The sequence below is a fragment of the Schistocerca serialis genome, chromosome 5, assembly GCF_023864345.2.
Source record: "Schistocerca serialis cubense isolate TAMUIC-IGC-003099 chromosome 5, iqSchSeri2.2, whole genome shotgun sequence".
Lineage (NCBI taxonomy): Eukaryota > Metazoa > Arthropoda > Insecta > Orthoptera > Acrididae > Schistocerca > Schistocerca serialis.
Window position 1 is genome coordinate 145,978,266 of NC_064642.1, and position 117,517 is coordinate 146,095,782.

General features: G+C 42.5%; 3 protein-coding genes across 7 annotated transcripts; all 3 read left to right on the plus strand.

Annotated features, from left to right (window-relative positions):
• Positions 1 to 2,791: 2,791 nt before the first annotated feature.
• LOC126481292 (synaptic vesicle membrane protein VAT-1 homolog) lies at positions 2,792 to 90,537 on the plus strand. 2 transcript variants are annotated; one of them, XM_050104934.1, is made up of 8 exons: positions 2,792 to 2,812; positions 83,049 to 83,103; positions 83,759 to 83,833; positions 84,680 to 84,871; positions 84,943 to 85,153; positions 86,572 to 86,826; positions 89,793 to 90,037; positions 90,111 to 90,537. In XM_050104934.1, the coding sequence occupies exons 2-8, from the start codon at positions 83,065 to 83,067 to the stop codon at positions 90,378 to 90,380; spliced, it is 1,287 nt and encodes a 428-aa protein (XP_049960891.1). In that variant the 5' UTR covers positions 2,792 to 2,812; positions 83,049 to 83,064; the 3' UTR covers positions 90,381 to 90,537. The 2 variants fall into 2 exon arrangements, with proteins under 2 accessions (XP_049960891.1, XP_049960890.1); XM_050104933.1 differs by lacking the exon at positions 2,792 to 2,812 and adding an exon at positions 81,486 to 81,506.
• Positions 4,316 to 63,111, plus strand: LOC126481290 (synaptic vesicle membrane protein VAT-1 homolog). Of its 4 annotated transcripts, none has more exons than XM_050104929.1 (7): positions 4,316 to 4,377; positions 5,027 to 5,101; positions 5,965 to 6,156; positions 6,228 to 6,438; positions 10,648 to 10,905; positions 62,438 to 62,682; positions 62,757 to 63,111. In XM_050104929.1, exons 1-7 carry the CDS (start codon positions 4,339 to 4,341, stop codon positions 63,027 to 63,029), a joined length of 1,293 nt encoding a protein of 430 aa, XP_049960886.1. In that variant the 5' UTR covers positions 4,316 to 4,338; the 3' UTR covers positions 63,030 to 63,111. The 4 variants fall into 4 exon arrangements, with proteins under 4 accessions (XP_049960886.1, XP_049960888.1, XP_049960889.1 ...); XM_050104931.1 differs by lacking the exon at positions 10,648 to 10,905 and adding an exon at positions 58,632 to 58,886; XM_050104932.1 differs by lacking the exons at positions 6,228 to 6,438; positions 10,648 to 10,905 and adding exons at positions 54,479 to 54,689; positions 58,632 to 58,886.
• On the plus strand, positions 14,493 to 15,108 carry LOC126481293 (uncharacterized). The gene is made up of 2 exons (XM_050104935.1): positions 14,493 to 14,708; positions 14,782 to 15,108. The coding sequence occupies exons 1-2, from the start codon at positions 14,511 to 14,513 to the stop codon at positions 15,055 to 15,057; spliced, it is 474 nt and encodes a 157-aa protein (XP_049960892.1). The 5' UTR covers positions 14,493 to 14,510; the 3' UTR covers positions 15,058 to 15,108.
• Positions 90,538 to 117,517: the final 26,980 nt, after the last annotated feature.

Consider the following 117,517-nt stretch of genomic DNA (forward strand, 5'->3'; position numbering starts at 1 on the left):
GGCAGAGGGAGGAAACTCTGAAGCGCCGACGGCAAACCTTCACGGGCGCGGACCTATGAGGGAACACCCAGACTCTGGGCCACAAGCCGGGAGTCGAACCAAGACGCGGATGGCCGAGAGAGCGCTCGAGGGAGGGTGAGGGGGAATCTGGTATATACCTCACGCCTGGCGTCCCTTGGCAGTACACCTGCACACCTGATGAAGGCAACAACGTCGACTGCCGTAATATTGTGTCCATTGTACACTCACAGCAGGCTGTTCACATGAGATTTATTTCCTCATATGCCTGGAGAAATTGAAGAATCACATGATACACGATGTCATTTATAACATGACACATGCCATCATGGCATGTTTACTATGGCTGGCGAATCTTCCGGATTTTATGCTCGGTATCAGGATCCTGGATCTGTAAATTGCAAAATGCAGGTGTGCCAACACCATTCAGCTAAGAGGCTCACTGCACTAAGGAGATGGGTTAACTCGTAAAAAAGCACGAGTGTATCAGGACGTTTTGATTTAAATGTCTTTGAAGCTGCCATTTAGGTTGAATAGCTATTTCCCATCTTTTACATCCGTACTTCTGTCCCAGACATATTCGCCTTTTCTGTGTGTGACCCAATCAGTTTTCATTCTGGTTGCCAACCTTATACTCTAGCATAATTTTGATATTTAACTGTCATAGCCTGGCAACCGATGCAGATTTTTGTTGACTCGTGCAACGACTAACTCGTTATATGTCTATTTAGTGTCATGTTGCTTGTATCGTGGCAACGGGTAAAGCTTTCACAAAACAAGACGACGACCATTAATTACATGTATTCGTCTATCTTCTTACAAAATATGAACCGATTCACACGAGTTTGAAACACAAAGGTGGCGCGAGTAAAAACACAATAAAATGCCGTCTTTTTGGCACGTGAAACCCGAATGAAACTATATTTTTGAAGGCGAGATAGCAGTTTTATCCTAAGTATGCACTTTCTCTTTACTTGACTTATTTTGAACCGTTTACTCGCATTCAGTTCACGCAAGGAGTTTTACGTGCTACATTTAGCTTGACTTTAAACCAACGCATCTTGACAACAGACACAAATAACTGAATAAAAAATCCCGTTTGGCTCTTCTTTTATCTACCTTCGTGCTAAGTCTGAACGGATTCGTACGAGTTTGAGATATAAGAGTGGCGCGTTTCAAAACCTCCCACAAAAATGTGGTTCTCTCTTTTTTTTATTTTCTTTTTCTTTTGCACTAAAAATCCAAACGAAGCAAGATTTTTTCCAGCTGCTAAAACTTATCTTAGCCCAAGGTCCGATACACCGGTAGCTGTATACTTCTGGTATACTTCCTACTCATATGAGTAGGCATCGATACTTTGATGGCATGGGAACATCCCTAGTCTCCACAGACTTACTAAAGCGGTGTGCACAGTGACGTAACCTGAAGAGGTAGATCTTAGTGTCGTTAACTTCGCTACAACCCATTCTTCCGGAGAGATGATTTTTATGCATATGAAACCTGTTACTTGCATTAGATTGTAATCGAACGGGTACCGCCAGTGAAATAATAGACTACTAAGCAAATGCAGCACACCTGTAATTTATAAAGTGCGACAGGCAATTTCAACAAAATAGCTCAGAAAAAATACGTTCCACCAGCAAGTCGCTGATTGCAGTAGACTCGAAATATCCCGAAGCGGGAAATAAACAGTACTTTACTCCGATTTTGTCTATGAAACTATTAGCCATACTCAAATGAAAATATATGGTGCCAGAAACGTTCAATTCTCCAACATCTACGATGTGTATATGCAGACTGAAGGTATGAATGAAAATTTGTACCAAGTCTGGGATTCGAACCCGGGTTCCCTGATCACTAGGCACATGCAATAAGCAGTACGCCACCCTATCTATGCATCTTCGAATTATCTGAAACATCGATGTGTCTTTATATAGAGAATCAAAAGCCGTTTCTATTTTTTCCTACGTCCCAAGTTTCTGACTTGAACTTCCTAAATATACGCTGAAGGAAGATATGAGCTGTATGGCAACCTTTAAGCTACCAGGTTTAACTGACAACTTCATTTGGCTAACAGATAACATACAATTATTCGGCAGACTGAAATCGAACAGGATCGTTTATTCAAATAATGAATATTCTCATTGAGACACAGTTCCTAACACACAGTGCACTACACTAGTACGTAAAATTCTGTCATATAACTTAGTATGATGCACTGTACAATAGCAACAAAGTCTCAGTACACTGTTTTAGTAAAGTAAAATGTGTTGTGTTAGATCTGTGTGGTCAAAAGATGATTATTTACTGAAACTAACTAACAGCTTAATGACGAATTCAGGTTAACGTTAATTATCAGCATCAAAACTGAGCATTATAGCCTGCCATTTCTTGTAGAGCTTTCACCCTATTCTGCAATCCTAAAAGCACAAACATATTCATTACAGGATTGCAGATGTTATCCCTTTTTGATGATTACTGCTCTTTAAAGCAACAGATACTTCCCATGCACTATGGAAGGTGGATGCAAAAAATACAGTAGGAATTCCGTGCCCAATCACAGTGGAATCGGTCATCTTCTACACGGGCGTTGGCAGCACATACCCAGCTGTACCCTGGGTCACTTCCTCTGCGCTAGAGGGCAGTTGCCTTGTTTTTACAGGTAACTCAGTTTTCCGTCACATGACTGCTCGTCGTCGAATCACCGTAGCCCGGACACGCCCAGTATGCACGATATATAAAGGCACACGCGGAAAAATTTCTCTGCAGTTGCGTCTTAGTGCACAGTTCCACTGTAAGTAATATTTTCGATGTACCGTAATGTCTTGGTTTTGTTATGATCGGCTCTTATGATGGAGTGTATAGGCTAGTCCTTGAAATTTTAAGGTTACTTAAGAAACTGGATTAGTGGTATTTTGGGTTAGAAGCGCGTAAAATGACGAAGTATGGCTATATTTTACTGTAAGCCTAATGCAGCAGTAAGAAAAAGTTACTGAAAGCGTTCACTCGTTGTTAATCGTGAAAGTACTCTACAATAGTAGAAGGCGTTTAGGTGTAACGGTAAATGTTCAGGATTATCATTAAAAATGTTCAGCTTTCTGAAATCGTGTTAATACGGTGTTTAGACACAGTTGTTATGATTCTGACTTTTTCAAATGATGCAGAGATAAATTTTTTTCTGGGAAATTCTTCACGTGCTACGATAGTTAAATGCAAGGGGCTGGATTTGAGTTGAGGTTCAGCTCGCAGTGTTCCATTAGGCAGCTTCCCGATATCATAGCTGTGCAGCGAAAGAGTCATTGATGTGCTTATCTCGGTGATAGAAAATTAAAAAAACTGGTTGTATTCATAACTGACAACGGAATTTTGCCACACTATTCGTGGCTTCATTTTCCTGGCGATGAACGAACCTCAGTCTTCTAAAGGAGAAAACTTTCTTCTCCCTAGGCTACTTTATTCTTTAATTGGAGGGCTAGATGGCTACGATCGTGTGGCCATTTTAAAGTGGTACAGAACAATCTTTAGTCAGGATATAAAAATCCTACACCCGTACATCATACAAAAGGCCAAAGCATCATTGCAAATTGTGTGCTGATATGTTTTATATTATGAAGACAACGAATGTTTCACAGGCACCACTTTAAAAATTCAAGACTCGCACTAGCAAGTCTTAACGAAATAAGACTGATAAACGAATAAAACAGCGTTGAGTGGAAGAAGAAATGGCTTTGTTTAGCATTGCTACGCGATCTCGATCTTGTTCACGCTTAGTATTAGAGCAAAATGACATTTTACCAAAAACCTGAAACGCAGATGGAAAACTAGTAAAGAGGAATAAGTTAGTTATTTCTCTAACTGAAAGAATAACCTAGTTAATCAGGTACACACTGAGTGTGACTTGTGTATTGGATCATAGTACTAAAATATAGGAAACTTTGTCAGACAGGACAACGACCTTCAGCCACAAATCGTTTTATTTTCTTTTTGGAATCGTTTCGTTTATTTTTAGTTGTAGACGTACGGTTCTGGAGAATATTTGTGTGCAAATACACATTTCAAATGTGGTGTGCCTTCGGCGGGTAATGATCTTGCTATTAGGGGACTGTTCAAAACCGCCTTTACGGCTTTGGGTAGCTAAAATTCAACCCGCTTTCTGGGACAGGGTCCATGGTACATAACTTTCTAAAGCCGTAATTGGTGGAACACACAACATTTATGCCCACAAACCATGAGGCTGCAAAGCTCATACGCAGAATGTAATAGGTTCTTCGCCATTACTTACACTGACTGGTTTGTTTTTCTAGGTGATTACCGGGAACCATGGATCTGCTTCCTCTGCAGTTTACCGCGCCTACTGTGGTAAGGCACCGTGACTTTAACAATATAGAATATTTTCACTTAAAATACTATGCCAGAGAAGTTTAATATCGGTTATTCATTGATGGTATTTAGTTGCTTCCGCAACATTCCGTTGTGGATAATTTAATGTAGCATCTCCACGTGTGTTGGATGGCTTAACGTTGTGTAATGCTGACGTACTAGTCAAAAATGATAGTGTAGAATCTAGAGCTCGTATCTAGACAACCTACAGGGCAATTTAACTGCGTCTCGAGCCGCCTGCAACAAGGTTTAACACTTGTTGGTGTGGTACTGTCGTAGGTAGTTTCACTGCTTCATAAAACTTTCAAAACATATGTAATGTAGAAATAGGCTACGGTTAAGATTGTGTTTAAGCTGACTTTAAAGAAATTTAAGGTTTATCTATGGACCACGTCCTTTAGGTTCGGACGGAATAATCGGTATTAGCTTCGCCGACGCATTTTGGCTTCCATTTTTTTTTTTCTCAGTGTATGTGTAGAACATATACGGACCTCTGATTCCTTAATAAAATGGAGGCGAAACGTCCTAATAGAACACCTTCGTTCAGTTGCAGGCGGTTCGACTATAAAAATATTTAATGTATTTAAATTGTTGTTTGCAAATAGTGATATAAGAAAAATGTTGGCAGATTCCTTCAACTGACCTCACACGTCCGGTACCGTCAGTCACACTAACAGCGCATGGCAGTATCAGCAGAATAAAGGTAAACCAACGTATCGTATTTCCATTAAATAGTAAAATGTTCCTTCTGCCACATACGAGTTTATGTAATGAGCTGCCTTTCAAGAACCGTAGATACTAAATGGACTCTATACTCTGCTCCTCAACGAGTTACTGTCTCCTTAAAACGAATAGGAAAAAGCGTAAATCAGCGCTGTGGCAAAACAGTTTGTCCTCAGACGCAATACTTCAATTGTGGCATAATTGGCGACATGTTGTGTTGGTAATAACTTGTATTTTTTACAGGGACTTAGCACTCATAGGATACAGCTTCGCTTCTCAAGGAGCTGCCGTGCTGTTTACCACAGTTTTATTCAAATGTTGCCTGTTCAGACCTCATCACTGTAGCCTCTCACTAACCTTCAAAATGAGAACCCTCCTGTATCGAAATGAAATGCGGGCAAGTGTGAATTTTCCAACTTTACAACTGCACAGTAAAAGTGAGATGGCGATAGTTGTCTGATTGCTGCTGCGATGAATGAGCCGTAGCTTAATCTGCTTGAAGCACAAACCCAATAATTTCCATCGCTGCTTCCCCGTAATCGCCTTGTATTCGGGCACAGTAAATTACTGTTTCCGAATGTCTTCATAGAAAATGACTCCCAGGAGCTAAGCACGAAACTTTTCTGCCCACTAAAGACAGAGCAACAGTATTGACCCTGTTACCTACGTATTTTCTTGGCTGATTCTTCCACAAAACACTTGCTACGTCTTTATAGACAAGATAGTACTAAGCTTTCCTACTTCTGCAAATAACCTGAATTTGAGGCCCTGTTAACCTCCAAATGTTTAAACGAATGTCTAATCGTGATAGGCTCGAAATACAGTTGCATATTCGTGTTGCAGGTAACAGAGGCGCCACTGCAGAAAGATATTTGCGACGACCACGTCGAAGTTGAAGTCCATTACTGTGGCCTGAACTTCACAGACCATTACTTGCGCTTGGGTATAATAAGGAACAGACTCTTCCCGGTTATCATGGGCAGTGAATGTTCCGGCATCGTAACACGTGTGGGCAAAGCAGTCACCGATCTGCAGGTAAGACACGTTCTCTCCAGCACTTCTTTAGTTTTCCGGAATAAAGCTAATGTTCTGATTCTTTGTTACAGGCGGGCCAGAAAGTGCTCTGTCTGCAAATGCAAGGTGGTCTGTTTAGGCATGTTGTCCACGTCCAACGCAAGTACTGCTTTCTGCTGCCGGAAGATATTGGCCTAAAAGATGCCGTCAGTCTTGGTCTAAACTTCGTTGTGGCCCACTTCTGCCTGTATAAATTCGGATGCCTTGCGAACGCGGAGAAAGTATTTATGCAGTCGGTCGCAGGTAAACTGTAATTACATGATTTAATTTTCACTATGCTCATTCTCGTACACTAGCGCAACTTTTTATTCTATTTTCGATAACGTAACGTGGGAAGTGTGTCACTTCCATACAGCATTTGCGATGTTGTCCACTACGCACAAGAGGTGGCTACACTGGTAGTAAGGGCTGTGTGGCGTGGACTGTGCGGTTGTTTAGGTTAGACAGTCTCGTTTCGACGAGGATCGGCCTAGCAGTAGTCGGGATTGTAGTTGTAAATTGTCGTGGCTGTGTTGAAAACGTGCCAGAGCTTTAAGCGCTGATAGAAAGCAGTGAAGCTGAAATTGTTATACGAACAGAAAGCTGGAGGTAAACTATGCCGAAATTTTTAGAGGCGCAAACAGTCTTCAGAAAGGGTGGATTAAATAAAGTAGGTGATGGTGTGTTTGTCTCTCTTGGTAGTAGGTATCTCCTGCGAATTACTACGGGTATAGGTTATCCTCAACAGCCGTACCAAAAAATACTTGGCTCCTTGCACTGACCCGCCGCCCCCCCCCCCCCCCCCCAGCTCAGATGATCCAGTAGCTGGAAAGTTCAAAGAAAACTCGAACCTCATTACAAATAAGTACCCCACTCAAGCAGTTATAATTGCTGGAGACTGCAATCTGCTCTCGATTTGTTGGCGAAAATAAATGTTCGAAGCCGATGGTAGATAGAAACCATTTTCCGAAACCGTACTAAATACTTTCTCTGAGAATTACTTGGAACAATTAGTTCGTGGGCCCCCACGAATTGTAAATGGTAGCGAAAACACGCTTGACCTCTTAGCCACAAATAATCCTGATGTAATAGAGCGTCATGACGGATACAGGGATCAGTGAACACAAGGTCATTGTAGAGGCGTAGAAGCGTATCAACCCAAAACCACTAAAAATAAATGCAAAATATATCTATTTAAAACAGCAGATAAAAATTCGCTTGATGCATTCCTAAGAATGAGTCTCCATTCCTTCTAAGCTAATTATGTCACCGTAGACCACGTATGGCTCAAATTCAAAAATACAGTATCGACAGCAATATATTCATATTGCATAAGTTAATAAGCGACGGGACTGATACACCGTGGTACACAAATCGTCAGAACACTGTTGCAGAAGCAACGAAAAAAGCATGCCAAATCCAGAAATACGCAGAATCCTAAGACTAGCTGAGTTTCACGGAAGCTCGAAATTTAGTGCGGGCGTCAACGCGAGATGCTTTCAATAGTTTCTACAACGAAAGTCTCAAAATATTGTAGGAAACCTAGAGATTCTGGTCGTATGTAAAGTACACCAGTGGCAAAAGTCGCTACCGTCACCGCGCGATAGCGATGGAAATGTTTCGGATGATGGTGCCACTAAAGCGGAGTTATTAAATAGTTTACCGTGGTTTCTTCACGGGAGAAGACTAATTAAATATTCCAGAATTCGAAACCAGAACAGCTGTTGACATGTGACCAAAGTAGACATCTTAGGTGTTGCGAAACTACTCATATCACTTAACAAAGGCAAGTCTTCCGATCCAGATGGTATACCAGTCAGGTTTCTTTCAGAGTATGCAGACACAATAGCGCCTTTCTTAGCAATCACATACAACCGCTCACTTGACGAAAGGTCTGTTCCTAAATACTGGAAAGTAGCATGGGTCACACCAATATTCAAGAATGGAAAGAGGAGTAGCCCATTGAATTACAGACCCACATCACTGACCTCAATTCGCAGTAGGATTTTGGAGCTTACACTGTACTCGAACATCATGAATCGCTTTGAAGAAAATCTCTTGATACATAACAAACACGGATTCAGAAAATACCACTCTTGTGCAACACAGCTAGCTCTTAATTCCCATGAAGTAATTACCGCTGTCAAGGGATCTCAGATCGATTTCATACTCAGAGAAAGCTTTTGATACCGTTCCCCACAAGCGACTATTGATAAAATAGCGTGCATATGGAGTATCGTCTCATTTGTGACTGGATTCGTGATTTCCTATCAGTGGTCACAGTTCGTAGTGATAGACGGTAAATCCAGTAGATCAGAAGTGATATCTGGCGTTCCGTAAGGTAGTGTCATAGGCCCTCTGCTGTTCCTGTTATACATAAATGATCTAGTTGGTAATCTGAGCAGCCCCCTTATACTTTTACCAGATGACGCTGTAATTTACCGTCTAGTAAAATCATCAGACGATCAGTTCCAATTAAAAATAAACTAGAGAATTTCTGTATGGTGCGAAAAGTGGCAATTATCACTAAACGAAAGTTCGGGGTCATCCACATGGGTACTAAAAGAAATCCGATTAATTTGGAGTACACGATAAATCGCACGAATCTAAGGGCTGTCAGTTCGACTAAATACCTAGGAATTACAATTACGAGCAACTTAAATTGGAAAGACCACGTAGATAATAGTGTGGGGAAGGCGAAACACTGTGCTTTGTTGGTAGAACACTTAGAAGATGCAAGAAACAGCATACATTAAACTTGTCCGTCCGTCCGTCCGTCCGTCCGTCCGTCCGTCCTCTGTTGGAATACTACTGCGCGGTATGGGATCCTTAACGGGTTGGATTGACGGAGGACATCGAAAAAGTGCACAGAAGCGCAGCCCGTTTCGTGTTACCGCGCAACAGGGGTGAGTGTCACTGATATGATACGCTAGTTGCGGTGGCAGTCACTGCAACGAAGGCGGTTTCCTTCGCGACGCAATCTAATTGCGAAATTTCAATTACCAGCTTTCTTTTCCGAATGCGAAAATATTTTGACAGCCGCCTACATAGGGAGAAATGATCATAAAATAAGAAATCGGAGCTCGAGCGGAAAGATTTAGGTGTTCCTTTTCCCTCGCGCCATTCGAGAGGAGTGGTAGAGAAGTAGTATGAAAATGATTTGATGAACCCTCTGCCAGGCACTTAAGTGTGAACTGCAGAGTAACCGTGTGGATGTTGTCACACCCAAACACCTGCCGTAGCGTAACAGTAGAACGACATTCTCGTATGACGTCGAACATAAATTAACTGGGACAAAGAGGATACGGGTATTCTTTTTCCGTCCTCGTTGACAACACAACAGAAAACTGGACTAGCAACCACGATGAAGCTGCCAGCTCACAAAATACAACTTCTATGTGGGAATTTGACACGTTGTCCAACATTACGTTAGACTGCACCGAAATTTTCAGTCCATCGTAACCGGTAGTGTCACAAACCTACCACCTGTAGCCACCGAGAATTTCAGCTGTAATTTATACGGACTCAATATTCATAGACCGCAGCAGTCGTCAGGTAAAAGGACTAGAGACTGCGCATGGCAGTAGTTGCACGGCCGCAACAATTTGAGCAAACAGGCTGGTAGTGCCAAAATGTTAATCAGTTCACTTACGTGTTGAAAATGTATAGGTCCACCAAATTACAAGAAAAGGAATATCAAATGGAGACAGTGTTTCTGGTGTAATGATCGTTGGGTGGTGAATTAGGACTACTGAAAAGTTTTGTAACTACCATTTCTAGAGCATTGTAGAAAGTGGTAAATTTGAGATTAGGGATCACTGTCCTTTTGACAAGGCAAGAGTACCATGTAAACACACTGCTTAGAAATTTAGTACTGTTCTCTTCGTATAATTGTCTAAGATTTTAGCTAACTAGCATCCACACATGGGTGCACGGTTACGCGAAAATTGTGGGAGAGCTTTATTTTCTAAATTTGGGTGAGCTGATGTTAACGATATGCTTTAAGTAAAATTAGGTGCACTGGATGTAGGAAACTGCGTGTAATGAACGTAGCATTTTTGATAATTCAAATAACGTTAATGACACTGATTGAAAATGGTCTTGGACGCTGCCGGCAACATGGGACGGACATTAAGCACACACACGGTTTAATGGACTGAGCGACAGGATGTGCTGAAATACCTGCCTTGAATCCTAAGGCAGGTATGCAGGACTCGCACTTGTCCAGCATTGCACCCACACATCAGCTTAGCGACTTCAGTATGGAATATTCGGATGTAAATAGCGGTAAGACAAATAAGAATCCTACAACCAGCTGCAAAACAAAATTAGAACCTCTGGTGCTCTTGGGGCCAGGTCTGGCATACTCAAAATTTGCTACTCAATACTTAATTGTATTACTTCAGCTCACTGGCGCTGAAGTCAGTTTTTAGTATCTTCGTTACTTCGATATAAATTCCCGTCTCATTTCAGGTGGTGTAGGCACGGCACTCATCCAGCTTGCTCAGACAGTGGACAATGTCGAAGTTGTAGGAACAGCTTCTGAGTCAAAGCACGAAAAGCTCCGTTCTCTTGGCGTGAAGCGGGTATTCCGTCATGATGAAAACTATGAAAATGAAATATTGCAAGATTACCCTGAAGGTGTTGATATCGTGGTAAACACCGATGGTGGAAGCGATCTTGAGAAGTGCCTAAAAATTCTCAAACCTGTCGGGAAGTTGGTACTGCTAGGTAAGTAAAAAGAAACATTGCAGTAACAATCGTGTTGCCTCTTGCTACATTTAGAAGCTATTCTATGAAAGTAGCTCACATGCCAGAATGTTTCACTCCATCTCCTGGTCTGGTGCAGGTCTGCTGTAGAAAAACTTATTTACAGTATCGGTGAAATGCTTTCTTGCATTAGTCTTAATTTAAGAAGTAACACACGTCGCTAGTCCTTATTGTCGTTGAGAGGCCAGTGAACTGCCACTGGTATGACGTTGGCTGTGCTGTAATAGCGATAAAGGGATATCGATGCAGCCAGGGAGCAGCTGAAATTTCATAAATTAGGACGGAAGCTACGGGGACAGTTTCTCCTTAGACTAGTTTCATGCTGCTATTGTAGTCTTTCCATCTCTGCGTAACGTTCCTCAACTCTCTATGGCCTGTTCGTGTTTGTCTTAAACTGCCCCTGATTTATAAATTCCGTACCTTTCGGCTCTGTCGTGACAGCTCCTCGCCTTTCCGTCTGATAAGGGGTATCCATGGACTTGCATCTATGTTTTTAGATGCTTCGTGTTTCCTGTCCACTTGCCAAAATTCTCGGGCAGTAACAGATTTCAAACGCCAAAAATGTTTTCCCTACTTACGAAGCTCGCATAAATAGATCCACAGCTCTTTGACAAAAAGCTTTGTCTAGGCCAGTCGGCGACTAATATCTAGTCAGGCGTAATTATAAAGGGGTTTTTAAACTGTAGAAAGTGCTCCCAAATTTGATTTTTAAAGTCCGGCCAGGATGAAATAATTAAAATTAACGTATTGTTACAACCCATCGCTTTAGAACAAAACTTCGGTGAAAAATTAAAATACCAGGAAGAGTGGTTTCGTTACATCCATTCGGAGGCGTCCATATTTATGTAATTAATCGTAGACCAAATATGCGAAACAGGGAACGTGTCAAATAGATGATTTTGTTAAGGGCGCTCGTACTAGGCAGGAATGGAAAATCTTGCCCTACTGAGTAGGGCACGTACCACCTTGTGAAATAGTTAAAATGTGATACTGTTCATTCGGAAATTGGTTTGTGATAGCGTGACGTAGCAACTCGTCTAGAGAAGGGTGCTGCGTACTCTTCAGTTACGACATGGACAGCGCCGAAAAGTCTTTAAAACAGTGTGACGATGGTAACGTAGCCTCCACGGGGCATGTGATGACTTGCCTAACTCTAGTATTGTTCAGACGTGGGCTGAAGCGTGGTAACTTTACTAAGTTAAACCATAAAATGACTACAGGTCGAAAGTGTACTGGTGAATAGTCGAAGGCAACAAGAGTAGTCTGGCCAGTATAGAAAGATGGTGGTCCAATGGCGGTGGAAAGCAGTGTGAACCTTCCTCAGCCTGTTCTAAATTAGAAGTGCGTGATAGATGCTGCTACCGTGTCCGCTGGCATTAATTTCCTCCTACTGCAGCAATAGTACGCTGGAACCATCGTGCCCAGGTTGCGGCACCCACTCCCCAATAATTGGGGAAGAGTTGTGATACTGATACACCAGGACGGTGCCGGTACGAAGTACTGTCCAGATCATGCCACAATCCAGGACAAGGCTCAGCCACATTTGGCGTGATACGTGGAAGCCTTTGCTGAAGAAAAATGCAGAAATGTTCGTTCTTCTAGCCTGATTCTCGAGGAATATATTTTGGCTCCGTTGAGATCCATGTGTGTGCAGGCTCTTCGCAGGATCTAACGTTCCACACCAAACTGAGTTCAAAGTTAATTTGCAGTCGGAAAAAACTACCTGCAAAGCTAGTGTGTAGATATTAATCATTCAATAATTAGATGGGTCGGGTTAAACTATGTAACTCACTGTAACATATTCAAGGAAGACCTATATTCTGCTAGCAGTCTTGCTGTGTGTGGCGGAGGGCACTAAATTTATCGTTTGGCTGTCGTAGCCGCGAATGATTAGTGAGCAGCATGGCTGGTAAGCCTGTGTGGACGCGACTCCCTAATTTTACATTTGTAATTTTCAGCGAGAGATACACATTAGGAAGCAGTATATTGGTTGACTCGTTTAAAAGCGTTCGCCCTCTAAATCTGCACAAGAAATATTTTATCCTGCAGCATCTGCCACCGGAGTCGACTGAGAATCTGATGGCTTCGTCTTATATGAACGTGCAAAGAAACGCTGTTTCCCTTTGGATTTTCTCTTTACTCTGCCAGGCGTATGAGGTATGGGTCAGACCTAGTCACTAATGTACTCGTATCGGTTGACTAGGGCTTACTAAATACAGTAACTTCAAAATTGTTCAGGAGCACTGTCTTTTATTTCGGACATGAAGACTCGGCTACCAAAATTTCCCTACAAGAGGTCGGCCGAAGTTGCGCAGGACGACGGTTCAAACCCCCGTCCGGCCATCCTGATTCAGGTTCTCCATATCCCTAAACAGCTTCAGGCAAATGCCAGGATGGTGCCTTCGAAAGGACAAGGGTCTCCCCCCCCCCCCCCCCTCTTTCCCCACCCTTCCGTTATCCGGTGGGACCCATACCCTCACTGCTTGGTCCACTCCTCCCAAGCCACCCAACAACTCGGCAACCCTTCTCCCAAAGACTGGGTAACCCTTGGAGTACCAGTGGTTTCCGCTTGATCACCGTCTTTCGTAGTACCAGTACTTTTAGAGCGAAACAGCCGATGCTGTTGTAAGAGACAGTTAAGGGCACAATGAAGTACTTCTACGAACGTAGTACATCGTAGCAGTCACTTACAGCGTTCCGAGATACAGAGCGCGCGAATATCTTGCTATGCGACAGCAACATAGTCGTTTCTTATGGTGATCATCCTGAGGTCGACACGGAATGGAAGTAGGTCTAAAATAGCTGTAATGCAAATCTGAGTACGTACTACAGCTTTGATTCTGAAATGCTACCTCTGGAGTAGCAAGCAAAATAAAATACTAACAGATTTTAGATGCATTTCTGCTTATTAAGGACTATAATCTGCTTAAAGCGTTTTCATGGCAGTAACGAGAAGTGGAATTGTCGAAGCAAAATGCGAATTTGGTTTGAAATATATCCTGTAAAAATTCTGGGTGATTGACGACTATCAGTCGTTCACCCAAGTGTTTCTTCACGTTCGCAGTTCCTTCTTGTATACGATGTTAACGATACGAAAAGGTACTTCGTGAAAAAATTCTTCTGTATCGTTGAGATCCAAAGGGTAAAGGAAAAATAATCGTACAAGAGATAAACCTCAACCTGGGGAACAAAAAGTAGTTTCGAGCATGAAATGAAGTACTGAAAAGACTACTCGGCAAGTTTCTCTTTCACTAGTTGGTCGCTAGGACCAAGCAAATTACCGTTGGCCTGCCCTTTATCCCTAGTGTCCTTCTAGGAGTATGTGCAAGGATTCTTTCCGTTGCTTTGGCAACTTGTTCGGAACTAGTTGTTTGTAGCCCCGTGTTTGGCTTTCCTGCTTCATCGCCGGCGTGATAAGTTGAAAGCGTGCGCTGTTGCTTAAAAAATTAGATGTAGTTAGGCTGCAAGCATTCATGCTGTATGCTTTTCTAACGTAGTTCGTTAATGACTTCTTTTCAGGGTCGAACAGCACAGCTACATGCTCAAAATATACATCATGGGGGTTAATGCGACCTAAATGGGATAGCGGATCGGTCTCCTCTGCGGATGTAGTTAGTAAAAACTACTGCATAGCAGGAGTGAACATTGGCATATGGTTAGACCTTCATCCGGAGGCAGTGCAGCGATCTCTCAATGAAATATTTAAGCTGTATTCCAGTGCCAAAATACAGCCCTGTATTCACGCTGTTCTGCCCTTCGAAAATGTGAGTACACTGCGCTAAGTATTTATAAACTTCATAGGAAAAAGTCTCCTCTGTAACATTTGGATACTTGCAGGTGGCTGAAGGCATAACGCAACTATGCAGCCGTGAGAACTTCGGGAAAGTGATTCTGGAGGTCAAGCAGAAGGCAGCTGAGACACCAGCTGTGGAAGTTCAAACTGCGGTAGAGCCACAGCCAACAACAGCAGTGGAGGAGGCAAAAGAAGCTGACCCAGAAGTGCAGAAGGAAGACTCCGCGTCTCCTGCGGAACCAACGGTGGTCGAACCCCCTCAAGTGGAACAAGCAGAAGAGACTGTTGCAGAGGATAAGACTGATGTCAGCGCTCCTTGATAAGGCGCTGCTGGGAATTTCAGGCTATATGGTGCCGTCAGTACAAATACTTCAGCAACAATTTTATGGTTTTAATGGCTCTCCGTGGTAAAACTTTCAACAGTAGCAATTGCATATTACCCGGTGCTGTAAACTTATAAAGCCAAATGGCATTTTTAATTAAGTTAAATAATAAACAAAAGTTGAGCAGCGAGTTACTCATTCAATGTGTGAAACACCCCACAAACCTCTCAGGTACTGAACATGACCTACAGATCTGTACCGGTTCTCCGAAGGTAAAACATGTCAAACTTTAGGCAAAGTAATTTTAACTTGTAAAGCCAGCTAAGTTACCTTGAGTGTGCGAAACAGGTAAATGGATGACACCATGCGAATGCTGGGTCCTTCAGAATTTTCACATCTCGTTCGTGGTGATACAACCATGTAGATCATGCTACCTCCCTTTGTCCAACTACATCCATTTCTGTGTCTGTTCTCCATCTTTCAGACATTCTTCTGAGATACCGCAAGATTTTTCCGATTACTTTCTTGGTGGACTGTACGTTGCACATAACAAATTTTAAAGAATATCCGTTGCTTTAAAAGTTTAGTCTTAAAAAAAAAAAAATTAATGGGAATGCTTTACGCCTTCCCATAGCATCCTTCAACCTTTCCTGTACAATGATACAGGGGTGTCCAAACTTACGAGAATGGAGTACTGTTTTGGCAATTAGTCGAACGAGAAAGTAGGAGTATTCTGCAACGTCATTACTCAAAATTTCAGGCCGCGCAGCCTATAGTTTTAAGCTCATTGGAGAGGCACCTACTTCCTGGTACACTCACTAAATTATGAGTCTGGGAATCTTAGCTAAAATGATTATTTTTAAGCGAAAATATTTACCGTTACTGCTTAAAACAAGTAAACCTCGTTTACCTACCTCATATACTCAATTTTTCACCTTGTTAATTGTGTAAACAAAACCTCAAGCTGAGAGGTATTAAAGCTCTTGCGGGTTTATTCGTGTTCATATAGTACAATCAGTAATGCTGTCCCACTTCTTAGCGTCTGGCATTTGAACTGAAGGCTCTACGTCGTATCATGTTCTTGAACATCTTCCTTCATGTTACGTTTCTCTTCCAATCATTCGACATTCCAGTTATCTTCTACCCATTCCTCATTCCTTCAAGTTTCCCTTGATAAATAGGATTGTGTGGACATCTACCTTGATTCCAGAATTGCAGACTCGCCCCTTTTTAAGATGGATACTGGCACTATCAAATTTGTACTGGCAGTACAAGGCATGCGGGAGTAAAACGCATTCAGGTTTACTTTCGCTTAATTTCACTAGAAAGCGAAGGGAAACAAGACCTCTGGAGTCGAAAAGTAAGACTACATAACGTGTCGCAACGGACTGTAGTGGTCACAAGAGGTTAGGCCTTCAATTAGCGTCGTGACGCTCTTTCAGAGCAGAACGATAGAGGTCGAAAGACATAACGAAAAACTTCCATCGGCTAGAACTGTTCACAGCTGAAGTGTCTTTGAAGATGTAACACGTCTATTTATTCTCTTTTGCTCGGGCAGTCTTTCCCATAAATGTTAGCATGCCACACATTTACTCTCTTTTAATGGCACTGGTTTAGGAAGAGTTATACAGTACAACGTGCTAGACCAGATTCACTTTGATATACTACGGAAGATTTTATTATTCAGGTTAATCATTCGTTACTGCCCAGCCATTCAGTTTTTTAAATCCTTGAAATTATTTTGAGCCATAAGGAACTACACAGAACACGCTGACAACCGCGTGGCCACAGCGAAACCCCACACCTAAAGCAAATCTTTATTAAATCTCTTCATATTACTTTGTACGTGATAAACCTCATACGTCCGTTCTGAAGGCTTCGTTTCCCTCTCAGTATCATTTTTCCAGGAAAACGTCAATCTGCGATATGTTTCCGAAGTAAGTGTAGTTTCCTTTTCAAATTCATATACCTGCACGGTTAAATTTGTTGGGCTGTCTCATATAAGCATTCAAAATATTATCCTGTTCCATGAAGATGAGATGCTAGGACAGCTTATCTGCACATGTAATACTCCACCCCATCTTTTGTTCCGCCCACATTGTTTGAGCCACAAGTCCTTCCTCTAAGGTATTAAGAAAATAGGGTACTGTACCAACCTTGTATCTGGAGTCAGCATTCGGTTACTAATGCAATTCCACTAATAACCCGTTATCGCCACACGACTTCCGTATCCGTCCAGGCTGCGGCAAGTAACGGCAGCAAAAACGGTAACTTGTAGGTGTCCTGCACCGGCCGTCGCATGTGACGCGCCAACTGCCCCATAGCCACTAACCCGGATCTCAACAAATGTCTGCAGTAACCGTGCACCGATGCAGGTGATCTCGTAGCTCGTTACAAAGGGGCGGAACAGGCTGCCGAGTCTTGGAGCGCTGTGCGGATACGTGGTAGCGGATCGGTGCTGCTGTAAAGGAAGCCTGATTCTTTGATACCATGTGACGTAGTTGGACTTTGTCAGGTCTTAAGTACAATTATCCACTAGAATAATCAACCATTCTGAACGTGGAAACTTGGTTACAATGATACACCTCAACTGTTGGCTTTTCACTTACGTTAATGTATGGTAATATTTAATACGCTTGTATGACTAAATAAGTCTGATAAAGTAATACTGCCTTGATATCAGTGGACAGAGGCAAGTGTCAATGAAAATACAAAATGGTATCTGTAAAAGCTGCTCCTGCTTCCCCAAAATGATTGTGGTAAACACACTTCCCCTGAATAAGCACACGTGTAGTAACGTTTATGTAACACACAATCACAATGGCATTCCTGTAGTTACTTAGATAAGTTATTCTTGTATTGACTACATGGTGGAGTCACAATGGGCTTTCTTGTGTAAAATTAAGAATGTTTTAGCTCCTTTAAACACGTTAAACATGTTGGCGTCTGTACAGTTAGTTTTTCAGTTTTTTGTAGAAAGTGATTTAACTGGGAAATAACCAAACAGCCATAAAAACTGAGATTTTTATTTTCGCAACCAGTTTCGGCGATTCCGTGTGCCATCTTCAGGCCGCATATGCACCACATTTATACATCAGTTTCTGGAAGTCGTGAGGTTGTGTTTCAGGTGCCTACGAAGAGTTGTTGTCAAGTCTTCCAAGGAAGCATTTGAAATATGAAATCAAGGTTGCTAGTAACTGGTGCATAAATGAGGTGCATATACGGCCTGAAGATGCCACACTGAATTGCCGAAACTGGTTGTGATATTTTAATGACTTTTCAAATTGCGGTGCTGTTTGGCCGGCCGCGGTGGCCGAGCGGTTCTAGGCGCTTCAGTCCGGAACCACGCGACTGCTACGATCGCAGGTTCGAATCCTGCCTCGGGCCATGGATGTGTGTGATGTCCTTAGGTTAGCTAGGTTTAAGTAGTTCTGAGTTCCAGGGGACTGATGACCTCAGATGTTAAGTCCCATAGTGCTCAGAGCCATTTGAACCATTATTTTTCTGCTGTTTGGCGTTTTTCCTTGTTAAGTTATTTGACAAACCGCTGTCCGCGTCCACAGTGGATCAGCAGAGATCGTGTAAATTAATGACTATGAAAGATTCCCTTTTCGGGTATGCAATCGTGTCAGTCAATTTTTGTTAATGTTGACTTGAAATCTTATCTTCATAAAAAAATTTAAATCGCATAGTTGCAGATGGGCGTTGAAGTAAATATTCCACTTACTACTTTGCTGTCAAGTTAGATTACGCTGGGACAAAACATTCCACCTGGAGAAATTTCTGAAATGGAGAATAAAGTCGAATATATGATGGGCGTTCAATAAGTAATCCAATGGTTTTCTGAAAGCAGGTTGCTTTTATTCAGGATTCTAACACACCATGTTATTCGTAATCTTTTGACTACAAAAACATATTTTTCAACGTAGTCTCCGCTCAGTGTGGCAGCATTATGCCAGCTTACTGCAGGGCTTCTTTGCTGGAATCGACGTCGAAGCCAAGTTAGTTTGCATTTTTTGTGGCGACAAACACGCTGAAGCCGTTTCTTCAATTTCCTGAGTGTAGCACAATATACTTGTGCCGATAGTTGCAGCATAGAGAACATCATCTTTAGTCCCCCGAGACCGTCGCCATGATTTTATCGGCTGAGGCAGCAGCTTCAACTTTTTCTTCGGAGAAGACGTGCTTTGGCACCTCTGAAATGACTGCCATTTTGTTTTCCTGTTTGAGCTGAAGAACCCGTTTCATCGTCTGTGACGATGTGCGACAAAAACTGTCACCATCAGCCTCGTAATGTCCAAGTAATTTCACACATATGGTCCTCCTTTGCTAAAGCTCTAATGTTAGGCGGCAAGGAATCGAATGAGCACAACCTTAGAGTACTCAAACTGGTGGACGAGTGTTGGTACCAACAGAGACGTCCAGTTAAGTAGTGAGATGTTTGATCGTGATGAGTCGTCTCGAACGCGTGTGTACACACGTTCCAGCATTTCAGAGATCACAGGTACGTGCGGGCAGACTGTTTGCGGGAAATCAGACAAGATTGCGTGACGTTGTTGCGATGACAGAACCCTCGCACGACTCTTCATGCTTTTAACTGCCAGGTCTCCGTAGACATTCTGCAAGCGCCTATGAATATCTGCGACGCTCTGATTTTCTGCCAGAATAGTCGGTGACAGCTCTGTTCGGAATACACCTCCGTTGGAGATGTAGTTTTGAGGGCGGCGTATAGTGCCGTCAACTATCGAAACTTGACACTATAGGGACTGAAGCGGGAACATTCCACGATGTCCCACAACATTCAGCATTTTTGGACCTAAAATGGCCGCGGGGATAAAGTGTTGCATTGTTTATTGAAAGACCGTCGTATTTGTTCTGTTCTGGCTTCACTGTTGTTACATGAACAACAATGGGCATTTAATATCTATATCTACTGTTTGTTCTAGTTCCTATAACTAATTGAATTTATGTATTTCCTGCAGCGTCACATGTGTGCCAGTAAGAATATAAACCTACTTAATATGCCTTGTTCTTCGAGCTAGCCCCGAAGAACATGCCCCTGGCACTGGGCAGGCCACGACGTTATTAATCGCTGCAGTACCTAATCTAATTTCCTATAACTAATTCCTACAAACTAACTTATCCTACGTCATATTCGGTGTGTCATAGTCGGTGGTTGGTCCCTGCTCCCCCTAGTCCTGTACATGGCGGATTCCAACTCGGGTGGAGTTGGCCAGTCCACGCACAGGCGGTATGGGACCAGGGCTCTAGGTCACAATCGGTAATAATTATTTCCTTGCTCTTACTGTATCTCTTAAATATTCGGTTAAGACTTTTCGAGATACCTCGTTTGCCAAGGTGTTTAGTGTCTGAAAGGTCTCCTCACGTCTAAGCAGTTGATACGTGTCATGGTTAGGAAGTCTGTCTCGTAGTGTATTTGCAACATCATTGAAGAGAGGGCATTCGTAAACAACATGTTCGGGTGTACCCTCCGGATCGCCACAGTCGCACGCTGGTGTCGCCCTTTTCCCAAATCGACATAAGTATGTCGGGTAGGGTCCATGGCCAGTGAGGAAGTGAATCAGACCTCGTGTAGGCTCGAAGTACTTCATACCCAAACGTTCCCTCACATCAGGTAGGAACTGGAAGGTTCGTCGTCCAGCCTCTTCTACAGCCCAGGTCTCCTGCCAAAGTTCTTCCCCTCTTATCCTTATATCTCTTTTGTCGCCCAATCTGATACCCATAATATCTACAATCTTTTCATAATTTTCCCTTTCGGCCCAGTACCAGGCCGCTTGTTCCCTTATTTTGATGTCCAGGGGGCAGAGCCCCATTATGACTAACAGGGCCCCCCCTGGAGATGTTCTGTAGGCACCCACAGCTCTTAGTAGCATGCTTCTCTGGACCCTTCTCACTGCCATGGCGGGCACCACCCTCGTGAGCCTGTGTGCCCAGACTCCCGAGCCGTAACCCACGACTGAAGTTAAGATGCTGTTGTGGTATAGTCTAATTAAGTGTGACGGAAGGTGGAATCTTTTATGACCTATTGAGATGAGATTGTTTAGTATCTGAAGGGCTCTCTGGGTGACGGTATCAATGTGCTTGCCGAAACTCCACCTCTCATCAATGATGACTCCTAAGTAGCGTGTCTCACGTCGTCTAAGAACTGGTGAACCGTCTATTCTGACAGTCGGATTTCTAATGAGATGTCCTTTTAGCAGGAGGTAAGTAGATTTGCTGGGCGATATCGTCATTTTTGTCGCGTGGCACCACTGTTGGAGTTTGTCTAGTGCTGTCTCTATCTTTGGTTCTATGTCTTCGCGGCTGCGGCCGCCAACCAACAGGAGGAGGTCATCCGCATAGGCTGTCACCTCTAGCACCTCTTCACTCTGTTGTAAGCTATCTAGCAAAGGCTCCATATGGATGTCCCAGAAGAGGGGTCCTAAGACGGAGCCTTGGGGACATCCTTTGGTGATTGTCTTGCCAACTCTTTCGCTAGAGGATGATAGCCAGACCTCCCGATCCTCACAATAGCTCCTCAGGCAACCATATAGCGGCCCTGGACACTCTTTCTCCCGCAAGCAGGAGAAGAGCGAAGGCCACCACAGGTTGTCGAAGGCGCCACTGATGGCAACCATGATGCCAACCACGTATTTGTGCAGGGTCGAGCCACAGACCTCGGCCGCCAGGGCGATTGCATCAGATGCCGACCGCCCCGGCCTGAACCCGAACTGCCTGTCACTCATCCCGCACAACACCCGGTGTGCTGTCAGTCTGTCAGCCAGCAGTTTTTCCAATAATTTGCCAAATATATACAGCAGGCAAATCGGCCTGTAGGATTTCGTTTCTGCGGGATCCTTGTCTGGTCCTTTCTTTATGATGACTACATGTGCCATTTTCCATCACTTAGGGATCTTACGCTGTCTGAGGCATTCATTGTACAGATGTGTTAGTGGTGCAGTCAGCTGGGGCGCCAGAAACTGCACCACCTCCGCCACAATGCCGTCTGGCCCAGGTGCTTTTCCTCTTTGCAGAGATCTTATGTGGGTTGCTACCTCCTCTTCTGAGAAGGGGTAGACCGCCGTCTCATTGGTGTATATTTCTCGGTCTTGATCTCTGAGTTGCTGCTGCCTCTCTGTTTCCCCATCCGCATTGTCGTCAGGCAGCAGGGAGTGGAGGAGGACCCCCGCAGTCTCCTGCCAGGACTCCGTCATCCTATCCCCGTACCTGACTGTGGATAATTCCAGAGGAGAGCGGATTTTTTCTCTAACTAGCTTATAAGGGAGTCCCCATGGGTCCGTGACTAGCTGGTTGAGCACGAAGTTTTCCCAGCTTCTCATTCTGACTTCCCGTAGTTCCTTTTGGAACTTTCGCTTTTCCTCCCTGTACAGCAGCTGCCACCTTTGTCGTTCCTGCCAGACGACACTGCGCTGATAGTACCTCCTCAGCCTTCTGACAGACTGACGCAGTTCACTTAGTTCGGCAGACCATGGTGACGGTGAGGCCGCCATGGCCCTCCTCCTAGTAGGTACGGCTGCCCTCACCGCTCTTGTCACTGCGTTCACCAGTTCCCCCGCCCTCTGATCTACGTCCATGTCTAAGTGCATGTCGTCTTCCGGTAATGGAGGAATGTCACACTCCCTCGCTAGGCGTTCCCAATCGGTTCTTTTATAATTTAGTTGTGTTTCCCACCCCGTGGCCCAGTGGCACTCTCTTTCTCCTATGGTAAAAGTTATCAGATTGTGGTCGCTTGTGGTGGCATTCTCTACAACTCTCCAATTTTGAAGGTTATTGGCTGTATTCGGAGTTACAAGAGTGATGTCTATGTTTGTGCCCTGTCCTCCACCTGCAGCGTAGGTGGGAGGATTGCCGGGTCTGTTGGCCACCACAAGTTGTGATGCCATAATAAATTCTTCAACCTTTTCACCATTCGCATCTCTTGTGCCACTGTACCACAGGGGGGATTTTGCATTAATGTCGGCAGTTATTATGACTTTTCTTCCCCGCAACGTCGTGGAAACTCTCGCTAGGTGGTCTATATGAGTTTCTATATTATCCCCATACTGAAAATACATATTAATGAGAGTTATAATTCCTGTAGGGGATTGAAGCTCCACGACGTCGCAGTGGCTAGTTGTGAACTGCGAGAGTGTTGTGACTCTCAAGAGTTTGTTAGTGATTATAATTGCTGCCTTCGGGTCATGCCCTCTACTGACTATTTGCCAGCTTGCAACAGCAAAAGCTATTTTCCCAGCTAGGGAGTATGGCTCCTGTAGACAGAGTACATCAAGTCTCCTCTCCTCCACCTCCCTTCGGAGCTCTTGCATTACGAGTCTGCTGTTGTGTGTGTTAAGCTGTCCTATAGTAATTTTTGTCATTATGGGTAGTATGTATGTATTCGGTCATGTGGCCAGGTCTTACTCCAATCAAATGCAATTCGTCCATGTGCCACTACTGATTGTTGATAAATGTCGTCAAGGTCGAATTTCTCTCCTCGTCTTTCGATTGCTTTCTTGAGCAGGTCTCGCAAGGCTCCAAAGTCGGTGGGGAGATTCACCGATTTCAGCTGGATTCTGTCGACAGCCTCCATAACCGGAAAGGTTATTTTTTTGCCGTCCTCATGTCCTACTCGGACCACATGTCGTAAGGCATTGTATTCCTATATCCATTGTTGGAAAATCAGTTTGTATAGCCATGTCCTTTGTTTCAGTTTTGATGACTCCCGTAAGCGACCTCAAAAAGTCCTTGAATCTATTTGCCCGCATGGCATCTCTCCTCCTTTTGCTCGGGGACTTTCGCTTTGGCATCCTGTTCGGTATACTGGGCTCAGCCATAATCAGTCCTGGAGATCAGTCTTTGCTCCAGCATTCTGTATGTGGGGCAGTTTCTACCGGTGGTTCCACAAGACTTTTTTCCTCGGATCTTACACGGTATGCAAACTGTTGCCGCCTTGCAGTCTTTGCGGCTATGACCTTTCTCCCCGCACTTGGTGCACGCCGGCTCCCTGGTGCACAGCCTTAGGATGTGATCCAGGTCACCACAGTTGTGGCAACGAGGTACCACGACATAGTCTCTTGTATTGATGGCATGGAAACCAACATACAGTCTGCCCATTGTTGTTACATTTTTCCACATCGGCGCCGATACTTCGGCGACGTGATGAACAACATCACGACCCCGCGGACCAGTCTTAAATTTCAACTTAAAGTTGTTCTTGAATTCATCTTCTTTCATTTTGTCAAAGTTCTGTAACCTAATTGTTTCTTCTAATTCTTCATTCGTCATAATTGCAGGTACGTCATATAATATGACGAGAGGGTTTCTTTTTCTCGGTGGTTCACATTTGACCATTGTTCTTTACTGACATTTATCTTTATATAAAGTCTGCTGCGGAAAATTTTTGTTCCAATGTTAACAGACCCCGCTGCGCCGAAAATAACGGATGCCACCAGAGATGTTAACAGCTTCCTCACCACCTTCAGCTATCAGAGGAGCTGTTGATCAGTTATTCTGTGGTCAACAGGAAGCTGCTAAGATGACGATGAGTAGTCGCGAAAATGAGCAAATTAATTGTAAAAGAGCTGTCAGTTACCACTGCCGCTCAGGGCGGGAGCCGTCTTGCTGTGTACACTTTGCCGACAAAACTTTTTGAAACTCTATAGAGGAAAAATGTATGGCATATGCCGGACTGAAATACGGCCACAGCTTGGAGCGCAATAATGTACGCTCAGATAACGATGAGCTCTAAATGACTGGCGTCGGGTTATTACTGTTTTACTATTAAATCTAACGTACGCTTCGATCCTCGAAGTAATTGCTTTTAATAAATACTCATGCTGTTCAGTCCAAGTCCACAAACATGGAAGTCCAGTCACTTTTTATAAATACAGTCTGTACAACCACTGTAATTCAATCCGACCTATTTCTCCTTGTCAAAATAATTCGTTTCTTCGTATTTCGAACATTCACAGTTTATATTAGAGTTTTGCGATGACTACTGGACTCCTCTCGTGCTTTTGATGTCTCATTTCGTCGCCTTGATATATCTTCTTCATTGATCTTCTGTTGAATAAGCAGTACTTGAATCTTGTCGCTTCTGTCTTCTCTTCTGCTTTGCTATTTTTTTTTTAATAGCATCTTCTTAAATTCTGGTATTTTAGCACAACAGTGATGCCATAATTTGCCGGCTACTTCTTCATTTCGCCCGTTTCTGCAGGCTCAGATTGCTTTCACTGTCTCCGTATTATATTCTCCACATTTCACATACCGAGTTTGTTTCTTTTCCGCAAGATTATCACTGTTTTCCTCGAAAGAAACGCCACGCGCGATCCTCCTGTCTTCACTGTCATGTTTCAGCTGCAACTGTTCCTTTACCTTTGTCATTTTCCCTCTCAACTAAAATTTACAGATTTTTGTCTCTTCTTCTGGACCAAAATACTGTTTTACGTTAAAACTACATAGACTTGCACAGAACACGACATATTTGAAGAGTAGATTGAATTCATTTCTATATAAAAAAAAGTTAATGATGTACAAAAGTACGTTGTTAGTTTGTTAGGGGGATAAATGTCCGTCACAGCCCGTCTCATATTACCACCTCGTGTGCCTTCGTACCTTGTCAGTCATCCAACTTCTGTACTGATTTAACTTAAAAAGAAAAGGCCGATGACATATACATGCAACATGGTTGTTTATCTAAAGGCAGCTGCATCTATCGGTAGCTGTAATGTAAAGAGACGAGCATTAAAAATTCCGTATGTAGGTGTCACAGTATCTAGACATGCCATGAGCACTTTCCTGCCATTCCTTAATATGCATACAAATAACCGTACTGATGTGTTAAATTCAGGTCGATAGCACATAGTGAAATATAGGTTTGCCGTGGCGTATTCTGAACAAACACTCTCCGCCATAGATAATAAACGACTAATATCGAACATCAACTTTCAGATCGGTAGCTAATGCTGCAAAGTAGCCAGTAAGCCCCCTTTGTAGCAGTGAGACGAGCCGGCAGTCAAATTGTGGACCGAGAAGAGACTAGTGTCTGCGGGTCGATGGTAAGACGGGCACCACGACGCCAGAAGTGTACAAACTGTTCCTTCCTTCCCTGCCTCCCTGCCTCCCTGCCACCCTGCCTCCCTGCCTCCCTGCCTCCCTGCCTCCCTCACTCCCTCACTCCCTCCCCCCCTCCCGGACGCTGTCTTCGCTGCAACCAGTCCAACAGCTCAACCTGTCGCAACGGAAACTCGAGAGAAATGGGTACCGAAATAAGGTGGGTAAAGCAGACCAGCTTGCGGTAGCCGAAGTCGGACAAATTGTAGGTAAAAATAATGGCTATTAGCTACACATAATTGACCATCTACATAATTCGCAGTCAGCTGCACAAAAGGAACTGTACGCATGTATTCCCTTCCTAGGAAGTACCTCACACCAAAATGGCAATCTTTTCAAGAGCACAAGAGTATAAATAGGTTTTCACAGCAATAACACTGTGCAACAATACATTACCCACGGCAACAAAACCACCAGACTAGGCCTAGAAAAATCAGGAATTTACAAGATTTGTGACAACTGAACAGCTTTTATATTTGACAGACTGACAGACGCTTCGTTATAAGATACTGTGTACAAATTAACGCATTAAAACTAAAAATTTAAATAAATCTGCAATAGCCACTCACGTAAATGGAAAATTTTATTAACTGTGACACTTCCGATTGAAAGTTTATATTTTACAATATGGACTCTCATTAATCACGACTTGCGGATATTACGTACCACTAACAAAGGCAGGAAAACGGATCCCTTAGAGAAACTAGAAACAGTTCACTTCAATACATTCTAAACGAGCAGCTGGAGGAAGCCAATAAAAAGTTTCCAAATAATTTGCTTGGGCTCTTCACAGAAATCAAACACAAATAGGTCCCTTACAGTCACAACACTGGCAAAAAAAACCTGAAAACTTTGTCCTATTGTCTTTTAGTAATAAACTTATACGTAGAATCCAAACATTTTCCTATTGTTAACATCTTGCGTATCATGTTTCCTCTTTTTACATCCTTGGTCAATAGCAGATTTGTATTTTTCCTTACTGATAATCTTTGCATTGTAACCAAAACAAGTTTATAGTGACCTGGAGAACGACACGGACCACAACAAAACAAACCGCCATCTACTGGAACGAAGCAGATGGCATGCTGGCGATCAAAACCTCCATGCACCTGAAAATATTAGCCGTCTGAAGATGGGCAAGGTAGCCCGAAATCGGTTATGGCACTAAAATAAAACGTTTAAAACATATTTGTGGCTGGTCGCGTCATTCACCAACACCCAGATGTATGTTTACATAAGGGCTCGGGTTCGATAACCGGCCGGATCGAAGATTTTCTCCAGTCGACTGGTGTTACCGTCATCGTCATCATCATTTCATCTACAAGAAAGTCACCCAATGTGTCGTCATCTGAAAAGACTTGAAATCGGCGGCCCAAATACCCCAGGTGGGGTCTCTCGGCCACCATGCCATACAATCATTTGTTTGCGTGGGCAGTTTCACTAGAGCTCAGTTATCTTAAAGGTGGGAGCAACCAAAAGAACATATAGGAGAAATTGAGATTTTTTTAACAAACACACACACACACACACACACACACACACACACACACACACACACACACACACACACCCATGCCCGAGGGAGGACTCGAATCTCCGACGTGTGAACCGCGCGAACCGTGGCAAAGCGCCTCAAACCACGCGGCTACCGCACGCGGCAAGAAATTAAGTATCTAGAAATTTATATTAGTCGCAGAATAATTATTCATTCTTCATTACTACATGGGCATACTGTTAGTAAAAGCGTGAATGGTCTTTCAGACCATGATCCTCAAATTTTAACACTAAAAGGCTTTTGTACTCAAACCAATGTCATGTTTAATTACAAACTATGTAGGAAAGTTAACCCAACAGCAATATAGAGTTTTTTAAAACTTTTCAAGGAACAAGAGTGGCAAGATGTTTATAGTGCCGATAATATTGATGATAAATACAATGCTTTCCATAACACATTTCTCATGCTCTTTGAGAGTTGCTTTCCATTAGAACATTCTAGCAGCAATGGGCAGCCTGGGTGGCTGACTAGTGGGATACAGATATCATGTAGAACAAAGAGGGAATTATATCAAAATGTTAGAAGTAGTCACAATCAAGCTACAGTAGACCATTGCAAACAGTATTGTAAGGTGCTTAAAAATGTTATTAGGAAAGCAAAGAGTTCATACGGCTCTGAGCACTATGGGACTCAACTACTGAGGTCATAAGTCCCTAGAACGTAGAACTACTTAAACCTAACTAACATAAGGACATTACAAACATTCATGCCCGAGGCAGCATTCAAACCTGCGACCGTAGCGGTCGCGCGGTTCCAGACTGAAGCGCCTAGAACAACTCAGCCACCCCGGCCGGCGAAATCAAAATGTGGTATGCAAATAGAATAGCTAATTCACAGGATAAAATTGACACCATATGGTCAGTATTTAACAATCATTTTCTGAAGCATTGGTGATGAATTAAATAAAAATTTAGTTTCTACAGGAAATCATATAACTTTCTTCGCAAATGCCTTTCTGAGGTTGGCGTCGGAAATACTCATCTGTGTTACAGACAAGAGGGAGATCGAGTCAGTAATTAAATCACTGAAGACTAAGGACTCTCATGGTTATGATGGAGTGTCTAGTAGAATACTAAAGTACTGTGCTGCACATGTTAGCCCTGTATTTAGCCATATTTGTAATTTTTCCTTTAGGAATGATCAGTTTCCTGAGCGATTAAAGTACTCAGTTGTAAAGCCGCTTTACAAAAAGAGAGAAAGGGATAATGTAGATAATTTCAGACCTATTTCTATGCCATCAGTGTTTGCAAATGTTATTGAAAAGGCTGTGTATGTAAGGATAATTGATCATTTTATATCATACGATTTGCTATCAAATGTACTGCTCGGCTTTAGAAGTATTTTAACAACTGAAAATGCTATATTCTCTTTTCTCTGAGAGATACTGGATGAGCTAAACAAAAAGTTTCGAACGCTTGGCGTATTTTTGGATTCAACTAAAGCATTCGATTGTGTTCATCACAAAATATTGCTCCAGAAGTTGGACCATGACGGAATACGGGGAGTAGCTCACAATTGGTTCACCTCTTACTTTAGCAACAGGCAGCAAAAGGTCATTATTCACAATGTTGATAACGGCTGTGATGTGGGATCTGAGTGGGGTACTGTCAAGTGGGGGGTGCCCCAGAGATCAGTGTTGGGGCCGTTCCTTTTCCTTATTTATATAAATGATATGCCCTCTAGTATTACGGGTGACTCTAAAATATTTCTGTTTGATGATGACTCTAGCTTGGTAGTAAAGGATGCTGTGTGCAACATTGACTCGGTTTCAAATAGTGCAGTACATGACCTCAGTTCATGGCTTGTAGGAAATAAACTAACGTTATATCACAGTTAGACTCAGTTTTTACAGTTTCTAACACACAATTCAACAAAACTTCACGTTTTAATCTCACAGAACGGGCATATGATTAGTGAAACTGAACAGTTCACATTTCTAGGTGTTCAGATAGATAGTGAGCTGTCGTGGAAAGCCCACGTTCAGGATCTTGTTCAAAGACTTAATACTCCCATTTTTACTATTCGAACGGTATCAAAAGTGAGAGATACCTCGACACGAAAATTAGTCGACTTTACTTATTTTCATTCTCTTATGTCGTGTGGTGTTATATTTTGGGGTAACTCTTCCTATTCTACAAGGATATTTTTGGCTCTGTAAGTGGCGGTTCGGACAATAAGTGGTGTGAGTTCAAGAACCTCTTGTCGACCTCTGTTCACGAGTCTGGGTATTTTGACATTGGTCTCTCAATATGTATATTCCTTATTGTCGTTTCTTGTTACCAATATTAGTTTATTCCCATGAATAAGCAGCTTTCACTCGATTAATACTCGGCAGAAATCAAACCGGCATTTGGATAGGACTTCCTTAACTCTTGAGCAGAAAGGTGTGCTGCATCCATTTTCAATAAGCTGCTACTCGAATTCAAAAATCTTAGCACTAATCCACGCGCTTACAGATCGACACTGAAGAGTTTCCTCATGGGCCACTCCCTCTGTTATGTTGAGGAGTTCCTTGAAAAATTAAGCTGATTCTTATTGTATTGCTGATAGCGCTTACTTAAACTTATAGACTGATTTTTTTCAGGTTCATAAACATTTATTTTTTTCTGTTATTACTTTTATGTTGTAATTTCATGTACTGGCACATTCCATGACCTTTGAGGTTTGCTCCTCAATTTGGTACTACGGAACTTGACGTGTAAATAAATAAAATAATGTAAATAAATAGAGCTCAAGTCCAGCATGAGAAAAGTTTCGTGTGTTTATGAGACAGCTTCAGATAAATCGTTAGGTGTCTCGCAATGCAGATTGTGTAAAAAGTTACTGAGAACTCGTTCGGGACCCTGAGTACATTGACATGTTTGTAAATCTGACCAACAGCTTCCCCACTCGATAAATGTTTTGAAGGAGGACAAAGACTTAGTGGCTGACAACGGTATGGAAATGTGCGCCAAGAACTTGAAGCCATTTGGCAGTATAGAGAGAGGCAGCTTTCTAAATTTAGGGCATATATTTAGTAAAATAGGAAAAATATAGCTCAGTGGATATTACAAGACTTATGCCCGCTCGAGTGACAGTAGCTAGGGAAGTCCAATGTTAGCTAATAAAGTGCATAGGAAAATGCTCCCCGACATAGAGCAAGCATCTTATCTATGCAAGTACAATATATTTATGGTCAGAAAAATACAAAGAGGTACATTTGTACCTACTACAGTGCGCTACATAAATTCAGACTGGCGTTCGAATAAATGTATTAATGTACTAGGCGTTCCCGACTGCCCAAAAGCTGGGACAAAAATTCTAAATAAATTGGAAGGTCATTAAGAAACTGTAGGTGTTTGTTGCAGAAAAGGATTGTAATATTGTTAAGGCTCTCAATATATATAAATACATGTGTGGATCATACTGTAAACACCGTCCTGAAGCATGTTCTGAGCCAACAGCATTTGGAATACGATGTGCCGCATGTATTAGCTACTCTTAACTCAGTTAGGGCTGTGGTTTTGTACTTAAAAAGATCTCTTTTCAAGATTCTTAAATCAGTGTTTTTCAACTCGTTGGAATAGTTAATCTGACATGCCCAGTCAGTACATTCTCATATTCAGTATGGGCGGGGTGTTTTAGGTAACGAAGGCGTCTCTGATAAACTGAAAGATTAAGACCACCTTATAACCGGCCACCCTACGACATTTCTTAAGCCATTTTAGGATGCCATATTTGATCTAGAGGGTGACGCGGAGCCAGTCTTACATTTAATTCTGCCACGGTTTTACGCTTTAAAAGCACATTGTACTATGCGGGATAACGGTGAAGAGGGGTGTAATTTTATTTCATCTGAGTCTTGTAGTACCTCTTCTGAGGTTTGAATTTTGATATAAATGTATTTTCAGTACCTGAAACCTTTGAAGCAAATTGCCGGTGCTTTTCTAGAGTACAAAATGGATGCCGTTTCGTTACATAAAATTGCAATGTTTGTGGTACCTAACCTGTAAGTACCACATATTAAGGAAGCTAACAGACTATAAAACATGTGTGTTTACGAAGCAGATCGACAGGTATGTACTGGAGGTAATTTCTAAGGTTATGTAGGTATTATTGTAATTATGTGCCGGATAACAAGAGGTAAGATAGCAACACTATTCTGACAATATTAATTTGAGCATATATTTAGTGCCCAATCACAGCAGCCTAAAGCAAATGCTGGAGATTACAAGAAGACGAGATTTGAGTATTAGGCGGAAGATTCTCCTTTTCTAGAAGATGAAGTGAGTACATACTTGCAAGAAAGCTATATGAGCAACGAAAATACTGTGAAGAAGTGGTGGAAAAATAGCTCCCAACGGCTTCATCGGCTTTCTTGTGTGGCAGGAAAAATATTAAAATACACCTGCAATGAGAGCTTCCAGCGAGAGTCTTCAGTTGTGCAGGAAAAATAATTTGTGAAAAACCATCACGCCTTCATGCGTAAAGACTTAACGCTCTCTTCGTAATCCACTCAAATTCTAGTCAGTACGCACATTAAGAATAAAGTCAGCGATAATGCATCGGAATTATAACCCATAAACTATAATTAAGAAAACATGAGTTAAAATTTTGTGTTTAAGTCTACAGTTTTCTTTGTGGTGCTTTATCGGAGAGAATTTCTGAGGTAGAGAATTATTTGAATTACAAGATATTATCATGCAATCCATTTTGTTTTGAGATTAAACTTCTCGATTTTAATTCTCTCAAACCACATTTATTATTCTTTATAAGCCAGTTTCAATTGTTTAAGTTTGGTAAATTGGTGAATTATATTTTAGGAGGATTTGCTGTGGCTAATATAACTCGTGTAGTAGAACTGAAGGATATTTTGTAAATATGTTCTATAAAATAAAATATTCATGAGCTATCGATTAAGGCAATACAGAATACAATTTGCTTAAATAAACAACATATTAATGTGAATTTCCACATACATAAAGGAGTGTAATTTCATAGCTGCGTTTGTCTATCAACGGGAGTCTCACTTTAGGGTTCGGAAGCTGAAGTCCTATCCATTGCATAAAAATACTTATAAAAATAGCCTAAAACACTCGTATAAGGACCTAAATCCTGGAAAATAGGGCGGAAAATTAAACCAAATTATTATACAAAATTCAGGTGGTTCATGGTGTGGGTTCCTGTAGTCATGTCCTAGTTCATGAACCACGGGCAACGTATGAGTGGCCAAGTAAGTGGTCCCGACAGTCGGGATACCAGTTACTTCGGAATAAGGCTGGGCACCTTGGACATATTCTGAGTCGAGGTCACCTTTGTGCTCATACGGCAAAGACTACCAAATCCACCGGTTAGTTCCTCAGCCGTTAGGGATAAAACCCAATGGGACTCGGGGCAAGTAAGGCTAGCAACCTGCTTCCCTGGTACTTTAAATATGATGCTGGCAACAATCAGAGCAAAATGCCTCGGACCTTTGGAGGTGACGGAGTCCCACCTCTAACTGACAAACCAGGAGTCCTAAGATACGACTTGGCAAACAAATGGTAATGAGATGGGGAGCTATTAATATCAATGGGGGCTACTCTGGGAAGAAGGTAGAGCTGGCAGAGGCTGCAAGTAAGATGGGGCTGGACGTTTTAGCTGTTAGTGACATTCGGGTAAGGGGTGAGAAAGAAGAGGTAGTGGGAGAATACAAGGTCTACCTGTCAGGAGTCAAAGCAGGAATAGCACAATGGGGTGAAGGGCTTTACATCAGGAAAGAAATGGAACCCAGCGTAGTTGCAATAAGGTATGTAAACGAACAACTCATGTGGATAGATTTGACAGTGTCTAGCAAGAATATTAGGATTGTGTCAGTATATTCGCATTGTGAAGGGACAGATCAAGATAAGATGGATAGTTTTTATGAGGCACTCAGTGATGTAGTTGTTAAAGGACAAGGACAGTGTTCTGCTCATGGGTGATTTTAACGCCAGGATTGGAAATCGAACAGAAGGGTATGAAAAGGTTATGGGTAAATTTGGAGAGGATATGGAGGCCAACAGGAACGGGAAACAACTCTTGGATTTCTGTGCCAGTATGGGCTTAGTAATCACAAACTCCTTTTTTAAACATAAGAACATTCACCGGTATACTTGGGAAGGCAGGGGAACCAGATCTGTCATTGACTATATAATAACAGATCAGGAATTCAGGAAGGCTGTGAGGGACACACGTGTATTCAGGGGATTCTTTGATGACACTGATCATTACTTAATCTGCAGTGAAATTGGGGTTGTGAGGCCGAAAGTGCAGGAGGTCAGGTCCATATGTAGGAGGATAAGAGTGGAGAAACTTCAGGATAAGGAAATCAGGCACAAGTACGTAACAGCGATCTCAGAAAGGTACCAGTTAGTTGAATGTTGTCAATTACAGTCATTGGAAAAGGAATGGACAAGGTACAGGGACACAGTACTAGAAGTGGCTAAAGAATGTCTTGGGACAGTAGTGTGTAAAAGTAGGATGAAGCAAACAGCTTGGTGGAATGATACAGTCAAGGCAGCCTGTAAAAGGAAAAAGAAGGCGTATCAAAAATGGCTACATACCAGAACCCAGGTAGACAGAGAAAGTTATGTTGAAGAAAGAAACAAAGCCAAACAGATAATTGCAGCATCCAAGAAGAAATCGTGGGCAGACTTTGGAAACAGGTTGGAGACTATGGGTCAAGCTGCTGGAAAACCATTCTGGAGTGTAATTAGCAGTCTTCGAAAGGGAGGTAAGAAGGAAATGACAAGTATTTTGGACAGGTCAGGAAAACTGTTGGTGAATCCTGCGGATGCCTTGGGCAGACGGAGGGAATATTTTGAAGAGTTGCTCAATGTAGGTGAAACTGCGATCAGTAATGTTTCAGATTTCGAGGTAGAATGGGATAGGAATGATGATGGAAATAGGATCACATTTGAGGAAGTGGAAAAAATGGTCAATAGATTGCAGTGCAATAAAGCGGCTGGGGTGGATGAAATTAAGTCGGAACTCATCAAATACAGTGGAGTGTCAGGTCTTAAATGGCTACACAGGATAATTGAAATGGCCTGGGAGTCGGGACAGGTTCCATCAGACTGGACAAAAGCAGTAATCACACCAATCTTTAAACATGGAAACAGAAAAGATTGTAACAACTACAGAGGTATCTCCTTAATCAGTGTTGTGGGTAAAATCTTCTCAGGTATTGTTGAAAGGAAAGTGCGAGTATTAGTTGAGGACCAATTGGATGAAAGTGTGGGTTTAGGCCTCTTAGAGGTTGTCAGGACCAGATCATTAGCTTACGGCAAATAATGGAGAAGTGTTACGAGTGGAACAGGGAATTGTATCTATGCTTTATAGATCTAGAAAAGGCATATGACCGGGTTCCTAGGAGGAAGTTATTGTCTGTTCAACAAGATTATGGAATAGGAGGCAAACTTTTGCAAGCAATTAAAGGTCTTTACATGGATAGTCAGGCAGCAGTTAGAGTTGACGGTAAATTGAGTTCATGGTTCAGATTAGTTTCAGGGGTAAGACAAGGCTGCAACCTGTCTCCACTCTTGTTCATATTATTTATGGATCATATGTTGAAAACAATAGACTGGCTGGGTGAGATTAAGATATTGGAACACAAACTGAGCAGTCTTGCATATGCGGATGACTTAGTTGTGATGGCAGATTCGATTGAAAGTTTGCAAAGTAATATTTCAGAGCTAGATCAGAAATGTAAGGACTATGGTATAAAGATTAGCATCTCAAAAACGAAAGTAATGTCAGTGGGAAAGAAATATAAACGGATTGAGTGCCAAATAGGAGGAACAAAGTTAGAACAGGTGGACGGTTTCAAGTACTTAGGATGCATATTCTCACAGGATGGCAACATAGTGAAAGAACTGGAAGCGAGGTGTAGCAAAGCTAATGCAGTGAGCGCTCAGCTACGATCTACTCTCTTCTGCAAGAAGGAAGTCAATACCAAGACTAAGTTATCTGTGCACCGTTCAATCTTTCGACCAACTTTGTTGTATGGGAGCGAAAGCTGGGTGGATTCAGGTTACCTTATCAACAAGGTTGAGGTTACGGATATGAAAGTAGCTAGGATGATTGCAAGTACTAGTAGATGGGAACAATGGCAGGAGGGTGTCCACAATGAGGAAATCAAAGAAAAACTGGGAATGAACTCTATAGATGTAGCAGTCAGGGCGAACAGGCTTAGATGGTGGGGTCATATTACACGCATGGGAGAAGCAAGGTTACCCAAGAGACTCATGGATTCAGCAGTAGAGGGTAGGAGGAGTCGGGTCAGACCGAGGAGAAGGTACCTGGATTCGGTTAAGAATGATTTTGAAGTAATAGGTTTAACATCAGAAGAGGCACCAATGTTAGCACTGAATAGGGGATCATGGAGGAACTGTATAAGGGGGGCTATGCTCCAGACTGAACGCTGAAAGGCATAATCAGTCTTAAATGATGATGATGATGATGATGAATTCAGGTGGTATGCAACGTAGTGTGAAGAAAGAATAATACGAACGAAAAGCTTCTTCTTTCAGACATGTATTTTTTAGATTAACGTAGTATCAAAAACGAACTTCGTGTTCGCTAAAATGGATTTGGTGAATATAGCCCCGTAGAATGAACTGAGGGAAACTTTAATACACGTCCTGGAAAAAGTAATTAAAATTGGTATAACTGGGTTCGTATTTGGGTGAAACACACGGAAGTTACAGGAAGTAGACTTCCAAAACCTTACGATAGTTGGCGTAGCATTATTACAGTCGTCTTTAGGTTCTTAGGTGCAGAGGATCTCGATTTTGAGAGATAGTTCTGCTTCTTACAGGAAACATATACTTGAGGTGAGCTATGATGCTTCGAACTGAGTTTAGCCAGAACTAGTCGAAACAAGGCGAAGTGAAAATAAAGCCATTAATAGTTAAAATAAATAATCGAGAAAAAATCCCAAAAAGAAAAAAAAACAGATAAAAGCCACCATTTCCTGGCCTACAACGACCAAAATGAATACATATCACTGTGGGCCTCATTTTGTGATACACGAACAGAAAAGGACTATCCATCAATTGCCGAGTCCTAATTGTAACACTACAATGAAGGCGTGCATAACAAACCGCTCCGTAGGGTAGCACAGCGGGAAGACGGGCAGGAAAACAAGACTCCTTTGCCCTGCTTGGCTCGGGCATAGCTTGGCATGGTTGTGAGTAAAGCACCTGGTAATTCAGCTGGTACCGTGAGCCAGCTGTTCGGCCTGGCTATCAGCGAGCATGGGAGGATTAAAAGCGGTATATGTGCATCCCTGTACGACGCGCTGCTGCGGTACAAAAGTTGGATGCGGCGGTTCACACTGGCCGGTAAGTCGTTGGATGCTAAAGCTGAGATTTCATAGCAGAGAAACACACACCGTTGCGAGCTACGGAAAGTGACTGTGCAGTTCATACTAACGGTGCGGCGGTGATGCAGTGTGGAGTAACACAGTATTGGATGTTACCGAAGTAGATGTTGATTTTGTTCCTGAATAAAGGTACGCTACTGGTTATTGTTTTCGTTTTAATTGACAGCAAAGCTACTGTTTTTCTGTTCTTGAATCTAGGTCTACCCACGTTCGCTGATGTGCAGGGCTGCAAAACAGTTTCAGTGTATCAGATAGTTTCTGTTTTGTTCAGTTTAGATGAATATGCGATTGCATTTGCGGAAATTCCGAATCCCAAACAAAATGGGAAGACAACCCGTGTAGTGCAATCAAAACTCTGACTGCGAATGCCAAATGCTTGATGAAATGTATACGAAAGACAACTAGACACGTGAATAGACGCAGTGTGTCACGTTGGGATGGATTTGGGAGCAGCGATGCGAAGCCTACCTCTATTGTACAATTAACTTAGCGCAAATAATGTGCAGAAATAATGGCGGTCTATTGGTCAGAATTTTTGAGCTGCAGAGCAATACCATAACTTTACTCACAGGACTTTATCTACGAGTCAATAACGTAAATTTAATATACCTATTAAAACGCAAATGCATCTATTTATTGGCACGCAAATCTCACAGAAGAAAGTTGTTTCTCGCTGCATGAATTGCACCTAACTTAAAGTGCTTACAGACGTATTTCCGGTTTAGCACAGATAGTGTCCTACTTCAAAATAGAGAAAAAAGTCACTGGTCCCCTCATTAGCAACTGATTGTTCTTAATAAGTTGCTCAATTTATATGAAATAATGAAGACATATTTAAGCAAAATTAACTTTTATTCGATCCCTTCGCATCGCAGTTTAATAGAAGGTGAGTCGCCAACCACCCTTAATATATGAGGGCTGCTCCTTCATGGATGACATCACTTTTCCTCTCATATTCCCACCTTTAACAATTCACCCAATAAAAATTCAACAGTTCATACACAAATGTACAACGCAACAGTAATATCGCCTTTTTTTCTTTACAATCACACCCTAATATATTTTTTGGAAAAACAAAACGCAGATCTTCTGTTGGTGAATGTCTCTCGATAAAAACCTTCGTATTACCCCAAAACTTCTCATTGCAGTCACTTCGTGAGACTATGTTAGAGGTAGTAATTCGTTTGCTCACAATCCCTAGAAGAAGAGGCATGGACATCACCTCTCAGCCCCTCTTTTATCAGAGTACCGCTTGGCCTCCATATTCTCAACATTCACGTATCTTCCAATCTTGGATATATGGCATCTGAATCTGTTATTTTGACGAGTAAGGTTACATCTAGATGTCCGCAGTCACGTCGCAGAGCCCTGCTAACTCTCGAAATCGCATCACACTGCCACACCAGTATTCCATTAGTTAGAAGGCTCTCTACCTAGGAGTCTGACACTGTATATGCGATCACCACGATAGTCCAAATAGCAATGAAACGTGTGCTTCTTATAAAATCGATAAAAATTAACCACAAAACCTGTATTTACATACGTCTTATTGACGAATTTCTCTCCTTCTTCGATGAGGAATCTACACTGCATGGCAAGTGTCGATGTTCTAGCAACTGTCAGCCGGGATGCGTCCATACCAGGGAAATGCAGTACACGTTCTATCTACTATTCGTTAATCCCATCTAGTAATGATCCCGTACCACGCAGATATACCAGAGAGGAAGGGCAAACAAGTACGGCGTATGGCCGTCTTATTTGATTTATTTTGTATGGATTTGCTGTATCTTTGAAGTGTTGTGGGAATATATCACAGTGTTCACCCCACCCATCCATGTGATGCAAACGCTGCTGTAATCACATTATTGTCTCCATTTCTGAGTATTTAGAAGATGCGACACGTTAAACAATATCGAAATATTACTATTAATTCCTACAGAGCATTATGCTACAATATTTCGAAGAAACAAATCACTTTCGGTGCGTTGCAAACGCCATGCAGACACCTCAAGTTTGACCCGAACGTTTATTTTTTCTATTTTTAACTATGGTTTGCGACTATACCAGTATATGTAGCTTATATTAGTGTCTGCTAGTAAATATCCGGATACTGCCGATCAGATTGCATATTGCAAAAAAGGTCCTGGAGTGTCCCATGTAATCTTCCGATCGCTGATACAGAATTCAACAGCGGATTTAATTATTGCTGCTGAGGTTTTCTTTGACGGAAGGATACCTTCAGCTCCATGCAACATGCCTCGTTCCACAGTGACCTCGTGCTTTGTTAGAGGTGACAATTCAAATTCCAAACTGCAAAGGTTTTGGGATTTAGAGGACCTGTCTACGGAAACGATGAGTAAGCAGCATAAAATATGTGAGGCTCACTTTCAGCACCACGCGGCACGAGATGAAGAAGGGAATTTGTGGTTCGACTACCTGTGAAACCTGACTGAAAACCCTTAGGTGAATCACGACAACAAGCCTCTCGGAGAATGGCGCATCTTGAGATTTAAAAGGCAACCGAATCTGCAGAAGGAATATGCTGCATTCATGCATGAATATGTCGAACTGGAACACTGTTTACTAAACGGGCGAGTGTAAAATTCCCACGTTAGCTCAATTAAAACGTACATTTTCTCCATTGTCCACGAGAAGGAAAGTACCATGTCCAATCAATAAGGACACAGGCTTATAAAAGTTCCATTACAAACAATGCGATACAAATTTGGAATACTTATTCACATAAGATAAACATTATTTCATCATTCCCACATTTTAGTAAAACCCCTAGGTCAGTGTTACTTGATCACTGTTCCTACCCAATAGCAGAATCTTTGCAACATGTGAATTACGAAGCGTAAAAGAAAGAGGAGTAAAACAGCTTTACACAAGTAGCGCCAGGTGTCCTGTAGATCAAGCCAATCGAACACCCAAAGAAAGGTGAACTTATATTTACATAACATCAAAAATTATAGTATATACTTATATTAAATTAATAATAAAGTAACAAAACCTAATAAAAACGGAAATGTTAGGAAAAAAATTATCTACTGGCGAGTCGCGAACCACCGCCCAGACATAAAAATTTCATCCCTCAATGACGCTGCTCACCACCCTATACCATCATTATGCAACTTATTGCCATTTCTAGGATCTTCCCTATCTTATCACTTGCTGAAAGGTTTAATCGTAGCTATGTTACTAACTGAAATTTAATTATAACAAATTGTACTAAGAACAATGCGTTTTGGGTGCATCCTCAGTGTATTGCTGCCTTCAAATAGCATACTCTCATAATACGCAAGTTACAGAAATCCTTTTGGCACGAATATGATGTTTCTCATTATTTACTGGAACGAATCACACACGTAACAACGGGATTTGCAGTGATTCTCAATTTGCTGGTGCTCAGAAATGGCACATATACGTATAGGCTTGAAATGAATGCCAATATGGCGCCTCACAACTCTGTTCTGAAGGGAGATGGCGTGCATGTGACGTAGGTGGCGTTGTGCCATCTTATTGGTCATCGCTCAGACGCACGCTCAGAATATCTGATATGCTAGATATTACTCTGCACGTTCGGAAAAACTCCCGAACGGCCGGCCGCGGTGGCCGTGCGGTTCTAGGCGCTGCAGTCCGGAACCGCGCGACCGCTACGGTCGCAGGTTCGAATCCTGCCTCGGGCATGGATATGTGTGATGTCCTTAGGTTAGTTAGGTTTAAGTAGTTCTAAGTTCTAGGGGACTGATGACCTAAGATGTTAAGTCCCATAGCGCTCAGAGCCATTTGAACCATTTGAACTCCCGAACGTGCTATTCCACGCTATGACGTCCGAAACTCGGCACGCTCAACGCTCGACCTTCGGTGAACGGTCCGTGTGCCGACGGCTTTTGACTGACCACGTGGCGCGTTGTTACTTGGCTGTTAGCTGTTGATCTCGCTTTTCAACTCTGAAAGATTACCCTACCTTGTCGCTGCAAGGAATGCGAAACTTCGGCAGATTTTTCTTTTACTAAATTTCTATAGCAGATTTGGATCCGCCTGAAGAGCGCCTCACAATGGTGTCCATCTATAAGAAGTGAGCCCTCGCTTCTATACGATTGTCTGTTTGGCTTCAGCTGTGCCTGTATACGTTTTTATGTTTGTAAATATTAATAGCTTTGCCTTCTCGTTAATTTTCCTTGCTTTATGTATCTATCGTCCGTTGCGAACCAATCACGTGGTTGAACATTAGAGTTTGTTGGGCTACCATCATCACTAACTGTCCGATCTCATGTGTGTTTTAAAGAATGTTAACTGTTCATGATTGCGTGATGTGATATTGTTGCAACTTGGCCACGAAACCTAGAAATTGCGCCTTCACAAACCACGTGGGCATGCAGGTGTACTGCGAAACGTGTACCGTTTCACGAACCGTTGCAGTCAGTTATCAGGCAACCGTAGTTGTATGAATGACTCGCACCAATGATTTTAGGTGTAGATTATACCGGTGGATGTATCAATGCTTTTCTTTAATGTTTTAGGAATTGATGTTATCAGGAATTGTGTACATGCCTCACATCTATGTCTTAGGAATAAATGATTTTATCCACAATTTTCTCTTGTATTCCGAGGTCACGTTTTCTAACCTAAAGCCGGCAGCACATGGACCGTGCATTAGAAAGTTGAGAGTTGAGCGTGCCCAGTTTCTGACGTCATAGCGTGGAATACCACGCTCGCGAGTCTTTCCGAACGTGCAGAGCAATATCTGGCATGTCAGATATTCTGAGCGTGCGTCTGAGCGTTGACCAATGAGATTGCACAACGCCACCTACGTCATATGCACGCCATCTCCCTTCAGTACAAAGTTGTCAGGCGCGATATTGACATTCATTTCAAGCCTGTATGTGAATATGCCGTTTCTAGAGCACCAGCAAATTGAGAATCACTGCAAGTCCCGTTGTTACGTGTGTGATTCGTTCCAGTAAATAATGAGAAACATCATATTCGTGCCAAAAGGATTTCTGTAACTTGCGTATTATGAGAGTAGGCTATTTGAAGGCAGCGACACACTGAAGATCTACCAAAAACCCATTGTTCGTGGTACATTTTGTTATAATTAAATTTCGTTGTATTAATTTAATTTCGATCAGTAAAATATCTACGATTAAAGTTTTCGGCAAGTGGTAAGATGTAAGATTGACTACACACAAAGCCTTGTAGGCTTTTCGCGTCCCGGAACTTTCGAATTTTTTTCCTAGCATTCCCGGTTTTATTAGGTTCTGATACTTTATTATTAGTTTAATATAAGTATATACTGTAATATTTGATGTTATGTAAATATAAGTTCATCTTTTTTTGAGGAGGATTGGCTTAATCTACAGGACAGCTTGCGCTAGTTGTATAAAGATATTTTGCTCCTTTTTCTTTTACTCTTCTTCGTAATTCACATGTTGCAAAGATTCTGCTATTGGGTAGGAACAGTGATCAAGTAAGACTGACCTAGGGGTTTTACGAAAATGTGGGAATGATGAAGTAATGATTATCTTCTGTGGAGAAGTATTCCAAATTTGTAACTCACTGTTTGTATTGGAACTTTTATAAGCCTGTGTCCCTATTGATTGGACATGGTACTTTCCTTTTCGTGGACAATGGAGGAAATGTGCGTTTTAATAGAGCTAATGTGGGAATTTTACGCAAGCCCGTTGAGTAAACAGTGTGATTTACGTACTAGGAAGATCCCTCATCTGCCGCTGGAGTGCGTTGCGATCGCGTATACCACGTTGGGCCCCACGTACCGTATGCACAAGTCGCATCTTTCCTGAGCGTTCAGCAGCACGTTGAACTCGACACACTCAACGTTAACGTTCGGCAGCACGGTCTGTGTGCCGACGGCTTTAGCCACTCACCTCGTAGCTTTCCCGTTAGTACATCCAACGCGTTTCCTTACGTACAGGTCCAGTGATTACTTTGCCCTTTTATTTTAAAACAAACGCTTTAGATTAAGTCTTATTTTAAATGTTTGATTCTCATGAACAGTGCATGGGTAATACTATTAATTACATCGCATCCCCTATGAGCGGTATCACAACGTATGCACCTTTATGGTCTGTGATCAAATTAATTTATTTTCCGACCCGGCCAAACCTTTGTCTAATTGTACGGTTAGAGTCGGTGGCGACCCTTATCTTCTCACATTAATTTCACAATCAATAAGCATTTACATTTGCATCTGGTACATTTAAATATTCGGACACAGTTCCAAGCGCTACGTTTTGTTGGCTCAAAGGCGCTTCATGCCACTTACACGGAACGCAACAAGTAGACGGCTGCCTTACACGATTGATTCACAGCTGCCGCACGACGAGTGCCAGCAGCGACCATCTGCCTATGCTGTAGTTTAATAGAAAGAAGTAACCAAGTGAGTTGCACGGAGTCTGTGCCGACCCAATAATAACGTAATAAGCCATAGAATGAGGTTAGTTACAACATTCATTTGTGGACGGACTCCAAAATAGTTCTCTGTTGGCTGCAGTGTAGTCCTGGTCACTGGAAAATCTTTGTTGCCAACAGAGTCTCTGAAATCCAGGAATTGAGTTCAGTTGCAAACTGGAGACATGTCAAATCATAGGATAATCCTGCTGATGACTTATCACGTGGTATTAATCCAGCTGCTTTGAGTTCACTTGTTCTGTGGTGGTCTGGCCAATCATGGCTATCCACTTGCGATCTCGACAACAACACATGCACTCCACTGAGTGTAGAAGACGCGCCTGACAGAAGCTGTACACAAGTATCCTCGGTGTTGGTCATTAGACTTGATGATGAGTAAGACACACACTCCGTCTTCAGGCCACCAGTGTCCCATCGGGACCATCCGATCGCCATGTCATACGCATTTGAGGATGCGGATAGGAAGGGCGTTTGGTCAGCACACCGCTCTCCCGGTCGTTATGATGGTTTTCTTGACCAGAGCCGCTACTATTCGGTCGAGTAGCTCCTCAGTTGGCATCACGAGGAGGAGTGCACCCCGAAAAATGACAACAGCACATGGCGGCTGGATGGTCACCCATCCAAATGCCAGCCACATCCGACAGCGCTTAACTTCGGTGACCTCTCGTGAACCGGTGAATCCACTGCGGCAGGGCCGTGGTTGACTTGATTATGAACTGCTGTGTAAATATTCATCATTCAAGAAATCTTACAGAGTTTTGGCCTACGCACTGAGGTTTGCTAATAATACTAGGCTTCAGCAATCAGACAGGATAACTGGGGACTCTCACTCCACAGGAATGCCAAAATGCTATCAAAATGGCATTTGGCGCAGCTCAACAAAGCTGTTGTAACGGCTGAGGCAAGTAGCTTCAAGACCCTGTAGCGGACGGGCGTGTATGTCTGCCAACTAAGCCAAGAGCCCCAGTCGGTTCGCTGCCTATGCACTTTACAAAGTTTATTCTAATCAACACTTATACCAGACAATTTGTTCTGTCCTGTTATTGTGAGATGAAATAAGGGGAGGACAGTGAGTTCTCTCACACTGTACACTCACACTCCAATGTACCACCATGGGAGGAAGAGACTGTGCGTACAGACATAGTGTAAGTGGACTTTTTCGACATTTTGAACTTAATGGTAGCTGGTGTGGAGGGGTGAATGGTTGAAATTGTAATGTCACAGTGTGTGTGGAAGTTGTTGAAGCATAACACAGTAGACGTGGGGGGAGGGGGAGGGGGAGGCGGACAGGGCCAAGCTCAGTGAGGAGCGGCGCATACACTCATAGACGGTGTGATTATCAGGGCTGTGTGGTAGCGCTGGTGTAGGGGTGTGTGGGGGCGATGTTGGGGGCAGTGCGAGGCAGAGATTACAGTCCTCCCCTTCCTGCAAGTGGAGAGATCAAACTTAGCAGAAGCAGTGATCTCACACTTCTGAGTGAATAGTAGCCTGAGTGGGAAGAAACATGAAAAATAGGTCAACAGATAGGCCAGAACCTGCACAAACATCCTCTGCCTCGCTTTACTGCGTTATACCTGAATTGTACACTGGTATAAAAATTGCCTTACTGACCAGTGTTAGATTGTGACATCATAGGCTGTCCTCATTCCAAACCTGGAGCAGTATACAAGGATTCTACACTATTATAAATAACCCGACTGGTCTCAGTTGGACTGTCATGTCATAGGATCAGTTCCACTGTTCCAAGTCTTGGATTCTGATGGCAAAGAGTTTGTCCCAGTATGCGTTTTTCGCCATTGGGATTTTTAAATATCCCATCGATTAATACGTAGGAGAACAACCCTGCTTCCATAGGAAGCATGAGGAGCAGATGTATTAGTTCTCTGTTGCCGGCCAGAGTGGCCGTGCGGTTCTGGGCGCTACAGTCTGGAACCGAGCGTCCGCGACGGTCGCAGGCTCGAATCCTGCCTCGGGCATGGATGTGTGTGATGTCCTTAGGTTAGTTAGGTTTAATTAGTTCTAAGTTCTAGGCGGCTGATGACCTCAGAAGTTAAGTCGCATAGTGCTCAGAGCCATTTGAACCATTTTTGAAGTTCTCTGTGGAGCATCCCTCGCGTTGGTATATTCCGCTGAAAAGTATTTTGTCCACTATTTCACTCCACAGCACTCTTGTAGAGAAGTATGACGTTATTATCATTGGAGGTATGTGGGACATTAGTGGCACAGTCAGATAAACTCCTCGAACAAGCAGGATGCCAGTCCTATCAAACCCGAGTTCAGCTCACCTTCGTCGAAAGGCGGTTTCTCCACAAACTTTGCCATCAAAATGAGTCAATCCCTCTTTGCTAAGGTTGGCTCTCGCCACCTAGGAAACGCCTCACTTCCACATGATCAGGAGGAGACCAAATACACTCCACGGGGTTTAACTGGAGTGCTGCATATAAACCTTAGTGGCAAACCAGAAAAATCCGGAACCACGAGCTTATTAAAAACCCAAATGTTTAAGTGCCAGGCTTTCATCGTCCTAGGGAGTTGTGGATACAGCTTAACGGATATTTGTATTTTAATAATTTAAAGTACCTCTCGATGTTCCTGAAAAATGAGTTTCCCTCTTTTCACTCTTCCAAGAGGCGACAGGGGCAAAGTGGTATAAGACGAGATTACATTATTAAAGCAGGTCTCTTCATCACTTACCTCGTCGGTTTCAAACACCTGTCTCTTGATACTAGCGAAGCCCATCGACAATGTGACTGTGGTGAATGGGACAGCCTCATTATTGTCATCGGCGTAATTTCCTTAATAAGCAGTGAACATATCTCCACTATTTTGCTCCGTATCTAGGACGCCTTTATTAGAGAAGCAGTTTATGATTTCTCCAATGAATCGTTGTAATTTGACCGCCTTTCCGTACTGCCCTTGGAGGTGCTACACTATCGCTTGTTGGTTCATCGACATTATGAACACAAATCCCTCAATCATTCCACTGTTCACTACCTAGAGACGTTAGGATTCAAGTAAATACAAGAAAGTATTCGATACTTTTCTTTCGGTACCGAGCACTTATAGTAACGAATCATTCTTACCATACTTGGTATGGAAAGATAAGTATTTGCACCGAATCGATTTTACGCGCGCATTCTAGTGAGTGAGTGATTACTTGTCTGCTGTAGAGATGGAAACTATCAACCGACCCACAGCTTTACTAAAGCCTTTTGGATATGTCACACGAGAAGCGCCAGTACATGATTGTTTGTTAACAGAACATAATAGTATGACACCAGTTTCACCAATTCTCGAAGAAAGCAAGAACACTTTACTGAGAGAGCTGAAGAATAGGTATGGGTTAATTGAATTAAATGACCATGCAGCCATTGATACTCTATTGGATTCAAAGTTTAAAATATCGTATTCTCAAGATCCAGCAGCATGCAGGCGAGCCATAAAGATCCAGCAGCATGCCATAAAGATTTCAAAAGTATGGTCTATGAGCAACAAAGCAGACCGAGTGAATTGGAGGAAGATACCGCATCTTCTGCTGTAACACAAGAATACGACTTCTACTTCATGAGCAGCTAGCGCACAGCCGCAAAAAAGGTTAAACATCAAGGTGACGAAGTATTTCTTTGTCAAAACATTTAGTATCTTTCAAACGCAACCCATTTACAGAATGGGTAGACATGAAATTCATTATTCCATATTTGTGCAAATATGTTCAACAGTATCATCTTGTCGTTGCAACATCTGCGTCTATAGAGTGTATATTCTCGAAAGCTCGAGCAACTACTCGTATGACTAATAATAGGTGTGAGTTGTATCCTAAATATTCATAGCAATCGTTCTTTTTTGGGAAACATTCCAAACGTGACCTTTCTGTTTAAAGATAATCATTAAAAAAGAGATAAAGGTATATAATGTGTTTTACTAGGCTACGTAAAATAAGGATATAAGTAAAATGTCGTATGTACCCAGCACCAGAATGAATAACACTCCTGTCATAACACAGAACAAAAGCCGAATATGTCATGGCAAGACTGAGTTTTCTGGCGTATTGGCGCTTGTGTGATATGATGTAATAACGCATCGTGTCAAGTCAAGTAACATGGTACACGATGACGAAATAAGTCTCGGATGAACAGCCTGATGTAAGTGTACAAAGGACACAATATTTCATCAATCGACCTTGTTACCATCATCAGGTGTGCTGATGAATACCGATGCCATGAACACCAAAGGCACACGAGATTGTAACAGCCTAATAAGTCTGCAATTACCAAGCATTGCCTGGCAGAACATCACGGTACGGATTTTGACAAACCAAGGTCCTATCACAGGCTTCGAAATATTGCGACTGTATCATCAAAGAAGCTATAGAGACCAGAGTACGAAAACCTGAACTGAATCGTGACAGCGGCTATTCCCTAAATAAACTTGGGAACCAGCCACTACCCGGATTAAGGAGACGATAGAAATATCCCAGAATGTACTGACTTCGAGGACAGAGAGAGGAGAGAGGAGTCTCCGAAACGCCGCCGGCAAAGCTCCTTGGGCGCGGACCTACGAGGGAACACCCAGACGCTGGGCCACAAGCCAGGAGTCGAACCACGACGCGGATGGCCGAGAGAGCGCCCGCGGCGCGAACGGCGGAGGGAGCGCCCAAGGGTGGGGGAAGGGGAACCTGATATATACGTCACACCTACCGTCCGTTGGCAGTACATCAGCACACCTGATGATGCCAACAAGGCCGATTGCCGAAATATTGTGTCCTTTATACACTCACAGCAGGCTGTTCACCCGAGATTTATTTCGTCATGAGATACGCTTAGAGAAATTGAAGAATCACATGATATACAATGTCGTGTATAACATAAAACATGCCATCATGGCATGTTTACTACGGATGGCGAATCTTCCGGATTTTATGCGCAGGATCAGGATCCTGGATTTGTAAATTGCAAGATGTAGGTGTGACATCACCATTCAGCTAAGAGGCTCACTACACTAAGGAGGTGGATTAACTCGTTAAAAAGCACGAGTGTATCACGACGCTTTGATTTAAATGTCTTTGAAGATGCCAGTTAAGTTGAATAGGTATTTCCCATCTTTTACATCCTTACGTCTGTCCCGGACATATTCGCCTTTTCTGTATGTGATCGATGCAGTTTTCATTCTGGTTTCCAACCTTTTCTCTAACGTAATCTTGACATTAGACTGTTTACAGCCCGGCAATCGATGCAGATTTTTGTTCATCCAAGCAACGACTAACTCGTTGTATGTCTCTTTAGTGTCACGTTGCTTGTATCGTGGTAACGGGTAAAACTTCCACAAAACTAGAGGACGACCATTAATTACATGTATTTGTCTATCTTCTTACAAAATATGAACCGATTCACACGAGTTTGAAACATAAAGGTGGCGCGAGTAAAAACCCAATAAAATGCCTTTTTTTGGCACGTGAAAACCGAGTGAAATTGTATTTTTTAAAGCTTGATAGCAGTTTTATCCTAAGTACGCACGTTTTATTTATTTGACTAATTTTGAACCGTTTTCACGCATTCAATTCAGGTAAGGATTTTGACTTGCTACATTTAGCTCGACCGTAAACCATAGTATCTTGACAACAGATACAGATAACTGAATAAAAAAATTGCGATTGGCTCTCTTCTTTTATCTACCTTCGTGCTAAGTCTCAACCGATTCGTACGAGTGGCGAGCTTCAAAAACCTCCATAAAAATGTGGTGTTCTCCTTTTTTTTCACGTGAAATCCAAACGAAGGAAGATTTTTTTATAGCGGCTAAAACTTATCTTAGCCCAAGATCCGATGCACCGGTAGCTGTATACTTCTGGAATACTCCTATGTGTACAACTTTACTGCTCATATGGTAGGCATCGATACTTTGATGGCATGGGAGCATCCCTAGTCTCCACCAACTTATTAAAGCGGTGTTCCCAGTAACGTCACCTGCTGAAGAAGCAGATCTTAGTATAGCTAACTTCGCTACAACCCATTCATCTGCAGAGACGATTTTATGCATATAAAACCTGCTACTTATTATAATCGAACGGGTACCGCCAGTGAAATAATAGACTATTAAGCAAATGCAGCACACCTGTAATTTATAAAGTGCGGCAGGCAATTTCAACAAAATAGCTCAGAAAAAAAAGTTCCAACTGCAAGTCGCTGATTTCGGTAGACTCGAAATATCCCGAAGCGGGAAATAAACAGTACTTTAGGCCGATTTGGTCCACGAAACTATTAGCCATACTCAAATGAAAATATATGGTTCCAGAAACCTTCAAGTCTCCAACACCTACGATGTGTAGGCCTAAATGCAGACTGAAGCGATGAATGCAAATTTGTACCAAGGCTGGGATTCGAACCCGAGACTCCTGCTCAGATACAGTAAGCAGTACGTCACCCTATCTTTGCATCTTCGAATAATCTGAAACATCTGCAAGCCACATCGATGTGTCTTTATATAGAGAATCATTCGCCGTTTCAGTTTTTTCCTAATCTTGCTACTCTACGTCCCATGTATCTGACTTGAACTTCCTAAATATACGCTGAAGGAAGATATGAGCTGTATGGCAACCTTTAAGCTACCTGGTTTAACTGACAACTTCATTTGGCTAACAGATAACATACAATTATTCGGCAGACTGAAATCGAACAGGATCGTTTATTCAAATAATGAATATTCTCATTGAGACACAGTTCCTAACACACAGTGCACTACACAAGTACGTAAAATTCTCTCATCGAGCTTAATATGATGCACTGTACGGTAGCAAAAATGTCTCAATAAACTGCTTTAGTAAACTAAAAAGTGTTGTTTTAGATCCTAGTAGCCAAAAGAAGACTATTTACTGAAACTAACAGCTTAATGTCGAATTCAGGTTAACATTTATTATCGCTATCAAAACTGTGAAATATAGCCTGCCATTTCTTGTAGAACTTTCTCCTTATGATTATTAAATTTCTAAACGTAGTGCTCCCGTTGAATTCTGCAATCGAAAAAGCACAAACATATTCATTACAGGATTGCAGATGTTATCCATTTTTGATGATTACTGCTCTTTAAAGCAACAGATACATCCCAGTACACAATGGAAGGTGGATGCAAAAATATAGTAGGAATTCCGTGAGCAATCACATCTGAATTGGTGCTTCTTCTACACGGCCGTTTACAGCACATACCCTGCTCTACCCTGGGTAACTTCCTCTGCGCTAGAGGGCAGTTGCCTTGCTTTGACAGGAAACTCAGTTTTCCGTCACATGACTGCCCGTCGTCGAATCATCGTAGTCCGGACACGCCCAGTTTGCACGTCATATAAAGGCACACACGGAAACATTTTTCTGCAGTTGCGTCTTAGTGCACAGTTCCTCTGTAAGTATTGTTTCCGATGTGACATAATAAGATTTATTGCGATTGACTCTTATGATGGAGTGTATAGACAAGTCCTTGAAATTTTAAGGTGCATTAAGAAACTGGATTAGTGGTATTTTGGGTTGGAAGCGCGTAAAATGACGAAGTAGGGCTATATTTTACTGTAATCTTAATACAGCCGTAAGAAAAAGTTGCTGAAAGCGATCACTTGTTGTTAATAGTGGAAAATACTCAAAAATAGTAATCGGCGTTGCGGTGTAACGGTAAATGTTCCGGGTCATCAATCAAATTTCTCATTCTTTCGAAATCGTGCTAATACGATTTTCAAACACGTGTTTGTTAATATTCTTGGACGTTTTTGTAAATGACACGTCTATGTATTCTCTCTGGTAAATTCTTTACGTGCTACTTTAGTTAAATGCAAGGGGCTGCGTGTGAATTTAGGTTCAGCTCGTAGTGTTCTGTCAGGCAGCTTTATGATACCGTAGCTGTGCGGTGAAAGATTGTGACGTGATTACCTCGATGATGGAAAAATGAAAACTGGTTATTCATATCTGATAACGGAATAGTGCCACACTATTCGTGGCTTCGTTTTCCTGACAATTACCGAACCTCAAAGTCTTCTAAAGGAGGAAACTATATTCTCCCTAGGCTGCTTTATTCTTTAATTGGAGGACTACATTGCTACGGTCGTGTGGCCATTTTAAAGTGATACAGAAGAATCTTTAGACATAACATAAAATATCCTACACTATTACATCTAACAAAAGCCCATTGCATCGTTGCAGAATGTGTGCTGCTATGATGTATTTTACAATATGAAAACAACGAATGTTTCATAGGCACTACTTTAAAAATTCATGACTTGCACTAGCAAGTCGTGACGAAATATGACTGACATAAGAATAAAACAGCCTTTAGTGGAAGAAGAAATGGCTTTATGCTTCCCACTGAGACGCGATCTCGATCTTGTTTATGCTTAGTATTAGTAGAAAATGACATTTTACCAAAAACCTGAAACGTAGAAGGAAAACTACTAAATACAGATAAAGTAGGTATTTCTGTAACTGAAAGAATAACCTAGTTAACCAGAACCCACTGTGTGTGACTTGTGTATTGGATCATAGTACTAAAATATAGGAAACTGTTTCTCAGACGGAACAAACACCTTCAGACACAAATCGTGTTTTTTTTTTTTTGTTTTTTTCCTTAATTATGGAAATGCACGATGTATTTCAGCCATTGGACTCATCTTAAGGTGCTTTGACAGTCCATGTCAACATTACATCATTTCGTTTATTTTTAGTTGTAGACGTATGGTTCTGGAGAATGTTCATGTACAAATAAAAAATTCAAACATGGTGTGCCTTCGACGGGTAATGCTCTTGCTATTAAGGGGCTGTTCAAAACCCGCCTTCAAGGCTTTGGATGGCCAAACATCAACCCGCTTTCTGGGACAGGGTGCGTGGTACACAACTTTATAACCCGTAATTGGTGGAATAAACAGCGTTAATGCCCACAAACCATGAGGCTGCAAAGCTCATACGCAGTATATAATGGACTCTTCACCATTCCTTACCCTGACTTTTGTTTTTCTAGGTGATTACCGGCAACCATGGATCTGCTTCCTCTGCAGTTTACCGCGCCTACTGTGGTAAGGCACTGTGACTTTAACAATACAGAATATTTAATTTTCACTTAAAATACTATGCCACAGAAGATTAACATCGGTTATTTATTGATGGTATTTGTTTCCGCAACATTCCGTTGTGGATAATTAAATTTAGCAGCTCCACATGTGTTGGATGGCTTAACGTTGTGCAATACTGACGTACTAGTCAAAAATGATAGTGTAGAATCTAGAGCTCGTGTTTAGACAACCTAAACGGCCATTTAACTGCTGTTCAGAAGTTCAGGTGTTACATGCTTATCGAGCCGCCTGCAACACGTTGTTGGTGTGGTACTGTCGTAGGTAGTTCACTGCTTCATAGAAACATTTCATAATAGACATAATGTAGAAATAGATGTAATGTAGAAATAGGCTACAGTATAGATTCTGTGTTGAAGCTGACTTGAATTTCTTAAATGTTTGTTTATGGACGTCAGTCCTTCGGTTCGGACCGAATAATCAGTATTAGCTTTGCCGACGCATTTGGTGTTTCATTTTTCATCAGTGGCTGTGTAGAACATACGACCTCTGATTCCTTAATAAATGGAGGCGTAACGTCTGATAGTACAAATACCACCTTCGTTCAGTTGCAGGCGGTTCGAGTATAAAAATATTAAATGTATTTAAATTGTTGTTTGCAAATAGTGATATAAGAAAAATGTTGGCAGATTCCTTCAACTGACATCACACGTCCGGTACCGTCAGTCACACTAACAGCGCATGGCAGTATCAGCAGAATAAAGGTAAACCAACGTATCGTATTTCCATTAAATAGTAAAATGTTCCTTCTGCCACATACGAGTTTATGTAATGAGCTGCCTTTCAAGAACCGTAGATACTAAATGGACTCTATACTCTGCTCCTCAACGAGTTACTGTCTCCTTAAAACGAATAGGAAAAAGCGTAAATCAGCGCTGTGGCAAAACAGTTTGTCCTCAGACGCAATACTTCAATTGTGGCATAATTGGCGACATGTTGTGTTGGTAATAACTTGTATTTTTTACAGGGACTTACCACTCAGGTAGGATACAGCTTAGCTTCTCAAGGAGCTGCCGTGCTGTTTACCCCAGTTTTATTCAAATGTTGCCTGTTCAGACCTCATCACTGTAGCCTCTCACTAACCTTCAAAATGAGAACCCTCCTGCATCGAAACGAAATGCGGGCAAGTGTGTGAATTTTCCAACTTTACAACTGCACAGTGAAAGTGAGATGGCGATAGTTGTCTGATTGCTGCTGCGATGAATGAGCCGTAGCTTAATCTGCTTGAAGCACAAACCCAATAATTTCCATCGCCGCTTGCCCGCAATCGCCTTGTATTCGGGCACAGTAAATTACTGTTTCCGAATGTCTTCATAGAAAATGACTCCCAGGAGCTAAGCACGAAACTTTGTCTGCCCACTAAAGACAGGGTAACAGTATTAACCCTGTTACCTGCGTATTTTCTTGGCTGATTCTTCCACAAAACATATTTGCTACGTCTTTATAGACAAGGTAGTACTAAGCTTTCCTACTTCTGCAAATAACCTGAATTTTAGGCCCTGTTAACCTCCAAATGTTTAAACGAATGTCTAATCGTGATAGGCTCGAAATACAGTTGCATATTCGTGTTGCAGGTAACAGAGGCGCCACTGCAGAAAGATATTTGCGACGACCACGTCGAAGTTGAAGTCCATTACTGTGGCCTGAACTTCACAGACCACTACTTGCGCTTGGGTATAATAAGGAACAGACTCTTCCCGGTTATCATGGGCAGTGAATGTTCCGGCATCGTAACACGTGTGGGCAAAGCGGTCACCGATCTGCAGGTAAGACACGTTTTCTCCAGCACTTCTTTCGTTGTCCGGAATAAAGCTAATGTTCTGATGCTTTGTTACAGGCGGGCCAGAAAGTGCTCTGTCTGCAAATGCAAGGTGGTCTGTTTAGGCATGTTGTCCACGTCCAACGCAAGTACTGCTTTCTGCTGCCGGAAGATATTGGCCTAAAAGATGCCGTCAGTCTTGGTCTAAACTTCGTTGTGGCCCACTTCTGCCTGTATAAATTCGGATGCCTTGCGAACGCGGAGAAAGTATTTATGCAGTCGATCGCAGGTAAACTGTAATTACGTGATGGAATTTTCACTATGCTCATTCTCGTACACCAGCGCAAATTTTTATTCTATTTTCGGTAACGTAATGTGGAAAGTGTATCTCTTCCATGTAGCATTTGCGATGGTGTGGATACGTTTCACCGTGGGGTTTCGGGTCGCGCTAAATAGGTCAGGTGTCCACTACGCACAGGAGGTGGCTACACTGGTAGCAAGGGCTGTGTGGCGTGGACTGGGCGGTTGTCTAGGTTAGACAGTCTCGTTTCGACGAGGATCGGCCTAGCAGTAGTCGGGATTGTAGTTGTCAATTGTCGTAGGTGTGATGAAAACGTATCAGAGCTTTAAGTGCTGATAGAAAGCAGTGAAGCTGAAATTGTTATACGAACAGAAAGCTGGAGGTAAATTATGCCGAAATTTTTAGAGGCGCAAACAGTCTTCAGAGAAGGTGGATTAAACAAAGTAGGTGATTTTGTTTGTCTCTCACGGTAGTAGGTATCTCCTACGAATTACTACGGGTATAGGTTATCCTCAACAGCCGTACCAAAATAATAATTGGCTCCTTGTACCGACCCGCCGCCCCCCCCCCCCCCCCTCACGCCAGCTCAGATGATACAGTAGCTGAAAAGTTCAAAGAAAACTCGAACCTCGTTACAAATAAGTACCCCACTCAAGCAGTTATAATTGCTGGAGACTGCAATCTGCTCTCGATTTGTTGGCGAAAATACATGTTCGAAGCCGATGGTAGACAAAATATTTTCCGAAACCGTACTAAATACTTCCTGGGCCCCCACGAATTGTAAATGGTAGCGAAAACACGCTTCACCTCTTAGCCACAAATAATCCTGATGTAATAGAGCGTCCTGACGGATACAGGGATTAGTCAACACAAGGTCATTGTAGAGGCGTAGAAGCGTATCAACTCAAAACCACTAAAAATAAACGCAAAATATATCCATTTAAAACAGCAGATAAAAATTCGCTTGATGCATTCCTAAGAATGAGTCTCCATTCCTTCTAAGCTAATTATGTCACCGTAGACCAGGTATCGCTCAACCTCAAAGATACAGTATCGACAGCAATATATTCATATTGCATAAGTTAATAAGCGACGGGACTGATACACCGTGGTACACAAAACGTCAGAACACTGCTGCAGAAGCAACGAAAAAAAGCATGCGAAATCCAGAAAAACGCAGAATCCCCAAGACTAGCTGAGTTTCACGGAAGCTCGAAATTTAGTGCGGGCGTCAATGCGAGATGCTTTCAATAGTTTCCACAACGAAACATGGTCTCAAAATATTGTAGGAAACCTAGAGATTCTGGTCGTATGTAAAGAACACCAGTGGCAAAAGTCGCTACCGTCACCGCGCGACAGCGAAGGAAATGTTTCGGATGATGGTGCCACTAAAGCGGAGTTATTAAATAGTTTACCGTGGTTTCTTCACGGGAGAAGACTAATTAAATATTCCAGAATTCGAAACCAGAACCAATGTTGACATGTGACCAAAGTAGATATCGTAGGTGTTGCGAAACTACTCATATCACTTAACAAAGGCAAGTCTTCCGATCCAGATGGTATACCAGTCAGGTTTCGTTCAGAGTATTCAGACACAATAGCGCCTTTCTTAGCAATCATATACAACCGCTCACTTGACGAAAGGTCTGTTCCTAAAGACTGGAAAGTAGCATGGGTCACACCAATATTCAAGAATGGAAAGAGGAGTAGCCCATTGAATTACAGACCCATATCACTGACCTCAATTCGCAGTAGGATTTTGGAGCTTATACTGTACTCGAACATCATGAATCACCTTGAAGAAAATCTCTTGATACATAACAAACACGGATTCAGAAAATACCATTCTTGAGCAACACAGCTAGCTCTTTATTCCTGTGAAGTAATGAGTGCTGTTGACAAGGGATCTCAGATCGATTCCATATTCCTAGCTGTCCAGGAAGTTTTTGATACCGTTCCCCACAAACGACTATTTATAAAATTGCGTGCATATGGAGTATCGTCTCAGTTGTGACTCGATTCGTGATCTCCTCTCAGAGGTCAGTTCGTAGTGTTAGACGGTAGATCGTGGAGTAGAACAGAAGTGATTCATAGCGTTCTGTAAGGCAGTGTCACAGGCCCTCTGCTGTTCCTGCTTTATATAAATGATCTCGGTGATAATCTGAGCAGCCCCCTTATACTTTCACCAGATGACGCTGTAATTTACCGTCTAGTAAAATCAGACGATCAGTTCCAATTAAAAATAAACTAGAGAATCTCTGTACGGTGCTAAGTGACAATTAGCACTAAACAAAGAAAAGTGCGAGGTCATCCACATGGGTACTAAAGGAAATCCAATAAATTTAGGGTATACGATAAATCGCACGAATCTAAGGGCTGTCAGTTCGACTAAACACCTAGGAATTAAAATTACAAGCAACTAAAATTGGAAAGACCACGTAGATAATACTGTGGAGAAGGCGAAACAAAGAATGCGCTTTGTTGGCAGAACACATAGAAGATCCAAGAGACTGCATACATTAAACTTGTCGGTCCGTCCGTCCTCGGTTGGTGTTCCTTTTCCCTCGCGCCATTCGAGAGTAGAGTGGTAGAGTAGTAGTATGAAAATGATTTGATGAACCCTCTGCCAGGCACTTCAGTGTGAATTGCAGAGTAACCGTGTGGATGTTGACAAACACCTGCCGTGGCGTAACAGAACGAGACATTATCGTAGGATGTCGAACATAAATTAACTGGGACAAAGAGGGATCCAGGTATTCGTTTTGCGTCCTCGTTGACATCACAACAGAAAACTGGACTACCGACCACGATGAAACTGCCAGGGCACAAAATAAAACTTCAATGTGGGAATTTCACACGTTGTCCAACATTGCGTTCGCCTGCCACCGAAATTTTGATTCCATCCTAACCGGTAGTGTAAGAAACCTACCACCTGTAGCCACCGAGAATTTCAGCTGTAATTTATACGGACTAATATTCATATGCTGCAGCAGTCGTCAGGTAAAAGGACTAGAGACGGCGCATGGCAGTAGTTGCTCGGTCAAAACAATTTGAGCAAACACACTGGTAGTGCCAAAATGTTAATCAGTTCACTTACGTGTTGAAAATGTATAGGTCCACCAAATTACAAAAACTGCAAGAACAAGGAATATCAAATGGAGACAGTGTATCTGGTGTAATGATCGTTGGGTGGTGAATTAAGACTACTGAAAAGTTTTGTAACTACCATTTCAAGAGCATTTTAGAAAGTGGTAAATTTGAGATTAGGGATCACTGTCCTTTTGACAAGGCACGAGTACCATGTAAACACACTGCTTAGAAATTTAGTACTGTTCTCTTCGTATAATTGTCTCGGATTTTAGCTAACTAGCATCCACACATGGGTGCACGGTTACGCGAAAATTGTGGAAGAGGTTTATTTTCTAAATTTGGGTGAGCTGATGTTAACGATATGCTTTAACTAAAATTAGGTGCACTGGATGTAGGAAACTGGGTGTAATGTGTGTAGCATTTCTGATAAATCAAATAACGTTAATAACACTGATTGAAAATAGTCTTGGACGCTGCCGGCAACATGGGATTGACATTAAGCACATACACGGTTTAATGTCCTGAGCGACAGGATGTGCTGAAATACCTGCCTTGAGAGTCCTAAGGCAGGTATGCAGGACTCCCACTTGTCCAGCATTGCACCCACACATCAGCTTAGCGACTTCAGTATGGAATATTCGGATGTAAATAGAGGTAATACAAATCAAAATCCTACAACCAGCTGCAAAACAAAATTAGAACCTCTGGTGCTCTTGGGGCCAGGTCTGGCATACTCAAAATTTGTTACTCAATACTTACTTGAATTACTTCAGCTCACTGGCGCTGAAGTCAGTTTCTAGTATCTTCGTTACTTCAGTGTAAATTCCCCTCTCATTTCAGGTGGTGTAGGCACGGCACTCATCCAGCTTGCTCAGACAGTGGACAATGTCGAAGTTGTAGGAACAGCTTCTGAATCAAAGCACGAAAAGCTCCGTTCTCTTGGCGTGAAGCGGGTATTTCGTCATGACAACTATGAAACCGAAATATTGCAAGATTACCCTGAAGGTGTTGATATCGTCGTAAACACCGATGGTGGAAGCGATTTTGAGAAGTGCCTAAAAATTCTCAAACCTGTCGGGAAGTTGGTACTGCTAGGTAAGTAAAAAGAAACATTGCAGTAACAATCGTGTTGCCTCTTGCTACATTTAGAAGCTATTCCATGAATAGTAGCTCACATGCCAGAATGCTTTACTCGATCTCCTAGTATGGTGCAGGTCTGCTGTGGAAAAACTTATTTACAATATCGGTGAAATGCTTTCTTGCATTAGTCTTAATTTAATAAGTAACACACGTCGCTAGTCTTTATTGTCGTTGAGAGGCCAGTGAACTGCCACTGGTATGACGTTGGCTGTGCTGTAATAGCGATAAAGGGATATCGATGCAGCCAGAGAGCAGCTGAAATTCCATAAATTAGGACGGAAGCTACGGGGACAGTTTCTCCTTAGACTGGTTTGATGCTGCTATTTTAGTCTTTCCGTCTCTGCATAACGTACCTCGACTCTCTATGGCCTGTTGGTGTTTGTCTTAAACTGCCCCTGATTTATAAATTCCGTACCTCTCGGCTCTGTCGTGACTACTCCTCCCCTTTCCATCTGATAAGGGGTATCCATGGACTTGCATCTACGTTTTTAGATGCTTCGTGTTTCCTGTCCACTTGCCAACATTCTCGGGCAGTAACAGATTTCAAACGCCTAAAATTTTTTCCCTACTTACGAAGCTCGCATAAATAGATCCACAGCTCTTTCACAAAAACCTTTGTCTAGGCCAGTCGGCGACTAATATCTAGTCAGGCGTAATTATAAAGGGGTTTTTAAACTGTAGAAAGTGCTCCCAAATTTGATTTTTAAAGTCCGGCCAGGATGAAATAATTAAAATTAACGTATTGTTACAACCCATCGCTTTAGAACAAAACTTCGGTGAAAATTGAAATACCAGGAAGAGTGGTTTAGGTACATCCATTCGGATGCGTCCATATTTATGTAATTAATCGTAGACCAAATATGCGAAACAGGGAACGTGTCAAATAGATGATTTTGTTATGGGCGCTCGTACTAGATAGGAATGGAAAATCTTGCCCTACTGAGTAGGGCACGTACCACCTGGTGAAATAGTTAAAATGTGATAATGTTCATTCGGAAATTGGTTTGTGATAGCGTGACGTACCAACTCGTCTAGAGAAGGGTGCTGTGTACTCCTCAGTTACGACATAGACAGCGCCGAAAAGTCTTTAAAACAGTGTGACAATGGTAACGTAGCCTCCACGGGGCATGTGATGACTTGCCTAACTCTAATATTGTTCTGACGTGGGCTGAAGCGTGGTAAAGTTACTACGTTAAACCATAAAATGACTACAGGTCGAAAGTGTACTGGTGAATAGTCGAAGGCAACAAGAGTAGTCTGGCCGGTATAGAAAGATGGTGGTCCAATGGCGGTGGAAAGCAGTGTGAACCTTCCTCAGCCTGTTCTAAATTGGAAGTACGTGATATATGCTGCTACCGTGTCCGCTGGCATTAATTTCCTCCTACTGCAGCAATAATACGCTGGAACCATCGTGCCCAGGTTGCGGCACCCACTCCCCAATAATTGGGGAAGAGTTCTGATACTGATACACCAGGACGGTGCCGGTACGAAGTACTGTCCAGATCATGCCGCAATCCAGGACAAGGCTCAGCCACATTTGGCGTGATACGTGGAAGCCTTTGCTGAAGAAAAATGCTGAAATGTTCGTTCTTCTAGCCTGATTCTCGAGGAATATATTTTGGCTCTGTTGAGATCCATGTGTTTGCAGGCTCTTCGCAGGATCTAGGTGTTCCACACCAAACTGAGTTCAAAGTTAATTTGCAGTCGGAAAAAACTACCTGCAAAGCTAGTGTTTAGATATTAATCATTCAATGTAGATGGGTCGGGTTAAACTATGTAACGCACTGTAACATATTCAAGGCAGACCTATATTCTGCTAGCAGTCTTACTGTGTGTGGCGGAGGGCACTAAATTTATCGTTTGGCTGTCGTAGCCGCGAATGATTAGTGAGAAGCATGGCTGGTAAGCCTGTGTGGACGCGACTCTCTAATTTTACATTCATAATTTTCAGCGAGAGATACACATTAGGAAGCATTATATTGGTTGACTCGTTTAAAAGCGTTCGCCCTCTAAATCTGCACAAGAAATATTTTATCCTGCAGCATCTGCTACCGGAGTCGACTGAGAATCTGATGGCTTCGTCTTATATGAACCTGCAAAGAAACGCTGTTTTCCTTTGGATTTTCTCTTTACTCTGCCAGGCGTATGAGGTATGGGTCAGACCTAGTCACTAAAGTATTGGTTGACAAGGCCTTACTAAATATAGTTAACTTCAAATTGTTCAGGAGCACTGTCTTTTATTTCGGACATGAAGACTCGGCTACCAAAATTTCCCTACAAGAGGTCGGCCGAAGTTGCGCAGGACGACGGTTCAAACCCCCGTCCGGCCATCCTGATTCAGGTTCTCCATATCCCTAAACAGCTTCAGGCAAATGCCAGGATGGTGCCTTCGAAAGGACAAGGGTCTCCCCCCCCCCCTCTTTCCCCACCCTTCCGTTATCCGGTGGGACCCATACCCTCACTGCTTGGTCCACTCCTCCCAAGCCACCCAACAACTCGGCAACCCTTCTCCCAAAGACTGGGTAACCCTTGGAGTACCAGTGGTTTCCGCTTGATCACCGTCTTTCGTAGTACCAGTACTTTTAGAGCGAAACAGCCGATGCTGTTGTAAGAGACAGTTAAGGGCACAATGAAGTACTTCTACGAACGTAGTACATCGTAGCAGTCACTTACAGCGTTCCGAGATACAGAGCGCGCGAATATCTTGCTATGCGACAGCAACATAGTCGTTTCTTATGGTGATCATCCTGAGGTCGACACGGAATGGAAGTAGGTCTAAAATAGCTGTAATGCAAATCTGAGTACGTACTACAGCTTTGATTCTGAAATGCTACCTCTGGAGTAGCAAGCAAAATAAAATACTAACAGATTTTAGATGCATTTCTGCTTATTAAGGACTATAATCTGCTTAAAGCGTTTTCATGGCAGTAACGAGAAGTGGAATTGTCGAAGCAAAATGCGAATTTGGTTTGAAATATATCCTGTAATAATTCTGGGTGATTGACGACTATCAGTCGTTCACCCAAGTGTCTCTTCACGTTCCGCAGTTCGTTCTTGTATACGATGTTACCGATACGAAAAGGTACTTCGTGAAAAAATTCTTCTGTATTGTTGAGATCCAAAGGGTAAAGGAAAAATTATCGTACAAGAGATAAACCTCAAACTGGGGAACAAAAAGTAGTTTCGAGCATGAAATGAAGTACTGACGAGATTACTCGGCAAGTTTCTCATTCACTAGTTGGTCGCTAGGACGAAGCCAAATTAATTGCTGTTGGCCTGCCCTTTATCCCTAGTGTCCTTCTACGGCTATGTGCAAGGATTCTTTCCGTTGCTTTGGCAACTTGTTTGGAACTAGTTGTTGGTAGCCCCGGGTTTGGGTTTCCTGCTTCATCGCCGGCGTGATAAGGTGAAAGCGTGCGCTGTTGCTTAAAAATTAGATGTAGTTAGGCTGCAAGCATTCATGCTGTATGCTTTTCTAACGTAGTTCGTTAATGACTTCTTTTCAGGGTCGAACAGCACAGCTACATACTCAAAATATACATCATGGGGGTTAATACGACCTAAATGGGATAGCGGATCGGTGTCCTCTGCGGATGTAGTTAGTAAAAACTACTGCATAGCAGGAGTGAACATTGGCATATGGCTAGACCTTCATCCGGAGGCAGTGCAGCGATCTCTCAATGAAATATTTAAGCTGTATTCCAGTGCCAAAATACAGCCCTGTATTCACGCTGTTCTGCCCTTCGAAAATGTGAGTACACTGCGCTAAGTATTTATAAACTTCATAGGAAAGAGGTCTCCTCTGTACCCTTTGGATACTTGCAGGTGGCTGAAGGCATAACGCAACTATGCAGCCGTGAGAATTTCGGGAAAGTGATTCTGGAGGTCAAGCAGAAGGCAGCGGAGACAACAGCTGTGGAAGTTCAAACTGCGGTAGAGCCACAGCCAACAGCAGTGGAGGAGGCAAAAGAAGCTGACCCAGAAGTGCAGAAGGAAGACTGCGCGTCTCCTGCAGAACCAACGGTGGTCGAACCCCCTCATGTGGAACAAGCAGAAGAGACTGTCGCAGAGGATAAGACTGATGTCAGCGCTCCTTGATATGGCGCTGCTGGGAATTTCAGGCTATATGGTGCCGTCAGTACAAATACTTCAGTTAAAATTTTATGATTTTAATGGCTCTCCGTGGTATAACTTTTAACAGTAGCAATTGCATATTACCCGGTGCTGTAAACGTATAAAGCCAAATGTCATTTTTAATGAAGTTAAATAATAAATAAAAGTTGAGCAGCGAGTTACTCATTCAATGTGTGAAACACCCCACCCCACAAACCACTCAGGTACTGAACATGACCTGCAGATCTGTACCGGTTCTCCGAAGGTAAAACGTGTCAAACTTCAGGCAAAGTAATTTTAACCTGAAAAGCCAGCTAAGTTACCATGAGTGTGCAAAAGAGGTAAATGTATGACACCATGCGAATGCTGGGTGCTACAGAATTTTCAGATCTTGTTCGTGGTGATAGAACCATGTAGATCATGCTACCTCCCTTTGTCCAACTACATCCATTTCCGTGTCTGTTCTCCATCTTTCAGACGTTTTTCTGAGATACCGCAAGATTTTTCAGATTACTTTCTTGGTGGACTGTACGTCGCACATAACAAATTTAAAGAATATCCGTTGCTTTAAAAGTTTAGTCTTAAAAAAAAAAAAATTAATGGGAATGCTTTACGCCTTCCCATAGCATCCTTCAGCCTTTTCTGTAGAATGACACAGGGGTGTCAAAACTTACCATGAGAACAGAGCACCGTTTTGGCAATTAGTCTAACGAGAAAGTAGGAGTATTCTGCAACGTCATTACTCAAAATTCCAGGCCGCGCAGCCTATAGTTCTAAGCTCATTGCAGTGGCACCTACTTCCTGGTAGATTCACTAAATTATGAGTCTGGGAATCTCAGCTAACATGATTATTTTTAAGCGAAAACTATTTACCGTTACTGCTTAAAACAAGTAAGCCTCGTTTACCTACCTCATATTCTCAATTCTTTCCACCTTGTTTACTTGTGTAAACAAAACCTCAAGCTGAGAGGTATTAAAGCTCTTGCGGCTTTATTCGTGTTCATATAGTACAATCAGTAATGCTGTCCCACTTCTTAGCGTCTGGCGTTTGAACTGAAGGCTCTACGTCGTATCATGTTCTTGAACATCTTCCTTCATGTTACGTTCCTCTTCCAATCATTCGACATTCCAGTATCTTCTACCCATTCCTTCCAGTTTCCCTTGATAAATAAGATTGTGTGGACATCTACCTTGATTCCAGTGTTGCAGACTCGCCCCTTTTTAAGATGGATACTGGCACTATCAAATTTGTACTGGCAGTACAAGGCATGCGGGAGTAAAACGCATTCAGGTTTACTTTCGCTTAATTTCACTAGAAAGCGAAGGGAAACAAGACCTCTGGAGTCGAAAAGTAAGACTACATAACGTGTCGCAACGGACTGTAGTGGTCACAAGAGGTTAGGCCTTCATTTAGCGTCGTGACGCTCTTTCAGATCAGAACGATAGAGGTCGAAAGACATAATGAAAAACGTCCATCGGCTAGAACTGTTGACAGCTGAAGTGTCTTTGAAGATGTAACACATTTTATTCTCTTTCGCTAGGACAGTCTTTCCCATAAATGTTAGCATGCCGCACATTTACTCTCTTTCAATGGCACTGGTTTAGGAAGAGTTATACAGTACAACGTGCTAGACCAGATTCACTTTGATATACTTCAGAAGATTTTATTATTCAGGTTAAGCATTCGTTACTACCTAGCCACTCAGTTTTTTACATCCTTGAAATTGTTTTGAGCCACAAGGAACTACACAGAACACGCTAACGACCCCGTGGCCACAGCAAAAACCCACACCTAAAGCAAATCTTTATTAAATCCCTTCACATTACTTTGTACGTGATACACCTCATACGTCCGTTCTGAAGGCTTCGTTTCCCTCTCAGTATCATTTTTCCAGGAAAACGTCAATCTGCGATGTGTTTCCGAAGTGTAGTTTCCTTTTCAAATTCATATACCTGCACGGTTAAATTTGTTGGGCTGTCTCATATAAGCATTCAAAATATTATCCTGTTCCATGAAGATGAGATGCTAGGACAGCTTATCTGCACATGTAATACTCCACCCCAACTTTTGTTCCGCCCATATTGAGCCACAAGTCCTTCCTCTAAGGTATTAAGAAAATAGGGTACTGTACCAACCTTGTATCTGGTGTCAGCATTCGGTTATTGCTGCAATTCCACTAATAACCCGTTATCGCTACACGACTTCCGTATCCGTCCAGGCTGCGGCAAGTAACGGCAGCGAAACCAGCAAAAACAGTAACTTCAAGGTGTCCTGCACCGGCCGTCGCATGTGACGCGCCAACTGCCCCATAGCCACTAACCCGGATCTCAACAAATGTCTGCAGTAACCGTGCATCGATGCAGGTGATCTCGTAGCTCGTTACAAAGGGGCGGAACAGGCTGCCGAGTCTTGGAGCGCTGTGCGGATACGTGGTAGCGGATCGGTGTTGCTGTAAAGGAAGTCTGATTCTTTGATACCATGTGACGTAGTTGGACTTTGTCAGGTCTTAAGTACAATTCTCCACTAGAATAATCAACCATTCTGAACGTGGAAACTTCGTCACAATGATACACCTCAACGCTTTTGAATTGCCTTTTCACTTACATTAATGTATGGTAATATTTAATACGCTTGTATGACTAAGTCTGATAAAGTAATACTGCCTTGATATCAGTGGACAGAGGCAACTGTCAATGAAAATACAAAATGGTATCTGTAAAAGCTGCTCCAGCTTCCCCAAAATGATTGTGGTAAACACGCTTCCCCTGAATAAGCACACGTGTAGTAACGCTTATGTAACACACAATCAGAATGGCATTCATGTAGTTATTTAGATAAGTTATTCTAGTACTGGCTACATGGTGGAGTCACAGTGGGCTTTCTTGTGTAAAATTCTCTCAAGCGACATTTATTATTCTTCATAAGCCATTTGCAATTGTTTAAGTTTGGTAAATTGGTGAAATATATATTAGGATTTGCTTTGGTTAAAATAACTCCTGTATCATAAGTGAAGGATATTTTGTAAATACTTAGATCTGTTATAGAAAATAAAATATTCATTAGCTATCGATTAAGCAATAGAGAACACAAGATCCTTAAATAAACAATATTTTATGTGAATTTCCACATACATAACGGAGTGTAATTTCATTGCTACGTTTGTATATCAACGGGAGTCTCACTTTAGGGTTTGGAAGCTGAAGTCCTATCCGTTGCCCAAAAATCCTTATAAAAATAGCGTAAAACACTCTTACAAGGACCTAAAGCCTGGAAAATATGGCGGAAAATTAAACCAAATTATAATACAAAATTCTGATGGTATGCAACGCAGTGTGAAGAAAGGATAACACGAACGAAAAGCTTCTTCTATCAGGCATATATTTTTTAGACTAACGTAGTATCAAAAACGAAATTCGTGTTTGCTAAAATGGATTTGGTGAATATGGCCACGTAGAATGAATTGAGGGAACCTTCAATACACGTCCTGGAAAAAGTAATTAAAATTGGTATAACTGGGTTCATATTTGGACGAAACTCACGAAGGTTACAGGAACAAGACTTCAAAAACCTTACGTTAGTTGGCGTAGCAATATAAGTGATCTTTAGGTTCTTAGGTGCAGAGGATCTCGATTTTAAGAGATAATTGTGCTTATTACAGGAAACATATACTTGAGGTGAGCTATGATGGTTCGAACTGAGGATAGCCAGAACTAGTCGAAACAAAGCAAAGTTGCTAATAAAGCCATTCATAGCTAAAATAAATAATCCAGAAAAAATGCCGACAAGTAAAAGTAAAAAACACTTAAAATACACCCTTTTCAGGCCTACAAAGACCAAAATGAATACATACCACTGTGGGCCTCATCTTCTGATACACGAGTAGAAAAGGACTATCCATCAATTTCCGAGTCCTAATGAACGCGTGGAGAACAAACCGGTACGTAGGATAGCTCAGCGGGAACACGGTCAGGAAAATAAGACTCCTTTGCCCTGCTTGGGTCGGGCATAGCTTGGCTTGGTTGTGAGTAAAGCACCTGGTAAATATGCTGGTATTGTACGCCAGCTGTTCGGCCTGGCTATCAGCGAGCATGGGAGGATTAAAAGCGGTATATGTGCATCCCTGTACTACGCGCTGCTGCGGTACAAGAGTTGGATGCGGGGGTTTACGACGGCCGGTAAGTCGTTGGATGCTAAAGCTGAGGTTTCATAGCAGAGAAACACACACCTTGGCGAGGTATGGAAAGTGACTGTACAGTTCATACTAACGGTGTGGCGGTGATGCAGTGTGGATTGTATTGGATGTTACCGACAAGTATATGTTGATTTCGTAGCTGAATAAAGGTATGCTACTGGTTATTGTTTTCGTTTCAATTGACAGCAAAGATACTGTTTTTCTGATCTGAATCTAGGTCTAATCACGGTCGCTGATGCGCAGGGCTGCAAAACAGTTTCAATGCATCAGAAAGTTTCTGTTTTGTACAGTTCAGATGAATATGCGATTGCGGTTGCGAAATTCCGAATCCCAAACAAAAAGAGGAGACAACACGTCTAGTGCAATGAAAACTTTGGCTGCGAATGCCAAAGGCTTGATTAAATGCATACGAAAGAGAAATAGACACGTGAATAGACGCAGTGTGTCACGTTGGGACGGGTTTGGGAACAGCAATGCGAAGTGTATCTCCATTGTATACAATTAACTTATTGAGAATAATGTGCAGAAATAATGGCTGTCTGTTGGTTAGAATTTTTGAGCTGCAGAGCAATGTCATGACTTTATTCACAGGACTTTATCTACGGGTCAACAACGTAAATTTCCCGTCGTGGTGCTGATTATGTCGTGAGTATAGCTCGAAACAAATTATCCTGGTCTGGTTGTTCCAGACTAAAGTCTTCCTAGCAATACAAATGCGCCTCTGAGGGAGACGAAGAAGGCTCGTCACACAATCACTGACGGCACAGTGATTGATTTTAACAAGCGAAATCACACAGTAACTCCGATACAGTCAACTTTAGCCAAAACTGCTCAAGACAGACAACATAGGACTCTCGTACGCAGAACGCTCTGTTGCCAACTGTACTCTGAAAGTTACGTTGAAGTCGAAACTTCAGCAACTTCGTCAGTTACAATTAAATAAAAGTATATTAGACAGCCAGCGGAAGGCAGGCTGTCCAGAGCAGCGAGAGCTCAGTCTTGTAACCTACTCCGACCGAAAGGCGAGAGCCGACTACCACAATAGCACCCGTACAAATCGAACACCGAACATTCCTGCCCCCACGACAGTGGTCGTGGTTAAACGTTCCAATCAGCAACTCGAAAACCGGAGGAAAATTCCACTCTATTGCCAAAGCACTACCATTCCACCAATGGAGATTCTTGGCGCCTATTTCTGGGCCGATTTTGCTACGTCACGGAGCTATACCCTGAGTAAGTCAATCACAGTTACAATTTTGCAGAAAACGCGGGAATTTGCCCGCCAAAACTGTATGGGAACACAAGTCGTTCCCACGCCTCACTGGTAGCCCGCCAGAATGTGTTTTCGCTAAGTTTCTGTGAAGGGGCGGAATCTCTAGCCCAGCCGCTCCTTCAGGCCCCTGCGGGCGTGTCTCCGCCGCTGTTATGACAATCTCGGAGTCTGGAAAGCATTCACTCGACTTCCTCACACCCGGCGGCTTAACCTTTTCAAGATCCGCAGATCCCGCCTGTCACCGGACCACCTGGGTGACGAGAGACGCTGCGTGGGAAGTCCGCATGTGAAGGAATAGCAACTTTTCACCGCATGCAATTAGAGAGGAAAATCGAATTACTCAGAGTAAGATAGAAATATGAGAGGGGGCTTCTGCCACCTCTCATGGCCCCTACGCCATTTTAGATTGTAATTGGCGAGCGGTTGGCTCACTTAGGAGCAAGGTAGTGAGTCAATCGCCCAAGAACAATCTTGCAAACTGACTCCACATGCCGCACTCTATAAAAAAAATCACTGCAACTGAAAAATGCAGCTCATAGAGGGAGGATTATTTATGATGTAGCCAATCTCCTTCTTAATATGGAACTCTAACACTTACATCACACATCCATACCCAGGGAGCCCCTTCCAAACACCGATTCACACAGACATTCACGCTCTAAATATGGCCCAGGCACGTGAGCCAAATATGGAGCAGTTTATTCTTTACAATCAGAGTTGAAGTGCTCCGCAATTAAATGCCCAAGATGTTACAACAATTTCGCCGGCCGAAGTGGCCATACGGTTAAAGGCGCTGCAGTCTGGAACCGCAAGACCGCTACAGTCGCCGGTTCGAATCCTGCCTCGGGCATGGATGTTTGTGATGTCCTTAGGTTAGTTAGGTTTAACTGGTTCTAAGTTCTAGGGGACTAATGACCTCAGCAGCTGAGTCCCATAGTGCTCAGAGCCATTTAAACCTTTTTTTTTTTGTTACAACAATTTCAATCATTAAACTAACCTGAACTCAATCACACATGATAATATTTAAGTTAACAATCTCTTTGTGAGCTATCGAGAATGAGTCAACAACGTAAATTTAATATACGTATTAAAATGCAAATGCATCTGTTTATTGGCACACACAGCTCACAGAAGAATGTTGTATCTCGCTGCATGGATTGCACCTAACTTAAAGTGCTTACAGACGTGTTGCTGGTTTAGCACAGACAGTGTCCTACTTCAAAATAGAGAGAAAAGTGACTGGTCATCTCATTAGCAACTGGTTGTTCTAAATGAGTTGCTCAATTTGTATGAAATAATGAAGACATATTTAAGCAAAATTAACTTTTATTCGATCCCTTCGCATCGCAGTTTAATAGAAGGTGAGTCACCAACCAACCTTAATATATGATGGCTGCTCCTTCATGGATGACATCACTTTTCCTCTCATATTTCCGCCTTTAACAATTCACCCAATAAAAATTCAACAGTTCATACGCAGATGTACAACGCAATAGTAATATCGCTTTTTTTTCTTTCCAATCACACCCTAATATATTTTTGGAAAAACAAAACGCAGATCTTCTGTTGCTGAATGTCTCTCGATAAAAACCTTCGTATTACCCCAAAACTTCTCATTGCAGTCACTTCGTGAGACTGTGTAGGAGGTAGTAATACGTTAGCTCACAACGTCTAGAAGAAGAGGCATGGAGATCACCTCTCAGCCCCTCTTTTGTCAGAGTATCGCTTGGCCTCCATATTCTCACCATTCACGTATCTTCCAATCTTTGATATATGGCACACACCGTCAGGTGGCTTGCGGAGTATGGATGTAAATGAATCTACGATATTTTGACGAGTAAGGCTACATCTAGATGTCTGCAGTCAAATCGCAGAGCCCTGCTAATTCTCTCGAAATCGCATCTCACTGCCACACCAGTATTCCATTAGTTAGAGGGCTCTCTACCTAGGGGTCTGACACTGTACATGTGACCATCACGATAGTCCAAATAGCACTGAAACATGCGCTTTTTATAAAATCGGTAATATTAACCACGAAAACTGTATTTACATGCGTCTTATTGACGAATTTCTCTCCTCCTTCGATGAGGAATCTACATTGCATAGGCAACAGTGAATGTTCTAGCAACTGTCAGCCGGGATGCGTTCACACCAGGCAAATTCAGTACACGTTCTATCTACTATTCGTTAATCCTATCTAGTAATGATCCTGTACCACGCAGATATACAAGAGTGGAAGGGCAAACAAGTACGGCGTATGGCCGTCTTATTTGATTTATTTTGTATGGATTTGCTGTATCTTTGAAGTGTTGTGGGAATATATCACAGTGTTCACCCCATCCATCCATGTGATGCAAACGCTGCTGTAATCACATTATTGTCTCCATTTCTGAGTATTTAGAAGATGCGACACGTTAAACAATATCGAAATGTTACTATTAATCCCCAGAGAGAATGATGCTACAATATTTCGAAGAAACGAATCACTTTCGGTGCATTGCTAACGCCATGCAGACACCTCAAGTTTGTCTATAACGTTTATTTTTTCTCTTTTTAAATATAGTGTGCGACTATACCAATATATGTAGCTTATATTAGTGTCTGCTAGTAAATATCCGGATACTGCCGATCAGATTGCATATCACAAAAAAGGTCCTGGAGTGTCCCATGCAATCTTCCGCTCACTGATCTAGATTTCAACAGCGGATTTAATTCTTGCTGCTGAGGTTTTCTTTGACGGTAGGATACCTTCAGCTCCATGAAACATGCCTCGTTCTACAGTGACCTCGTGCTTTGTTAGAGGTGACAATTCAAATTCCAAACTGCAAAGGTTTTGCGAGTTAGAGGAAGTATCTACGGAAATGATGAGTAAGCAGGATAAAATATGTGAGGCTCACTTTCAGCACCACGCAGCACGAGATGAAGAAGGGAGATTTGTGTTTCGACTACCTGTGAAACCTGACTGAAAACCTTAGGTGAATCACGACAACAAGCCTCACAGAGACTGGCACATCTGGAGAGGAGATTTAAAAGATAACCGAATCTGCAGAAGGTATATGCTGCACTCATGAATGAATATGTCGAACTGGGACACGTGGAGATCTCTAATTCTCATGGTATTATTGGTCCAAGGTGTTACTTTCCACGTCATGCTGTCTTCAAAGAATGCAGCTCCACTACTAAGTTGAGAGTAGTATTTGATGGTACTGCTGCCACTTCTAATGGAGTATCTCTCAATGATATCTTGATGGTTGGTGGCACTGTGTAGCCTGATTTATTTTCCATTATTATAAGATTTCGCTCCTTTCATGTGGCTCTGCCAGCTGACGTAGCAAAAATGTATCGCCAAGCGTCTCTCCATCCTGATGAAAGGAACTTCCAGAGCATTGTGTGGCGGGAAGCACTGTCTGAATCGATGCAAGAATACAGACTGTGTACGCTCAGTTATGGGACCGCTCCTGCTGCCTTTCTTGCTACCAGATGTCTTCAACAGTTGGCTTTGGAAAATCAAAACAGATTTCCAATGGCATAGCAAGCGTCGATGTCTAACTTTTATGTGGACGACTTCTTATTACGTGGATCAGGTACAGAACCTGAAGCTCAGGAACTTCAGTTCAGCTGACTCAGCTACTTGCTTCCGGGGGTTTCCACTGAGGAAATGGTGTTCCAACAGTCACAAGGTCATGGAAAAAATTCCTGTGCAGGACAGAGAAGCGTCTTTGCCTTGTCATCTTACTGGTGAACAAGTCATAAAAACGTTAGGGATATTATGGCATCCTGGCTCTGACACATTCCAGTGCGATGTGCAGGTCAAGAGTCATTGGCTCTCAAATATTACCAAGCGCAATGTCGAGTCTACAGCATCATCAATCTATGACCCACTGGGGCTTCTAGGACCAGCAGTCATAAAATTCAAATTTTTCTTGTAGTGCTTGTGGCAACTAATCCTTGATTGGGATGAAATTCTTCCATCCAACCTCACTGCGAATGGAATGCTGTTTGTGAGCAACTGCCTTCCCTAAATGGTTTTTTAATTAACTGGAAGATTATTCCTTGCCCCCAGTATGTTAAATTAGAAATTCATGGTTTTTGTGATACTTCACAGGTGGCATATGGTGCGTGTGTATACGTCAGATGTGTTCTTCCCAACAACAGTGTGTTTCTCATTGGCTGCAGCCAGATCTCGGGTTGTCTCTGTAAAACAACAGTCTCTTCCACGACTGGAATTGTGTGGTGCTCTGCTTCTTGCTCGACTCATTCACAAGGTGGCCAATGTCTTAAACATCGTAGTTAGTGGGAACACTGAAAGGGTCCTGTAGCCACCTTTCATTAGTCTGGTAGCCCACTTTTACTAGCATTTCTCTTTCTTTTCCTTGTTTGTCTTTATTCATTACTGATTGAATGAATGTGGTTTTGTGTCACGTTGCTAGATGGTGGCGTACTCTGCTGCAGAAAGTCTGCGATAGTTGCACAGATTCAGCAGCAGTTGTACAGAACAGCCACCTCTCATAGTGGTCAAGTAGGCAAAGAGGTTAAAGAGGATTGTGCTACTTGTGAGAAATCTACCTGCGTTAAGCTGTCGGCACGCGGACCGTGTATCCGAATGCTGAGCGTTGAGCGTACCGAATTTCTGACGTCATAGCGGGGAATAGCACGTTCGGGAGTCTTTCTGAACGTGCAGACCAATATATAGCATGACAGATATTCTGAGCATGCGTCTGAGCGTTGACCAATGAGATGGCACAACCCCACCTACGTCACACGCACCCCATCTCCCTTCAGCAGAAGGTTGTGAGGTGCAGTATTGGCATTCATTTCAAGCCTATACGTATATATGCCGTTTCTGAGCAGCAGCAAATTGAGAATCATTGGAAAACCCGTTGTTAACTGCGTAATCCGCTGCAATAAAATAATGAGAAACATCATATTCGGGGCAAAAGAATTATTTAACTTGTGTATTATGAGAGTATGCTATTTGAAGGCAGCAATACACTGAGGATCGAACCGAAACGCATTGTTCTTGGTACCATTTGTTATAATCAAATTTCAGTTAGTAACATAGCTACGATTAAAGCTTTCAGCAAGTGCTAAGATTGGTAGGATCCTAGAAATGGCAATAAACTATAAAATGTTAGCGTAGTGTGGTCAGTATCATCACCAAGTAGTGAAATTTTTATGTTTGGGCGGCGATTCGCGACTCGCCAGTAGATAATATTTTTCCTAACATTTGCGTTTTTATTAGGTTCTGTTACTTTATAATTAATTTAATATAAGTATATACTATAATTTTTGATGTTATGTAACTATAAGTGCACTTTCTTTGGATGTTCGATTGGCTTGATCTACAGGACACCTTGCGCTACTTGTGTAAAGCTATTTTGCTCCATTTTCTTTTACGCTTCGTAATTCACGTGTTGCAAAGGTTTTGCTATTGGGTAGGAACAGAGATCAAGTAAGACCGACCTAGGGGTTTTACTAAAATGTGGGAATGATGAAATAATGTTTATCTTATGTGAAGAAGTATTGCAAATTTGAATCGCACTGTTTGTAATGGAACTTTTATGAGCCTGTGCCCCTATTGATTGGACATTGTACTTTCCTTTTCGAGGGCAATGGAGGAAATTTACGTTTTAATAGAGCTAACGTGGGAATTTTACGCGAGCCAGTTTAGTAAAAAGTGTGATTTCCGAACAAGGAATTTCCCGAAACTGCCGCCGGAGTGCGTTGCGATCGCGTGTACCACGTTGGGGCCCATGTACCGTATGCACATTAGAGTTTGTTGGGCTACCATCATCACTAACTGTCCTATCTCGTGTGTGTTTTAAAGAATGTTAACTGTTCATGATTGCGTGATGTGATATTGTTGCAACTTGGCCACGATACCTAGAAATTGCGTCTCCACAAACCACGTGGGCACGCGAGTGTACTGCGAAACGTGTACCGTTTCACGAGCCATTGCAGTCACGTATCAGGCAGCCGCAGTTGAATGTATGACTCACACGAATGATTTTAGGAGTAGATTATAGCGGTGAATATATCGATGTTTTTCTTTAATGTTTTAGGAATTAATGTTATCAGGAATTGTGTACATGATTCACATCCATGTCTTGGGAATAAATGAATTTGTTCACAATTTTCTCTTGTATTCCGAGGTTACGTTTTTGCACCTGAGCCACTCACCTCGTAGCTTTCCCGTTAGCACATCCAACGCGTTTCCTTACGTACAGGTCCGGTGATTACTTCCCCCTTTTATTTTAAAACAAATGCTTTTAGATTAAGTCCTATTTTCAGGTGTCTTCCTGGGAGCTGATCCTATGTACCATGTTCATGCACGTTCTATTTCATTTTAAATGTTTGATTCTCATGAACAGTGCATGGGTAATACTATTAATTACATCGCATCCCCTATGAGCGATATCACAACGTATGCACCTCTATGGTCTGTGATCAAATTAATTTATTTTCCGACCCGGCCAAACCTTTGTCTAGTTGTACGGTTAGAGTCGGGGGCGACCCTAATCTTCTCACATTAATTTCACAATCAATAAGCATTTCCATTTGCAACTGGTTGATTTAAATATTCGGACACAGTTCCGAGCGCTGCGCTTTGTTGACTCTAAGGCGCTTCATGGCATTTACACGGAACGCTACAAGTAGACGGCTGCGTTACACGATTGATTCACAGCTGCCGCACGACGACTGCCAGCAGCGACCATCTGCCTATGCTGTAGTTTAATAGAAGGAAGTAACCAAGTGAGTTGCACGGAGTCTGTGCCGACCCAATAATAACGTAATAAGCCATAGAATGAGGTTAGTTACAACATTCATTTGTGGACGGACTCCAAAATAGTTCTCTGTTGGCTGCAGTGTAGTCCTGGTCACTGGAAAATCTTTGTTGCCAACAGAGTCTCTGAAATCCAGGAACTGAGTTCAGTTGCAAACTGGAAACATGTCAAATCATAGGATAATCCTGCTGACGACTTATCACGTGGTATTAATCCAGCTGCTTTGAGTTCACTTGTTCTGTGGTGGTCTGGCCAATCATGGCTATCCACTTGCGACCTCGACAACAACATCTGCACTCCGCTGAGTGTAGAAGACGCGCCTGACAGAAGCTGAACACAAGTATCCTTGGTGTTGGTCATTAGACTTGATGATGAGTAACACACACACTCCGTCCTCAGGCCGCCAGTATCCCATCGGGACCATCCGACCGCCATGTCATACTCAGTTGAGGATGCGGATAGGAAGGGCGTGTGGTCAGCACACCGCTCTCCCGGTCGTTATGATGGTTTTCTTGACCAGAGCTGCTACTGTTCGGTCGAGTAGCTCCTCAGTTGGCATCACGAGGCTGAGTGCACCCCGAAAAATGGTAACAGCACATGGCGGCTGGATGGTCACCCATCCAAGTGCCAGCCACGACCAACAGTGCTTAACTTCGGTGACCTCGCAGGAACCGGTGTATCCACTGCGGCTGGGCCGTGGCAGACACGATGATGACCTGCTGTGTAAATATTCATCATTCAATAAAACTTACAAATAATACTAGGCTTCAGTAATCTGACAGGATAACTGGGGTCACTCACTCCACAAGAATGCCAAAATGCTATCAAAAGGGAATTTGGCGCAGCTCAACAAATCTGTTGTAACGGCTGAGGGAGGTAGCTTTACGACCCCGTATCGGATGTGCGTGTACGTCTCCCAACTAAGCCAAGGGCCCCAGTTGGTGCACTGCCTATGCACTTTACAAAGTTTATTCTAATCAACACTTATACCAGACAGTTTGTTCCGTCCAGTTATTGTGAGTGGAAATAAGGGGAGGACAGTGAGTTCTCTCACACTATACACTCACACTTCGATGTACCGCCATGGGATGAAGAGCCCATGCATACAGACATACTGTAAGTGGATTCTCTCGATATTTTGAACTTAATGGTAACTGGTGTGGAGGCATGAATGGTTTAAATTATAATGTAAGAGTGTGTGTGTAAGTTGCTTAATCATAACACAGTAGACTTGTAGGATGGGAGGGGGGGGGGGGGGGACAGGGCCAAGCTCAGTGAGGAGTAGCGCATACGCTCATGGACGGTGTAGTTGTCAGGGCAGTGTGGTTGGCTTGGGATGGCGGTGGTGCAGGGATGTGTGGGGGCAGTGTTGGGGGTAGTGCGAGACAGAGATTACTGTCCTCCCCTTCCTGCAAGTGGAGAGATCAAACTTAGCAGAAGCAGTGATCTCACACTTCTGAGTGAATAGTAGCCTGAGTGGGAAGAAACATGTAAAGGAAGTCAACAGATAGGCCAGAACCTGAACAAACATCCTCTGCCTCTTACGCTACTCTGCCTTATACCTGAATTATACACTGTTATAAAAATTGCCTGACTGACCTGTGCCGGATTGTGACACCATAAACTGTCCTCATTCCAATTCTGGAGCAGTATACAAGGATTGTACACTATTATAAATAACCCGACTGGTCTCAGTTGGACTGTGATGTCACAGGGTCAGTTCCACTGTACCAAGTCTTGGATTCTGATGGCAAAGAGTTTGCCCAGTATGCATTTTCGCCATTGGGATTTTTAAATATCCAAGCGATTAATATGTAGGAGAACAACCCTGCTTCCATTAATGCAGATAGGATATTTATGAATTTCCCACCAAAATTGGAATTTCTGCCAAAGACTCATCCATGGCGTTGTTGATGACGTCATCTATGACGTTATGGGTGACGCAAACTGTGCCAGAATGCCACCTTACATATCTACTACTGGTGAGTCAGCTGGCAGATAGTGCATGAGGAGGAGATGCGCTAGTTCTCTGCGGAGCATCCCTCGCGTTGGTATACTCCGCTGAAAAATATTTTGTCCACTATTTCACTCCACAGCACTCTTGTAGAGAAGTATGACGTTCTTGTCATTGGATGTATGTGGAACATTAGTGCACAGTCAGATAAACTCCTCGAACAAGCAGGGTGCGAATCCTATCAAACAGGAGTTCGGCTCTCCATCGTCGAAAGGCGATTTGTCTATGAACTTGCCATCAAGTTTTTGAAAATGAGTCAATCCCTCTTTGCTAAGATTGGCTCTCGCCACCTAGGAATCGCATCACTTCCAGATGATCAGGAGCAGTCCAAATACACTCCACTGGGTTTATCTGGGGTGCTGCATGGAAACCTTAGTGGGAAACCAGAAAAATCCGGAACCACGAGCTTATTAAAAACCCAAATGTTTAAGTGCCAGGCTTCCACCGTCCTAGGGAGTTGTGGCTACAACTTAACAGATATTTGTATTTTAATAATTTGAAGTACCTGTCGATGTTCCTGAAAAATGAGTTTCCCTCTTTTCACTCTTCCAAGAGGCGACAGGGGCAAAGTGGTATAAGACGAGATTACATTATTAAAGCTGTTCTCTTCATCACTTACCTCGTCGGTTTCAAACACCTGTCTCTTGATACTAGCGAAGCCCGTCGGGAATGTGACTGAGGTGAATGGGACAGCCTCATTATTGTCATCGGCGTAATCTCCTTAATAAGCAGCGAACATAACTCCACTATTTTGCCCCGTATCTAGGACACCTTTTTTCGTGAAGCAGTTTATGATTTATTCAGTCAAATTGAAAGGTATAGCACCAAAAAGCCCCATGCACCTTCGTTTGGCTTGTATAAAAGTTAGTCGGATTGCCACACATAATGATGCTTATCAGTCATGTCCTTCAGCAGCTCTCGCTCGTTGACGTTTAATCGTCTTTCCGAAAAGCCCTTGGTGGTGCTACACTATTGCATGTAGGTTCATCGACGTTATGAACACAAATCCCTCATTCATTCCACTCTTCATTTCCTAGTGACGTTAGGATTCAAGTAAATAGAAGAAGGTATTCGATACTTTTCTTTCGGTACCGAGTATTTATAGTAACGAATCATTCTTACCATACTTGGTATGGAAAGAGAAGTACTTGCACCGAATCGATTTTTCGCGCTTATCCTAGTGAGTGTGTGATTACTTGTATGCTGTAGAGATGGAAACTATCAACCGACTCACAGCTTTACTAAAGCGTCTTGGATATGTCACAGGAGAAACGCCAGGAATTGATTGTTAGTTAACAGAACATAATAGTATCACACCAGTTTCACCAATTCTCGAAGAAAGCAAGAACACTTTACTGAGAGAGCTGAAGAATAGGTACGGGTTAATTGAATTAAATGACCATACAGCCATTGCTACTCTATTGGATCCAAAGTTTAAAAAAATCTCATTTTCAAGATCCAGCAGCATGCGGGCGAGGCATGCAAATTTCGAAAGTGTGGTTTATGAGCAACAAAGTAGACCAAGTGAATTGGAGGAAGACAGTGCTTCGTCTGCTGTAACACAAGAATACGACTTTGACTTTCGGAAACATCATGAGCAGCTAGCACAGCCGCAAAAAAAGCTGTTCATCAAGGTGACGAAGTATTTATTTGTCAAAAACTTTAGTATCTTTCAGACGCAACCCATGTGCAGAATGGGTAGACATGAAATTCATTATTTCGTGTTTCTGCAAATATGTTCATCACTATCATCTTGGCGATGCAACATCTGTGTCTACAGAGTGTATGTTTCCGAAAGCTGGAGCAACTATGACTAAGAATAGGAATAAATTACATCTTACATATTCATTGCAATCGTTCTTTTTGGGAAACATTGCAAAAGGTGACCCTTCTGTTTAAGGATCATCATTAATAAAGAATTGAAAGTATGTAATGTGTTTTACTAGACCACATAAAATAAGCAAATAAGTAAAATGTCATATGTACCCAGCACCAGCATGAACAACGCTCCTGCCATAACACAAAACAAAAGGCGAATATGTCCTGGGCACGACTGAGTTATCTGGCAGCTTCAGCGACATTTAAATCAAAATACGTTGACATATTGGCGCTTGTGTAATAGGGTGTAATATAACGCATCGTGTGTAGTCATGTAGCATGATACTAGATGACGAAATAAATCTTGGGTTAACAGCCTGGTGTGAGTGTAGAAAGGACACAATATTTCGACAATGGGCCTTGTTGCCATCATCAGGTGCGCTGATGAAGACCGATGCCGTGAACACCTACGGCACACGAGATTGCAACAGCCTAATAAGTCTGCCATCGCCGAGCATTGCCTGTCAAATCTTCACGGCATGGATTATGAACCGTTTACACGCATTCAGTTCACGCAAGGAGTTTTACGTGCTACATTTAGCTCGACCTTAAACCAACGCATCTTGACAACAGACACAGATAATAATAAAAAAATTCCGTTTGGCTCTTCTTTTATCTATCTTAGTGCTAAGTCTCAACTGATTCGTACGAGTTTGAAGTATAGGAGTGAAGCGCTTCAAAAGTTCCCACAAAAATGTGGTTTTCTCTTTTTTTTCTTTTTGCACATAAAATCCAAACGAAGGAAGATTTTTTCCAGCGGCTAAAACTTATCTTAGCCCAAGGTCCGATACACCGGTAGCTGTATACTTCTGGAATACTCCTATGAGTACAAGCGCAAGACGACTTTACTACTCATATGAGTAGGCATAGATACTTCGATGGCCTGGGAACATCCCTAGTCTCCACAAACTTATTAAAGAGGCGTGCCTAGTGACGTCACCTGCTGAAAGTGTAGATCTTAGTATTGTTAACTTCGCTACGACCCATTCTTCTGCAGAGATGATTTTTATGCAGATAAAACCTGTTACTTGCACTAGATTATAATCGAACGGGTACCGCCAGTGAACTAATAGACTACTAAGCAAATGCAGCACACCTGTAATTTATGAAGTGCGACAGGCAATTTCAACAAAATAGCTCAGAAAAAATACGTTCGAACAGCAAGTCGCTGATTGCAGTAGACTCGAAATATCCCGAAGCGGGAAATAAGCAGTACTTTACTCCGATTTGGTCTATGAAACTATTAGCCATACTCAAATGAAAATATATGGTGCCAGAAATCTTCAAGTCTCCAACACCTACGATGTGTAGGCCTAAATGCAGACTGAAGCGATGAATGCTAATTTGTACCAAGGCTAGGCAGATACAGTAAGCAGTACGTCACCCTATCTTTGCATCTTCGGATTATCTGAAACATCTGTAACCCACATCGATGTGTCTTTATACAGAGAATCATACGCCGTTTCAATTTTTTTCTAATCTTGCCACTCTACGTGCCAAGAATCTGACTTGAACTTCCTAAATACACGCTGAAGGAAGATATGAGCTGTATGGCAACCTTTAAGCTACCTGGTTTAACTGACAACTTCATTTGGCTAACAGATCACATACCATCATTCGGCAGATAGAAATCGAACAGGATCTTTTATTCAAATAAAGAATATTCTCATTGAGACACAGTTCCTAACACACAGTGCACTACACTAGTACGTAAAATTTTGTCATATAACTTAGTATGATGCACTGTACAATAGCAACAAAGTCTCAGTACACTGTTTTAGTAAAGTAAACTGTGTTGTGTTAGATCTGTGTGGTCAAAAGATGATTATTTACTGAAACTAACTAACAGCTTAATGTCGAACTCAGGTTAACGTTAATTATCAGCATCAAAACTGAGCATTATAGCCTGCCATTTCTTGTAGAACTTTCACCCTATTCTGCAATCCTAAAAGCACAAAAATTTTCATTACAGGATGGCAGATGTTATCCCTTTTTGATGATTACTGCTCTTTAAAGCAACAGATACATCCCAGTACACTATGGAAGGTGGATGCAAAAATACAGTAGGAATTCCGTGCTCAGTCACAGCGGAATCGGTCATCATCTACACGGCCGTTGACAGCACATACCCAGCTCTACCCTGGGTCACTTCCTCTGCGCTAGAGGGCAGTTGCCTTGTTTTGACAGGTAACTCAGTTTTCCGTCACATGACTGCCCGTCGTCGAATCATCATAGCCCAGACACGCGCAGTTTGCACGTCATATAAAGGCACACACGGAAACATTTTCCTGCAGTTGCGTCTTAGTGCACAGTTCCACTGTAAGTATTGTTTCCGATGTTACGTAATTTCTTAGTTTTATTGCGATTGATTCTTATGATGGAGTGTATAGACCATTCCTTGAAATTTTAAGGTGACTTAAACTGGATTTTGATTTGCAAGTGCGTATAATGACGAAGTAGGGCTATATTTTACTGTAATCTTAAGAAAAAGTTACGGAAAGTGTTGACTTGATAATAGTGAAAATACTCGAAAATAGTAATAGGCGTTGAGGTGTAACGCTAAATGTTTCGGGTCATCAGTCAAATTGCTCAGCCTTTTGAAAGGGTACTATAACGATGTGTAAAACACAAAGTTGTTAAGATTCTCAGACTACTTCTCTCTCTTTTAAGTGACGCGTCAATATATTCGCTCTGGTATATTCTTTACGTGCTACGGTAGTTAAATGCAAGGGGCTGAGTTCGAGTTCAGGTTCAGCTCGCAGTGTTCTGTGAGGCAGCTTTATGATACCATAGCTGTGCAGTGAAAGATTGTGATGCGATTATCTCGGTGGTGGAAAAATAAAACTGGTTATATTCATAACTAGTAACGGAATTTTGCCACAGAATTCAGGCTTCATTCTCCTGACAATTACCGAACCTGGAAGTCTTTTAAAGGAGGAAACTTTCTTCTCCCTAAGCTGCTTTATTCTTTAATTGGAGGACTACATTGTTACGATCGTGTGGTCATTTTAAAGTGGTACAGAACCATCTTTAGACATAAGATATCCTACCCTAGTACATCATACAAAAGCCCAATGCATCGTTGCAGAATGTGTGCTGCTGTGATGATGCATCTAATAATATGAAGACAACGAATGTTTCACAGGCACTACTTTAAAAATTCATGACTCGCACTAGCAAGTATTGACGAAATAAGACTGATAACCGAATAAAACAGCCTTGAGTGGAAGAAGAAATGGCTTTATTTCGCATTGAGACATGATCTCTATCTTGTTTACGCTTAGTATTAGTAGAAAACTACATTTCACCAAAAGCCTGAAACGCAGAGATGGAAAACTAGTAAATAGGAAAGAATAACCTAGTTACCGAGATACCCACTGTGTGTGACTTGTGTATTGGATCATAGTAGTAAAATATAGGAAACTGTTTCTTAGTCACACAGGACAACCACCTTCAGCCACTAATCGTGATATTTAAGGAAATGCAAGATGCATTTCAGCCTTGGGCTCATCTTCAGGTGCTTTAACAGTCCATGTGAGCTTTACACCATTTTGTTTCTTTTTAGTTGTAGACGTATGGTTCTGGAGAATATTTATGTACAAATACACAATTCAAACGTGGTGTGCCTTCGGCGGGTAATGCTCTTGCTATTAAGGGACTGCTCAAAACCCGCCTTCACGGCTTTGGACGGCTAAAATTCAACCCGCTTTCTGGGACAGGGTCCATGGTACATAACTTTCTAAAACCGTAATTGGTGGAACACACAGCATTCATGTCCACAAAACATGAGGCTGCAAAGCTCATACGCAGAATGTAATAGATTCTTAACCATTACTTACGCTGACTGGTTTGTTTTTCTAGGTGATTACCGGCAACCATGGATCTGCTTCCTCTGCAGTTTACCGCTCCTAGTGTGGTAAGGCATCGTGAATGTAAAAATACGGAATGTTTAATTTTCACTTAAAATACTATGGCAGAGAAGTTTAATATCGGTTGTTTATTGATGGTGCTCGTTTCCACATCATTCCGTTGTGGATAATTTAGCAGCTCCACATGTCTTACATGGCTTAACGTTGTGTAATGCTGACGTAGTAGTCAAAAATAGTGTAGAATGTAGAGCACGTATCTAGACAACCTACACGGCCATTTAACTGCTATTCAAGAGTTCAGCTTCTCGAGCCGCCTGCAACACGTTTAACACCATTGTTGGTGTGGTACTGTCGAAGGTAGTACGCAGTTTCATACAAACTTTTAATGATAGATGTGATGCAGAAATAGGCTACGGTTAAGATTCTGTGTTGAAGCTGACTTAAATTTCTCAAGTGTTTGTTTATCGACCTCCGTCTTTAGGTTCGCACCAAATAATCACTGAGGTGTGCCGACGCATTTTGCGTTCTATTGTTCATCAGCGGCTGTGTAGAACATACACGACCTCTGATTCCTTAATAAAAGGAGTAGAAATGTCTGATAGAACAAATAGCGCCTTCGTTCAGTTGCAGGCGGTTAGAGTATAAAAATAATTAATGTATTTAAATTGTTTGCAAATACTGGTACAAGAAAAATGTTTGCAGATTCGTTCAACTGACCTCACACGTCCGGTACCGTCGGTCACGCTAACAGCGCATGGCAGTATCAGCAGAATAAAGGTAAACCAACGTATCGTATTTCCTTTAAATGGTAAAATGTTTCTTCTACTACATAAGAGTTCACGTAATTAGTTGCCTTTCGGGAACCATAGATACTAAATGGACTCGCTATTCTGCTTCTGAGCGACTTTTTGTCGCCTTACAACGAATAAGAAAAAAGCTTAAACCGGCACTGGAGCAAAATAGTCCGTCCTCAGACAAAATACTTTTGTTGTGGCATAACACGCGACATGTTGTATTAGTAATAACTTGTATTTTTTACAGGGACTTAGCACTCAGATAGGATACAGCTACCCTTCTCAAGAAGCTGCCGTGCTGTTTGCCCCAGTTTTATTCAAATGTTGTCTATTCACACTTCATGACTGTAGCTTCTCACTCTGATTCAAAATGAGAACCCTCCCGTATCGAAATGAAATGCGGGCAAATGTGTGAATTTTTCCAACTTTACAACTGCATTTAGTTGTTTGCTGCGATGAATGAGCCGTAGCTTAATCTGCTTGAAGCACAAACCCAATAATTTGCATCGCCGCTTGCCGTAATCGCCTTGTATTCAGGCACAGTAAATTACTGTTTCCGAATGTCTTCATAGAAAATGACTCCCAGGAGCTAAGCACGAAACTTTGCCTGCCCATTAAAGACAGAGCAACAGTATTAACCCTGTTACCTACGTATTTTCTTGGCTGATTCTTCCACAAAACATATTTGCTACGTCTTTATAGACAAGGTAGTACTAAGCTTTCCTACTTCTGCAAATAACCTGAATTTGAGGCCCTGTTAACCTCCAAATGTTTAAACGAATGTCTAATCGTGATAGGCTCGAAATACAGTTGCATATTCGTGTTTCAGGTAACAGAGGCGCCACTGCAGAAAGATATTTGCGACGACCACGTCGAAGTTGAAGTCCATTACTGTGGCCTGAACTTCACAGACCACTACTTGCGCTTGGGTATAATAAGGAACAGACTCTTCCCGGTTATCATGGGCAGTGAATGTTCCGGCATCGTAACACGCGTGGGCAAAGCAGTCACCGATCTGCAGGTAAGACACGTTTTCTCCAGCACTTATTTAGTTTTCCGAAATAAAGCTAATGTTCTGATACTTTGTTACAGGCGGGCCAGAAAGTGCTCTGTCTGCAAATGCAAGGTGGTCTGTTTAGGCATGTTGTCCACGTCCAACGCAAGTACTGCTTTCTGCTGCCGGAAGATATTGGCCTGAAAGATGCCGTCAGTCTTGGACTAAACTTCGTTGTGGCCCACTTCTGCCTGTATGAATTCGGATGCCTTGCTAACGCGGATAAAGTATTTATGCAGTCGGTCGCAGGTAAACATCAATTACGTGATGAAATTTTTCACTACGCTCATTCTCGTATACTAGTGCAAATTTTCATTTTCGATGACTTAATCATAAGGTGGCAACGGTACTACACTTTCATATAGCATTTGCGGTGATGTCGCTGCGTTTGATCGTACGCTCACCTACCGTAGCGTAACAGTGCAACGACATCGTCTCGTACGACGTCGAGCATAAGTTAACTGGGACAGATAGGGAATTCAGGTATTCTTTTTCTTTCTCGTTGACATCAGAGTAGAAAACGTGACCAGCGATCGTGCTGAAACTGCCAGGGCACAAAATAAAATTGTCTGACTTTGACACGTTGTCAAACATCACGCTCGCCTGCCACAGAGATTTTCATTCAATCCTAACAGGTAATCTACCACCTGCAGTTACCAGACATTGCAACTGTAACTTATAAACAGAAAATATTTATGAAGCGCAGCAGTCATTAATCAGAATGACTCAAGATGGAGCAGTTGCAACAATTAGAGGAAACAGGCTGGTAATGCGGAAATGTTAGTTCAGAGTTACGTGTTGGGAAGGTATAGGTCCGCCTGACAAATTATAAAAATTGAACTTGCGTAGACCCATAAAAACAAGAATAGGAATAGCAAATGGAGACCGTGTATATGGTGTAATGATCGTTGTGGTAAATTAGATTGAAACAATTGAAATTAGTTCTGTATGACGTTTTAAGGGAAAATATTTTAAGTGATAAATTTAGCATTACGGTTAAGTCCTTTGGACAAGCTGCGCGAGTACCCTGTAAGATAATTGCTTAAAAACTTAGTGCGGTTGACTGCGGATAATTATTTAGCTATTTTAAATCGCTAATTAGCGTCCACCCATGGGCACAGTACTAAGCAAAAATCTGTAAGAACTTTCCTAAATTTTCATAAGCTGATGTTAACGGTATACGTCGATAAAATAAAAGTAGGTACACGGGATGCAGGCGACTGCGCTAATGTGGTACGTAGAATCTGTAATAGTTAATATAACTTCAATGGTGGTGTTTAGAAATGGTCTTAAACGTTTCCGACAACATAGGCATTAAAGTTCATCACAAGACGTTCAATGGACTAAGCGACCTGGTGAACTGAAATATTTTACTTTAAAATAAAAAAGCAGATACGCAGGACTCGTAATTGTACAGCATTACATTCACATATCAGTTTCGCGATTTCAGTATGGAATATTTGGATGTAAATCCCATTAAATACAAATAAAAATCCTACAACCAGCTGCAAAACTGAATTACAAGCTCCGGTATTAGCTCTTGTGGCCAGGTCTGGCAAACTCAGATTCTGTTACTCAGTACTTACTTGTATTACTTCAGCTCACTGGCGCTGAAGTCAGTTTTTAGTATCTTCGTTACTTCAGTATAAATTCCCGTCTCATTTCAGGTGGTGTAGGCACGGCACTCATCCAGCTTGCTCAGACAGTGGACAATGTCGAAGTTGTAGGAACAGCTTCTGAATCAAAGCACGAAAAGCTCCGTTCTCTTGGCGTGAAGCGGGTATTTCGTCATGACAACTATGAAACCGAAATATTGCAAGATTACCCTGAAGGTGTTGATATCGTGGTAAACACCCATGGTGGAAGCGATCTTGAGCAGTGTTTAAAAATTCTCCAGCCTGTCGGAAAGCTGGTACTGCTAGGTAAGTACAAAAGAGAAGCATTGCAGTAACAATAGTGTTGCCTCTTGCTACATTTAGAAGCTATTCTATGAACAGTAGTGCTGTCATAAGACTGAAAATTAAACAGGAGTCATTATGCCTTTGTGAATATAATAGCTCTCGTGCCAGAACGCTTTCCTTAGACCCCTGATGTGGTGTAGATTCGTTGTAAAACAATTTAGTATTTGCAGTATCGGCTAAATACTTCCTTGAATTAGTCTTGATCTCATAAACAGTACACGTTGCTAGTCATTATCTTCGAGAGACAGCTGAAGTGTCATTGGTATGACACAATGCATCGCGTAACGTAGGCAGTGTAGTGTTAATGATAAAGGGTTATGAATACAGGCAAAGAGCAGCTGAAATTCCATAACTTAGGACGGAATCTAAGGGGACATAGAATGAAACTATCATTCTCTCCATGTCTGCATAACCTATGTCAAATATATCAGCATTATAGTCTTGAGATGCCCCCAATTTTGTTACTTTGGGCGCATGGTGAACTAATCTTAGATGCCGTAGTCGGTATCTCTTTAACATTAGCTTTCTACTGGTAAAAGTTTATGCAGTCGACTAGTTCTCATCTAAGCTTCCAGTTGCTCAATGTCTCTTGTCCCCTTAATAGTAAACGTTCTTACATTCCAAACGCATAAAATTTCTACTTCCTGAATTTACGAAGCTCCGTTTAATTTCCATACTAACGTCTAGTCAACACTATAATGGTAATGGGGTTCCTAAACGGTACAGTTATACAAAATTTCTGATTTTAAGTGTATTAATATTCCTGTCATAAACATAATGTATCCGTCGAGAATGAAATAAAATTACCGCACTGTTACAACCCATAGTTTTAAAATGACGCAATAATGTAAGAATGTTCATTAGGAAATTCATCTGTGATAACGTGGCCTACCAACTCGTGTAGAAAATGCTGTGAACTCTTGTATTATGACTCTTGTATTTAGCGCCAAAGAGCTTCAAAAGTGTAACGATGGTAACGTAACCTCCACGGAGCATGTGATGACATGCAATACTGTGATAATGTTCGGGCGTCAGCAAAAGCGACAGATAGTCACTAATATCCACTACAAAATTGTAGGTCGAATATGTAATAGAGAATTTGAAGTCGAAGGTAACGACGGCGTAGTCCGACCAGTGTAGGAAAAACGGTGGGCTAGTAAGGGTGGAAAGCGGTGTTAGCCTTCCTCAACCTGTTACAAATTCGATAACCACGTGATAAATGTTGCTATTATGTACGCCGGCATTCGTTTCAGCTCAGTGCAGCAATAATTTCCTGGAGCCATTGTGCAGCAAGTGTGGCTCCCCTCTCCCAAATTGGGGAAGAGTTCTGGTAGCGTTAAATTAGGACGGTGTCGGTGTACTCATGTCTCAGTCCAGGGCAAGGCTGTCATATTTGGCGTGACACGTAGAGCCTTTTGTGAAGAAAAACGTATTGTTTCACTAGCAAGTTCGTCCCTTTGGCCTGATTCTCTAAGAATATATTCCGGCTCTGTTGAGATACATGTTTGTAGGATCTGTTGTATTTTGACGAGTTCAAAGTTACTGTACGGGCGATAAAAAACCCACTATTTCGCAGACAAAATTAGCGAATAGATGTCTTTCGACGGTTAAATAGGTTGAGATCAACTACGTGACTCAGCGCAACCGCATATTTCAGGAACATTTGCAGTACATTACGCTAGCCGTCTTACCGCGTGTGGCTGAGGGTACTAAATTTACTACGATGCTGTCCTAGGCGCTAAAGATTCATGGGCAGAAAAATTGTTTTCAGCAAGATATGCATAGGAGGTAGTGTACTGGTTAACTCATCTAAACGTTTGCCCTCGGAATCTGAACAGTAAGCATCTTGAAGCGTGTGCCACGGGAATTGAGAATCTGATGCTTTTTAACACATGAACCTGCAAAGAAACGCTCTACTTTCCTGTGGATATTCTTTCTTCCACCAGTCGTATCTGGTACGGGTGAGACTGGTCTAACTAGGGCTTTGTAAACGTGTGAAGAACTCTGCAATCCTTTCCCCAAGGACTTGTTAATCCTTTGAGTACCGGTGGTTTCCGCCTGATCACCATTTTTTAATAATACCTGTGCATTGAGTGTAACAGCTGATGCTGTTGACACGTCTATGGACACGAGGTACGAACGTAGTGCATCGTAGCAGTCACTTCCAGCGTTCAAAGTTCCAAACGGCGCAAGGATTCTGCTATATGACTAAGATCCTGTCGTTTTTATTGGTGATCATACTGATACACTAAGAGGGAGTATCATGAAGTTCTGATAAAACATTAGATTTTAGATCCATTTGTGCTTATTCAGGATTGTGATCAGTTTGAAGCATCGTCTTCATGACCGCAACGAGATGTGGACTTGTCTAGGCAAAATGCAAATTTGCTTCGAAATACATAAACCAAAATACTGAGTCACTGACAAATATCGGTGGTTAACACGAATGTCTGTTTACGTTCGAAAATTTCTTCTTGTATGTGATGTTACTGATAGCAAAAGTTACTTTGTGAAAAATTTTTCTGTGTTGTTGGGACTCAAAGGCTAATAGAAAAATAATGCTACAAAAGATACAAACAGCATTAACATGAATCGGGAAACGTAAAATAATTTGGAGCATGAAATGAAATTATTGAATGACACTATACTCGACAGGTTGTCCTCTCATTACTGGGCGATAACACCAAACGAAATGAATAACTGTTGGTCTTCCTTTCATCCGTAGTGTTAATTCATGCACGACAATTTTCCGTTGCTGCGGCCTCTTGTTTAAAACTAGTTGTTTATAGCCCCGTGTCTTACTTTCCTGCTTCATCTTATTGATACATTGAAAGCGTACAATGTTTCTTAAGAAATAGGTGTAGTTAGGCTGCAAGCATTCATGCTGTATTCTTTTCTAACATAGTTTGTTAATGACATTTTTTCAGGGTCGAACAGCACGGTTACATACTCAAAATATACATCATGGGGGTTAATGCGACCTAAATGGGATATCGGATCGTTGTCCTCTGCGGATGTAGTTAGTAAAAACTACTGCATAGCTGGAGTGAACATTGGCATATGGTTAGACCTTCATCCGGAGGCAGTGCAGCGATCTTTAAACGAAATATTTAAGCTGTATTGCAATGCCAAAATACAGCCCTGTATTCACGCAGTTCTGCCCTTTGAAAAAGTGAGTACACTGTGCTAAATATTTATAAACTCCATAGGAGAAACTTTCCTCTGTAACATTTGGATACTTGCAGGTGGCTGAAGGCATGACGCAACTATGCAGACGTGAGAACTTCGGAAAAGTGATTCTGGAGGTCAAGCAGAAGGCAGCAGACACACCAGCTGTGGAAGATCAAACTGCGGTAGTGCCACAGCCAGGAGTAGTGGAGGAGCCAAAAGAAGCTGACCCAGAAGTGAAGAAGGAAGACCCCGCGGCTTCTGCGGAACCAACGGTGGTCGAACCTCATCTGGAACAAGCAGAAGAGACGGTCGCAGAGGGTACAACTGATGTCAGCGCTCCTTGATAAAGCGCAGCTGGGAATTTCAGGCTATATGGTGCCGTCAGTACAAATACTTCAGCTAAAGTTTTAAGGTTTTAATGGCTCTTCGTGGTAAAACTTCTAACAGTAGCAATTGCATATTATCCGGTGCTGTAAATTTATAAAGCCAAAAGGCACTTTTAATGAGGTTTATAATAAACAAAAATTGAGCAGCGAGTTACTGATTTTGTGTGTGAAACACCCCACCCCACAAACGTCATGTAGTGAACATGACGTACATATCTGCATCGGTTCTCCGAAGATAAAACATGTCTATCTTTAGGGAGAGTAAGCTTAACCTGTAAAGCTAGACCAGTGTGTACAGTTCAGCCACCTTGAGTATGCAAGATTGGTAAGTGGAAGACACCATGCGAATGCTGGGTACTTCAAGAATTTGCAAATCTCTTTCGTGGTGATAGCACCTCATAGGTAATTCTGTTCCACTTTCTGCGGCCACTTTCCGTTCCTGTATTCATCTTCCAGACATTTTTCTGCGACACAGCAAGATTTTCCACATTACTTTCTTTGTGGACTGTAGGTTGCACATGACATGTTAAAGAAGTATATCCGTTGCTTACAGGAAATAGTTTAGTCTCAAAAAAATTAATGGGAATACTTTACTCCGTCATAGCGTTCTTCGATCATTCTTGTACAATGATATAGGGGTGTCGAACCTTTCCATGAGAAGAGAGCTAAGTTTTGGCAATTAAGTCTAATTGTTCGAGAAGAGAGGTATTTACTTCTGAAACGTAATTACTCATAGTAATTTCAGGCCGCGGAGCCTGTAATTGTAAGCTCATTGGCGTGGCATATACTTCGTGGTGCAAACATTAGATTTTCTCAGAGTAGTCTATCGTTGCTAAAATGTTTTTAAGCGGAAAATGTTCATCACTGCTTAAAACAAGTAACTCCAGTTTTTCCTATAAATATGCTGAATTGTTTCCGCCTTCTGTTATATTTGTGTACACACACTTTCAAGCGGAGACCTATTAAGTCTCTCGCGGCTTTATTCATGTTCATAAAGCAGTATCAGTTATGTAATCCCACTTTCTCTGTGGTGTCTGATACTTCAGCTGAAGGCTCTCCGTCATATTGTGGTCTTGAGCGTCTTCCTGAGCCTTTTGTATGTTTCTGTTCTATTCATTCGACATTCCATTATCTTCTACCACTTCCTCTCATTCCTTCCAGATTGGTGGTAGTGATGTTCAGTCGCAAGGGGGCACTGTTAAGTGGTGCATTCCCCAAGGGTCGGTGCTGGGGCTACTGCTGTTTCATATTTATATAAGTGATATGCTTTCTAGTATTACAGGTGATTCAAAGATATTTGTTTGCTGATGACACCAGCTTGGTAGTGAAGGATCTTGTGTGTAATATTGAAACATTATCAAATAATGTAGTTCATGAAATAAGTTTGTGGCTTGTGGAAAATAATTTGATGCTAAATCACAGTAAGACTCGGTTTTTAGTTTCTAACTCACAATTCAACAAGAACCGATATTTTGATCAGACAGAATGGGCATATTATAAGCGAGACGGAACAGTTAAAGTTCCTAGACGTTCGGATAGATAGTAAGCTCTTGTGGAAAGCCCATGTCCAGGATCTTGTTCAGAAACTAAATGCTGCTCTATTTACCATTAGAACAGTATCTGAAATGTGACAGTTTAACACGAGAAGTAGTCTACTTAGCATATTTTCATACGCTTATGTAGTATGGTATTTTTGGGGTAATTCTTGATTAAAAAAGGGTGTTTTTGGCTCAAAAACTGGCTGTTCGAGGTATATGTGGTGTAAGTTCGAGAACCTCTTGTCGACCCCTATTCAATAGTCTGGGAATTCTGACATTGCCCTCACAGTATATATTTTCTTTAATGTCGTTTGTTAGCGGTATTAGCTTATTCCAAACAGTTACCAACTTTAACTCAGTTAATACTAGACAGAAATTAAATCTGCATGTGGAATGCACTTCCTTGACTATTGTGCAGAAAGGAGTGCAGTATTCTGCTGCATCCGTTTTCAATAAGCTACCACAAGAACTAAAAAATCTTTGTGGTAGCCCAAGCACTTTTAAGTCTAAACTGAAGAGTTTCCTCATGGCTCACTCCTTCTATTCTGTCGAAGAGTTCCTGGAGGAGCTGAAAAAGTAAGAAAGTTCCAGTGTTACATTGATTTTCTTTATTTAAACTTACGACTTGTCGCCTGAATATTTTTGTTTCTACTATAGTGTTATAACTTCATGTATTGACTCGTTCCACGACCACGGAGATTTCTCCTTAATTTGGTCCCTCGGAACAATAATGTGGACACCTACCTTGATTCGATTGTTGCACTCACCCCTTTTTTAAGGTGGATACTGGCATTATCAAATTCTCACCGTCAGTACAAGGCATGGGGGAGTAAAAGGCGTTCAGGTCTACGTCTGCTTAATTTCAGTAAAAATGGAGGGGAAAAAGACCTCTGGATTTCAAAGTAAGACAACATAACGTGTAACAACGGACTGTAGCGGCCACACGAGGTTAGTCCTTCAGTTAGCGTCGTGACGCTCTTGCAGAGCAGAACGATAGAGCTCGAAAGACGTAATCAATAACGTCCATTGGCTAGAACAGTTGACAGCTGAAGTATCTTTAAAGATGTAGCACTTCATTTTATTCTTCTTTGCTAGGACAGTCTTCCCCATAAATGTTAGCATGCCACACTTCTCATTTTTCTTCTAATGGCAGTGGTTTTTGAAGGGTTATTTAGTAGAACGTTCCCGACCCAATCCACTTCCTGATATACTACAGCATTTATTCTTTTAGGTTACTTAATCATTCGTTGCCCGCTACTTACTCAATTTTTTATGTGCTTTCAATTAGTGTGAGCCATAATCAACTATACATAACACGCTGACTGCCGCGTGGCAACAGCAAAGCCCCACACACAAAGCAAAACTTTGCTAAATTAACCCAGATGTCAACAGATATCTGCAGTAACCTTGCATCGATACACGTATGACGTAGCTCGTTACAAAGGGGTAGAACAGTCTATCGAGTCTTAGAGCGCTGCGCCGATACGTGGTAGCGGATCGGTGCTGTTGTAAACGAAGTCTGATACTTTATCATGCGATGTTTACTGGCTAAAAAAAGAGCACCGAAACTGAAAAATGTTGACACATGTCTTAACAATGTGCTGTAGTTGGACTCTGCCATGTGACTAGCACATACCTCCACTAGAACAATCAACCATTCTGAACAGGGAAACTTCATTACAATGACACACCTCCAAACGCTTTTGAATTGCCTTTGCACTTAGGTGAATGTATGGCGTAACACGGTAATATTTAATACGGTTGTATGACTAAGTAACTGTGAGCGATACTGACGTAATGCCATGTATGAGTGGTCAATGAAAACAAACACGTAACTTCTAAAGCTGATACCGTTTCGCCAAAATAATTCACAATTAGTTTCCCGCACAGTAGGTGGTCAAATGGCCGGTGAGCCGGATGCACACACATTGCCCTAACTCTTACGGGAATCCATAAAGCCGCGAGTAATGAGTGTAATGGGCAGGGGCACAACAAATATAGTGCGGGACAAGAAATTGGGAACGTGGGTCTCACGGGACGCATGCCAGAGATAAATCCCTGCAGTTGCATTATCCTCTGTATCCTTGGTGGCTCAGTGTCTGCCAGGTAAGCGGGAGATCCCAGGTTGGAGTCGCGGTCGGGGCACACATTTTCAGCTGTCCCCGCTGACGTATATCAGCGGCTGTGTGCAGCTAACGGTACTCATTCCATCGTATTGATTTAATTGTAAATTCACTAACGAGTTGCACGGTCAACGATGGTATCTGATACCATATTCATAAATATACCATATTCATAAATATACCATATTCATAAATATACCATATTCATAAATATACCATATTCATAAATATACCATATTCATAAACACACTTATGTCAAATGAATTGACTAAATTGATCAATTAACTACAACCTCCCGATCCAGTGAATTGCCCCAGCCTTTCCTTCACCACCTAGAAACTGATGTGAAAAAGACTCCATCTGTACTGGAGAGGAACGATCTCACAATATGAAATAGAAATCGGTGTCACTGAGCAGAGCATATACTTACTGAATTTTATAATTTTCAGGTGTTGAATCTCTCTACTTGTCAGGAAAAGCTCACATCCGGAAACTACATATCCTAATTAAACACACTGCTGAAGACAGGAGGTGGTATGTTGTTGGAAGATTTTTTGTTCGTGCTGACCTTGATGCGCAGAGATCAACTAAGATAGTTAAGTGTCACCACCAGAGGATGTCCCAAGGCCGCCCCCCCCCCCCCCACGTCACCCATTGCCTCCCTACTCCTCCCAGAAAAAATTGCCATCAGAAAGATTCAGCCTGTGCAGGAGAGCAAGGATCTCACGACACGAAATTCAAATAAATGGCAATATGTTGAAGTACATTCATTTAATCAGTTTGCGGGAGACAAGGGATCCCTCACTTGGATAGAGCTCGCATCTGCACCCTTAACACCCACTTCTCATAATGTAGTAACTGTAAGTATGAAGAAATAGAATGAAGTGCGGCATACTAGCCATTGTTTGGGATCTCCCACATTAGTCTGTCTTCAGGGCACCGCCACGAAGGTCAAAAACCAAACAATTACCTAATTACAGGTGATACTAAATAACGCAGACCATGGAACGAATGTGGCCTCGGTTCGTCTTGTGGCCCCAAACAAAGTGGCGGCACTGTGTTGATCGGGAAATCCGTGATTTGCTTCCTGTCTCTCTATCTACCAGGTGGCTACTTCCTGTTTGTGTATGAGAACCAACGTCTCCAAAAACACACAAATGTTATCATCTCTCCTCAGAATGCTATGTTCCACATGCTGGCACAATTGAATGCTAAGAGGTTAGACTGTCACCAAGCAGTCAATCGATCAATTTACATGGGAGGGAGGGATGGAGGGAGGGAGGAAGGGAAAACATCGTCCAACACTTACCGATCATAATGAATCTTCTCACGCAACCCACACGTCTGCATCTGTCAGTGCTCACCCAGCATACTACTGGTTACTTCGTTAGTCAGTCATCCAGAGAGCGCTGCTGCCAGAACTTGTTCTCACAGCTGAGGGCAAGAGCCGACAGGTCAGAGAATTCCTTGTAACTAACTGCCTGTCACAGGCTTACCTAAGCCATGACTTCCAGTTAACCAAAGCTTCGTATCCACTCGTGCCACCTGCCATGTTGCACTGCAGGCCAAGAAGGTACAGCTTGGACATATAGTTCTAATTGCAGTTCCTCCTCAACACGGATTCGTTCCTGTTAAATAATCCACTTTATCCAATCCGAGACAGGGATTTTGTTGACCATACACCTAGAATTTCTCACACAAAATGTACGAGTAGATGAATCCCTTTTATTCGAGTTATTCTCGAAGACAGATATTTGGAGGATACACGAGTTTTCACATCGCTATAGTATTGTTACTTTTGTGAAAATCCTGTAACAGTGTGGCATAGATATTTCCTCTAAGTATTCTCTTATCGGGTACAGAATGTCTCTTCTAATCAGCTTAATATCTGTTACATCCTGCATCACAGGACTAGATTATTAAACTCATTTTTGGCTCATGACTGAGTGCTGAGACCGTGGTCTCTCACAGGATGCTTCCTCACGTTCGAACACTCTTTCAGTAATCAAATGTCACATACAAAGCCTCTTAAATTGTCAGCACTCTCAAGTTGTAAATATCCAGTTTGTACTACACATTGCTTTAAATTCGGTAATGAAGATGATTTTATTACGGTTGTCATCTCCCTGTGTCGGTGGGACATCTCGCATAAGCACCATGAAGATAAGATGTGAGAAATTAGTGCTCATGTGGAGGCATATAGGCAGTCTTTCTCTGTCACTCTGTTTGCAAGTGGAATAGGATATGAAATGACCAGTGGTGGCTGGCTCTGAGCACTATGGGACTAAACTGCTGAGGTCATTAGTCCCCTAGAACGTAGAACTAGTTAAACCTAACTAACCTAAGGACATCACAAACATCCATGCCCAAGGCAGGATTCGAACCTGCGACCGTAGCGGTCTTGCGGTTCCAGACTGCAGCGCCTTTAACCGCACGGCTACTTCGGCCGGCAGTCGGACCAGTGGTGGTACAGAGTACTCTCCGCCACACAATGTATAATGACTTGCAAAGTAAGCATATAGATCTGAATGTAAATTTAGTCTACTTATTGAGATGGTACTCCATTCTTTTATAGGCACTCAAAACTTAAAAATGAATGTTGTCTCCTATTTATCAAGAATAAAAAAGACAGATCTTCTGCTGCCGATGGTCTCCCAATAAAAATATTCATATTAGCTGCTAATTTTCTCTTTGCACTTAGTTCACTAGACATATGTTAGAGGTTGCAATATATTTGCCCACAACACTTAGAAGTTGTGGTATAGAGCTCACCTCTCAAAGCCCCTTTAGACAGAGAATCCCCCCTGCGGGTCCGGGGTAAGAATAGGCCCGAGGTATTACTGTCTGTCGTAAGAGGCGACTAAAAGGAGTTTCAACCGTTTTGGCATTCCATGTGATGGTCCCCCTTGGGGTTTAACCTCCTTTTTTCAAAATTCTACAGAAGTACGAACCTTTAGGGGAAGGACGCCTTACGTGGTGTATCACTGGTCCTCAGTGCACTAAGACCTTGGCACTCAGCATTGTAACGGCATTGTAACCACACCCACTATTCCTCCAATTGGCCCTAAACGCCTGATGGGTGGCACACGTTCCGCCCATAGTGCGTCCTCATCTGCACCTACGATCATGATGGACTTTCCATAGCACCCGAAATCCAGCACGGTAGCCAGCCCATTGTGGTGGGGTCGTCATGTACCCTCCATGTTGTAGCCCCCTGACAACACAGGGATCGTACTGCCGATACCTGAGCTGCACCCTCCCCACGTCGGCCAAGGAATAGATGCCTGTCTCCTTGGGGCATCAGGACTCCTGGCAATGGTCATCCTACCAGGTGACCCTTGCTGAGGCTGGGTGGCGCCCGTGGGGAGAGCCCCTGGTCGGAGTGGGTGGTATTGGGGCGGACGTTTCGCAGATGAAACGTCAACATGTATCAGGTCGCTCTGCGGCTGAGTCTTTTAAAAGGAAAGGTACTGTCTCTGGTTCTGGTTCTTCTGCCTTTTCCCCCCTTGGCCACTCCCTGGGAGGAAGGACAGGCCCGCCAGCTTGGGGCGAAGAACTTCCCCCGCTATTTAGTCGGACCGATGGGGGGGGGGGACATTCGCCACCTCCAAGCCAATGTTCTTTGTCCAGCACATCTAGGACATCTTCGGGGAAATCGAGGCTCTCAGTAAAATGCGTTCGGGGTCCGTTCTTATAAAGACCGCCTCTGCCACACAGTCGGCGGCGCTCCAGGCGTGCAACTGACTAGGGGACATCCTAGTGTCCATTGTCCCGCATCTGGCACTGAATAGGACGCAGGGAGTTATTTTTCATCGGGACATCCTGCTGCAATCTGATGAGGAGCTCAGGGCCAACATGGAGCGCCGAGGCGTGCATTTCGTCCGGCGAGTTCAGCGTGGCCCCAAAGACCGTCGTATGGACACCGGAGCCTTTATCCTCACCTTTGAGGGGGACGTTCTCCCGGAGAAGGTAAAGGTGATGTGCTACCGGTGCGACGTGCGACCTTACGTCCCGCCTCCTATGCGCTGCTTTCGGAGTTTGCGCTTTGGGCACATGTTGTCATGGTGTGAGGCTGAGCCCCTTTGTGGCGATTGTGGACGTCCTCTTCGTGAGGAACATACATGCACCCCACCACCTCGGTGCGTCAGTTGTCCTGGCATCCACTCGCCTAGATCTTTAGACTGCTCTGCGTATCAAAAGGAGAAGAAGATTCAGGAATTAAAAACTTTGGATCGGCTCCCTTATTCTGAGGCCAGGAAGAAGTACGACCGCCTCCATCCCGTGACGTTGACAACTTCGTTTGCCTCAGCCGTGTCCACTCCTTCCACAGTCTCCTCACCCCTATCCTGTTCCCCCTCCACCTCCTCACCCCATCCGGGGTCTATGCCTCTGCCTCCCAAACCCCTCCCTTCCAAATCCTCCCTCACGGCCCCTGCCCCCTCTGCCCCAGGGGCCACCCTTCCTCCCCCTCTGCCGCCTGAGAAGCGATCCTCTTCTCAGGTGTCCATTGGGGAAACGTTCCGGACCCCGGCTTCCGAGGTCCGGCGTTCCAAAACGGACCCCGCGTGTGAGGACCTTCTTCGGGTCCAGCCCACCATCCCCGTGCCTCATCGGACTTCCAAGAAGGCCTCCAAGAAGAAATCTTTATCCCCCTCTCCACCAAGGCGCGTTTCGTCTGACACTCCATCCGCGAGTCGCTGCTCCCGGCCATCCTCACTTTCACCAGGTCCTTTCTGACACCTATTCGAGCGACCACTTCCCCTGTGTCGTTCGTCTCCTACACCACACCCCATCCCCACGTCCTTTGAGCTGGAATATACCGAAAGCTGACTGGGGACTTTACTCCTCCCTGGTGACCTTTCCGGACCACGATTTTCTCAGTTGTGACAGTCAGGTCGAATACCTCATGGCTGTTATCATCAATGCTACTGAACGTTCCATTCCTCATACTACCTCTTCTTCACGTCGCGTTTCCATCCCCTGGTGGAATGGGGCTTGTAGAGACGCTATCCGTGCTCGACGACGTGCTTTACGCGCCTTTCGCCGCCATCCTACATTGGCGAATTGTATTGGATACAAACTCCGAGCGCAATGCCATAGAGTCATCAAAGACAGCAAAAAAGCTTGTTGGGCCTCTTTCACCAGCTCAACAGTTTTACTCCCTCTTCTGTCGTCTGGGGTGGCCTGCGCCGGCTGTCGGGCATTAAGGTCCACTCCTCAGTAACTGGCCTGACTTCAGGTACTGGGGTCCTTGTTGATTCTGTGGATGTCTCCAAAGCCTTCGGCCGCTTTTTCGCGGAGGTTTCAAGCTCCGCCCATTACCACCCTGCCTTCCTTCCCAGGAAAGAGGCAGAAGAGGCTCGGCGACCTTCCTTCCACTCGCTGAATCTGGAAAATTATAATGCCCCCTTTACTATGCGGGAACTTGAATGTGCACTTGCACTGTCCTGGTCCTCTGCTCCGGGGCCAGGTGCCATTCACGTTCAGATGCTGGCACACCTTTCTCCGACAGGCAAAAGCTTCCTTCTTCGTACCTACAATCGCATCTGGACCGAAGGTAAAGTCCCCATGCATTGGCGTGACGCCGTCGTTGTTCCTATACCCAAACCCGGGAAGGATAGACACCTTCCTTCTAGTTACCGCCCCATTTCTCTTACAAGCTGTGTCTGTAAGGCGATGGAGCGCATGGTTAACGCTCGGTTTGTTTGGATTCTTGAATCTTGACGGCTACTTACCAATGTTCAATGCGGCTTTCGTCGCCGCCGCTCCGCTGTTGACCACCTTGTGACCCTGTCGACATTCATCATGAACAACTTTTTGCGAAGGCGCCAAATGGTAGCCGTGTTCTTCGATTTGGAGAAGGCTTATGATACCTGTTGGAGAGGAGGTATCCTCCGCACTATGCATGGGTGGGGTCTACCCGGTCGCCTGCCCCCTTTTTATTGATTCCTTTTTAACAGACCGAAAGTTTAGGGTACGTGTGGGTTCCGCCTTGTCCGACGTCTTCCTCCAGGAGAACAGAGTGCCTCAGGGCTCCGTCTTGAGCGTAGCCCTTTTTGCCATAGCGATCAATCCTATTATGGATTGTATTCCACCTAATGTCTCAGGCTCACTTTTTGTCGATGACTTCGCGATCTACTGCAGTGCCCAGAGAACATGCCTCCTGGAGCGCTGCCTTCAGCGTTTTCTAGACAGCCTATACTCATGGAATGTGGCAAATGGCTTCCGGTTCTCTGAAGAGAAGACGGTTTGCATCAACTTTTGGCGATATAAAGCGTTCCTTCCGCCATCCTTACATCTCGGTCCCGTTGTTCTCCCATTCGTGGAAACAACTAAGTTTCTAGGGCTCACACTGGACAGGAAACTTTGTTGGTCTCCGCACGTCTCTTATTTGGCTGCCTGTTGTACAAGTTCCCTTAATGTCCTCAGAGTGCTTAGTGGTTCATCTTGGGGAGCGAATCGCACTGTCCTCCTTCGCTTGTATCGGTCCATAGTCCGATCGAAGCTGGATTATGGGAGCCTCGTCTATTCGTCTGCTCGGCCATCCCTCTTACGCCGTCTCAACTCCATCCACCATAGGGGGTTACGTCTTGCGGCCGGAGCCTTCTACACTAGTCCCGTTGAGAGTCTTTATGCTGAAGCTGCCGAATTACCATTGACCTACCAGTGCGACGTACTGCTTTGTCGGTATGCCTGCCGGCTGTTGTCAATGCCCGACCACCCCTCTTATCAGTCCTTCTTCGCCGATTCTCTCGACCGTCTCGGCGAGAAGAGGTCCTTCTGACCAGGTTGCGGATTGGGCATTGCCGGTTTAGCCATGTGTGTCTGCCCTGCTGCCCCCTGGAGTCCGCTTTCGTCGCCTGCTTCGACAATTGGATTTTGCCCTCCCTACCACCTTCAGAGAGGGTGAGAGCCCGACTCCACCTTGGCTCCAGGCTCCGGTTCATATTTATCTCGACCTTAGCTCGCTCCCGAAGGAGGGTCTCCGGCTGCAGAGTATTGCTCACGGTTTGTCGAACTTCGTGCGCAACTTGCCAGTCACACCTTTATTTACACTGATGGCTCCAAAACTGACGATGGTGCCGGCTGTGCCTTTGTCGTCAGGGTCGTCACCTTTAAATACCGGCTCCTCGACCAATGTTCCAGCTTTACGGCCGAGCTTTTTGCTCTCCATCAGGCCGTTCAGTATGCCCGCCGCCACCGCCATTCATCGTATGTACTCTGCTCTGATTCACTCAGTGCTCTTTAGAGCTTTGGAGCTCCTTATCCGGTCCATCCCTTGGTGCAACGGATCCCGCAGTCCCTCCATTCTTTTGCTGATAGTGGCTCTCCTGGCAGCTTTCTGTGGGTTCCCGGCCATGTAGGAGTCCCTGGGAATGAGGCTGCTGATGCTGCAGCCAAGGCTGCAGTCCTCCTGCCTCGGCCCGCCTCCCATTGTGTCCCATCATCTGACGTTAGTGGGGTTGTTTGTAAGAGGCTTGTGTCGTTGTGGTGGGATGCTTGGTCCTCACTTCAAGGAAACGAGCTCCGGGAAGTAAAACCGTTCCCAACTGCTTGGACAACCTCCTCCCGACCATCTCGGCGAGAAGAGGTCCTTCTGACCAGGTTGCGGATTGGGCATTGCCGGTTTAGCCACCGCTACCTGCTCTCCGGTGACCCAGCCCCGCAGTGCCCTTGTGGTCATGTATTAACAGTGCGCCATGTTTTATTGTCGTGTCCCCGTTTTAGTCAGTCTCGTGTTGTCCTGTCTCTGCCATCTACTTTACAGGATATTTTAGCTGATGACGCTCGAGCAGCTGCTCGTGTTCTTCGTTTTATTACTTTGACTGGCTTATCCAACGACATCTAACTCTTTCACTTATTTTATCTGCATCTTTGTAAGAACTTTCTGGTGTCCCCCCGCCCCCCCCTTGAGTTTTACTAGATTCTATGTGCTCTACCAATTGTGACTGGGCGCTAATGACCTCAGTAGTTGAGCGCCCTTAAACCCCCCCCCCCCAAAAAAAAAAAAAAAAAAAAGACAGAGAATCTCTTATCTGCTGTATTCTCACGAATCTTAGTCTTCCATATACAGAATTTGAATTCACATGAGTAAGTGATGTGCCTCACCAAGTCACAGACTCCTGCTGAATCCTCTTGGGAATCCGACTGCATTCTGACAGCACTTCCATTAGTTAGAAGGCTATCTAGTCCTCCACCTGTAACTGATTAGGTAGAGACTGTCACAACGACAAAAACAGCAGTCTAACGTACACAAAGAAATTCGCAACTGTTCAGAATATAAATGGACTGCACAAGCAAATTCAGAAGGAGAACACCTACAATTCAGTTAATCAATATGGAAAGACTGTATATTAATATCACCCTCTACATGTCCTGGTCCCTTCTTTGTTTCCTACGATTACTGTATTAAAAATACGACAGTGTAATGATAGCAAAGTCCCACTCTCCCCCTCCATCTCTACCTCCGTATATCCCTTCCCCCCCCATTTCTCTCTCTGTCTCTCTCTCTCTCTCTCTCTCTCTCTCTCTCTCTCTCTCTCTCTCTCTCTCTCTCTCTCTCACCCCCCCCCATTTCTCTTTATCTCTCTCTATCTATCTCCCTCTCTCCCCCTCCACCTATTTCTCTCTCTCTCTCTCTCTCTCTCTCTCTCTCTCTCTCTCTCTCTCTCTCTCTCCTAGTTATTTTTATAACATCCACCGGTGTAAAACTGCACACTTTAAAAACTTTGCTGATGTCAATTGTTAGAGAACATGATAAGATATTACCACATCTGTCTCTTTGATACACCAGAAATAAATACTGTCTGTGTGTTGACTTCGAGCATATGTGGAGACCCTATTAAATGTACATGTGTTGGTCCATCGGAGTGGGTGGCCAGTGATCGAAGTCTCAAAGTCGCTTCCATAGACCTGTGCAAATTTTTGTTACCCTTACTGTAGTAGGACCATATTGCTCAGACTATCAATCACAAGAGATGGTTACTGTGTCGTTCTTTCATAAGCAAGTTGATACATTGTTTTTCTGCTGTAACACATCCAAGCAGTGTATGGCTACTGCTTTGTACACCGCTATACATTTTATTTTTCTGCCATGACTTTGAACTCTGTGTCAAGTGCTAAGCAGCATTAATACATTTCAATCCATTGTCTGATTCTAAATGCAGATTATTGTATGGTGTAAGTTAGTCTGCTCTCATGACACAAGGACAGGTGACATTAGAAACAAGGATGGTGTTCCTTACCGACAAAAATGAGGAAGATACCCCAATATATGGAATCTGGAAGAGTTTGCGGTATTTTGGAGTATTTACAAACAGCTGCCCAAGGATGATGACCTCTACATGTAATCCCACCTTCCACAGTGATGGGGTAGCAGATGTCTCAGTATTCTGTTTTTGAAGAGACCCAGAGAATTGATTCCTCATATTGGTGGTGCAAATTGCAGCCAAAAATGTGATCGCTATTTCAGTGTCCTATGTGGTAGTCATCCTGACCATCAAATCTTTCGACACTGCGACTTTCATATTTATGACCTACAAATGTGGAACAAGGGGTATTCTCCATGATGTAAACCCATAGAGCACATGTATTGTGCACTATAACTTTCAGTCCCACCAGTAGAGGTAAGGAATGACTCATACACTCAGGAGATATGTAAGTATACTCATCCCTCCAGATTGTTTATCGTATGTTCATCAGGTTTACTCATTTTCCATTAATTGTTGTAACTTTACCAGGTTTTCCATAATTTCAATGCATTTTACTCAATTACTTGAGGTCCAGACCACCACTCTCTGAGTTGTCATGTCAACAAAAAGTTTCATCATGTCGACCTGATGACGCTGTCAGCCAATGACATTGCAGCATGGTTCTCAACTTCTGTATTGCTGCTAAGCCACCCCTTTGATTACTCTGCGGGAGTCGCATACATGTGAACATGTTGCAAACCCTGTTACACTGCTTATATCACATGACAGAAATACTGTTTCTTAGTATAGGAAATATCATTATCAAAGAGGACATGCAAAAACTACATCCCCTAGCTGAGACACATTACAAATTGGATAAGATTTTGTGACGATTTGTCATCTCCCTCTATGTGGATAAGAGTCACTACGTATTCTCGTATTTGTGGGATAAAGTTGGAGATTCAAGGGGAACTCTGACCTCTATTTCGAAATGAACTACCCCTTCATTGAACCTATCGGCTAAGGACCACGAGCAACACTCTAGATTGCCTCTCTCTAGGCATCTCGTAACTCTTCTTCTGTCTTTAACCAACATTGTTTCCGAGTTTGTTTTTAACTGTTCAGAAGTAGGAGGGTACTATACCCGCTGCATTCAATGTCTCGTGAAGGAACAGAACGAGTTGAGTTCCACGTATCAATACACTTTTGCAAAGAGTATAACATGTGCTCAGAACTTTTACTGAGTGACGCTAGTGATATAGACCCGAATTCTCATTCCAATACTGTAACTGCCCAGCAAGAGGAACACGAGAAGAAGTTGACATGGAAGCGCTGGGGACCAGGGAAACAGTAATTTATTGTGGACAGCGATAAGATGGCTTGAATATGCTTCGCTGTAGTCTCTGCTAATCACAATTGTACAGTGTCAGTTAACAAATACCTTACAGGACAGTTGCAGCATAGTTTTTGGTCAATATTCTGCTGCATAACTGTTCAGGTAATAGGGATACAAAACAGTTGACTGCTGTTTTTGATGCTTTCCTGGAACAACCATCCGCCGCTAAATTGACATGGATCTGCATCATTACAGGATGATATAAAGTAGATGGAATAATCGGTTGAGAGTGGTTGTAATGATGTACGATTTAATGGTGGGCTGATATTGCATTCTAGAGACAGGGAGATTTTGCAACAGGACACTTATCACACATTTAACCATTTTTTCCGCTGTTCTCTCAGCTCGTAACAGTTGCTTGGTGTATCCTGTGTTCAACTCGTATAGATTTATGTGTGCTGTGTGTGACTTAGAGCGCTATCAACCTGCAATTGTTAATAGAAAACCTCTCTGTACCACAGTCAGCAGAGGACGACCAACGTGTGTGTGATGAATCATACCCACCAAACTGATGGAGAAACTATTTCAGCACCCTCTGTTAGATGAAAGAAGATGTATGCGAAGTACTCCGTTCCCCTGCCATCTCTTGGACATAAATCAAGTCTTTAGTTTCATAAATACCGTGATTATAAGTTAGTGACAAGGGTTTGTCAGATACTGCAATCCCGGTGTATATGTTTGCTTCACCAATGTCGTGTGTGGAAGGGACTGTGTTCTGTTTAAGCACTCCTAGCAGCATGGTGTGTAATTTCACATGTCAAACACCACTGCTATGCGTTTGTCTATGTCCTCATAAGTTGTCGCTGTTTCATTTAATTTCCATTGTTGGCTGTCATTTAATAAGACTATTGTGTGCATAGCATCATTTCCAAACTGTAATTGGATGTAAATAGTGGCTGCTCTATACCTCTGGAAAGCTATACAGTACATGCACCAGAAAGAATCTATGTTTCTTATTTTTTCTTTGGTGTAGAAATTATAGTTTTACGATCTCAAAATTTTTCACAGTAGAATGTGGGCTAGAAAAACTGCAGGGTGAATGCATATCATGTGTTGGAAATATATTTCCTGCATTGGAGTATTAACAGCATTTCATTCCACACAACTAACGTATCGGAAACTGCACTACTTTTACATTAAAGCATGCTCAAGTGCAGAATCATACAGCTCTAGGAGTGTGTGTTTATGATCTAAAATCATTTCTGCCTTCCCAGTACCTTATTGTTAGGGAATCCAAACCCCACAACAGTTCTACAGAATTAATAGCACATATGACTTACAGAAAATGTGTCCAACTCCTTCCATCTGGAGCTCTATTGTGCATAAATAATACATTTCTGCTTCTTCTTCTTAATCACGCATTATATCACCTCAACACACTCAAATGTATCAGGCTCATATCTACAATACACCAATGAGGAGTGCTAAACTCCTCAGCATGCAAAAATATAGTGTGTTCATGTGTAACTATATGGGTGATGTAGTAAGATTGGTACAGAACAGTCTTCACAGAACGACAGTTACAGTACTGGAATGAGAATACCAGCCTATATCACTATCATGAGTCAGTACACGTTTGGAACACATGTTATATTCTTTGCAAAAGCAATATATGGAAGTGTGTTCCTTCTCAAGACGTTGAATTTAGCGATTATAATACCCTCCTACTTCTGAAAAGTTAAAAATAAAATTGGAGACAATGTTGCATGGAGGGTTGGTTAAAGTCAGAGGAAGAGCTACGAGATGCCTAGGGAGAGGCCATCTAGTTATATCTTTGAATCTCCGTCTTTATCCCATAATGCGAGAATACTTAGTGACTTTTATCCACATAGGGGGAGATGGCGAATCGTAATAAAATCTTATCCAGTTTGTAAAATGTTTCAGCTAAGGAACGTATCTTTCGCACCTCCTTTTTGCTGATGGTTATTTCTAACACTAAGAAACAGTGTTTGTGTCATCTGATCCACAAAGTAGTGGAGGCGGTGGTTTAGCAGTGATATAGAAACTGAGAACCATTTTGCAATGCCGTTGGCTGATAGCATCACGAGATCGACGCTATGAGATGTTTTGTTGACATGAGAACTCGTCGAGAGTGGTGGTTTGCATCACAAGTAATTGAGTAAAATGCGTTAAAATTACGGAAAACCTGGTAAAGTTACAAAAATTGATGGAAAATACGCAAAACTGATGAAAATACGACAGAAAATGTGGAGGGATGAGGGTACTTACATGCTCACCTGGGTGCATGAAATATCATTCCGTCCCTCCACTCATGGGATTGACAACTGATGGTACATAATATGCGTGCTCTATTGGTCTGTGGCATACGTACAGGTGACAAAACTTTACACAGGTCTGTGCAAGGGAATTCGAGACTTCCATCACTGGCTACCCACTCTAATGGACCAACACGTGGGCGTTTAATAGGATCACAACATAGGCTCGAAGTCAACACACAGACAGTATTTATTGCTGATACACCAAAGAGACAGATATGGTAATATCTTATCAAGTTATCTAACATTTGACATCAGCGAAGTTTTTAAAGTGTGAAGTTTTACTCCGTTGGATGTTATAAAAATAACGAGGATATATATATATATATATATATATATATATATATATATATATATATATATATATATATATATATAGAGAGAGAGAGAGAGAGAGAGAGAGAGAGAGAGAGAGAGAGAGGGAGGAACTTTGCTATCAGTGAAGTCTCTGATACCGTCACACTGTCATGTTTTTAATATAGTAATCATAGGAAACAAAAAAGGAGACCAGGACATGTAGTGGGTGATGTTAATAGACCGTCTTTCGATATTTGCTAATTGAATTGTAGGTGTTATGCTTCTGAATTTGCTTGTGCATTCCGTGTATATTCTGCATGGTTGCGCATTTCTTCCTGTAAGTTATTTTGCTGTTTTTGTCGTTGTGACAGTCTCTACCTAATCAGTTACAGGCGGAGGACTAGATAGGCTTCTAACTAATGGAATTGCTGTCGGAACGCAGACAGATTTCGAGAAGTTTAAGCAGGAGTCGGTGACTTAGTGAGGCACATCACTTACTCACGGAAATCATGTGGATTTAAATGCTGTATATCGAAGACTGTAAGGTTCGTGAGAATACAGCAGATATGTGATTCTCTGTCGAAAGGGGCTTTCTGAGGAGAGCTATATACCTCACCTTCTAAGTGTTGTGGGCAAATATATTCCAACCTCTCACATATGTCTAGTGAACTGAGTGCTAAGAGAAAATTAGCAGCTAATATGAATATTTTTGCTGAGAGACCATAAGCAGCAGAAGATCTGTCTTTTGTATTCTTGATAAATACGAGACAACATTCTTTTTTGAGTTTTGTGTGCCTATAAAATTATGTAGTAACATCTTAATAAGTAGACTAAATTTACGTTTAGATCAATATGCTTACTTTGCAAGTCATTATACAATGTGTGGCAGAAAGTACTCTGTACCACCATTAGCCATTCCATCTCCTGTTCCACTTGCAAATAGAGTGATGGAAAAAGACTGCCTATATACCACCATATGAGCACTAATTTCTCATATCTTATCTTCATGGTGCTTATGCGAAATGTACCACCTACACAGGAAGATGACAACCGTAATAAAATCATCTTTATTACTGAATTTAAAGTAACATGTGGTACAAACTGGATATTTACAGCTTCTCTGTGCTGTCAACTTAAGAGACTTTGTGACACAACATTTGGTTACTAAAAGAGTGTTCGAAAGTGAGGAAGCATCCTGTGGCAGAGTTAGACCATGGTCTCAGAACTGTCATGGGCAAAAAATGAGTTAAATAATCTAGTTGTGATGCAGGATGTAACAGATATTAAGCTGATTAGAAGAGACATTTTATACCTGATGAGAAAATACTTTGAGGAAACAATCTATGCCACACTGTTACAGGATTTTCACAAAACGTAACAATACTATAGCAATGTGAAAACGCATGTATTCCCCAATTTCTTCTGTCTTCGAAAATAACTCATATAAAAGGGATACATCTACATTTTGTGTGAGAATTTCGAGGTGTTTGGTCAACAATATCCCTGTCTCGGATTGGATAAAGTGGATTATTTAAACTGGGGAGAATGTGTGTTGAGGTGGAACCGCAATTAGAACTATATGTCCAAGCTGCACCTGCTTGGCCTGCATTTCGCAATGGCAGGTGGCACGAGGTGTCACATGGCTTTGGTTGACTGGAAGTCGTGGCTTAGGTAAGCCTGTGACAGGCAGGCAGTTACAAGGAATGCTCTGACCTGCCGGCTCTTGCCCTCAGCTGTGAGGACAAGTTCTGGCAGCAGTGCTCTCTGAATGACTGGCTAGTGAAGGACTGACAGATGCAGACGTGTGTGTTGCGTGAGAAGATACAATGTGATGGGTGTATGTGCTGCACGATTATTCCCCCCACGTAATTTGGTCGATTGACTGCTTGGTGACAGTCTCTCTAACCTCTGACCATTCAAATGGGCCAGCATGTGGAACACAGTATTCTGAGAACATATGAAAACATCTGTATGTATGTTTGGAGACATTGGTTCACACACACAAACAGGAAGTAGCCTCTTGAAGGAGACAGAGACAGGAAGGCAGTCTGGAGTGTCGGCAGTCTGGTGTTTCCGAATCAACTATGATCAAAGGAGGCCAACATCCAGTTCTTGGTCGCTGGTATTTAGTATTGTGATCTATAACTCCAGACATTGGGTGGGTTTTGATCTCCATGGCGGTGCCTGGACGACATGCACACATGCGTGAGACCCCAAATGGCAGCTGCTATACCTCATCACATTACATTCCCCGATGCTTCCCATTATTAGGTCATGAGAAGTGTCTATGGGTGATGCAGATGTGAGCTCTATCCAAGTGGAGGAGCCCTGTCTCCCAAAAACTGATTAAACAAAGAATATGCATCAATATATTATTGACATTTATTTGAATTTTGTGTTGTGAGCTCCTACCTGACGAGCACAGACTGAGTCTTTTACCTGCCAGTTTTCTTTGGTAGGTGTGGGGAGGGAGGTGCGAGAGGATGGTGAGGGTGGAACATCCTATAGTTGGGGCATTATACACAAACTCAGTCGACCCCTGTTTGTGAAGGTGAGCACAAACAAAAAAATATTTCAACAAGACAATACCTACAATCTGCTGCAATGCATTTATGTAATTAGGACAAGTAGTTGCTGGAGAGAACTTTCCTTTCCAAATAAAGAGATCCAACTTCTGAAAATTAAATTTTATACGCAAACAGTATATCCTCTGCTATGTAATCGACACTGATTTCAATTTCATATCATGAGATCCTTCCCTCCATCCCAGACTGAATCTTTTCTCATTAATTTCCAGATGGGATGTGGAAGGATAGAGAGGTAGGAGAGTTGGGTGGGATATTCTCTGGTGGTGGCATTGTGCACTAGCTCAGTTGATCCCTACACATCAAGGTGAGCACAAATGCGAAAATTTTGCAGCAAGAGAACACCTCCAATTTGCAGCAGAGTATTTATATAATTACATAAGTAGGAAATATAGTTCCTAGAAATTGGGAAATTTGTGGTAAATTCCTATGGGAACCAAACTGCAGAGGTCGCCAGTCCCTAGGCTTACACAATACTTAATCTAACTTAAACTAACTTACGCTAAGGACAACACACAAGTAGTGGGGCTAGGAGAGAATGAGTCCATTTTGTTAGTGCGGGTTACCTACATCATGGGCAGGTATGCACTCAGGGGCAAACCTGTTGTTCTCCTTTGATTTACAGGTCCTTAGCCTATCGTTCTGTTAAGTGGTTTTCCGGGTCGCTGCACTTAACTAATTGCCCCCCCCCCCCTTACACTCTACCACTCCCCTCCACCCTCAGGAAACTCCCTACCCCTTGCTGCTACAAGAACACTTTCAGGTCTGAGTTAACCTATTGTTCTGTTAAGTGCTTTTCCATGTCACCCCCATTTCCTTTTGATTGACAGGCACTTAACCTATTGGCGTGAATAGTGCCATCCACCACACACTGATTGGTAGCTAGTAGTGTATATATGTAGATGTAGATGTATAACTAGGGTAGTATTTGGATGAAACATACTAAGATTACAGAATCTAGACTTCCAAAACCTTATATTAATTGGTGTAACAATATAGAAGTCTTCTTCTTAGCTGAAGAGGATTCCGATTTTGAGAGGTTCTGCTTATTACAGAAAACGTATATTTGAGGTGAGTTATCATGGATAGAACTGAGAATAGCCAGTACTAGTCGAAAGAAGGCGAAGCTGCAAGTAAAACCGTTCATATCTAAAACAAATAATCCAGAAAAATGCCGAAAAGTAAAAAAAGGACAAATAAAATCCACCATTTTCCGACCTACAACGGCCAATATTTATACATATTACTTTGGGCCTCGTCTTGTGATACACAAGTAGGAAAGGACTAACCATCAATTTCCGAGTCCTAATTATAGCACTACACTGCAGGCGTGCACAACTAACTGCTATGTATGGTAGCACAGCGGGAAGGGAAGACAGGCAGGGAAACAAGACTTCTTTGCCCTGCTTGGGTCGGGCATAGCTTGGCTTGGTTGTGAGTAAAGCAGCTGGTAATTCTGCGGATACTGTGTGGCAACTGTTCGGCCGGGCTATCAGGCAAGCATGGGAGGATTAAAAGCGGTATATGTGCCTCCCTGTACGAGGCACTGCTATGGTACAAAAGTTGGATACAGCCAGTAAGTCCCTGGATGCCAAAGCTGAGATTTCATAGCAGAGAAACACGCACTGCTGCGAGACATAGGAAGTGATTGGGCAGTTCATACAAGCAGTGTGGCGGTGATGCAGTGTACATCGTGCAGTAACACAATATTGGATGGTTGATTTCGTAAATGAGCAAAGATATGCTATTGGTTATTGTTTTGGATTTAGTTCACAGTAAGCCACTTTTTTCCTTGAGATTTATTCTTCCATTCGCTGCGCCCATTGAAGCTAGGTCCATTCACTGATAACGCAGGTGCTGCAAAACATTTTCAGTCTATTAGGAAGTTTCCTGTTTTGTACAGTTTAGATTAATATGTGACTGCATTTGCAAAATTCCGAATCCCAAACAAAGTGAAAAGACAACGCTGTTAATACAATGAAAACTCCGAGTACGAGTAGCAAAGGCTTCATGAACTGTATACAAAAGAGAAATAGTCACTTCAGTAGATGCAGTGTGTCAGATTGGGATGGGTTTAGGAGCAGCGCTGCGAAACATATCTCTATTGTATACAGTCAACTTATTGCAAATAATGTGTGAAATAATGGCTGTCTGTTGGTCAAAATTTTTGAGCTGCCGAGCAATACACTAACTTTATTCACAGGAACTTATCTGCGAGTCAACAACGTAAATTTAGTATACCTATTAAAATGCAAGTGCATCTATTTATTGGCACACAAAGCTCACAGAAGAATGTTGTATCTCGCTGCGTGAATTGCACCTAACTTGAAGTGCTAACAGACGCGTTGCCGGTTTAGCACAGACAGTGTCCTACTTCAAAATAGAGAGAAAATTGACTAGTCCCCTCAATAGCAGCTGGTTGTTCTAAATCAGTTGCTCAATTTATTTAAAAAACATGAAGACATATTAAAAAAAAACTTTTATTCGATCTCTTCACACTGCAGTTTAATAGGAGGTGCGTCACCAACTACCCTTAATGTATGAGGGCTGCTCCCTCGTGGATGACACCGATTTTCGTCTCATATTCTCGTCTTTAACAATCCATCCAATAAAAATTCAACAGTTCATACCCATATGTACAACGCAACAGTAATATTGCCCTTTTTTTTCTTTCCAATCACACCCTAACATATTTTTTGGAAAAACAAAAGGCGGATCTTTTGTTGCTGAATATCTCTCGACAAAAACCTTCGTATTAGTCCAAAATTTCTCACTGCAGTCACTTCGTGAAACTATTTAGGAGATAGTAATACGTTTGCTCACAATATCTAGGAGAGGCGTGGAGATCACCTCTCACCCTCTCTTTCGTCAGAGTATCACTTGGCCTCACATATTCTCACCACTCATGTATCTTCCAATCTTGGATATTTCGCATTTGAATCTACGTTATTTTGACGAGTAAGGCTACATCTAGATGTTCACAGCCAAGTTGCAGAGCCCTGCTGATTCTCTCGAAATCACATCACACTGCGACAACACTATTCCATTATTTAGAAGGCTCTCTACCTAGGAGTGTCACACCATCACGATAGTCCAAACAGCACTGAAAGGTTCGCTTCTTACAAAATCGGTAAAATTAGCCACGAAATCTGTATTTACATGCGTGTTATTGACGAATTTCTCTCCTTCGGTGAGGAATCTACATAGCATTGGCAACTGTGGATGTTCTAGCAACTGTCAGCCGGGATGTGTGCATACCAGGTAAATACTGTACACGTTATATCTGCTATTCGTTAATCCTATCTAGTAATGATCCTGTACCATGCAGATATACCAGAGAGGAAGGGCAAACATGTATGGTCTATGGCGATCTTTTCTGATTTATTTTGTATGGATTTGCTGTATCTTTGAAGTCTTGTGGGAATAAAACAGAGTTCACCCCACCCATCCACGTGATGCAAACGCTGCTGTGATCACATTATTTCGCCTCCATTTCTGAGTATTTAGAACATGGGACATGTTAAACAATGTCGAAATGTTACTGTTGATTCCTAGATGGAATTATGTTACAATATTTCGAAGAAACGAATCAGTTTCGGTGCGTTTCAAACGCCGTGCAGACACCTTAAATTTGTCTGTAACATTTATTTTTTCTCTTTTTAAATATGGTGTGCGATTATACCAGTAGATGTAGCTTATATTAGTGTCTGCTAGTAAATACCCGGATACTGCCGATCAGATTAGCTAGATGCTAATAACGTGGCTGAGGAAAAGGCATTCAGACATCTTAAGCAAATATGCTGTTTATGCCTGTCTTTAGTCATGTGGGATGAAATGAATCATAACATGTCCCTGATTTAGCAGTAATGATAATTGTCTCTTTTCTTATTTTCCTCATCTGAGAATAGCAGCACGTTCGCATGAAAGTTGCGTTCATCGGCAAATTTTGAGAAATGAAGGGGTTTGAGGAATATATGTTTATCTAGCGTGTTCTACTCATCTGTCTTGGTTTCTCCACGTCATAAACATGAATCGATATTCAGATATTCTGTGCCTCAGATTTAAAAAGGGAACTTGATACTATCAAAGTTATAAAACTTACGAGTGTCTAGATAACTACTGTACCGAGATGTGTGATGCAGATCTTTCGTGTAATTTCTTTCACAAGCAAGGATTGATCATTCAAAACAAGCTCGGTCGGTTTTAATTTTGACATTAATACATACCTACCTACCAGGCACACCCATAGCAATTAGTATTTGGCTGAGTGCTTTAGTCGACCCTCCATCTATGAGTACCAGTCCAGTATAACATTCAAGGTGAACTCACGAAACCACTCGGCAATTGCCCCTAAAGGTAGTGAAGGCTTGTTTGGGGGGACGCTAAGTTCGATGCACAGCACAGTGCTGCATTTAATGGTGGGATACTAAGGATCATTAACGACCTTGAGAAGGTATGCTCCCAGAAACCCTACAGGGTCTTGGTACCGTCCTGCTGGACTCTCGATCCTAGTGGATGAGATCCGCTCCTCAAAGGCGTCCACAATTACTGAGTATTATAACTGCAGTGTAGTGTCACTAACCTGACGTCATTCACTAAAAAGACAGGGGAGGGAGCTGCCGCTAGCCACAGGATTACTAGTACTATTACTATAACTACAACTAGTTAATGATGATGCTGCTGATGCTGCTGCTGGCTGTGACGATGATGACAGCTATTTGGGGAAACAGGGAGGTACACGTACTTTGCGGTATGGGAGGAGATGGTACATTGCCCCAGTATGAGCAGCCACACTGCTGCTACATAGATGGTTGTTGCCACAACCCTGAGCCAGTTGCCAGAGGAAGGGTGGGTGGCCCATGGACGCCAGAGCAGAGCGGGTGCAGGGTAGCTGCGGCTGCGGCTTCCTTCACGGTGATGAGTGGCACCTTAAGGCCGGTTGCCACTACAGCGCGGCAGCACGCTGTGTGGCAAATGGCAATGGTAATGGCAGACGTAAGCGTTTTCCGCTTTGATGCTGGGGCTCACAGAATTGGCATTCCCATCTGGAAGTGACAGACGCTAGTGGTAGCCAATGACCGAGAGGCACTGAGGTATGGGGCAGGACCCACTGAAACACCTGGTGCGTTTGATTGGCTATATCGTGCACTTACATGAAGGAAAGACGAAGTAGGGTGAATACATACCAGTTTTTCATTTTCTGTGCAATGCACTCTCTCACAATTTCATTATTCATGTTTTCTCATTTCACCACAAACAGATTTCATGACTACCATTCATGATTGTTCACTATCTCATAACACACTGAAACGATGTATGATAAAAGAGATTATTCAGATAGTTAAGCAAGAGAAAATTTTTAAATGTGATACTGTAGCAGGTACAGAAAGAGGAAACCATAAGAACACAAAGACTTGGGGGATGGGATGAAAGGGCAAGCCACCTGATAGAATTTCGCACAAAGCGTAATGTAATTATCGCCAACACCTTGCTTAAGAATTATGAGAGAATGATACATATTTGGAACAGCGTTTTCGAAACCAGATTTTAAATTGTAAGACATTGGCTCATCTGTTTTTCCTCTCATCTGGTCGTAGGCTGTAGATCGCACTATACAATCACTTACAAGACGTAAGCACAATGAATTCACGTTACAAACTTTTTTCCTTCACAATTTTTATATTCTTTGTGCTAATTGCTGTGGAGCACAATTATTTTTCTGTCACTAGTTGCTAATATTTTAGCAAAAGCTGATTTAGAGTCGTAACTACTGTGTGTTCAGTTTATGCCTCTTCTTATTCGGTTTGTATATGTACACGTTGCCAACCTAACGAAGTATATGCTGAAAACTAAAGTCTGTTCATTCTGTTTTCTTTATATCTGGTTATGTGTGCGCATAGTTAGTCAGGCTGAGTTGAAGAAACTGAATGTGAATGTAATATATGCCAGAGCGTAGTTGAAAAATTTCATGTTCAGCTGATTCGACTTTTGATTTAAATATCTTGTGGAGGAGTTCATGTAAGAGTGAGGACAAAGGGGTTGGGTGCTAGCATTTTGATCATACTCATCTTTTGAAATGTTATTCTACTGCTTTATCTATTAATGTAAGCAGTGAGTTTAGTCTTTCATGAACTCCTCCACAAAACATTTAAACCGGTACTGAAATCAGCTGAACACCAAACCTTTCAACCACTGTCAGACAACTACTGCATTCACTTTCAACTTTCTATAACCATTTCTGACTAGCCACACACACATACAGATATAAGGAGAACAGAAATAAACAAACATTAGTTTTCAGCATATAATTCCTTAGGTTGGGAACATATATATCAACAAACCAAACAGGAAGAGATATGAGGTGAACACACTGTAGTTACAACTTTAAATCAGAGTTTTCTGTAAAATATCTACAGCTAGTGACAGAATAAAAAAGATTGAACATGAAAATGTGCTTATGATCCATAAGCTAAGTTTTATTTCAACTTCCAGCATGTGACCAGTTGAGGGGAAACGCAGATGTCTGCCAAAAACTCGATTAACTGTAAGTAGTCTCTTATTCACATAAAAATATGTGAACTATTTTATGAATATTGTAAATATTAACATGTTCCATGTCACTGTAATTCTCATTTCACATGTTGTTTAAAAAAAAATTCATCGACTCATTCTGAAAAACCAGTTACTTTCATAGCTCAGGAGATAAATAGATTTTGGATTTTTATCACACAACGAAGTACATGACATTTTATAAGTTTTCATTTGCAAAAAACACGTTTCGATTTCTTCAACCATTTATGAAATTTGGGGCTGATACAACCACATGGTTTACAAAGAGAAGGACAAAGTATTGGTCGCATCGCGAGTGACCCATGCGTGGCCACTGCACAACTCTTCTGCCGACATTTCATTCAATATTTCGAGAACGGTGACAGCTATCACTCTGCTATCACCTTTAAAAACAATTTCGATGTTGTTGTTGTTGTTGTGGTCTTCAGTCCTGAGACTGGTTTGATGCAGCTCTCCATGCTACTCTATCCTGTGCAAGCTTCTTCATCTCCCAGTACCTACTGCAACCTACAGCCTTCTGAATCTGCTTGGTGTATTCATCTCTTGGTCTCCCTCTACGATTCTTACCCCCTACGCTACCCTCCAATGCTAAATTGGTGATCCCTTGATGCCTCAGAACATGTCCTACCAACCGATCCCTTCTTCTCATCAAGTTGTGCCACAAACTCCTCTCCTCCCCAATTCTATTCAATACCTCATCATTAGTTATGTGATCTATCCATCTAATCTTCAGCATTCTTCTGTAGCACCACATTTCGAAAGCTTCTATTCTCTTCTTGTCCAAACTATTTATCGTCCATGTTTCACTTCCATACATGGCTACACTCCATACAAATACTTTCAGAAATGACTTCCTGACACTTAAATCTATACTCGATGTTAACAAATTTCTCTTCTTCAGAAACGCTTTCCTTGCTATTTCCAGTCTACATTTTATATCCTCTCTATTTCGACCGTCATCAGTTATTTTGCTCCCCAAATAGCAAAACTCCTTTACTACTTTAAGTGTCTCATTTCCTAATCTAATACCCTCAGCATCTCCCGACTTAGTTCGACTACATTCCACTGCCCTCGTTTTGCATTTGTTGTTCATCTTATATCCTCCTTTCAAGACACTGT

Excerpts from the sequence above, each read along its gene's own strand:
- LOC126481290 (XM_050104929.1), top strand. The coding sequence starts at position 4,339 with ATGGATCTGCTTCCTCTGCAGTTTACCGCGCCTACTGTG. Across the intron at positions 5,102-5,964 it reads GCAGTATCAGCAGAATAAAG|GTAACAGAGGCGCCACTGCA; the intron begins GTAAACCAACGT and ends TTCGTGTTGCAG. Across the intron at positions 10,906-62,437 it reads CGGGAAGTTGGTACTGCTAG|GGTCGAACAGCACAGCTACA; the intron begins GTAAGTAAAAAG and ends ACTTCTTTTCAG.
- LOC126481292 (XM_050104934.1), top strand. The coding sequence starts at position 83,065 with ATGGATCTGCTTCCTCTGCAGTTTACCGCTCCTAGTGTG. Across the intron at positions 83,104-83,758 it reads AGTTTACCGCTCCTAGTGTG|ATTCGTTCAACTGACCTCAC; the intron begins GTAAGGCATCGT and ends AAATGTTTGCAG. Across the intron at positions 85,154-86,571 it reads ATTTATGCAGTCGGTCGCAG|GTGGTGTAGGCACGGCACTC; the intron begins GTAAACATCAAT and ends GTCTCATTTCAG.
- LOC126481293 (XM_050104935.1), top strand. The coding sequence starts at position 14,511 with ATGCGACCTAAATGGGATAGCGGATCGGTCTCCTCTGCGGATGTAGTT. Across the intron at positions 14,709-14,781 it reads CTGTTCTGCCCTTCGAAAAT|GTGGCTGAAGGCATAACGCA; the intron begins GTGAGTACACTG and ends GGATACTTGCAG.